The sequence below is a fragment of the Helianthus annuus genome, chromosome 6 (genome assembly GCF_002127325.2).
Source record: "Helianthus annuus cultivar XRQ/B chromosome 6, HanXRQr2.0-SUNRISE, whole genome shotgun sequence".
Classification (NCBI taxonomy): Eukaryota; Viridiplantae; Streptophyta; class Magnoliopsida; order Asterales; family Asteraceae; genus Helianthus; species Helianthus annuus.
The window spans coordinates 18,327,471-18,471,649 of NC_035438.2; the positions used below are offsets into that span (position 1 = coordinate 18,327,471).

General features: G+C 35.6%; 5 protein-coding genes, 3 long non-coding RNA genes and 1 pseudogene across 16 annotated transcripts; 3 read left to right on the forward strand and 6 right to left on the reverse strand.

Moving 5' to 3' along the window:
- Positions 1 to 4,622: 4,622 nt before the first annotated feature.
- Positions 4,623 to 6,760, reverse strand: LOC118479712. 2 transcript variants are annotated; one of them, XR_004860207.1, is made up of 3 exons: positions 5,524 to 6,760; positions 5,270 to 5,374; positions 4,623 to 4,853 (listed from the first exon to the last, which is right to left on the reverse strand). It is a non-coding gene; the product is annotated as an uncharacterized LOC118479712 (long non-coding RNA). The 2 variants fall into 2 exon arrangements; XR_004860206.1 differs by having other exon boundaries at positions 5,462 to 6,758.
- A 1,664-nt stretch (positions 6,761 to 8,424) lies between these two features.
- LOC110863805 lies at positions 8,425 to 11,198 on the reverse strand. Of its 3 annotated transcripts, none has more exons than XR_002549378.2 (7): positions 10,963 to 11,198; positions 10,713 to 10,855; positions 9,731 to 9,775; positions 9,239 to 9,596; positions 9,077 to 9,154; positions 8,613 to 8,989; positions 8,425 to 8,536 (listed from the first exon to the last, which is right to left on the reverse strand). It is a non-coding gene; the product is annotated as an uncharacterized LOC110863805 (long non-coding RNA). The 3 variants fall into 3 exon arrangements; XR_002549377.2 differs by having other exon boundaries at positions 9,731 to 9,772; positions 10,706 to 10,855; XR_002549376.2 differs by having other exon boundaries at positions 10,706 to 10,855.
- A 32,952-nt stretch (positions 11,199 to 44,150) lies between these two features.
- Positions 44,151 to 44,722, reverse strand: LOC110863789. Its single transcript, XR_002549367.2, has 2 exons — positions 44,510 to 44,722; positions 44,151 to 44,429 (listed from the first exon to the last, which is right to left on the reverse strand). It is a non-coding gene; the product is annotated as an uncharacterized LOC110863789 (long non-coding RNA).
- An 8,481-nt stretch (positions 44,723 to 53,203) lies between these two features.
- Positions 53,204 to 54,748, reverse strand: LOC110864844 (receptor like protein 29). Its single transcript, XM_022114006.2, has one exon. The coding sequence runs from the start codon at positions 54,654 to 54,656 to the stop codon at positions 53,256 to 53,258; it is 1,401 nt and encodes a 466-aa protein (XP_021969698.1). The 5' UTR covers positions 54,657 to 54,748; the 3' UTR covers positions 53,204 to 53,255.
- Positions 54,749 to 56,137: 1,389 nt separating this feature from the next.
- On the reverse strand, positions 56,138 to 62,936 carry LOC110864842 (serine/threonine-protein phosphatase 5). Of its 2 annotated transcripts, XM_022114003.2 has the most exons (13): positions 62,678 to 62,931; positions 62,418 to 62,587; positions 62,272 to 62,343; positions 59,766 to 59,916; positions 59,234 to 59,452; positions 58,869 to 58,977; positions 57,830 to 57,947; positions 57,583 to 57,730; positions 57,243 to 57,491; positions 57,022 to 57,147; positions 56,763 to 56,863; positions 56,621 to 56,695; positions 56,138 to 56,502 (listed from the first exon to the last, which is right to left on the reverse strand). In XM_022114003.2, exons 1-13 carry the CDS (start codon positions 62,754 to 62,756, stop codon positions 56,443 to 56,445), a joined length of 1,677 nt encoding a protein of 558 aa, XP_021969695.1. In that variant the 5' UTR covers positions 62,757 to 62,931; the 3' UTR covers positions 56,138 to 56,442. The 2 variants fall into 2 exon arrangements, with proteins under 2 accessions (XP_021969695.1, XP_021969696.1); XM_022114004.2 differs by lacking the exon at positions 59,234 to 59,452 and having other exon boundaries at positions 62,678 to 62,936.
- Positions 62,937 to 69,919: 6,983 nt separating this feature from the next.
- LOC110864845 (cytochrome P450 CYP72A219) lies at positions 69,920 to 72,171 on the forward strand. The gene is made up of 5 exons (XM_022114007.2): positions 69,920 to 70,272; positions 70,445 to 70,665; positions 70,765 to 71,009; positions 71,148 to 71,532; positions 71,624 to 72,171. Exons 1-5 carry the CDS (start codon positions 69,987 to 69,989, stop codon positions 72,047 to 72,049), a joined length of 1,563 nt encoding a protein of 520 aa, XP_021969699.1. The 5' UTR covers positions 69,920 to 69,986; the 3' UTR covers positions 72,050 to 72,171.
- A 24,169-nt stretch (positions 72,172 to 96,340) lies between these two features.
- Positions 96,341 to 101,399, forward strand: LOC110944446 (annotated as a pseudogene).
- Positions 101,400 to 120,419: 19,020 nt separating this feature from the next.
- On the forward strand, positions 120,420 to 129,446 carry LOC110864846. 5 transcript variants are annotated; one of them, XM_022114008.2, is made up of 5 exons: positions 120,420 to 120,837; positions 121,521 to 121,598; positions 127,873 to 127,950; positions 129,032 to 129,114; positions 129,210 to 129,446. In XM_022114008.2, exons 1-4 carry the CDS (start codon positions 120,658 to 120,660, stop codon positions 129,107 to 129,109), a joined length of 414 nt encoding a protein of 137 aa, XP_021969700.1. In that variant the 5' UTR covers positions 120,420 to 120,657; the 3' UTR covers positions 129,110 to 129,114; positions 129,210 to 129,446. The 5 variants fall into 5 exon arrangements, with proteins under 5 accessions (XP_021969700.1, XP_021969702.1, XP_021969701.1 ...); XM_022114010.2 differs by lacking the exons at positions 129,032 to 129,114; positions 129,210 to 129,446 and adding an exon at positions 128,415 to 128,462 and having other exon boundaries at positions 120,448 to 120,837; XM_022114009.2 differs by lacking the exon at positions 129,032 to 129,114 and having other exon boundaries at positions 120,449 to 120,837; positions 129,210 to 129,437.
- Positions 129,447 to 130,858: 1,412 nt separating this feature from the next.
- On the reverse strand, positions 130,859 to 132,442 carry LOC110863790 (3-ketoacyl-CoA synthase 11). Its single transcript, XM_022113085.2, has 2 exons — positions 131,808 to 132,442; positions 130,859 to 131,746 (listed from the first exon to the last, which is right to left on the reverse strand). Exons 1-2 carry the CDS (start codon positions 132,408 to 132,410, stop codon positions 130,955 to 130,957), a joined length of 1,395 nt encoding a protein of 464 aa, XP_021968777.1. The 5' UTR covers positions 132,411 to 132,442; the 3' UTR covers positions 130,859 to 130,954.
- Positions 132,443 to 144,179: the final 11,737 nt, after the last annotated feature.

Here is a 144,179-nt window from a genome sequence, read left to right on the forward strand (position 1 = left end):
TGATAATAGATCGAATGTGAGTGATTTAAGGAGCAAAACTAATCTATCAACTTTTTGGATAATATATTGGAGCCGGAAACATATTGTGATATCCACATATATTGTGATATCTTCAATGAATGACATGTGTCCCTCAATCGGTTTCTTTTATTATATTACTAGGTTATAACCCCGTGTATTACACGGGTTGAATAAATGAATTTTATATGCCAAATAATAAAACATTGTCTTTTTAAAAGCCTCCTTTATTGCACGGGTTGAAGAAAATGTAATTTTATATATTAAATAATAAAATAAGTTATATCTATAAGAACCATATGCATTGTACGGGTCGAATAAATGTAATATTATATACCAAATAATTAAAAAATTATATCTTTAAAACCATTGTATTACACGGGTTGAATAAATGTAACATTGTTTACCAAATAATAAAAAAGTTATATTTTTAAAAACCCCCGTGTATTACATGGGTTGAATAAATATGATTTTATATACTAAATAATAAAAAATATATTTAAAAAAACTAACGGATTTTTTTTTATTTAAAGTAGGATAAGATTGAATATTAATTTGAACTAAGGGATTTTTTTATATTTAAAATAGGATAAGATTGAATATTAATCTTTATTTATTTAGTTAATATAAGATTGAAAAATCATATGATTGAATAGGTGGAAGGTTGTATTATGATAAATCGGTTAACCGTACTGAATGATAAAGATAATAGTGATTGTTTAACAAATTAATTAATCGAATTTAACAGAAATATTTGTGATGTTAGGCAGATTGTTTTTTAATTATTTGAAAGTTAATATCAACTTTGGAATTCGTATGAATTCTTATTAGATTTGATTAAATATTATTGATAGTAAAAATTTGTATTAGATTAGATTTTAGATTTGATTAAATATTATTAATTAAATAAGAATTTGTATTAATTTAGATTAAATATTATTATTTTTAGTATTATTAATAATTTTAATCAATTAAATGAGAGAATGACAAGTGTCCCAAAACAGGTTTCTTTTATTATATAGTATAGATTATATAGATATAGATAATTATTATAATATACAATATAAACACACACATACATATCTAATAAAATATATTTTATGTTCATACATATTGATTTAGTTCTGTAATTATTTTCGTTGTTCCTCTTTAACTCTAGGGTTCCAGCTCCGTTAAAAACGGTTTAATGTAATCTAATCTAAACTTTTCAAAAAAAAATGTAATTTAGAGAATAATTTAAGATAATAATATCAATTTTATCATTGTTGCAATCAAATAACAAAAAGTAAACACCATTAGTAACACTTTTTTTAATTAATGAGTTAATTTATGTTAAGCCGATAGTTCCTTCAGCTTAAAATTATCATCAACATTACTACTTCAATTTATCTGAACAGAGTATTTATCCTTTGACGTAAAACTGTTATCAACATTGTAGTTTTGTTTATTTGAATAATATTTTTTTTCCTTCGACGTAGATTATTATCAGCAATACTATTTTAGTGTATCTGAATAAAAAGTTTACACCACTTAAAGGTGATAATCATAATATACTATTTTTTATTTTCTCCGTAGTTTAAATGTAAGTTTTTTTTTTTTTTTTTTTTTTTTTTTTTTTTTTTTGTAATTTTGAAGTTTAATGTTAATAGTGCAAGGATAGAGTGTGTATGCATATAATATAATATACGAAGAGAAGAGTGTGTATGCATATAATAATTAAGCTTCGTGATGTCCAATCCAATAATGCAGAATTACGTACAAAGTCCAGTGTTTAAATACTGTATTTATTATTTGAACAAAACCTACTTTTGTCTCACCATATCAATTATCATTTATGTATTTACCTTTGGCTTTACCCTCTCTTTTTTTTTTCTCATCAATTACATCATTTTTCTCTTGAAAAATTCATACATTATTAAAAACATTATTATTTTATCATGTTATGTTTCAATTTTATAATAACAATACTTTTTATGAAGTTAAAAATAAACGTTTTTTTGTATTTTTGTTTTAGAAGTTATTTTCATCGATTTTTTACTGTTGTCAAACATACTTAAATGCATAAATATACTTGAAAATTAATTTTACAAAAAAGAAAGTTATATGGATAACTATATTAAAAGAAAAGTGAAAGACAAATATAATCAGAAAAAACAGTTTTTTAAAAGTAATTCAAAAAATCTGTTGATTCGATTATTGAAAAATAAGGTAAACAAATATGATAGGAAAATGAAGTAAATGTGAGTTAACACCACCCTTCTTTTAATGGTGAGAAAACTCGGTAGGAGCCGAACTTTTAAAAATTTAATATTTTATACTAACTTTTTTTTATAAACTTAATTAATATATTATGAACGAAAAATCGAAGAGACCGAGGGTTCCCTGGCCCAATAAAACTTTGCCAATGCCTTTCCTAATATTATATGCTCCTGTTTACGGATATAAAAAGTTAGATAATCCCTTTCAAATTCGGCTATCATAGTGTGCAGGGAGGACCTTTTAACAAGGTTTGTGATTTCGAGGGGTACATGATTTTTTAAAAAATATCAATATATATATATACACATATATAGGGAGGGGCTCATGCGAGAACTCCATTTATTGTGAGAACCACGAGAACCAATGTGAACACAACCTAAAATAGCTAAAAAAAGCCTAAAAAAACCAAACCCCCACCCCCCCCCCCCCCATCCCCCAAAAAAACCTAAACAACCCCCCCCCCCCCCAAAAAAAAAATAAACCTAACCCCCCCCCCCCCCAAGCTAAAATGCTAAAAACTAAACCCCCAAAAAACCTAAAAAAATCTAGAAAAAATCTAAATTTTTTTTTAATATTTTTTATGCTCAAATCGCTACTTTTAGTGGCCAAAAAAAATTTTTTTTTTTTTAAATTAAATTTTTTTTGCCTTCGAAAAGTAGCGATTTTTATATAAAAATATTAAAAAAATGTGTGATTTTTAGCTATTTTTAGGCATTTTTGGTTGTGTTCACATTTGTTCTCGCGGTTCTCGCAATAAGAGGTGCTTCTCACATGATCTTCTCCCTATATATATATATATATATATATATATATATATATATATATATATATATATATATATATATATATATACTAGACGTATACCCGCGCGATGCGGCGGGACGACAATTTACAACGCAGTTTTTGTTTACTGTGAGTTTATCAATTTTCTCGTGATACATTGTATTATACGTTTGTTAAGTTTCTTATTTGTAGCATCCGTGTATGGCGTATACCATGAGCCTTACAGGCTTTTAAAAAATAACAAACATGCTATTAAGAAAATATCAATCACAAACATAGTATTAAAAAAAACGAACACGCGTGCCAAAACTGCATTAGCTAGCAATGAATGCTATGAGCAATGTACAACCCGCAATCTATATCCCATCAGATGAAGTAAATCTGAGAAAAAAAAAAACTATAGTTGCACTTTGAAAGGGGAGCAGTCTGCCATCTATATAGGGTGGTGAGCAGCCAATCGGCTGCGAGGACAATTTACAACGCAGTACAACACGACAACTAATAATGTTGAGATGGTATTATAGTTTCTAAGGATTTTTCACCTTTATCATACATATTTTTAGGTTGGTCGTACCGGCAACAGGGAAAAGAAACAATTTCGGCAAGGAGGGGGCAGTGTTCTCGCACCCTTTTTCCTCTCTTTGCTTCCCACTCTATCATAAAGGAGTCAAAGATTGGCTTAATTGGTGAGTACTTCTCCATTTCCGACCATCTTTCCCGAACTCATGTCCATGTGAAGTGATTTGTTGGAAGGTACCCTTTTTCAATGGTGCTTTCTGGGCGTAAATCCATCCTTAATACTAATTTACTTTGAAAAGCTTAGCTTTCAAAAAATACGAATCTTAATATCCTTAGTATTAATTTACTTTGAAAAGGTTAGGTTTCAAAAATATAAGAATCTTAATCTATAGTATGCTAACGTTCTATATAATCATTTTTCCTTTATTTTATTATTATGAGTTACACTAAAACTTAATCATGAATAGAATGAAATATCTAATTATCTACTGATCGCAAGTCCTAACAAATTCATGTGGCTAATTTAACACACAATCTATTAGGTAGTTTGTTATGTAAATATAAAATATATTTGTGCAAGGTATTATTGTTATATATTTCACAACTACATTATATTTTCGTGATATATAGTTTACCGTTAGTTTATCAATCGTTTCGTGATATATTGTAGGGGTGATCACGGTTCAGTTTCAAATCGTAAAACCGCCAAAACCAATCTTCGGTTTGGTTTCGCGGTCATTTTCTTTCTTCAAACATTTGGCTTGTCGATTTAATAATCTTCAAAACGTAGCGACTGACCAGACTGTTGATGCTTTTAACTATGATTAAAATCTTCAAAACGTAGCCGCTAGTTTGATTTTCGTGATATGTTGGCACTTGATTTACTATTAATTTATCGATTCTTTAATGATATACTTTTATTAATTTTTTTTAGCTGTTAGTTTATTAATCTTTTCATCAAATCAAACATAATGCTTTAACCATAAATCATTAATCGATACAAATACGAAGTGCAATATGCTGAACATCATAAATTTGTTAACAAAAAATTACAACGATAAACATTACTCGATAAAAAATAAACGTTATAAATTTGTAACAATAATTACAACGATTTGTTGATTTGTTTCTGAGGATCTCTCATGATAATGTTTTTTTATAACTTTTAATTGGAGGCAGCCCGCCAATAACCTGTATCTTGTATGCCTTGAAAAGATGCAACCTCTCTTTAGCATTCTCCAACTTTTTGAAATAGCCATTTTTTGACTCATCACCTTCATATAAAAATTACAAAAACCATCAGTCAAGTCAATATTGTGGTTATTCAAACAGAAACAGGTCGGTTAAGTCAGAATCATAACCAAGTAAAATAACAATAGATGGTTAACAGAAAGTTAACTTGATAATTTGAAAACGAAAGTAATCACGTCAGTTATCTTTGAACCATAAATACCCCTTTATTCGATAAATATAGACGCGTTAAAAGTTAAAAAATACTTTTTGCTACAAACTCGCTAGATTTTAAGAATAATTTCAAATTATTCACTTAACGTTTGAACTATTCCCAAAATTTAATGAAATTTAGTGATGGTTTTTTTAACATATGATGTTTTACACATTCAAACTCCTACTGTAAGATGTAAACTTTCCCATGTATAAACAAAGCATTAAAGACCTATAATGTTTTTACCTAAACACCATGGAGTCCACTGGCTGGCTTGTACTGCTAATTGGAAGGTTACTTGTGTCTACAAAACCACCATGTTCCCACACCTGATTATCCAACTATTAATGCCTGAAATTGAAACAAAGTTTAAAACAGTTACCGATTGGTGTCAAACTGACAACGATATATTATAAATATATAATAAGAAAACATTACATCAGAACTGAACAATCTTATCTACTGTTGAGTGTTTGAAACTTCACACGAATATATAATACCAAGATAGTTGAGAGTGTTGTAGGAGATGTCAGGTTCCAATATCAAAAAGCATGGGAAAAGTTGTAGAGTTCCAATGCTTGACCATGTATTACAGCTGTTAAAACAACTTTGCAGTGAAAAGGACAAACAGTAAAAGGTAAAGGAAACAGTAAAAGGGCTAGTATATGACACTTGACAGGTTTAGTAGTTGACACTTGTAAAAGCTGCAAGTCTGCATCTGCATTGGCAGGTCTAGCTCTCTTTCTCTCTCTATCTCGTTTTCTCCCCCCTCCTAAAACTATTTAAATTTTGAATCACGGCGCTCAAATATCCTCCCGCTCACCTGTTATTAGCTTCTACCATTGTCCAAACCTACAAGACTTGTACATGATGCATCACAACTTGTACTTTATATATAGTGTGTGAAAGAATAGCCAGCAAAACAAATTTGGGGATAAAATTAGGGAAAAAACATCATATTGTTTTGAAATCAAAAGCTTGGACAGAATCAAACAGAACATCCTAATAGCTTCAATTTGTTTATCATTTTAAAAGCCAAGAACATCCTATAAGGCCAGTTATAAACATCAAAACCGGCTCCGGCTTGTTACCCTCCAACACCTGATCCACCATAAATCCCCTTTACTTACTATGAATCGAACCAAAGCCCTTCAATCAAAAACATTTAAATTCAAAATTTAAAACATGGGTCGACACAAAAATCAACTAAACAATCTTATAATTACCTTATACCAGCTATCATATAGTGATTACCTCATCCAGTGTATACCTGACTTACAGAAATATAATTTTCAGGAAATTTTGAAGAACTTTTACCAACACCTTAACTAATAATATCCTAATTCAATCCTAAACACAAAGGCTCAGGTTCATATGCAAAACATTACATGGGAAGAAAAAAATAAATCACTACACATATTAATGTTTATGGCATGAATTCCTTCTACATCCAACCCAACAGCATTATAGGGCAAAATCAGTGGCGATTTAACCAAAATGTAAAAATATTTGCCAATCTAGTCAAGCATCTAAAATGATCCCTCAATATGAAAAAATAAGGGAATCTTGACAACCACAACAAATGATGTCAATTTCATATTTCCATGGTTATCGTTAAAGAGTAAAAGGTAATTTGGCTTTAAAATGTACAAAATATGGGAAGTTTTGCCTTTAATATAGGACAACCCAACAAAAGAGCTGGTGGGCATACAACTTTTACGACATGAAGTGCGAATGAAAGTACCTCTTTGCAGTTCTGTTCATGTATCTTTCCACCAAAAGAACTTGATGATGCTGGCTAGAGCCAAAAACAACAAAAATTTAATACATATGAAGAGAACACACATACATATATGATTTGGAACTGGCCCACAAAGATGGAAGCATCAAGTATCAAATCAAAAGCAACACCATTCTTAATTTTGCCACACTAATGAAACAGCTTCAACTCTCAATGACCAATTACACAATTTGAAGTTTACTTCATCATGTTAATGGAATATTTATTATTTAATTTGGACAAGATGTTGATTTCTTTTATGTAACATGGTGAATCAGTGACAAATGTATGAATGGTTAGATTACAACTGAAACCGGTTAGAGCAAAAGAAACATCAAAACCAACTGAACTGTAGCTGAAGAACCTGAAAATCAGACAGTGGCTGACCTGCATCATATAACGTGGACTGTAGCTGAAGAACCTGAAAAGAACAAAGGTGCCACCATCATATAAACGAAAACTCACACGAATTGAAAATCCACGAAACAACGTACATATGAATCACACAGAAGTGTTTGCTGAATCTGCACCTGAATGCACGTCACTGCTGCCGTGTTTGCTGCACTATTTTGGCGGCACAATACTGATAATCTTCATCGTCATTTGGTCATTAAATGCAGCTTGCGAGACGCCCAAATCACAACCAGATCAGCCACCGCCTAGACACCAGTGTAGCCGCTAATTGCTATTATTGTTTGACTGGCTTCAGCCTCTTCTGGTCACTGCCTAGTACATTGATTTGCAAATGTTGCCATCAGAATTCAAACTTTTTATGCTCCATTACAGCTGTTGTGTCATGTGTGATTAATTTGGGCACATGCACATGTGTCATCAAACAGTTTGCTCAACATGGTACCTGTAAATAAATGATTAGAAATGTACTTAGAATATATCAAACAAGTTGGGTAACGGGTCAAAATGGGTAAGGTTTAGTCCTGGTATATTCGGTGGTACCGGTATCGGTACCCACTTTTCCCGTTTTTCGGTACCCTACCGGTAGGGTACCGATGTTTACAGTGGGATACATTGGGATTACGAACACGATAACACCCACTTGGAGTAGGGGTTTTTTTTTTTTTTTTTAACCCAAAACAGTGCTTTTGATACAAATAATTACCAAAATTGGTTGTTTGAAAATTATTTACCAAAATACGTTTTTTAATCCTATTTCTCTTTTAATGCACTAACGTTTATTAAAAATAAGCGAAAAAGTGTTTCGGGTCAGCTCGACAATCAAATGATGCCACCAGCTCTTAACTGTCACAATTTTTTGAACTGGAAACACACCAAGATCCAGCAGCATCATTTGTTTATTAAAAAGAGTCGCGGTAAGTATGTGTTCATGAAAGTCTGCCTTCAGCCTGTCCCAACCCTCAAAAGTTTTGTACCCGGTTGACAACACAAACAATAAAAAACTGTTAGTAGGCCATTTAACTGTTAGACAGGGTTCGAGCTTGGGGTAATGGAACAAATGGGGATAACACCAAAATAACTTCACCCCAATCAATAAATTTTCTTTCCACATATAGGGTCCATCATGTATGCCAACTGTTTCTTCAGGCTCTCGATTTGTTCTTTAAGGTCCATGACCTCCCTGCTTTCCTTATTCAATTGAGCCGCACCAAGTTCGACTGTTGAAGCGTGTTGAGCAAACTTCAACCTACAAACCGTTTCCCCGGAAGAATCACCTTCTGGGCTCACATGAGCAAACCTCAAAGTCTTCGCGTTTCCACCTGCAAATTTTATACAGATAAACCCGATCAAAATCGACGTTCTATCAAGAACTACCTAATTTCTTGCATTATATACCTAATGAGTTCTGAAGGAGTAGTGTGAGCTTGCTGTTTCTGTATGGAATGTATGAGTTCTTCTATGATAAAGCGGTGATTATGTCCGAAGCTCGCGAGTAGCTTGGCTCGTTTGCACCCTTACCTACATCAGTTCATTAGATAACTTGATCAATAACTCTAATATCCACAAGCGATGAAAACCTGCATAAACCATGGTCAACGCGTCAATGGCTGGCAAATTTAACTGGCAAAAGTTTTGCTACTTATCTTCTTGTTCAGTCTCCCCATCCTCCATAACTCAGCCGCCTCTCTCGCTTCAGGAAGCCTATCTTTCAACAACTCAGCCGGCGTTTGCACCAACGAAGCAAGCCCGTATTCTCTAATCTCACCTGACTCCTAAAAAACATGAGAGGGTAATTCAGTAATTTCATCTTTAAAAACACAAATATTAACCAAAAGAGGGTGATTTTGCAATATGCATACCAGTTTAGAGACATACTGAGAGATCGAAACAACAGCTTTGGCCCTAACTCTCATATTTGCATGCTTAACATTTTAGGACTTTAAACAATAATACAAATTTTAGGACTTTAAACAATAATACAAATTTGAATTTAATCACAAACAGATATTGTAAATAATCACCTGAGGGATGTATCTAAGGGCCTTTACTGGCTTCGCCTGCTGCACTGAAGACCACTCGTTTGGAACCGCATCTGTTGGTGTCGGAGGCTTATTCCTGAAAGCTAGAATCTTAGTTCTGTCCATGTTGAGGCTGTCCGCCAGCCGATTCCTGTATGCTTCCTTCGCCGGTGAGCTTGCAATCGGATTCTCCTTACCATTTTTGAAAGCGTACACTTCTCATGGGGAAAAACTGGTAATGAACTTGAGAAAAGGGATGCGTCACTTGAAGCGTCATTGTAATTATCAGATCTTGTTAACATGTCCTTTGCCCCGTTTCCAACGGCTTTCGAATAATTCATTGGTGTTATTTTCGAGGGGTCTGTCATAAAATAAATAAATAAATAATAAATAAATATATAAATAAATAAATAAATAAATAAATAAAGGATTTTTAATGGATTTGAGTTATTGCACAGTAAGTAAACAAGAAATCAGTGGAAATTTCAAACCTACCAAAAGGAAAATGATGTGAAGAATGATGCATTACGGAACACACTTCTGTCAGAAAAGAAAGCTTCAGTCAAACGCATATATGCAAACAATAAATAAAAAAATTGAGCTTTGATTTACATATTGGTGTTTAGTTATGACGATAAAAGAATACAAATGGTTTACTTCATAGGAAAACTGTATCAAGATTATCAGGCATGCTCACATACATGTTCAAGTCAAACTTAATCACATAAATTGATGTTAACTAATTACGATCTTAGGCTTTAATCAACATAATTGCCTATCATCATCATCATCCAAACAGCAATAAACAGATTCAAAAAGCACATCCAAACAATCCCTAAGTTTTTAATATCTATTGACTAAGACTGTTAATACTTAACAGATGGTCCAAACAGGGTACAGAGTTTAAACCTAAAACATAACTGTATCAAGTACTTGCATATAAAACTAAAGAACATTAAAACAATCAAAACAATAATAGTCAACACCACTTATGATGATAATCATTAATCAGACAACAATGAAGCATAGAATGCTTACAGACACAATCATCCGTAAAAATATTTGAATTTACATGAAGAAAAAGAGGAAAGTTAAAAAGATAATGAAAAGTAGTAGGGAACTGATCTTTCTTTTAAGCCTTTCTTTTTTTTTAAATTAAAAAAAAACTGATTTTTAATTTAAATTCTCATTAAGATAACAAGCAATAATTACTCAAATTCACAGCAAAATCATAACTAACTATATGATCCACAAAACCCCCCAACAAATAATCAACAATCTACACACCAATCACCAACTAAACCCTAATCTAGTAATCTTTCACCCAAGAATCACAAACCCCATTTGAAATTAGATCAAAAAGATCCAAACCCATAATGGGGTTTACAATTTTCACACACAAAAACGTGTAAAAACAACCTCTACAAATAAAAAAAAATTAAATCGATTCAGATCCAGATCTAGATAAACCTGCTACCACAAAGCAGACTGTAGAAGCAGTCAGATGAAACGTGAAACTGTAGAAGCAGTCAGATCTGAACGCAAACCCATAAGATTTGAATGTAAAAGACTCAGATCTGCAAAGTAATGTCATCTTCATCTTCCTCACCCCATCTTCATCTACACCAAACCAACCGAAAATGTCAAAAAATGACCTTGAGTTGACGAAAGCAAGAAATGGAAGAGAAACAGGGAAGAAAAGGAGAACCAACAAAAGATTTACGTACCTGGTTAACTCGTTCTGAGATTTGTGTATACGGTTTGAGTCCTCTTCCCTCTTTGCGAGAGAGAGAGAGAGAGAGTGAGAAGGTGAACGAAGGAAGATGAGTGTTTGAATTTTGGTCTTGCGGGGTTTGGTTTTCACCAGGTTTGTGCTTTTGGGGGGTTGAAGATGAAGAAGATTAGGGTTTGAAGAATGCAAGAGCGGCCGAATGAAATGAATAGGGTTTGGAGAGAGATACGAACATTATATTGGATCCGGAATATAAAATACGGGTCAAGAATATCCGGTTCAAGCTCCGCGTGTGTTGAATGGGTTTTTCAACACTTTGTGCTTAATAGGTTTGTACAATGGGCTTCAAAGACTTGTAAAGTGGCAAATGACCATTCTATCCTTCCTATATGCTTTATAAAGTAGTATAGATATAGGTAGAGGTTCCTGTAAAAAAAGGTTTTCTTGTGAGAAAGGTAAGAAAAGAATCTACACCATTAGATCTTTGATTTAATGGTTGAGATCATTATGGCAAAATTGTAAATAATGTTTACTATTAAACATACTAATTTTCTAGATTAAGGGTATATAGGTAAATTTAACATTTTTAAATTAAGAAACTAACATTAACGCACATGTAACTCCCCCCGTCTTTTTTAAACGTCAATAACTTTTTATACGTAACTTTAAAAAAAAATTACACCATAATAACGAGCGTTTTTTTATCTTTAATATGAGTACCATATTGCTATACTTATATAGAGAAAAAAATACGTTTCGATCAGATGTTTAGTCCATGAATGGTGTTATATACTTACTGAATTGTGTTATGTACTTACTGAATAGTGTTATATACTTGCTGAATGGTGTTATATACTTACTGAATGGTGTTATATACTTGCTGAATGGTGTTAATATACTTACTGAATGGTGTTATATACTTGCTGAATTGTGTTATATACTTAGACCGCCCGTAGTGGGGCGTTTTTTTTTTTAAAAAATTGCAAAATAACGCCTTATAACGCCCAAACCCCCATTACACGGGGCGTTTTGGGGCGTGATTTTTGAAAAAAAAAAAATCCTCCGGCGTTTTGATTATAACGCTTAAAAAAGAGAGGGGGCCCACTTGACCGTTTGACAACGGTTACATTGTTTAAATTTTTTTTTTAATTTAAAATATTCCCACTATAAATATATACCCCACATTCACACCTTTTTTTATAAAAAAACCCACTTTCTCTCCCACTTTCTTCTAATTTTTATAAAAAAAACCCACTTTCTTCTAATTTTTATACAATCATGCATCCATACGAGTGGCCGAAACCAAAAAAATTTAACGAGATGCAAGAGGCGCGGCAAATGGAAAAGGACATTGAGTTTTTGTCCAAACCTATCGACCACCTACAAGGCGATGCGTTGATCCTTGCGCAAATGCGTCGCCAAAAAATTAGAGAAAAATATGGACTCTAGATCATGTTATTTTTTTTTAGTTTATTTTTTCTGTTTTTTTTTTATTTTCTGTTTTTTTATTTTTCTGTTTTTCAGTTTTTTTTTTGTTTTTTTTTTATTTTCTGTTTTTTTTTTCAGTTTTTTTTTATTTTTATTTCAAGTAATGTAATTTTATTTTTAAATTAATGAAGTTTTTTTATGTTTTAAATTAAAAAAAAATAATTGTGAAATGATTGAATGGGGGTTATTGGCATAATGCCCCACTACGCCACTTTTGCTATAATGCCCCCTTGCTGACTAGGACGCCACATGTCGGATAATGCCCCATGGTGGGGGCATTATAAGGTGTTACCACTACACATGGTCTTACTGAATGGTGTTATATACTTGCTGAATTGTGTTAATATACTTACTGAATGGTGTTATATACTTGTTGAATGGTGTTATATACTTACTAAACGGTGTTATATACTTGATGAATGGTGTTATATACTTGCTGAATGGTGTTATATACTTGCTGAATGATGTTTATAGAGATCTTTTAAAAAAATTCAGTTCCTATAATTAAGGTGGCAGTTATGAGAAGTTTTTAATTAATTGAATTAATAATAAAATTACTTGTTTACCCTTTTGAATTAATTTAGATTTAGGACACATGTCATCTCCACAATATTTCTCACATTTCTCACACTTTTAACCTTTTTTACAATAACCTTACCTTATATATATATATAAGGGGGTGGATCATGAGAAAACTAGTTTAAATGAGAAAACCAAAAAACTAACTAAAAAAGCCTAAAAAAACCTAAAAAACATACCAATTTTTTTTTTATAATTTTTTATAGAAAAATCGCTACTTTTTATGTATGGAAAAAAATTTCCAAAAAAAAAAAAAAATTTTTTTGGTTATACTGCACATGTGCGCCAATACGGAAAGCCTAAACCACTTAACCCACCCCCCACCGACACCCCCAAAAACCTAAACCCCCCACCCCCCAAAAACCTAAATTCACCCTCCCACCAAAAGCCTAACCCCCCCCCCCCCCAAAACCTAAACCCCCCACCCTCCCGAAAACCTAAAACTAAACCCTAAACATAAACCCGAAAAAAACCTAAACCCCCCTCCCCCCCCCCAACCCAAAAACCTAAAACCCCTCCCCCCCACACCCAAAAACCTAATCCTAATCCTAAACCTCCAAAAAAAACTAACCCGAAAAGCTAAACTAGACTCAAAAAGCTAATTTTAAGCATGTAATGCACATTGTAGTACATGTTATATTGCACATGTGCACTACTAAAATAATAGTATCGAAAACAAGACGACACCATAAATCTTTTTTTATGTCATAAAAAATATGCTCGAATATACTTGAATGAAAGATAAGAAAATTTGTGATCTTATGGTGCCATTTTTGTTTTAAAATGATAACGTATGGAGGAATGGGAAATGTTTGAAAAGTTATATATTTTTTGTTCCAATTTTACCCCTCATTCATTAAAAGTCCCCCCTCCTTCATTAAAAGTCTCCCCCCCTTCTTTTTAGTGGTTTTTAGTTAGTTTTCTAGTTTTCTCATATATATGTAGTTTTCTAATGATCCTTTCCCTATATATATATATATATATATATATATATAGGGTCAGTATTTAGAGAAAACGCTCAAAAGTGTGAGAACGGAGAGAACGCTTATGCATCGTCCGATCAAAACAATCTATGGACTAGATTGACGCGGTGGCATTTTAGTAAATAACACCAATTTTATTACGTGGACGCGCGTCATTAAGGGTAAAAAAAAAGTAAAAACTATTCCTCACATAAAGTGCCATTGAAAATAAAACGCCAAAAAAATACAAAACGCCAAATTTATCACTGGGTGCTTTTTTCTGTGTTTTTATTTAAATTCTATGGTTACAAAAACGCCATAACATAGGAAACGCCATTATATATAACGCCAAACTTTACATCCGAATAAATGTTATTTACATTTTGTGTTATAAAAATAACATCCCGCCTAACCTACGCGCCAAAAAAAATTCTATAAATATAAACGGCTCACCACCTTCCGTTTATCACACCAAAAAAACACACAGTGGTTGCTAAAAATATTTACAACTCAATGTAAAACGCCAAAAAATACGACAGCAAAAACATCTTTTTCTTTTATCCTCAGTAAAGTTCTGCATGAAGCTTCATTTAATGATCTTTTATGCGAGTGAAAAAAAGATTTTGCTGCATGACATGGACACAATTGAAAAAAGAGGGACTGATGACACCCATATGTCATACTGACATCTTTGTTTCTGAAGAAGGTTTGGATGATAAGAAGAGACTTATACCAGTGGCAGTTAGCATCCACCCACAGGGGGTCACTCTATGGCTCAAACATCAACAAAGACAATTCAACACATGAACAAAGAAAATAAACAACGCCAAACCCAAAACGCCACTTATTCGTCACATTTCTTGTAGTTTCAAAAGAAGAAAGAGACTGATGACACTGAAAATTTAAAATAATAAATTGCTTCTACTTTGTTTTTTTTTTTTACTTTTTTTTTTAATTTTCTTTGTCTATTGTTTGTTTTGTAATGTCAGTTAATAAACAACAAAATAATATTAATGCTATAACGAAAAATATAATAAAACGCCAAAATTAGCAAATACGTGTAGAACGCCATAATGCCATACAAAAGCCCCCAAATAAACTACCAAGCTATAATAAAATTAATTTGAACAACTAATACTATAAAAAAAGAGTGAAAAAATGTGCAAAAGAATATAAAACAAAAGAAGTCCAATAGTTATCTAACCGCCATTGGAAAAGAAAACGCCATAATTACAGCCGTCAAAAGATTTGACGTGTTACACCATTAAAACAATTGAGTCTTAAAGCAAAACACGGTAAACTGCAAAAAAACAGTAAAATGAAACGACGGAAAACATAATTACTAACATTTATTATATTAAATTTATTTATCTTTTTCAAAACGCCATAATTACCTGACATACGCGGGAAAAAAAAGTCAATATAAAAGAAGATCATCAGAACCCAAGTTCAAACACGTCAAAAAAACTAAAACGCCACATATTCTCCGAAATGCCAAAAAATTTAAAAAATGACTAAGGTTATTGCATGGAGGTTTGTAAGGAAAGAAAAAAGATTCATCATAAAGTTCGCTGACAGGAGAAGGGTTAAGGTAAGAACAATAAAAACCATGATGGGAATGAATGAAAATATTCAAAAGGATATCCTGGCCCTTGGGGTTCCAAGAGACAACGATTGTGAAAGAACAAGAACTGTAATAAGAAGACTGGAGAGAAAGTTTCCAGCAGAAGATAATGAAGATGATGATGATGATATTGAAGATACACAAATACCAAAACTTAGGAGTTGGGTATTGCACGAGGAAGAAGGAACACTTGAAGTAACTTATGAAAACGGGGTGCAATATTCAAGACCAATGGAAGAAATGTTGAAAACAGGGTTACTATCTATCATTGAACATGTCACACCCCCAAAATACCACCTAGAGAATGTCCCTGTTAGGCATGTGACGTTCCAGGACCCAAGCCACCAATCACATTGAACTCATAAATATATTTAGATAAAACCTTCATTCATTAACATAAAGGGTTACAAACGTTACATATCATTTATTGTGTACAGCGGAAGCAAAACTCATTTGTTAAGTGTTTAGTAAACCATGTGTACATAAATCATTTAGCTTGTGTTGAGATTCCATGTATCACGACCCATGACCACTCCAGCATCCCAGACAGCAAGTCCCAATGATATAAACCTACAACCTGCAAGCATGCAGACAAGTGTGTCAGACGACGCTGGTGAGTTCAAAGTTTTGTTAATGCGCTTAGTTACCAGATGTGTGTATAAGACAGTTCAACGTTTTGTTTTGATGTTGTTATTACTCGATTACCGTATGTGGCGACTAGATGTGAATGCCCAACCCCAATGCCTCCATTTAGGCATTGGTCATTGTAAAACCCGTGAGGATCACAATGATATCAATCTAACTTTGTGAGAGTGCGGAAACCAAACACAAAGGTGATTCAAGAAACAATATATATAGATCGAATAAAACACAATGAATAACAAAACAAACCAAACTTGCATTCAACTTGAAGATGACTGATACAAGATCGGTAGGAACTCGGTTCCTTGCTATGTGTCGCCCCCTGCTTCTATTCAGTATCAACAACCCTTAATCTATTGATTAAGGGTGTTTAAATACACTACATAAGGGCCGAAACTACTCAAGCCCATGCGACACACTTACAAGCCCAACCCACATAAGATTAACCCAAAACATAATTAAACTAATTACAAGATCAATCCCTATATATTGTTAACTTGCATGAATAAACCTTTAGGTTCCAACAATCTCCCCCTAGGTTTATGCATACAAGTTCTTCTTGCTTCAGCTTCCTTGATGACCACCACTCATGTTATCCTTGTATCCACCAAATCCCTTCCTGTGAATATGCATCACAGAGGCTACAGCAGACGTCCACCCTTTAGCAATTTCTTCATATTTTTCGGTGGCTCGGATTTGGTTGCTTGCCAGTACTGCAAGATCTTCAGGTGCAAGATTCAATAAATCAATCTGATCCACCAGACAGTAACTTTCATCTCCATCACAAACGATCACAGCTTGACCAAGTCTTTCATTATATGCCCAGAAGTGCATCGTCTTCAACGCCCCTTTCGGAATCTTCCTTACCAACGGAATAGTCTTTTCTTTATCAGTAGCGGGCCAGTGTACTATCTTCATCCGCTTGTTGGTGTATGGATCCCTGATCCCTTTTGCTGGTTTAACTGTGGTATCTGCTGTACGCATCGAAGGAAAGCCTTTTGCCACTTCCCTTTTCAATCTCTCGAAGAACATATAACCAGGACCATTAGGCTTATCATCCACATAAGGTTTATTTACCAGATCTGTCAAATCAACCTTAGTGAATGACTGAAATTGCCCTGATCGCTTGTACCATTCGACTGGTCCAACCTTCCTCTTAATCCACCATCGTTTACGGTCGTGATCATACCCCCAGCTAACTACACCAGATCTATTCCCTTTCTTGTCATAGAGAGTTTCACCCACATCCATCAAATGATGTGTAGCATGCGCATCTTCATCGTCAGGATTAGCATTCTTGTTTTTCAGAATTACAAACTCTCTCTTCTTCTTCAACCTTTCAGCTTTCGCCTTTTCTGCTTCTGGATCAGTAACCCGTTCAAAGTACTTTTCCATAGCAGCAGCTTTTTCAGCGTTATCCTTCTCGAAAGCTTTCTTTCTGTTCTCTACATCGGTGGGATCAGAAAACTCTTGACCAAACTTCTTCTCAAGTTTGCCTCGCAGATCATAAACAATATTGAATAACAGACCAACATCTCCCTGTAGTTGTTCAATTTGTTGATCCTTCTTCACAATAATGTCTTCAAGCTGTATGATCTTAGCATCTTTATGTATGGAATCTTGTTCGAGCACAACTAAACGCTTCTTCATTTCCCTCATACTTATGAACTCATCATCATCGCTTGAATCACTGTCGAAAGGCATTCTGAGTGGTTCAACAGGTCGTTTACCACTAGAACTGCCCGGTTCTTCATGAATGGTACCGGAAGATCCAGCACCAACAGCTTCAGAGGGCCTAGCTTCAGTATGAGTCTCAACATTAGATACAGCTTCAGCTTGAACTTCAACATTAGGCACAGCTTCATGTTGAACTTCAACATTTGCCATAACTGTATCATCACCTTGAATTCCAGCATCAGACTCAAAGAAACTATCTGTAGTAGTGGTGGTGTCATCAACATTTGTTTCGAAATCAAACTTATATAAACCTTCAGCATCATCAGCAACAGTTACGGATTGATCTTTGCTTCGTTCGATAAACATTCCGGGTCTAGGATCCCGTCTTTTCCTTTTTAGCGGAATATCATCAGAATCCCTTGGGCTTTCTTCAGGCTCTTCAGTAGACACTGACAGATTAGTAGGAGGATTACCCATCGTGTCAGTCACTTTCTTCAACAACAGAGCCAAGTTCTCAGCAGAAATCACCGGAGTAACAGTAGAAACGGTTTCAGCATTAGCTTCAGGAGGAAGCTCTATGTTATCATCATCAGAATCACACGTAATCTCAACACCTTCATCGTCAGAGTTGATGGTGATACGCTCTGGCTCAGGCTCGTTTTCATCTCTTTGCTGGATGTCATGTTCTTCAGCTACTATGGCACGTGCTGGTACGGCTAGTGCCCTGACTGGATTCACAGCAACTTCTTCGGTCTCAGCAAACTGACCGAACTTTTCCAAAGCAATCAAACCTTCAAACTTCTTTTCTGTTCCTTTCTTAGTTGTAAGTGCTCCAAAACAAGAAGTACCCATGGGCTTTAATTCCAGTGTGTTTCCCGATCGCCTTAATTCAGGATACCGAGCATTCAGAATCATTTGTACAAACCTAGGATACATCAGAAACTTATCCTTTCTTAGCCCGATAGCATTCCTCTTCATTGCTTCTAAAACATATCGCGAATAATTGAACGGCTCATTTGTAATTACGCAGATCAATGCAGCCGTTTGTGTTGTGTTTAGTTGATCAGTTCCTCCTCGGTTCTCAGTCATGCACAATAGGAACGTGTGCAATAATAAGCGCCAATATGGATGAACAAACTTCTTGACCAGGGGCGGAAATCTCCCTTCATAGCTTAGACGCGGCAAGATAGCTTCAATTACCCCAGCAGCAAGCTCGATTGGATCCGCTTCTTGATCATTAAACTGCAACACCTCCCTGATACCCTGCTCTGTCACAATAATCGTTGTTCCGTCAATTTCAGCAGCTATCGCTCCTTTGCCTTCAACTATTTCCACCTTCGCAGTCTTCCAGAAGTCTCGGATAAGACTTTCATACACTACCGGATTGTCTCGAAGAGCGTGAGCAATGCGGCATGTATTCAAGCCTTTAATCAAAGACGTGTACAACTCCTTGTGCTTTACAGGTGGGGGTGCCAAATACGCAACTTGATTGTGAGAAGCAATAAACTTGAGGTCCATTTTTCTGCAAATACACAAACAACACATAAGTTCCCAAATTTAACAGTGATAAAAATAAGAATTAAAAATAAACACTGTTACTGTTCACTCGTAACCATGAGTCGCAACCCAAAGTTTCGAGTCGAAACCATGAGTCGCAACCAGGATTACTGAGTCGCAACCATGAGATTGCGAGTCGCAACCGAACAAGATGAGTCGCAACCATGAGTCGCAACCGAACAAGATGAGTCGCAACCATGAGTCGCAATCTCGAGGTTGCGAGTCGTAATCGTTGGTCTCGAGTCCAGTTGTTCTTGATTTCGACTGGAATCTTCAAGAATTCGCCGGAAAACTCATCGGAATCTTCAAGAACTCGTCGGAAAACTCATCGGAAACTTCAAGAACTCGTCGGAAACCTGCAAAACTTGAACAATGACGTCATAATTTCTGTTGATGATCTACCTTAATTGCGAGTCGCAACCGGAATTCGAGTCGGAATCTTGATTTCGGCCGGAATTGTTGAGAGAAAATTAGAGAAGATTTCGAGTGAAATATGGTGATAATGACTCGTGATCAGCATTTATATGGCCAATGTTCTCATGGGCCCAAATTTGTTGGGCCTAGGCCTCATGAACTTGGGCTTAATATCTTTTAGCATTTTGGGCTAAATAAAATGATTTTCAAAGATAATTTCAACCAACCCAACTAAAAAATCTGATTTTTTCAAAAAAAAACCATTAACCCATTGAGCATTTTTGTTGCAAAATAAAAACCTAAAAAAAACAAAAATAAATAATAAAATATTATTTACAAAATAAAATCAGGAAATTTGCATAGATGCTCAGGGATCAAATCACAGGGTCTCGGGCATGACTTCACTTATCAACACTGATCTACTTTAGAATAACCTAGACGATTGCCAGTATTTTTGTCCTCTTAAACTCATCTCCCTAGACCTTTTCCATATAACTGCCTGTACTTTAATTTATCATGTTTTGATATTTTAATAATGAACACCCAAACAAATACTAATCAAATCCCGGAATTATACACAGCTCACTCTATCATGCAAGCAGTTTCCCTACCACATATTTCACAAGCCCAATCCAAATTTCTGAAATCTTAACTGGGAATAGGTTGAGAGAAGAACAGAATAGATCTTAGAATGAGATGATATAATATACAGATCAAATGAGTTTTCTCAATTTGATATAGGTTTGTTGGGTTTCTTTTGGGCACTAGAGGGCCTCTTTCGGGTGTTTAATTGATCTACAGATCGACAACGTACAGCTAGGTCAGCATGTATCAGGATGCAGCAGAAGCTGACGTTGCCTAGCACCTCCAGGTCAGCATGTATCTGGATGCAGCAGAGGAGGTACACGACTTTTTCAGATAAGATTTCAGAATCAGACCGAAATTGTGTGTATCGGGAAAAACATACAAACATTCAAATAGACATGAGCTAATTCCAAGTGATTTTCTTTTCTGAGGTCATGTACTGGTTTAGTTCTGGACAAAAACAGCTAATGTTTCCAATCTTAAGGATAGAGCCTACCGACACATCATACTAGAGTCAGACTATTTCAATACTGGTCTTACGTGAGTCAGCCCTTAACCATAAAGTGAAAATTCATTTCATTTCCCAGTCCAGCCACACTTCCTTTTGAAACTCTTTTTGTATTTTTTAATTTTCCAATGTTTTTGTATTTTTCGATTTTTCAATGTTTTTGTATTTTTCGATTTTTCTCCCCCTAAATTTGTGCATAAATAAAAACTACCTAAGAATAGAAAACTGTATGAACAAATTTACCTACGAAAATACAAAACATGCTCAATCAGTAAAACGGATCATTTTTAGAAAATCCACAAGCACTCTGAATTTCGAGCTGCTGACAGGTTTAGTGAACAAATCGGCAGCATTTGCATCTGTGTCGATCTGTTCAAGCGTAATCAGACCTCTGTCAAAGCAGTCTCGAATGAAATGAACTTTAATATCAATGTGCTTGGTTTTGGAGTGAAAAACAGGATTTCTAACAATTTGTATTGCAGCATCATTATCACAGTAAATAGTAGTGTTAAGATATGTCAAACCATAATCCTGCAATTGATGTTGCATCCACACCACTTGAGAGCAAGAAGCAGAAGCAGCAACATACTCAGCTTCAGCTGTGGATATCGCCACCGTTTGTTGTTTCTTGCACTGCCAAGAAATGAGCCGATCACCCAAAAATTGACATCCCGCAGAAGTGGATTTCCTGTCACTGTCAGTACCTCCAAAATTGCTGTCAGAGAAAGCAAACAAGTCAAAATTGGAATCTCTCGGATACCACAGGCCAAACCGAGGTCGGCCCTTAAGATACCGAAAGATCCGTTTAACAGCAATAAGATGAGAAGTTTTAGGATTAGCCTGATAGCGTGCACAGTTGCAAACAGCAAACATGATGTCCGGACGGCTAGCAGTGAGATACATCAATGACCCGATCATTGACCTATATTGACGTTGATTTACAGACTCTCCTTCTTCATCTTCAGTCAACAATGGTCTCTCAGCCATAGGTGTCTCAGCAGACTTTGCATCCGAGAACTTGAACTTTGCCAGCACATCATCCACATACTTCCCTTGATGAATCAGAATTCCTTGCGAACTCTGCTTGACTTGAAGGCCCAAAAACAGAGTCATCTCCCCCAGAGCACTCATTTCAAACTTTTTCTTCATAACTTTCTCGAATTCCTTGCATAGATCCTCGCTTGTTGATCCGAAAATAATATCATCAACGTAGATTTGAACCAAGATTTGATCACTGCCTATCCTCTTGATGAACAAAGTCTGGTCAATAGTGCCTCGTGTATATCCATGAGCCAACAGATGTTCTGTTAGGGTGGCATACCAAGCTCGAGGAGCCTGGTGTAACCCATACAGTGCCTTGTCTAACTTGTAGGCATACTCAGGATGATCTGGATGCACAAATCCTGGCGGTTGCTCAACAAAAATTTCCTCCTTCACATCTCCATAGAGAAACGCGGTCTTGACATCCATCTGATAGACAGTGAATCCCATGTATGACGCGTACGCCAAAAAGATCCGGATAGCTTCAAGTCGTGCAACCGGAGCATAAACTTCATCATAATCCAGTCCTTCGATTTGCCTAAATCCCTGAACCACCAGTCTTGCTTTGTTTCGAACAATGACACCTGCAGAATCCTGCTTGTTTCGAAAAACCCATCTAGTTCCAAGCTTACGCTTTCCTGCTGGCAACTTGACAAGCTTCCATACTCCAAGTTTTTCAAACTGGTTCAGCTCTTCGTGCATAGCATCTACCCAGCCAGGTTCCTGCAAAGCTATATCAATGGTTTTAGGTTCGATTTGAGAAAGATAACTAGAATATAAGCAAGTGTTAATGGTCCCTGATTGACTCCTGGTCAAAACTCCTGCATTTACAGGACCAATCACATTTTCGATTGGATGATTGCGTTGAACGCTCGTCGGTATGGCCAAATCTGGTACCGTCTCCTCTTCAGTGGTGGTGTTGCTACACTCCCCCTCATCAGGTGCACTTGTAGTGTGTATTACAGGAGAAGTGACTGTACAATCCTCAGGGATTGGATCAGGAAACATTGCAGAGTCACTGGTTGATGCACCTTCAGGGGATTGATTGACCACCGGTGTCGGTGTAGGATGTTGCGTGAACACCATTCCCGGCGGATCAACAGTATGATGCTTCACAATTTCATCTATCTGTACTTCGTCCTCTGTATCTTCAAACGACAATGGTTGTTTTGGAACTGATTCACCTGCAACTGAAACATCACTTGACAAAATGTTAAATGATTTAAACAGAGCAGAATAATCATATAACCAATCTGGACCGACTCTAGCGTCCGTAGCATTCTCTTCAAGCCATTCGATGTTGCACGACTCAACGACTTTCCTAGTTACTTTGTTGTATACCCTATAAGCAGAGCCTTTAGCATATCCAACAAAGTAACATTCGTCACCTTTGACTTCAAACTTTCCATTTGAGTCCATTAGTAACAACACACATGGACAACCAAAAATACGAAAGTGTGAAACCGAAGGTTTATGTCCTTCCAGAATCTCGTAAGGGGTTTTCATGTGACGTTTATTAACTAAAGCATGATTCTGGATATAACAAGCCGTGCTAACAGCTTCGGCCCAAAAGAAGCTAGGAAGCTTTGAATCAGCCAGCATGGTACGTGCTGCCTCAATTAGAGTACGATTCCTTCTTTCAGCCACTCCATTCTGTTGTGGAGTTCGAGGCGCACTGAACTGTCGATCAATTCCCTTTTCACTGCAGAACGTATCCAAAGTAACATTCTTGAATTCTGTTCCATTGTCTGATCGAATAACCTTCACCTTAGTACTCGCTTGATTTTCAGCCAATGTAATAAACTGTTTCACCAGTGCAGCAGTTTCGTTTTTGTGACTGAGAAAATACACCCATGTGTAGCGAGAGTAATCATCGACGATTACTAGACAGTAGGCTTTCTTCCCGATACTCAGCACATTCACTGGACCAAAAAGATCCATGTGAAGTAGTTCGAGTACAGCCTTTGTCGAGGGTACTGGTTTAGACTTGTGAGGTTTTCGATGAGCCTTCCCTTTCGCACAAGCAACACACTTCTCTACCAACATGAAATCCTTGATCGGAAGATCTCGTACCAACTGACCTTTAGCTAGACGATTCAGATTTTTCATATTCACGTGCCCTAGTCGACGGTGCCACAATAAACCATCATGCTCTGAAATCTTCGAGAATAAGCAGGTGATCTCTTCACATGGCTTCTTGTTCATATCAATGACGTAAGCGTTTCCTTTTCTTTCAGCTGTCATCAAGAACCAGTCTTCTGGAATAACAATCCCAGGCTTGAGAACATGACAACCTTTCTTCGTAAAGTGAACTGAATTTCCTCTATCACAAATTTGCGAAATGCTCAACAAATTGTGCTTCAGTTCTGGAACATAGTTAACATTTTCAAAGCTGAGAACTCCGTTTTGAACAGTTCCTTTCAACGTGATTCTGCCAGATTCACCTCCCGCAAACGAGACATATCCACCATTAAATTCTTTGACATTCACAAGTTGGGATAAGTCTCCTGTCATGTGCCTGGAACAGCCACTATCCATGTACCAGAGGCGCACGGTAGTCCTCCACAGCTGTTCCTGCACGAATAGCGGGATTAGTTAGATTTAGGAACCCAGCCCATAGTGGATCTGGGTTTTCCTTGAGCATCCAAATACGTTACCCTCTGCCAAATTAAATTGTCTTTGTTTAAGAAATTTGATAAATTTGCATTGACAGAATTTTTATGAAGTGTATGAGGCAGATTGGAATGCTTGGCCTTGGGTTTAGGTTTCCAATATTGTTTAGACCAGTTGTTAGCATAATTACCAAACGCTTGAAATCTGTTTTCAGAAAAATGATTTTGCTGATTTTTATGTCTACGTTTGGCTGCATTCCAATCTTGATCAGAAGGCTTGACCTTACGATGGTCGTTCTTCATTGTCTTAGACTGATGAGTCGTCATTGACTTAGAAGGACCAGATCGATTTGGTTTGACTTTCTGATGCTGTGCATGTTTAGTTTTAGACTGCACAGAGGAAGATGGAGAGACACAGTTTCTGGCAATGTGCCCAGCTATCCCACAGTTGAAACAAATTTGCCGTTTCACTGCGGAAGATTTTTGACGATTCACAGAGGCTGCGGGTCTTTTGGGTCTTGTAGATGGAGCTTGCTTGTTCTGTTTTGATTTACTTGCTTGTGCCTTCCCTGAGCTTGTAGATACCTGAGGATCAGAATCAGAACTAGCACTGGCACAAGCATGAGAATCCGAAAAATTTGATTTTTCATTTTTAACTGCTTCATGAAAATCATTTTGATTAGAGTTTTCAGGTATTGACCTATGATTTTCTTCACAATCATTTTCTTTTAAATTTTCATTTAAGAAAACTTCTTTCTCTTTTTGCAAATCATTTTGAGTTTCAGTCTCGATCGAAGCTGAGACGTCATCAACAAATTTCGATTCCTTTCGATCATTGTCATCCAATGATGTTCCCTCAGATTCATCAGTAGAAATATTTACTGAATTTGACTCACACGAAAAATCAGTATGTGATTGATTTTCCTGTGAAGCATTATCAGTGGTTTCACTGGATGTGTTCTGAGGAACATCGTTGGTCACACTATTTTCTCCTAGAGAATCAGAAATATCAGAATCACAACTTTCAGCAGTTTCAAAACAATCATCATCACACGCAGTTTTAAAAGGTTCATCACAAGCATTCACTGTTTTGCCCAAAACATCAGGCCCAAAAGAAGACGAAACATAACTATGAAAAGAGTTCAAAAACGCTTGTCCAAACACACAACCAGAATTAGTATCATCAAAAGAAGTTTTAGAAGAATCAGATTCTAAAACTTGTTCACTTCCAAACACATCTCCCCATATCACTTCAGGTACTTTATCTGCACATGACGAAGAACTGTTAGGATCAAAAGTACCCTTTGACACAAAACATGTCTCTGATTTTACCTGCTCTTCAGTAAATTTGCCATTGATTGATGACTTACTGTTTTTGGAACTTTCAACATTTACCGAGGGCTTATTATTTTTGGGTCCGTATGTCATTTTACTTTCATTCAGCATCTCCTCCTCGGTCATAGGCAAGTAGGTATAATTGTTATTGTACGGAGGAGGAGCCTGATTATAACCCAAACCCGACCCTTTCTTTTTAGAATAAGCCAGTTGTTGATCACAGAGATTCTTGACTAATTTACTGGAGGAATCAAATTTTTTAATATTTAACTCATTAATTTGATATTTATCCCGAACATCCTCCAGTTCCTTAGTTACCTCACACAATTTTTCTTTAACCATGATGAGTTGTGCCGTGGCTACACTAACATCGTCTTTGAGTTGGACGATATCCTTACGCTGAGCTTCGATTTTCTCTTTGAAAAGTTTTTCATTTTTCGTTAAAGTGAAATTTTTGCGTTTAATTTCATTATAATCTTCAATTAGCTCAGCGTTATGGATTCTATAGGCCTCAACTCGTTCCCTACATTCAGAAGTGCAAAAAACAGAAAGTACCTCTTCTTTGGTGAGACCCTTAACCGGAGCTGACAGAATTTGAGTCATGAAGGCGAAGTTTTCAGCTGACGACTCCTCCTCCTGTGCAGCCTTCACATCGTCACTCACAGAAGCATTGCTGGCCATGAAAGCGATATTGCTTGGGGTGGCTTGATTCTCAGGAGCTGAAATGTTTAATCTTTCGATCTCTGAACTCCAGTCAAAAGGCGAATCAGGCTGAACCACCAAAGCTTGGGCCAATCCCACTTGTGGGCTTCCACTGTTGACACTATCAGCAGGCACACCAGTTGTAGTCACGAGGGCTCTTTCTCGATTTGGTGTAACAGGAGCAGCAGGCTGAGCTGGAGTTTGTTCATCATTCACCTTGGGTTTCGTACAGTTTCTAGCCAAATGACCCTGTTCATGACAATTATAACAACGATATTCAAACGGCATCTTTACGGGTCCTGTGAACTTAAGATTTTGCCATTTGTTTTTCCCTGTCTTCCTCACAAAGTTTTTAGCTCTAAAAGCCGCCATAGCCATCTGCCACGTGATATCCATTTCTTCCACATCCTCTGGATGAATTTGATCCAAATCATCCATGGAAAACTTAGGAGGGTCAAGATTTCCCGAAGCAAAGGCGTTCATGCAATTTATGACAGATGCTGCAATTTCAAGATTTTCCTTTGACTGCCTAGAGAAGAAAGCAACCATTTCATTGCTAGCAACAGAAACAGAAGGTGCAGCAGAAGTCTTTCCAGCACTTGCAGGGGAAGCTTGAGTGGAAGACCCTGAGTTGTAGACATTTGCTGAAGTGGGAGCAGGTTTAGTATTGCGAAACATTTGGAATCCTCCTTGAGACAGAAGAGCTGTATTGCTGTCACTGGATGCAGTGGGGGCTATAGAAAAACCGGCAGCCAGCATGCTGTTCTTGTAGTTAGTCTCTCTCTGCTTGTCATCCAATTCACAAGCTTTAATATGCGAGATCATCTCAGACAGGGTGCATCTTGCAAGATCTTTTGTTTTCTTTATCATAGCAACATGATGATCCCAGCTCTTGGGTAATGCATTGAGAAGTTGCCTATTTGTCGAAGCATTTGTGGTGTGAATTTCTTCCATTTGCATTTGAGTCACCAGCTTGACAAACCTTTGGATCTGATTATCCACTGTTTCACCATAAATATGGTTGAAGTTGTTGAAATTCTGTTGCAGCAAGTTCCTTCTGCTTTCTTTCATGTCCTCATTACCTTCATACACTTCCACCAGAGAGTCCCAAAGTTCCTTGGCAGATTTACAAGTGCGAAATCCCATAGCAATGTTTGGACCCAAACCCATGGTCAGATAAGAAAGAGCTCTATCATCTTCTTCAACAATAAGCAGATCATCTTCCGTGTATTGATCACGAGGCTTCTTTACTTTGACTTCAGGTTCAGTAGGGCTTTCCATCATGATCTCTCTTGGTCCTCTCAATATGCTGCGCCATAGCTTGTAGTCTTTAACTTTCAGATGCTGTTCAAATCGCCATTTCCACTCGGGAAAGTCATTAGCATCAGTTAAACGTGGAATACGCGTTGTGGTTCCTAGCTTTGAATCCAATTCTTGTTGCTGAGTTAAAGCAGACAATTCACTGTTGGTGGTTGACATTTTTAATAAATCAGTTAATTAATTGATTGATTTAATTAAGTCCAAGTCAACAGTCCAAAAGTCCGTTTCAATTTGTCGTTGCGAGTCGTAACTGGGTTGCGAGTGGAATGTGCGAGTCGTAATGAGGTGATTTCGAGTCGTAATGAGGTGTTTGCGAGTCGTAATCGTAGACGGTTGCGAGTCAGGTCAAACTTGAATGCGAGTCGTAACCAATATGGTTGCGAGTCGTAACAGGACAGGATGAGCCGAAACCGTGGTTGCGAGTGATGATCAAAAAGCTGGTTGCGAGTCGTAACTGGGCGAGATGAACCGAAACCAAGGCTGATTGCGAGTCGCAACTAAACCGTGATGAGCCGTAACTGGGAGATTGCGAGTCGGAACCTGCAAAACAGAAAGTGATAAGGACTGTTTACTCGCAATCCCGATTTTTCAGCAGTTTCCAAAATTCAAAGATTTGGTAATCTTTGAATCTGTTGAACCAATATCCCGAGATTTCAGCAAACACCGAGACTGAAATCAAACAGAACCAAAATCAGTAATTTTTCAAGGAATTTTCAGGAACAGTCGATGAACAGATCTGCATACACACTTCAACAAATCGAATCAGTAAAATATGAGATTCTTGAATCTGATTGATATCAAACCGAGCCTTTGAATGGCTTCAATGGCTCTGATACCAATTGTAAAACCCGTGAGGATCACAATGATATCAATCTAACTTTGTGAGAGTGCGGAAACCAAACACAAAGGTGATTCAAGAAACAATATATATAGATCGAATAAAACACAATGAATAACAAAACAAACCAAACTTGCATTCAACTTGAAGATGACTGATACAAGATCGGTAGGAACTCGGTTCCTTGCTATGTGTCGCCCCCTGCTTCTATTCAGTATCAACAACCCTTAATCTATTGATTAAGGGTGTTTAAATACACTACATAAGGGCCGAAACTACTCAAGCCCATGCGACACACTTACAAGCCCAACCCACATAAGATTAACCCAAAACATAATTAAACTAATTACAAGATCAATCCCTATATATTGTTAACTTGCATGAATAAACCTTTAGGTTCCAACAGTCATGATGTCAAGGTATCAAACAACCTTGAATAGATGTAAGGGGTCTTATATGTACACGATGTGAATGCCCAACCCCAATGCCTCTAACTAGGCATTGGTCATGAAGTCCAGGTAATTAGTTCACGCCCGTCCTTTCGGCCCGGTGTGAGGGTGCCAAACCTAATAGCGCTATCAACTAAATACCTCGTTGCTTCTTCAGCAACACGGTAGATGTATGGGGTCTTACATGATATATACTGTGTTCAATAACCAACATCCCAAATAAACAGTTTGCCCAGTATTCCCTTCAGAAACGTTTACCAGATGTCCCAAACCACCGGGACGCATGCTTAGAAAAGTGCAGTGAACTCACCTTTGATTTGCTCGGTAAGATTAGTTACGTGTTTACAATTGGTCGATCAAATCCTAATATAATTACCAGTAACTGTCAGTTTAATAACACTCAATCACAAATTCCTTATACATATTACACATGTAGCGCACAAGTATTACATACACCATTAATCTAGTGGTGTACCAGAAACACATAATATATAACTAGTCGTAACAACTACTCATGTACATTAATTATTCATTGTCATCACATCACTGGTATTCCAGTTGTTTATACATTTTCCATCACCGATTCATACTTCACATAATTCATTAACTATTGCAAACAGACACTGGATGGCCGTCAAATCATAGATAATTTTCAATACATGCATCTATTAATGGTCAAATGTTACTAATTATGGCAATCACATGCAACTTAAATTACCAACCACTGTTATGATAATTCAACAATGAAGTTGATGTGACTACATGCAAAACGATCAGATCACATGGGTTAGTCATTACCTTCACATGCAGTTATTACCCCTACATACTAACATTTACTTGTTACCCAAAAGTTAACAGGAGATCATTTACATCAAATTAACCCTTCTATATCCAATAACCCAACCATACAGTATGCGTTTCATTTTAAATCGGGTGCCCATGGACTAGGCGCAACCCAACTGTCCCACACGAAGCCCAATTAACTGCCCGGCCCATGCGTGTGCGCGACTTGAAAGGAGTGTGCAACCACCCTATTTGCATGCGGCCCCGTTTCACATTTGGGTTCAATGCATATTCAACTTAAGGTGAGGCCCAATTCAAATTTGTCCACTGATAAGGCATTGAAGCCCACTCGATTCCAACCTAAGTTTTATAACAATTTTTCAGCAACATTACATCCATCCTACTGTGCCCTTAAAAGTATTATCTATCATTTAATTACAATTCCAATTTACATGAACCTTGGTTGCCGTTCATTCAGTTAATATATAATATTCATTACCCACATCAATTCCTATGATACGCAAATATCCCAATTGTCCTTTACTGATTAATAACCATCATTAATCCCCCTTCCCATGAACAACCATTATCACACAACTTAATATAACCATACTTTACAATAAATCACATAACATCACAAATTCTACTTCCATTACTTTAATAATAATCCCTAATATGTAACAATGGTTAAACCAAGAAGATGGATCGGCCAATCATATTATCGACATCAACTACTCCTATAATCACAAACAATACATCACCAAAGAACCCGAATCAAGACAACAATATTCAGTAACCTATATGTTCTTGATTCACAGCCATTAACATGTAGCAATCATTTATAATCCATGTAGAAGATAGTTATGTACCAACACAACATGAAACATGTAAACTAGTAACATATATAAACAAAACCATTCACAAGAATTAACATACTACACATAATCAGAATATATATATGCACGTATCAAGCAGGGGTGCCATACTAACCACAAGGTAAAGGGAATCGAAGATGTGTGGATCGCCAATAGAGGAGAGCTCTCGTCCAAGATGAATGGAACTAGGGTTTGAGGTGTATACATATGTTAATGCAACATGAGAGGAGCCGTATACAATAAGTATTAAATTTGTTTTGGGCTTGCATTGAGGTTCGAAAGTTTAGGCCCAATATCCTTATTAGACATGAGGGTTGTGTCTTGGGCTGCCAAGACATAAGGGGGGGGTGCGACCCAATGAAATTAAGGCATTCGTATCTTGTGTAGCGGCCCAACCTAGGCAACCGTTTATTTGAAATAACTAAAACACCCTAATGTAATTTAACCAAGTACCACACATAAACGTTCACGCATATAAACTACAGTGCAACCCGAGCGTAAAAGAAGGTGATTCGGAATCAAATACACACCTTAAGACTACGGGGAATTACTGGTTGTCACATCATCCCCAACTTAAAGGAAATTTCGTCCCGAAATTTTACAAGTACACTCAGTGATGTGAAGTGGTAAATCAAGATTGTTGCGGATTTTCCTCAGGTGCCACATCATCCCCAACTTGAAGAGGAATTTCGTCCCGAAATTCACCAGTAGTACCAGAATTAGATTGATCATCAGGAAATAGTTGAGGATATTTAAGCTTCATCTGATTCTCACGCTCCCATGTGAACTCCGGTCCTCGTATTAAGTTCCAACGAACCCTCACGATTGAAATTCTACTAAGTTTTCAATGGATTTCTCGACACCTGCAATTTGTCGTCGATCTTTAGTTATTGAAGTGGAATCACAAGTGTTTCATCGGACTAACACTTCTTCAATTACGAAACGTGAAATACATCATGAATGTTACTCGGCTCAGCAGATAACTCAAGTTTGTAGGTTGCGTCACCGGTTCTTCCCAGACTGTTGAATGGTCCCCCGTGACGTCAGTTAAGCTCGCCACGCTTCCGAAGCGTTCCACACCCTCCCAGGGTGAGACTTTCAACATGATACGGTCGCCTACAGCGATCTTCCAGCGTTTCCCAAGTTTATCAGCTTTCCTGACGGTCACGCGTCGCCACCAATCGACTCCCAGTCCAAACAACCTTCCCAAGAGTTTCAGTACCAGTCCTGGGCCAGTAATTAAATTATCAACCATCTCAGTCTAACAAGAAGGTTGGCAGTATCGTCTATGTATTGTTTCAATAGAGCGGTCTGGTTACCAGAAGGCTAACTGCCGCATTGGTACTCAATCATAGGTAAGAGTACTTCAAATTTGCACCAAAGCCAGCCACACACGTGCTCGCAGCATGTCTCCCAGTGCCAGGAGAGTTCGTTTACTCTGACCGTTTTCCCAACGGTGATAAGTAATGCTCTGGTCCTGACGTGAGCCAAGGGTGTTGTATATTGCCTGACATAAATCATGCATAGATCAAATTCAGGGGTGACAGGAGTTGGCACCTCGTGCCTAAAAGTCGCCTCTCTCAGAGGAATATTCACAGCTGTGAAGACTCGTCAGTTTCCTTAGTGGCAAGAAAAGTGTGATGGTAACGTGAGGCCATCAACGATCACCCAGGTGATATTGTTTCCATTACAAGTTGTAAGTAGATCAGTGACAAAACTCATGGCAGTCTGTTCTCATTTCCATATATGTGTTACTGGTTGCTAATATCCCACCTTGACCTTTCCACAAGTCAAACATCGTTTCCATGCGTTGCTATGTGGGCCTTCAGACCCGGTCACCCCTACATGACCTTCAGGTGTTAATACATCCTATCAAAACTCAGATGATTAGGATATCGAGGCCCATGTGCTTCGCCTGCACTAGTTCCCTAAGGTTGTTGTATAGTGGGGTCCATACTCGTTCCATGAGGTAGCAAATATCGTCCGACCTACCAAAGATTGCTTCCCCATGCCCCGCATGGGTCAATCTTGAGAATTCTCTTCCTTCAATTCTCCAGTTTGAACAAGGCGAGTCTGATCAGGTGTGTTAGAGTCGATAGCAAGCTGCTAAGCTCGTGCACGTCCAGGTTTCACGGTCGTGTTCATTCAAAAGTTCCATCCAGCGATGCCATCACATGTTTAGCTCTCTCTAAACAAGGGCACGCGGGAGGCCCTTGTGATCGGTCTAAGTGGTGTATTTGGTACCGTCCAAGTAATGCCTCCAATTTAAATCCCAAAGACTATAGCTTCCACCGCAGGTCGTGACTCGTGCAGTTCTTCCTATAAGTCCACCACGTGGGCCATCTCCTTCCCGTGTTACATCGACGTGTAACTGGGTCTCTGATTCGAACCATCATAGTATACCACTAGATCACCCGCACCCTCGGGTAAAGATAATACTCAGTGCATTGTAGAGTTGAGTTTCAAAAGTTGAAAGGTCGTTTTTCTTGTTCTGTCTCCCACGGATACACAACACACTGCCGCGCTAAAGAGATCAGGGCTGCGCAATCTTTGAGAATCCCACGATGAATCTACGATAGTACCTTGCGAAACTAAGGAGTTTCCGTAACCCCAAAAGGGATCTTTGGTGTCGATCAGTTTCTAACAAAATGGATCTTAGCGAGATCCACGTGTATTCCCACTTCGTTGTTTATATGACCAAAAATTGTACCTCTCGAATTCTAGAAGTTACCTTTTAACAAGACTTCGCGCGGAGTGGCTCGCCCTAAAGTAGGATACATATGTCGCCCATGTTGTTCCTTCCTCCTGGTAATGATTCAAAACGTCATCAACAAACACGGTCGATTCTTGTGGTCCATAAAGCTGCTGATGTGTTGATCAACTCAATGATCATGGTGTACAAAGTCAAAATGGTCGTATTGCGTTCGATTCGTCGTTCTAAAAGCATTCTCCTCTTGGACTTCCTTCTGATGATAGTCCGTTCGTTAGTCAATCCTCGAATGGAAGCTTGTCCCTCGCAATTGGTCGACAGGTTGTCAATACATGGTCGAGGCAAACAATTCTTGACTGTCACTTTGTTGAGTTCTCGATAACTAGTACATATACGAAAAGGCTTGTCTTCACGGGTATAACTGGGGCTCCCCAAAGCGAAAACGAAGTTCGACAAAACTCATATCCAACAGTCCCTGTAGTTGATTAGACAGTTCTTGCAACCCTCCTGGTGCAAAACAGTGAGGAGTACGAGGAATCAAGGCTGCCTCTGGTCGTGAAATCAAACTGAGATTCTACCTAATCAGCCGTGGAAGTAAACCTGAAAGTTCCTTGTGTAGCACACTGAGAAGAATCATGAACAATTGATGGATCCTCAATCCTCTTTTCTTAGCCCAAACATTAGTAGCGGTTGCCATCATAGTGGGGTAGTCCCTTCGTAGACGCTTTCTGGCTCTCATTGCTGATATGATGCTAACCTTTACACCACGTATAACTGCGCTATATCTAGATAACCAATCACTATCGAGGATGGCAGAAAGAAGGTTGACGTCGAACACTTGTCCCACAAGGTCGAGTTTACATCCTAACCGACATATAAGGTTTCCATTGCCTTGCCATCAGCCGTTTTCACAATAGGTTTCGTTTCAATGGGTAACAGGGTTAAACAGGACAGAGACGAAGCGATTGGCTACTCACACTAGCTACCATGTTGCTATTATCCTGCCGGCGCCCATGTCATCCTAAATGTCCTTCCGCGAGCACCATTACCGGTGCTGTTGTTACGCTCACGTGGATTCCCAATACTGTCATCGTTCCCCTGGTTGTCGTCGTCTTGAATCACCAACGGCCAATCCATGCCGTAGGCACCTTCATTTCCATACTGTGGGCTACTATTACAAGTATCTTGGTGTTGTCGTGACTGTTGCCTCAATGTTGTTGCTCGAGACGGAGTCCTACGATCTCTCACCAACAGGGTCCATCATAACACGTTTGGTGCCGCGTCCTAAGGCACTGCTCATTGCGCTGGCAATTATACATTCGTTTCTATAGTTCGTCGTCATCGTGTATGTCCCATTTGGTTCGTAAGAGTTGACTCCCATAAGTCGCTAACTAGGGTGGATGATTCGATTGAAGCCAATTCACCGGTGTTCGTTGCCGGTAATCAGGGTCGTCCAAATACTGAGGTCGGTAAAGTGCTACGCCCATTTTCTTGTCCATCGATGTTGCAAGTTGCTTGAGTACTTCACGGTTTGTTGAGAGTGTTGCAGAAGTGATCACGCTCCGAGATCTATGGCGTCAATACGTTGAGTTCCAGCAAACGAAGAGGAGTGAGGAAGGTATAGGCCAATCATTGACGTTGCAACATCCACTCAGGGACGTTCGTACGAGCACCTAACATTCTACACAGTTCGCTAGGCGTTCAGATGGGTGTTCAGGTAATACTCGATAGCATCAAGATTCGAAAGGATTCAGAGAGGAGTGAAAAGATCACGTTCGTGTAAGGGACAATCACTGTTATAACTCCTATAGATTGTTGTGTTTCACATCGATCAACTAACGGAACGGAACCCCTTTTCACTTGTTAAGTCTCACTGGGACTCGCATGCACCCCATATTATTATTATGTGTGCACCCACAATAATATTGTGATTTGCATGCTCATCTCAGCTCCTCCTAACTCATGTCAAATGGTTCCTCAAACTCGAGTAGCAAACAAAGAGTATCACGAAACTTAAGTCATGAATGTTTAGGGAAATACCACCCTATCAGTCACATAACACATGCAACTAATACATGAATTCATACTGTTGTGCTAAACGTGCAATCACATGCAATATCATATGTAAGTTTTCACTAGTTACGCAGTACAATGAGTATACGAGAGACGAACCTTGCAATCTGGAGCTGAGTGTCATGGTCGATTTTCGTAGTTGTTCGGTTATAGTCTGGTTTTATAAAAACGTTTTAAAACCAAGTTCACTATAACCAGTGGCTCTGATACCAAACTGTCACACCCCCAAAATACCACCTAGAGAATGTCCCTGTTAGGCATGTGACGTTCCAGGACCCAAGCCACCAATCACATTGAACTCATAAATATATTTAGATAAAACCTTCATTCATTAACATAAAGGGTTACAAACGTTACATATCATTTATTGTGTACAGCGGAAGCAAAACTCATTTGTTAAGTGTTTAGTAAACCATGTGTACATAAATCATTTAGCTTGTGTTGAGATTCCATGTATCACGACCCATGACCACTCCAGCATCCCAGACAGCAAGTCCCAATGATATAAACCTAATGCGCTTAGTTACCAGATGTGTGTATAAGACAGTTCAACGTTTTGTTTTGATGTTGTTATTACTCGATTACCGTATGTGGCGACTAGATGTGAATGCCCAACCCCAATGCCTCCATTTAGGCATTGGTCATGATGTCAAGGTATCAAACAACCTTGAATAGATGTAAGGGGTCTTATATGTACACGATGTGAATGCCCAACCCCAATGCCTCTAACTAGGCATTGGTCATGAAGTCCAGGTAATTAGTTCACGCCCGTCCTTTCGGCCCGGTGTGAGGGTGCCAAACCTAATAGCGCTATCAACTAAATACCTCGTTGCTTCTTCAGCAACACGGTAGATGTATGGGGTCTTACATGATATATACTGTGTTCAATAACCAACATCCCAAATAAACAGTTTGCCCAGTATTCCCTTCAGAAACGTTTACCAGATGTCCCAAACCACCGGGACGCATGCTTAGAAAAGTGCAATGAACTCACCTTTGATTTGCTCGGTAAGATTAGTTACGTGTTTACAATTGGTCGATCAAATCCTAATATAATTACCAGTAACTGTCAGTTTAATAACACTCAATCACAAATTCCTTATACATATTACACATGTAGCGCACAAGTATTACATACACCATTAATCTAGTGGTGTACCAGAAACACATAATATATAACTAGTCGTAACAACTACTCATGTACATTAATTATTCATTGTCATCACATCACTGGTATTCCAGTTGTTTATACATTTTCCATCACCGATTCATACTTCACATAATTCATTAACTATTGCAAACAGACACTGGATGGCCGTCAAATCATAGATAATTTTCAATACATGCATCTATTAATGGTCAAATGTTACTAATTATGGCAATCACATGCAACTTAAATTACCAACCACTGTTATGATAATTCAACAATGAATTTGATGTGACTACATGCAAAACGATCAGATCACATGGGTTAGTCATTACCTTCACATGCAGTTATTACCCCTACATACTAACATTTACTTGTTACCCAAAAGTTAACAGGAGATCATTTACATCAAATTAACCCTTCTATATCCAATAACCCAACCATACAGTATGTGTTTCATTTTAAATCGGGTGCCCATGGACTAGGCGCAACCCAACTGTCCCACACGAAGCCCAATTAACTGCCCGGCCCATGCGTGTGCGCGACTTGAAAGGAGTGTGCAACCACCCTATTTGCATGCGGCCCCGTTTCACATTTGGGTTCAATGCATATTCAACTTAAGGTGAGGCCCAATTCAAATTTGTCCACTGATAAGGCATTGAAGCCCACTCGATTCCAACCTAAGTTTTATAACAATTTTTCAGCAACATTACATCCATCCTACTGTGCCCTTAAAAGTATTATCTATCATTTAATTACAATGCCAATTTACATGAACCTTGGTTGCCGTTCATTCAGTTAATATATAATATTCATTACCCACATCAATTCCTATGATACGCAAATATCCCAATTGTCCTTTACTGATTAATAACCATCATTAATCCCCCTTCCCATGAACAACCATTATCACACAACTTAATATAACCATACTTTACAATAAATCACATAACATCACAAATTCTACTTCCATTACTTTAATAATAATCCCTAATATGTAACAATGGTTAAACCAAGAAGATGGATCGGCCAATCATATTATCGACATCAACTACTCCTATAATCACAAACAATACATCACCAAAGAACCCGAATCAAGACAACAATATTCAGTAACCTATATGTTCTTGATTCACAGCCATTAACATGTAGCAATCATTTATAATCCATGTAGAAGATAGTTATGTACCAACACAACATGAAACATGTAAACTAGTAACATATATAAACAAAACCATTCACAAGAATTAACATACTACACATAATCAGAATATATATATGCACGTATCAAGCAGGGGTGCCATACTAACCACAAGGTAAAGGGAATCGAAGATGTGTGGATCGCCTATAGAGGAGAGCTCTCGTCCAAGATGAATGGAACTAGGGTTTGAGGTGTATACGTATGTTAATGCAACATGAGAGGAGCCGTATACAATAAGTATTAAATTTGTTTTGGGCTTGCATTGAGGTTCGAAAGTTTAGGCCCAATAACCTTATGAGACATGAGGGTTGTGTCTTGGGCTGCCAAGACATAAGGGGGGGGGGGGTGCGACCCAATGAAATTAAGGCATTCGTATCTTGTGTAGCGGCCCAACCTAGGCAACCGTTTATTTGAAATAACTAAAACACCCTAATGTAATTTAACCAAGTACCACACATAAACGTTCACGCATATAAACTACAGTGCAACCCGAGCGTAAAAGAAGGTGATTCGGAATCAAATACACACCCTAAGACTACGGGGAATTACTGGTTGTCACAGAACAACTCTGTGATTTAACACCTTCAAACGATCCAAAATCCAATGATGCAGTAATATTCTTGAATAGACTGCAGCAAAGAAGAGACGAGCTAATGGCATTATACGCAAAAATGAAATTTGATAATGAAGAATTTGAAGAAAGTGAAGAACAAAGCGATGGGTATATCTCCGATGTAATCCCACCTACGGAAGACGATTAGATTATTTTGATTTTATACTTATTGTAATTTTTTGAAATACTAATCTATGGTAATGAATTATTAACAGAAAGATACAAAACGCCAAAAAAACATGGAAAAAGCCATAACGCCAAAAATATTAACTATGTGACACACAAAGAATTACCTCAAAGAGAAGAAATCTGAGAAAAAAACAATAAACGCCAAATAATTAATAAATCTACAAAACGCCAAAATTATCTTGCACGCAAAAAATATAGAAGCTTCTCAAACGCGAAAACCGTGAAACGAGAAAAATACTAAAAAGACAAAAAAACCCCTCGGTCCCTGATCAAGCCCCACACCACGTGTTCGGCTAGGATGCGTTCTCACCGTTCTCACACTTTTTGCCGTTTTCTCCTGATCCCGTTTCTATATATATATATATATATATATATATATATATATATATATATATATATATATATATAGATATAGGGTCGGGATTTAGAGAAAACGATCAAAAGTGTGAGAACGGTGAGAACGTTTGACGATCGTCCGATCAAAACAATCTATGGACTAGATTGGCGCTGTGGCGTTTTCGTAAATAATATCAATTTTATTACGTGGACGCGCTTCATTAAGGGTAAAATGGTCTTTTGAAATAAAACGCCAAAAAAACGCCAAAAAAACGCCAAAAAACAAATCATGAAATAAAACGCCAAAAAACAAAAATCACAAACTATTCTAAGTAAAACGCCATTAAATATAAAACGTCAAACTTAATTATAGTAAAATCCCGCCTTAAAAAACCGCCAAAAAAATCCTATATATACAACATCTCAGACCTTCAGTTAAAAACGCACACAAAAACCCAAACGCCATATTTCATATAATCCATTCGCCTTAGAAACGCCAAACAACCCAAACATCAAATATCTTTAACCCCCAAAAACGTTTTTTTTTTTTGAAATTCAGTTTGGCTGTCAGTAAGATTTCGCTCAATGAAATAGACAAAATTCTAAAGTGAGGATATAGTCCATTTCATTTAGTAAAATCTCATTGACTTATCCTAAACTTCCATCAAATTTATAACGCAAAAAACATACAAAAACATTATTGAGGCTTGTTGTCAATAAAGTTTAGCTGTATGAGGTGGACAACATTATCAGTTATCTTTCTTAACCGAGGATTAACAATGTTGTCCATCTCATATAGCAAAACATTATTGATTTTAGCATGATCAAAATTTGAGGTTTAAGGTGATCTTATTTCGTGGCGTTCTTTTTATCGGTAAAACGCCAAAAAAGTTAAAAAAATCAAACATCGTTGATTGTAAAAATTCAAGATTGTTGGCTGAAGGATATAAACTCAATAACATTTTGCTGTATGAGATGGACAAATATTCAAGAAAAAGATGCTGATGTCAGACTGTGTGCTTCCAAACAGTAACACAAAAAACTACTTGAAAAACAAAAAAACAAAATGAATCATACGAAAGTCGAACCTGCCAGTTAACATGATTCAAAAAAGAGAAAGAAAGAGACTGGAGACAGAGAAGATTTGAAAGATCAATTGTTTATGTATTTTTTTTATTTTCCTTTTCAGTTAATTGTTATATAATAAAAGCGCCATATATAATAAAAACGCCAAAACAGCCAAAATGCTTGTTTAAAACGATATCATCCAGTTAAACGCCACCAAAAAACTGCCAAACTATAATAAAATTACTTTGAAAAATTAAAACCTATATAAATTAGCAAACTTTTTGTGCATAAGGACTTGTAAGTTGTGCTTTGGGTGTTTTTCAAAAAAAAAAACTTGTTTTTTTTTTGTTTTAACCCAAAGGTTTGTACATTTTTCAATTTTAACCCTACATAATTTGTTTTTTAACTTTAACCCAAAACTTTTCATTATTTGCAATTTAACTTCACAACTTTTATCACTTATATTTTTCATCTTTCGCAAATTTTCGTTTTACGCATAGTTCTAAAATTTTCGAGTTAATACGTCGCAACGTGCATGTGTGGTTCAACGTTTTTACCTCTATTTTTCCATGTTTGACAGGTTCGTCGCAATACACATATTATAGGTCGAGTCAGTGTTGGTTGTCGATGACGGTTGTGTGACATTAGTACTATTTGACACCGTTTTACGCCCCGCCGCAACGCGGGGTGTGCTTTGGGGATTTTTCAAAGAAAAATTTGTTATGCGTATGGTTGTCGTAACACTGGCTTTGGGGGTTTTCCAAAAAAAAAAATTTTGATTTTTTTTTACTTTTCACCCAAAAGTATTTCATAAATTACTTTTAACCCAAAACTAATTGTTTTTTTTACTTTTAACCCAAAACTTTTTATCTTTTACAATCTATCCTCATAACTTTTTTACTTTCAACTTTGGTCCTTTATAGTTTTCATTTTCCGCAAATTTTGCGCTCTATGCTTGGTTCTAAATTTTGTGACTTAACACATCACAGTGTGCGTCTTTGGCTTAACGTTTTTACGTTTCGTTCTAAATTTTGCGAGTTAACACGACGCAACGTGCGTGTGTGGGTGAACGTTTTTACATCGTCTATTTTTACCCCATTTGACAGGTTTAACATAACGTGTGGGTCGTAGATCGACTTAGTTATAAATAAAGAATCCCCGCCGCATTGCGGCGGGTCGTAATCCTAGTTATTATAAAAAACCAAAAAAAAAATAATAATAAGAAAAAAAAATAAAAAAAGCAAATTTGAAAATCTAACTAGAAACAGTAAATACAAAATCATTAAATACTGAAGAATCTAAAACGCCAAACTTGAAAGATGGGACGTGTTACAGACTTCAGAGATAAAAGCTTATCAAAAACATTAATTACAAAACAGTAACTGATAAGACAAAATACTTTATTATAATAATGCACCACCTAATTTAGGCGCCAAAAGACATCCTATAAAATGATACATCTCAGCAACTTCCATTTGATCAAACAAAAAAAAAACAAACGCCAAAATACTACTAAATGCCACCCACTGTAAAACGCCAAACAAATAAACTGAATGAATTGTTATTAGAGGGAAGTACCTAAGAAAAGATTTTGCTGCATGAGATGGACAAAATTTCAGGAAAAAGATACTGATGCCAGTCATATGGAGAAAAAGCGAAAAACCCACTCACACGCCATAGATCTATATCCCCAAACATCCACACAAAAAGACAGTTCAACAGACGAGCAGACAAAAAAATCAAACCCATGGGTTTGTTAAGTTTTACATAAAACGCCATATATTTGATGACAGTTCTTGTACTATTAAAGAAGAGAGAGACTGATGACACTGAAGATTGGGAAAAGAGATCCGATTAGGATTTTTAATTTATTTCCTTCCCTTGTATTTTTTTTCCCGTGGTTGAAATATAATTTAACAATAGTAAAACGCCAAGATACCACAAACACCAAAATGTTTATAAAAAATAACAGATCAATAGGCCAACTTGTTTAAACGCCTTGGAAAACGCCATTCAAATAGATTTCCTGCCCCCTGGGTTCCATTGGCATACGATGTGAATAACGCCATAAAAGCAAAAATGTTGATACAATGGAACCATTAAAACACCATTAATTATTGAATTTGGTTAATGCCAAAAATCTCAAAAATTAAAACAACATTGGGAAAAACTGGAACAGGAAAAGCTGAAGATGAAAGGACAAAAAGCCCCTCCGCCCTTTTCTAAGCGGCGTGACACGTGTTGGGCCAGGAAGCGTTCTCATCGTTCGCACACTTTTGATCGTTTTCTCCTGATCTCGTTTCTCTCTCTCTCTCTCTCTCTCTCTCTCTCTCTCTATATATATATATATATATATATATATATATATATATATATATATATATATATATATATATATATATATATATATATATATGGTAATGATAGTGTAAAAAGGGCTTAAAGTGTGAGAAGTGTATTATAACACTATATATAATACTATATAACACCATATAAACACCGTATAACAATATGTAACACCATATAATACCATATAACACTATGTAACACTATATAACATTATATAACAAATATAACACTATGCATCTATCATAGACATGCTATCAGACAAACTATAGTGTTATATTTGTTATATAATGTTATATAGTGTTACATAGTGTTATATGGTATTATATGGTGTTACATATTGTTATACGGTGTTTATATGGTGTTATATAGTATTATATATAGTGTTATAATACACTTCTCACACTTTGAGCACTTTTTACAGAATCCTCTACCTATATATATATATATATATAGGGAGAAGATCATGCGAGAACCACCTCTTATTGTGAGAACCGCGAGAACCAATGTGAACACACAAAAAATGCCTAAAAATAGCTAAAAATCACAAAAAAAAATTGAATTTTTTAATATTTTTTATAAAAAAATGCTACTTTTCGAAGCCAAAAAAAAAAATTTTTAAAAAAAAAAAATTTAAAAAATTTCTTTTTTTTTTTCGCTTCTAAAAGTAGCGATTTTAACATGAAAAATATAAAAAAATTCAAAAAAAAAATAGATTTTTTTTAGATTTTTTTAGGTTTTTTGGGGGTTTAGTTTTTAGCATTTTAGCTTAGGGGGGGGGGAAGGGTTAGGTTTTTTGGGGGTGGGGGAGTTTAGGTTTTTTTTAGGCACTACTACAAAAATAGGTATTTGCTATGTCCAAATCCGTAGCAACTTCGTAGCAAATACCCATTTTGCTACGGGTTTGCAACGGATTTGGTTCGTAGCTACAAGTCCCGTCGCTAATTTATTTGCTACGGATTTTGCTACGAGCTCGTATTTTTGCGACGACTTTAGCTACAGAAAAAAGTGTCGCTGTTTTTGCTATATGTGTTGCTACGGAAAATGTTTGCTACGGATTTTGCTACAAAAAAATGTTTGCTACGGATTTTTACCTACAACCTTTTGCTACAAAAATATTTGCTATGGATTTTTACCTACAGTTTTTGGCTACAAAAATATTTGCTATGGTTTTTTACCTACGGATTTTTGCTATGGAAATGTTTGCTACGGATTTTTAGCTATCATTTTTGCTAACAATATGTAACCGTCATTTTTGCGAGGTATTTATAAATATGATCTTTGCTACAAATTTTGCTATAAATTTTGGATACGGATTTTGCTATGAAAAATAGATGAGGATTTTGTAATGGATTATTTTGCAGAATTTAAGAAAAAAGCTTTTTTGTTTCCCCCATTTTTAACAACTGTTCTAAATTCGTGTAACCGTATTCAAATTCAAACACATATTGAAAATTAATGATAAATAAGGTAATCAAACGAATATGTGAGTAGAATGAAACTCCAAGGTTAACATCACAACTAGTAAAATAAATTATTTAACCAAAAAACAAATAAAGTGACTTAAAAAAATATAGAAGGAACGTGGATTTCATCAAATCTATCTTGTGTTGATTGCAGCATATAGTACATGGTCTCCCCACATCCTTCAAGTATAACTTTAGAATGTTTGACTATCTAGTTTTCCCTCCCCTTTGAACTCCTTCAATTATAACTGGCAGACAGTAATCTTCAATGTTTTTGCTTGTTTCTTCAAATATCAGTATCATACTTGGTACATTTAGCAGCCTGAGATTTGAAAAGTAGACTTTAGCCTAAACAATATATAAATACTAATAGTGTTCAATAAAGTTAGCACATAATCTCACCTTATCATATGGCTTTACCACTCTCTTATAAATTCAAAATGAGAAATCCCCTTTCAAAAGTCAACAAATGATGGCAAACCGGGATGTACATTCCAAACAAGGAGAACATGACATCGAATCAAGCATTAAAATTTTGAAGATGGCCATAAGCAAGAGACGAGGGGGCTATAAGAGTAGAGGGGCGTTCTTTACAAGGTGGAAGAAATAAGTAAATGAAGGAATTGGGAGGGAGTATTAAAATATAAGGGTTTGAATTCAGTTACTTCCGTAAATTAAGGAATACTTTTAGCGGTAATTAAAATGAGAGGGAACTTTTGGTGAAATCAAAATTTTGGTACGGTGGGAAAAATTTGTGGTGGTTGTGACTTGTGAGGGAAACATTAAGTAGTTCATAAAATTATTTTCATTAATTTATAGGGGTAAAGTTCTTGTACAAATAATCTTAACATACTAAACATACAAATTGAAGGAAAACTCAAAAAGACAAGGTGACATTTTTGTAATTATCAATAACTATCAAAGTTACTCTACAAATATACCTAAAAAAACCTAACCACTCCCCCCACCCCCAAAAAAAACCTAAACCCCCCCCCCCACCCCACCCCCCAAAAACCTAAAAAAAACCTACCCCCCCACCCCCCCCAAAAACCTAAACCCCCCCCCCCCCAAAAAAAAAACCTAAAAAAAAACCTAACCCCCCCCCACCACCACCACCACCCACCCCCCACCCCCAAAAACCTAAAAAAAACCTAACCCCCCCCCCCCCACCCACCCAAGCTAAAATGCTAAAAACTAAACCCCCCCAAAAAACCTAAAAAAATCTAAAAAAATAAAAAAAAAAACACACAAATTATTTTATTTTATTTTTTTAACATTTTTTATTAAAAATCGCTACTTTTAGTAGCAGCCAAAAAAAAAAATTTTTTTTTTTTTTTGCTAACGAAATGTAGCGATTTTTTAATAAAAAATAAAAAAAAATTTTGTGTTTTTTTAGGTATTTTTGGTTGTAACTTTGATAGTTGGTGGTAATTACAAAAATGTCACCTTGTCTTTTTGGGTTTTACTTCAATTTGTATGTTTAGTATGTTAAGATTATTTGTATTTGATCTTTTGCCTAATTTATAGATATATTTTTTTATAGATATATTGGGGGAAATGTAGGGGTGTGGTCGCATTAGGGGGCGGGAAATCAGGCGTGGAAGTTTTAGTAGTTTTAGTTTTTACTTGGTGTTGGTGTTAATGAGTTATACCTCTAATTTAGTTATTACTATTGCCTAGTTAATTCTGGATTTTGCTACCAATTTAAAAATATATATATATATATATATATATATATATATATATATATATATATATATATATATATATATATATATATATATATATATCCGATATTTTATATCTATATCTGGACTTTTTTCTACATGTTTTATTAATTCAGTTTTTTTAAGTATAGATTCTCTGATATTGCTATCGTGTTTGCTACGGATTATAATATTTAATAATAAAAAGTTTTAATTTTTAAACATTTATTTTTCTATTTTGTAATGAACTAGTGTTTGCTCCGTCTGCGTTGCGGAGCACTAAGGCGATTTTTTCTTTCTCATAGTATGTACGTTTGTGTTTTTGTTACTTACACATACTATTCATAACACGATCTCAAAAAATTACATCGAATCAACCATTATCATATTTTTGCTAAAAAAAGATAGAAAACTAAAATTTTAAACTGGGGGAAAACTTATAATTTTTTAGGATAAATGAGCGTGTGTCTTGCAGCTACCTGGCACGGATAAAAATTACATCGAGTCAACCAATTAAAACAAAACACTACACTAGTTAAAAAAAAAACTAAAACAATGACATGACATAACTGTACTTTAATACTGGGGACAAAATTGTACTTTAACCAGAAAAACAAACAAAAACGATGGAGAAAATATAAATTTAAGTTGAGGGCAAAATCGTAACTTGGCTGGGAGGAAAAAAAGTACTGGCTAAACAATAAATTTAAACAGTGCAAAATCGTAATTTTAAATCAAGGGCGAAATTGAAATTTTTAGCTGGGAGCAAAAGCGTAAATTTATTTTTAAGTCGGAAAAAACAGAATTTTGAACTGATGGTAAAAACATAATTTTAAAGCGGGATAAAATCGTAATTTGTCGAAATCTTCAACGATGGTAAGACTGGAATTTTGAACTGGGGGCAAATCGTAATTCTAAGCTAGGGTAAAATCGTAATTTGTTCGGACCAACGGGGAAGTGCAAGGCAGCTAGCTAGCTGCCTGGTTATTCCCCTCTATGGATTTTGTATATTAACTGGGGTAAAATTATAATTTGTTCGGGTCAATGGGGAAGTATTAGGCAGCTGCCTGGCACTATTCCCCTCCATGGATTTTTGTATATTTATAAAATGAGTGCAAATAATATGAAAACGTTATAGAAATCAATTACCAGAATGATCTAATATGTTTAACTAGGGATGAGTTTGGTGTCAACTGGTACTGAAAATCCCAAGAATGGGCACCAGTACCGAAAATACATCGTACGGTACTGGTATTTGAGTGGAGTACCGGTACCGTACCAAACCGGTACCAAAAACATCAAAAGTCGGTCCCAAATATATTCGGTACCGGTACCCAACACCATTTGCTCATCCCTATGCTTAATTTAGTACGTATTATTTGTATGAGATATCTATATTAAATGTATTTATGTTTACATTAGTCCGTGTAAAATTGACTTTTTTTTAACTATTTTTAAGTAATTAATATTTTTGCTTTCGATTTTTCTGTTGTATATATTATTAATTATTTTTTAATATTTCTTTTGTTCATTTTTGCTTATGGATTTTTTACGCGTCTTTTTTATTGTTTTTTAAATATTTATTTTGTTAGTTTTGCTATGAATTTTGCTACCACTATTATTAATTAGTTTTAATTTTTTTTTGTTTTCGCAACGTATTTTGCTATGGATGTTACGATGGATATTAATAAATTATTTTTTGAATATTTTCTTTTTTCTTATTTTGCAATGAATTTTTCTATGGATTTGCTATAGATTTTGCTACGTTAGTTTTTAAGAATTTTTCTAGATTTTGCTACCAATTTCTCTACGTACTCTATTTACTTACCGATTTTGCTACCATTGTTTTAAACCTCTGTTAGTTAGTTTTTAAATATTTATTTTTATGATTTAGCTAAGGAATTTGCTACCAATTTTACTAAGTTTTTTTATTATATTTATTTTCACAATTTTGCTATCGATTTTGCTACAGATTTTATTTTACTTTTTTTAGTTTATTTCTAAATACTTATTTTCATAGTTTTGCTACGGATTTTGCTACCGGCTTTGCTACATTATATGGTTTATATTAATTTCGTCAATTTTGCTACGGATTTGCTATGAGTTTTGCTACGAAATTCATTTGCGACGGAAGTTCGTAGCTAATCCGTAGCTAATGCGTAGCAAATTGTGTTCGTAGCTAATCCGTAGCTAACTCGTAGCAAAATTTGCCACCATTTTTTTCCGTAGCAAAATTTCATAGCAAATGCCTTTTTTTTGTAGTAGTGGGGGGGGGGGTTAGGTTTTTTTAGGTTTTTTTAGCTATTTTAGGTTGTGTTCACATTGGTTCTCAAGGTTCTCACAATAAGGGTGGTTCTCGCATGAGCCCCTCCCTATATATATATATGTTACCTAAAAAAATTGTAAGTACATACCTATTCCAATATAGGCCCATTATCAAATATTATTCTATGGTTTATAATTTATCCCACTTCACATTAGGTTTATTGGGCCAAATACTAATATGATTTTAATAAAAATAAAACGACAGCAATTGATGTTGATTATCGAAAATTTCTTGGTCACCTAGAATCTGAAAGGATGAACAAAAAACTCATTAGACGAAGAACATCATCAAAATTTATCATTCATTAGAACTTCGCTGGCCTTGTCTAGGCGATTCAGACGCTGCTGGCCTGCTGCGAACAAGAACAACATCAGAAACTGCTGGGCTGCTGCGAACAAGACATCACACACTGATTTCGAAATTCCGATTTCCGAACATAACATCAGAAGATTCAGAACTCAAGAGGTCCGTTCGTTTAATGTTATTGACTTATTGTGTAACTGTGTTAAACTATTAGTCCGTTAATTATTGTTAAGCTTTAATTGTGACTGTTGAGTATAAGATTAAGATTATTGATTGTTGTTGAGTATGGAATATTGATTATTCTTGTTAGGCGTTAATGGCTCCTAAACAAGCATCCAGATGGCAAAACGACAAAATAGGAAACGAGTGGTATGTATGAATACTATGATTGGTTAGTTATTAACTTATTAGTTATTATGGTACTTAACTCATTAGAATACTGTGATTTTGTCATTATCATAATTGCATTGTTTATCAAATACTATAATTTTTATCATTTTCGTAATTGTATTATTTATCGTTAAAGCATATGGACACATTTTTCAAGCTCAAACAGAGTACGTGAATTCTCAGAGACACCACTGATCCCTTTGATAGATATATTCATGTAAGCCTATGCATCAACATTGAGATACTCTTAAAGACTTATTAAAAACTAATCATACATGTAGGAAATGGCACACCAAGTCACCAACTATTAAAATATACTTAATTTAAATATATATATATATATATATATATATATATATATATAGGGTGGAGTTATTGTAAAAAAGACTAAAAGTGTGAGAAAGGTAAGAAAGAATCTCAACCATTAGATTAAAATTAATTGAAAAGGGTAGGATTGTAAATGCATTAACAAATTCAAATATGGTAATTCTTGATTTAAGGATTTGGAGAGAGAAAAACCTGGATTTTAGGACTTATAACCGTCCATAAATATAACACCATTCAGAGCATGTTCATACATGATGTTTCAAATATAACACAATTCAGAAAATATAACACCATTCAGCACAAAAATAACACCATTCAGCACAAAAATAACACCATTCAGCAGTAAATAAAAAAAACACCATTCAGTACAAGAATATAACGCAATTCAGTACAAAAATAACACCATTCAGCACAAAAATAACACCATTCAGCAGTAAATAAAAAAAACATCATTCAGTACAAAAATAACACCATTCAGTATAAAAATAACACCATTCAGCACAAAAATAACACCATTCAGCACAAAAATAACACCATTCAGCAGTAGATAAAAAAAACCATTCAGTATAAAAACAACACCATTCAGTACAAAAATAACACCATTCAGCACTAAAATAACACCATTCAGCAGTAAATAAAAAAAACACCATTCAGTACAAAAATAATACCATTCAGTACAAGATATAACACCATTCAGTAAAGAAAAAAATAACACCTCTGTATCATCTTCTCCACTTCCGGCACCACCACTGCTGCACCACCGTTGCCGATCCGCACAACCACTGCCGCTGCCCGCTGCCCGCTCGCCGTCGCCGCTGTCGCTGCCGCTCGCCGTCGCCGCTGCCGCTAGTCGTCGCCGCTGTTCGATCGATATGGAGGTTTAGCGGCATTAGGGTTTTGAAATTGTAGAAAGAGAGAGAAACTGTACGATCAATTGGAGAGAGAGATCGGAATTATAGGAATTTTGATTTACAGTTTCCTATTTTGAATGGATATAAAGACTTTATTACCCCTATAATTTTCAATTCAGTCCCAATTAAGAAAAATCTTTTACATTTTGGTCCCTATTGATCTCAACCATTAGATCAAAAGATCTAATGGTTGAGATTCTTTCTTACCTTTCTCACACTTTAGGCTTTTTATAGGATCCTCTACCTATATATATATATATATATATATATATATATATATATATATATATCGTACATTACGGGTTAACGTACTTCACGTACAACAACGTGCGTAATTTGTTCTATAACATGCATGATTAACGTTTTCAATATACGTGATTATTGTGTTTCAACATGCGTGATTTTGAATTTATGAGTTATAACGTGCATGACTTTAAAATGAACGTGCGTAATTACCTGTCGTACGTGATGTACATTAAGCCGTAATGTGCGTTAACCTTCCTCTCTCTCTCTCTCTCTATATATATATATATATATATATATATATATATATATTAGAAATCATTTTTTTGCTTATATTACATAGAATCTCTAGTAGAAAGGTATTTAATATGGTAATTCATTAAAAAAATATAAATGGGCCGGTTTTGTCGATCATTAAAACAATTTTAAAATGTTATTTAAAAAAATTATTGTAGAGAAACTCTAAAAATAAGTGTGATATAATAAAATGAAATACTAATACCTATCTAAACTTAAAAAAAAACATGTGGAGCTTGTTACTTGTAAAAACTCACTAGACTGCGTCAATGATACCTTGCTAGCCAACAAGATCAAAACATATGTTGTTTATATGGTCTTTTAAGAGGTTTCAGCTAGAAACCAATATTGGAAACAATTCTAATTTTATTTTTCAGGAATGGGACTTTTCCGGTGAATTTTGTTGAGAATATATAAGACCATGTGTAGTGGTTAAGAAAAATAATGTTCCTATCATGAGGTATTATCCAATACGTGGCATCTCAGTCAGCATCGGGTATTATGACAAAAGTGGTGTAGTGGGGCATTATGGCAAAAGTGGTATAGAGAAAAGGATTTTTTAAAAAAAAAATAAATAAACTAAACTGTCAAAGTCATATGTTAGTCAAACTTACTTGTATCACTCCCATTGGTCACCCATTGGTCACATGCAACCACTTCAGCGTTTTAATAAAAACGCCACCATGCTTTTTTTTTTCAAATATAACGCCGGATAACGCCGGCTGTAATGGGGGTGGGGGTGTTTTGGGGCCTTTTTTTCAATTTTTTTAAAAAATAACACCCCACTACGGGTGGTCTAATAAAAAGTTACAAACTAAGCACCTTCTGCCTTTCGTGTACATGGACCATGGAAAGGGACAAGTGAAAGAATCATAAGGGGTGGTCATCACCTATCACAATTCATCATACATCACACCTAATCACCAATTGACTCCTCGCTCCATTACATTTCATCACAATTTACTCTATGACACGAGAAGTGGTCATCGATCACTCATCACTCAATCATAACTTAACACCTCAACATCAAAGACAAACCCACACACCTTCTCCAATCACATCATGACACCAAAGTCAAATCCACCATCACACACTCATATCCACTCGCGATGTACATCACATGTTACCTCTCATCGACGAGTGATAGCGCACTTGTGGCGGTTTGCTATCACTCATCACTAGTTGTTATCACAAGACCACCTAAGAACGTGTTGAAGAAAACAAAGTAGGCAATAGATCATTCTATCATCCATGTGCCATGAACCACACAGTGCATTATTTTCAGAAGCACTCCTCATCATAAGCATCCTCCAGCCTTAGATGGTTGAGACCATAACTAGAATAGAGTGGCGGCTATGATGGTTTGCGGGAAGGACCTCCGCCCAAGGCCCGTGATTTCGAGGGGCACGCGATTTAAAAAAAATCCGATATATATTATTTTTTGTAAAATAGTAAACACATAAATATATGTCTCATTTACAAATATTTTTTTATGGTTTAGAATTTAGCCAACTTGGCATTTGTTTATTGAGCCCAATACTAATTTGATTTTTTTTAAATAATAATAAAACATTACGGAAGGACACATTTTTTCGAGCTCGAACAGAGTACGTGAATTCTCAAATACACTTCTGCTAGAATACATTACAAATGTGTCAATAAAACGAGCATTCATGCTCATTCCACTGTCTCCTAGGCGGGTGTGTTCGCATCTGAGTTTACCATTCGGGTCTTTTGTTCGACTATATTGGTTTTTTTAGCTTATGTCGTTATCTATAGTAACCTATAGGTGTGTTTGTTTGTGTATTTACCTTTATTCGCGTATCATTTTTAGTATAATAATAGTAGAGAAAACATAAATATAATTTATGTTGAGATAGCTATAATTCTAGTTATCTTCTCATTTTATTAAACTTTATGTAAGGTTTAATTCCATGTATAAAAAACCCAAATACAACATAAAAGTTTCAGCATATGGGTTTTTGTCTAACATCGCATTAGGTGTTTATCTTTACCAAAATAGTGCGTGTTCAAGATTCACAAAGGCCCAAACTATCTACACACTTGGTGTGTAGATAGCACCTCAAAAAGTTGTTTTTTGTCCTTATATGCACACCCTGTAGTGTCGAACTGTGGCCAAAACGCGGCGTTTTGGTCCGATTAACCAAACAAAGACTGACGGGTCTGTTGACCGGACCAAAACGCCGAGCTTTGGCCGCGTTTTGGTCCTGTCAACCAGACAAAAGACTGACACCCGGTCTGGTTGACAGGACCAAAACGCGGCGTTTTGGTCCGGTCAACAGACCCGTCAGTCTTTGTCTGGTTAACCGGACCAAAACGCCGCGTTTTGGCCACAGTTCGACACTGCAGGGTATGCACATAAGGACAAAAAACAACTTTTTGAGGTGCTATCTACACACCAAGTGTGTAGATAGTTTGGGCCTTTGTGAATCTTGAACTGTAGATAGTTTGAGCCTTTGTGAATCTTGAATTGTAGATAGTTTGGGCCTTTGTGAATCTTGAACACGCACTATTTTGGTAAAGATAAACACCTAATGCGATACATTAGGTATGTGTCCTATTTAAAAAAATAAAAACAAAAATTGTATATAAATAAATGATGGATTGATTGATAAAAAGAAATATCAACGTTTAAATTCCAACACACCTAAAACAAAAAACACAATGAATAAAGCTGGCCTACTGATCCTAACTACTCGACCTTCAGATGTCTTCAATGGTTTCACCCTATCCACACGTGCGTTGCTTCTATTACACACCACAACTCCAAGCCTTGCACAAGCATTCCCTTGCATTGGATCCAAACAAAGCTCATTATTCTCACTTAAATCCAAATTCTTCCCCAGTCTCTTCAAGAAACTCGAACCAAATGGCACCTCTCCACTCAACAAGTTCTTGCTCAAATTCAAATGATAAATATGCGAAAGATTTGCAATACCCACCGGGATGTTTCCGGTTAATCGGTTGTTTTGCAAAGATAATGTAGTTAAGTTCCAAAGGTAAGAAAAACTATCCGGAATTTCACCCGAGTAGTCGGAGTTAGCCAGCCTGAGCTCTTGCAGCTTTGGAAACCGACCGAACAACATCGGTAGCTCAATAGACATTGGATTATTTTCCATGATCAAATACTCTAACCCCTTCAAGTTTTCCAACTCAACCGGCAGTTTCCCATGAAACCCATTGTTACTAAGAGCCAAGAACATTAACGAACTCAATTCCCCAATGCCGGTTGGAACACTTCCGGTGAGCATGTTCGAGCTCAAGTCTAGCTTTTGAAGCATACCCAGTTGCCCAATTGTGTCCGGGACTTGACCCGTGAGCGAGTTATAGCTCAGATCAAGTCCCACTAGGTTCTTGAGGCTCCACAGTTGGACAGGTATGGCTCCGGTAAGCTTATTATAGCTTAAGTCAAGATGAACAAGTGAGGTTAACTCCGAGATCTCCGGTGGGATACTGCCGGAGATCTTGCTTTGAGTTAACGTAAGAATCTGAAGTGAAGACACATGAGAGAAGAGTTGAGAAGGTATTGAGCCAACAAGAGTAGGGTTTGATCTAAAACTTAGTTGTTGCAAAGAAGAGGATCTAAAGCTGGTTTTCGATGTTTTCGACGTGGAAATAGTTGTTTTAGTTTTGGTAAAACATCTAAAGAAGAAGACAGATTGAAGGTAAGGAAGTTGAAAGATCTCTGGAGGGAATGTAGCAGTGTTCTTGCAATTAGGGTTTGGTGGGGTGCCAAAGTCAAGCCTTGTGACATGAAGAATGTTAGGGTTTGTGGTTCTAACACTTGGTTTGCATTCAATTCCAACCCAAGAAGTGGAAGGTGTACATGGGTTTGGGTAGGTGATCCTCCATTGGTGGTCAGAAGAGAGGGTTTCCATGATGGTGTAAAGGGTTTGTAGCTCAGTTGGGTCCATGGTGAGTGGTGGTGGTGGTGGTGGTGGTGATTGGTGGTGGTTGGTGGTGGAGATATGGTGGGGGGCAGTGCATGTTAGTAGGAGAAAGAGAGGGAGAAAATGTAAAAGCATTATGGGGAAGAGAGTGTGTTTTTTTGGAATGAGTGTGGTTTTAGAAGTGAAAGTTATAGAATCCAATTACAAGAAGTTGGAGTTTGGTGCTTGCGTGGAACATCCCGTCAAAGAAGGGTTTCTCGTGAATGGTTGTGTACAAGGATTGGATGTTTTTGTACAAAGAAATAATATAATTTTGTTATAAACTAGTATTTAGGACCCGCATTTTGTGGAGGGACTATTAAACCGGACAGAAAGTAAACACAAAAATATTGAACCACGCATGCTTGCAGCGTATTAACTTGCAAAAATTAGACTGAAAGTAAAACATAGAGAAGAATAACTACGCTGGCTGTTAAACCATACAGAAAATAGACGTAAAAACGTTAAACCACACATGCGTTACAGTGTGTTAACTCACAAATTTTAGACTGAAAGTTAAACAACAAATTTATAAAAGTATAGGGGAATAAAGTTGAAAGGGGAAACTTAAGGTTAAAAATGAAAATATTTGTGACAAAAGATGAAAACTAAAGGGATTAAATATAACAAATTCAATGTGTAACTATTAAAAAACTTGAGTTGTCCAAATGGTAAAATATCAAACAATAAAATTAACCAAGTCAAGTCATTTCATATACAGTTTATTTTCAACCTTACCTGTTTAGCGCTATGGGTGTAAATGATGTTGTAATCAACCGTGAGCTACTTGAGACGTTTGTTCAGTATTTTAATCGGATTGAAAAACTTGAAGATCGAATTTTAATTCCGTACTAGCTTAATAACCGCTCAAATACAGATTATGGATGAAATTCAAATTTGAGTTTTTGGTCGAATATTCAAATTATATTTTTATTTAAAAAAACATGGGTTCTTAATGTTGAGATTCTTTAATAATTCAACCATCTTTTTCATTATTTCATATATAACTCACAAAACATGGGTTCTTAATGTTGGCATTGGTACTATATTTAAAAATTTTGCTTATTGTGAATTTGATTTTGGTCGTGGGATGTTTTATTAGTTTCGTAAATTTGTATTATGATACCTAACAGAGGTTTTGAAGATGGAAAGTTTAAATAACTTGATTTAATTAACTTGAATAACCCGAATCTCTATTCAATCAACTCGAGCCAAAAATTCAGTTCAATAAAACTGGAATTGAATCAAGGTTAAATAAGCCCATACTTTTATATACCAAACTTAACTAGGCTTGCAACAAACTCAATATTTATATATACATAAACTAAATAATCATATACAAAACAAAATTATAGATAAAATCCTATATATAATTTAAATTAAAAATATATACGTAAACAATTATCTATGAATATAACTAAAATAGAACCCAAATCAAGCTCAAACTTGAAAAATTACCGAGACAAACTCTAGCCTTTACACAAAAAGCTAGAAACACCCCAGCACCAGGCTCGGCTTGACTCATTTACATCACCTATGAACCCGACACGTTTCAACCACACCTATAATTCTTGAGCTTAAGAAGAATGAAATATTTATTGTCCTTCACAATTCAATTTGTCTCGAGTTTCAATAATAAAGGATGCAAAACAGATTTTCTATGAAAATGGTAGATACATAGTTAAACTAAACGGGTGATACATTATACAGGCGGGCCTCGATTAGACCACCCTGTTTTTTGCTTGCCGGTTACATAAACTATCGGAAACAAACGAACTTTAGCAAGAATGTAACGTTACAGACATGTATCAGGAGTTTCATGCAGTATGTGCAGTTGTGTAGACTAAAGAAACCAACCCGGCTTCACCATTTTCAGCAAACACTAATTGAACATGCGCAGGAAATTGCTGGCGAATGCCATTGGCTTCACATCAGGGTGTGGCTGAATGTTTCACAGAAATATAATATTTAAAAAAGCAGTGCACGAAAAACTGACCCATGGTCAAAGATAAAGAGAGAATATGCGTAAAAAATCGCATAATAGGGCAGAAAGAACTAACCACAGCGGAAAATGTAACAATCTTAGGCTCCATACTTGGTGCTTCAAATCGGATAAAAGCACCTTTGTTTCCCATCTGCAACACGCATAAAGCGTTCATAAAACCGCGTATAGAAAATTAAGATTATAAGAGATTAGATTACCTGGTCACAGTAGTTTGGAGCGGAAAAAACAGTGATGAGTTTACCATCATGCTCGATTTCGTAACCTTCATCTTTGACCTCATGAGATCGCACAACTAAATCTGAAAAACAAACGTAATAAAATCAATAAGAATAAATCCGTTCGATTATTCAACACATCCGTTTGAGAGAATTTAAAGGTAAAAGTATACATCTTGCAATTATAATTTATGCAGCTAAAATTTATGGGATGAAGAAAATAATCAATATATAAGATTACCTAGATTATTATCCTTCAAAAACCTTTTTGTTACATCTCCACCGAACGAAAGACCTACACCGCGCTTGCTTGGTCCTCTACCGGGATTAGGTTGTGGATCACTCCATAGTATCTCACACATCAAACCTAAAACAGAACATAATAATAAAATATTCTTCGTTAAAACACACGATTAAAATAAGCAATAAATTTACTATCAAGAAACTCAATTTATAACATACCTTCTTCTGGAGGCTCACAAAACCGATCGATCGCTCTGATGTCAGAGAGCTTTACTCCATCAGTGCTAAAAAGTCCACCGTGAACAACAAATATCTTCTCGTTTATAACATGGGCTAGAGGTAAATAACAGAAAACTTCCGCAAATAGCTCCACAAATTTATCACTCAACTTAGATCTGACCTCACCCTCGAACCCATAAATCTTGTTCATGCTTTTGCTCTCGTGATTTCCACGAGAAAGATGTATAGCTGAAAAAAGTCAAAAATAAAAATAGAAGTAATTACTTGAAAGGGCAAAAATGTAAAAAGAGCTAACGACACGGTATGTGTGAGTCTTTACCTGACGGAGACATACACTTGAACGCAAACAATGTGAGAATAACCTCCACCGAAAAGGATCCCCGGTCAACAAAGTCACCGTTAAATAAATAAGGATTTTCATCAGAGGGGAGGCCGTTGAGCTCGAAGATATTTAAAAGATCAAAGAACTGCATCCCCCGAAGGTCGATTAAGACAATTGGTAAAAAGAAGAAACAATTAAGCAAATGACTCAAAAAGGTTGATATAAGTTTCGTGCTTTGAATTACCTGACCGTGCACGTCACCACAAACGGTGAAGTGCTTTCCGTCTGGAACGTTTATGTCGACCAGAGATGGCAATGCCATTAAGATTTCTCGTGTCTGTAGAACAATCTGGAAGGCATATCTACAATACAAATAATATTAAAAACTTGGAAAAATTACAAGTTTTGTCCGTTATCTTTATACCATTTTTCAGGCGGTGTCCTTTTTAACGAATGTTGACAGGCGGTGTCCTTTACTAGGTATTTTGTTGCAAGTTTAGTCCTTTACACCCAACCCAGTTAAAAAACCCTGTTAATTGTTGGGTGTAAAGGACTAAACTTGCAACAAATACCTGGGTAAAGGACCAAACTTGCAACAAAATATCTAGTAAAGGACACCGCCTGTCAACAATTAACAGGGTTTTTTAACTGGGTTGGGTGTAAATGACTAAACTTGCAACAAAATACCTAGTAAAGGACACCGCCTGTCAACATTCGTTAAAAAGGACACCGCTTGAAAAGTGATATAAAGATAAAGGACAAAACTTGTAATTTTTCCTAAAAACTTTGTAATCTGGATAACAACAACAATAACAATAACAATAACAATAATAATAACAATAACAAGAGTAAGATGTCATTTTTGTCCCTAAGGTTTGGCCAGTTTTGCGACTTCCGTCCAAAGGTTTGTTTTTCCGCATCTAGATCCAAAAGATTTGAAATCTTGCCACTTTATGTAAAAAACCGAATACCCCTAAAAAAAGACCGAATTGCCCTTTAAGTGAACCAAAAAAAAAAGAAATACCCCTAACTTAACGGAGAAAATGGATGGAGTTAACGAGCCGCATGAAAATGGCAAAGATTTCAAACCTTTTGGATTTAGATGCGGAAAAACAAACCTTTGGACGAAAGTCGCAAAACTGGCCAAACCTCAGGGACGAAAATGGCATTTTACTTGTATAACAATAACAAAAAGGTAAAACATTAAAAAAAAATTCCAGTCTACACGTACTGTTTATGTAACGATTTCTGATTTTTAAAAAAAAATTCCAGTCTACACCTACCGTTTATGTAACGATTTCTGATTTTTGAAGTCATCCATCATTTGCTTCACAAAGTCCAAAGTTATTACGTCACCCTCTATTCGTGCACCAGCATACTGTGGCTCCACATCTACATTTACAAAAAAAAAAAAAAAAAAAAAAAAAAAAAAAACATTAAAAGGCCGCATTATAGAAACATTTATAGCATATCATTTTTAAAATGCAAGCATAGTCAAAGCACCAAAATACACATAGGAAAGTCACACATCTACACATAAAATTATCACAATTCATACATCAAATAAATTACTTACTCATGAACTAAGAACTTTTTTTTATAATTTAATTAACTGTATGATTTCTTATGATCTTTACTAAGTTCAAACCTATGTTCAATATTTGACTCTTGGTTAGGAAACCGTCAGTGTAGCCAGCCCACCAACCAGTCTTGTTGACCACCAAGAATGCTGCCAGTGCCGCAGATGCCACCATAGTGGCTACAATGGGCCGCACCACCAGCATCAATATAGCCAGTAATGCTACTGCCACCGCCACCGCTGCGGCAGTAACCTGAAGGGAATGATTTGATGAGCCGGTTTCCGCCCCTAAAATGATAAGATAGGGAGAGGACAATTAAAATGCATAAGCATTAACATTTGACACAACGACTGTACATTATCATAGATTTCATTTGTCATGTGATCTTGCAGATTTCCTAGTATTACACTTGAAGTTATGCGTGATTAATTATTTAACTAATATGCTAAGGGCCACGACAACTAAACAGTAGAAAAGACGATATTCATTTGTAGAGAATAATGTAACTTAAAAAGATGAAGCGCCTGGTAAAAACTAAAAACAGATAAAACTGTAAACCAGTTGAAAATATAAATAAGGAATAATTAAAGAAAATGATACCTATGGTTCGAAAGTCGATAGACTCGGCTACTGAGCGTTGTTCGGAAGTAGGTACAGAAATTGCTTCTGCAAACTTGAGCTTCGTAACAGCCTTTTCACATTCTTTTAGTTTCTTTGAAGCATCTGGATCATTAGGAGATATTCTCTTTACCTAGTGTCGTATATAGGCGTACAACAAGAGCAATGTACATTAGCTGTCAACTGAGGATAATTTAAGCACATATTATATGAGTACATAAAACTTGCATACAATTGTAACACAGAAGCACCATCAAGATTCAACAGAAAAAAGTAACGGGGATCTAAATCGTCAGGGGCGAAGGATAAGAGGGGCGGGGAGGGGCGCCCCCCCCCCCCCCCCCCCCCCCGAATTTTTCGCTCAGTAGTGTTATATATGTAGTTTTCGTATAGAAATTTGTGGGTATATACGTTTTCGCCCCCCCGGTTCTAAAGAATTTTTGGGTATATACGTTTTCGCCCCCCCGGCCGAAAAATTAAAGCTTCGCCACTGTAAATCGTCCCCAACCCACTATTTTATAGTGGGTCAGAATGTGATCAAACCGCCCGCTATATAGTAATAACAAAACACAAACACACACCACTGCAAAAAAAAAAAAAACCTCTTCTTTCTAAACCCTAAGGAAGTAGAAAATAATTAAATTATAAAAAAAAATTTGAAATCATCTCTTATAGATCATGTTATCCTAATAACAACCAGAAGCGATATACGGTATACCAAATAATTTCCAACTGGTAGTGAAAGCTTGTATATTTCTTCTTTATTTATGAAAGTTATATACAGTTCCGTTATATACACACAACGATAGCCGTGAGTTTGGTCGATTGGCTTTTGACGACAACAATACCATATTTTCAAACTAATCATCCAAACGACAAGGTTATAGACGTTAAATCGTTTAGTTATGCCACTCTCTTACATGTTTGCTTGTTGAAGTTTGTATGTAAGAACCTCTCATTGGCTCATAATTTGATAAAGGATATCGACTCTTGCTATGGAGTAGGGCGTAGTAGCAATCCATTCACAGGTTTATGAACAGATCAAATAGCAAAGGGCAAAGGCGTTCTGGAGTTTATTGATAAAAAGAATGAAAACAACTATTAAAAGAAACAATCGTACTTAAATAACAATCAGAATCATAATCCTAATAAGATTCTAAAATTAAAAAATAAACCCTTTATCTTATCTATATGTTATCTCCTAAATCCAGACTTCAAATTAAAAGACTATGTTTCCTAATATACATTATTGTAACTTATGCTTTGGGGGTTTTCCAAAAAAAAATTGAATTTTTTACTTTTAACCCAAAACTATTTGATTCTTTACTTTTAACCCAAAAGTATTTGATTTTCTTTACTTTTAACCCCAAAACTTTTCATCTTTTGCAATTTAACCTAACAACTTTTTTACTTTCAACTTTGGTCCTCTATACTTTTCATTTTTCGCAAAATTTTCGTTTTACGTTCTGTTCTAAACTTTGTGAGTTAACACGACGCAACGTGCGTGTGGTTAAACGTTTTTACGTCGTCTATTTTTCCTGTTTGACAGGTTCATTGAAACGCGCGGGTCCTAGATCGACTTAGTTATTCTTTTATATGTTTTACGTTTCGGTTTAGTTTCTTCGCATTAATACACACCACAACACAACTTCAGTGTTGGTGGTCGCTGACAGTAGTGTGACATTGGTGTTCGCCCCCGCCACAACGCGGGGTGCTTAATACTAGTTCATAATCAAACCCTACTCAAAATAAGAAAAAAATTATAAATAAACACTATAATTACAACATCCATTAATCAATTATGAGGATTAAATCTCCTAAAAAACACAAAACAAAACCTAAGTTATCTTATCGAACAAAAAGACTGAAGTAGCGGGCATACATTAACTGGTCAAGAATACACGATCCAAACAACACAAGTAGGACTAAACGCGGTGCGTTCAAAAATCAAGCAGTTAAGAACTTCTCAGCTTCACATGGAAACCAAATAATTAATGCATCACCATAGTTATTGATAGTGAACAGCGGACGATAGCAACAAGCTACCTATACGCTTCATAGCGATAGCGATGAAATAGCGGGCGCTATTTTACGTTTAGCGACAAACTAGGAGAGAATTTTAGAAATATTTTATATGTATATTATATCCAAATAGGCTGTTATATACTTATATACGTTTTTTTATATGTATGCTTAACAAAAAAACTAAAATCCTGCTGTTCTATACCTATAAAATCACACTAGTTATATTAAAGCAGAAAAAAAAACAAAAAAGCCTAAAATCCCGCTATTTGCCCGCTAATTTGGTGCCAAAATAAAATAGCGACACATGAGTGCTACGTTACGCTATTCGCTACAGCGCTCGCTATGAGCGCTATTAATTACTATGTGCATCACCTCTATAAAAGTGTTAACCACACACATTATATATCCATTTACAACATTCTCCATCTTAATCAAATAAGTGTGAGATAACAGTAACACAAACCTGTTGAAAATCCTTAAGTGCATCTTTAAACTTCCCCATTGAAAGATACGCAGCACCACGCCGATAATAACCCTAAACCCACCAAAAAGATTCAAGCTTTTACAACTCATAAACTTTCTACTCAAAATCAAGAAACATAAACAAACCTTTGAATACTTAGGGTCAATCTCAATAGCCCTAGAAGCATCCTGAATAGCACTACCATATTCCTCCAATTTAGCATGAGAAAAAGCCCGATTCGCCCAATACACAGCATTTTGACCATTTAATTCAATCGCCTTTGTATACAAATCAATCGCTTGTGAAAACTTATTAGCTGACAAAACCCAACACCGAGCACACATGTAACATCATATAAATATATAATACAGTAAAATAAAATGGATCAATTGAACTTATGGGTTACCTTTAAAAGCTTCATTAGCTTGTTGTTTGATTTGTTCGGCCAATAAAACGTCTGATTTTTCAGCAGCCATAGTGGGCATAATAAATAGGACTGATAAAAAGTTTGGTTTCTCACGGTCAACACCTTCGTGTGGATTGTAGCTACGGAGATTGATGATTGTTGTTGCAGAGTTTTGCCCTAGATGGTTCCGGCGACTCTATTTCTGAAAATGTTTTCTTTTTTTTTTTTACCTCCCTTATGGTATTACATTACTTGCGTTTCTTTACTCTTTAGATGCACCCCGTTTGAATTGACTGTTATTTGTTTTAGGTTCAAGACTTGATACAAAACTACAATCAAGTTGGGGGTTTTACTATAAGCACTCTCTCTATTCGTACGGGGTAGATCCTTCTCAAACCCTACCTTAACTTTGCTATTGGTGGGATTTACTAAGTATAATGATGATGATTATTTTTCGTTCGGGTCTAAAAAGAATTTTTCTACCTCATCACCTTCCTTTCTGGCCCCGTAAAACAGATGGTTCCCCTTCACCTTATTCCATAAAAATCAAGAGAGACAGAGGGGGGAAATAGAAGAGAGAGATATAGAGAAATGGATCTAGGAGGTCGGGGCATTGTCCCCGTTTGCACTGAAATAATCAAGGGGGCGGTGTTCCCCGCCGAGGCCAAGGGCTACGGCGGCTTCCCGAGCCCTTCCCCTTTCCCACACCCTATAGCCTTATTCTTTTGCGGATGATGTTATTTTTATAGGGGAGTGGTTTGGAGGAAACGTCAAGAATCGGGTTTGGAGGGGAAACATGAAAGGGATTTTTATGTTGCTTCAAGGTTGAAAGGAAAGTATGTAAATAGTAGGCTATATATGGTTGGTTTGGAGGGGGATTGGGTGTAATCAATGGCAATATCGCATTGATGTCAGGTTAGGTTGGTGTTTTTCCTTTTGAGTATTTAAGCTTGGGAATTAGAGCAAATATGAACCATATAAAGAATTGGAAAACAATCTTAATATATTCAAGGGGATTTAATCAAACTTTCAATGGGGACGATCGGGATTTTTTTCCTAAAAACTATATTATTTTTGTTATGGGGGGCACTCGCCCCTCTGTCGTATACAAATATAGGTATTAGATTGTTGAGACTTAGAATTATATCATTGCTTGGTATATAGTCATCTTGGTTGTTCATTATTACGCAAGGTCAATCTACTCGATTCCTTTAAAACAAAGCTTATCGAGATCTTAGAAAAATGTGTGCTCAGTTGAAAAGGATCTATCTAATATGTCAATCAAATTAGAGGATCTAATAAAAGCGCAGGTGGGAAAAAGGAAGTGATATGGGATTCCGGAGAGGTTATTGCTCCAGTAGTAGACCCTTATATAATCAATTCCCTACATTAAATTGATTATATTCCTTAGCTTGGTAAAAAAAATATGCAAGGTGGATCAATGTCAATGCCGATATTGGGGGTGGGTCGGGCGGGTGATGGCCCGGGGCCCATTTTTTATAATTATATATATAGCCTATTAAACATTAAAATTCATAATTAATTAGTCCATTACTCCTTTACTCATCAAGGGGAAGGTTCATTTGAGAAAAAATTTAATGTGAGAAGAAAAAGAAGAAAGGGCATATTAGTAAAATAATATTTCATTTATAACTCATATCATTAATTTTTCTCTTTTTAATTAATTACTCAACTAATCGTTAATTATTCTACATATAATCTACAAAACCTACACATATCAAAATTTTCCTACATATACCCTACACATTATAGAATTTTATCCTACGCAGTCGAAATTTATCCTACACACCTCGAAATATATCCTACACAACTCGTAATTTATCCTACACAACTAATAATTTATTCTACACTTTAAATTAAGTTGTTTTTTTTTAATTTGGAAAAAAGTAAATATTTTGAAAAGGAGTTATAAATTTAATTTAGTTAGTTATTAGACCATGTGTAGTGGTTAAGAAAAATAATGCCCCCACCATAGGGCATTATCCGACACGTGGCAGTTCAGTCAGCATAGGACGTTATTGCAAAAGTTCGTAGTGGGAATAATGCCCAATAATCCCTTTTAGGCGTTTAAAAAAAAAGAAAAAAAAAGCAAGCTAGTTTCTCATTGGCCAGTCAAACCCAGTCAACCCATCACAATCTCTTTTAGGCGTGGTTTTAAAAATGCCAAGCCAATTTTTGTTTCAAAAAAACTGCCCCATAACGCCCTATGTAATGGGGAGGGGGCGTTTTTTTTGGATTTTTTTCAAAAATAATGCCCCACTACGGGTGATCTTAAAGAGGAAGAATACAAATTAATGATTTATGTAAGTTTACCAATATACCCTTATATTAAAATTAAATGCAAATATTAAATGAAGTAAAATAAAGCATTCTTATTGGTTGAAACTTCTTCTTATTTCTTCTTACAAAAAAATTATTCTCATTTGAACCTTCCACTACTCATCAATACGCATTAAACTCATTTAAAAAAGGACCCAACAAGGGCCCTTTTTTTCTACTCGCTCTATGCCGTTTTTTTTTTTTTTTTTTTTTTTTTTGAGGATTCTCAGAGACGACCAGAGACGACCATGATCAATGTTTATAGTATTGTGGATCATAATGTGGTGTGGAAATGTAACCGGAAAGATCACAAAAGGCCGGGGAGAAGTATATTCATGGAACAAATTCTATTTACCTTAAAAGGAAATGTCGGTGGGTTTTTCATCAACACCCCCAAACTTTCACCAGATTGCAATTTAAGTCCATTGGCTTTGCTACCATCTAAGTTACACAAAATGACAGTTTCAGTCCTTAGACTACTACTTCACATTACAAGTTTTACAAATTAATCCCTCGAATTTCTAATGTTCCATCTTTACTCGTGTACCATATATAATATACGTTTTAACCTATTATTTTTTTTAATATTTTTTGTTCGTTTATTTCTTTTTTAAAAAACTAATTTGTCATTGACCTACTTGAGTTTCTAAAGTTTCGAGTTTACCCATTTCGTACCTTTACTTTACAAAACTAACTTTTTATGTGCGTAATTTTATGTACATGTCGGTATAAATTCGAGTTGGTTTACGTTAAAATGTAAACTTTTTTGTGGAAATGAGTGAGTTCAAATACAATACCTTTTCGTGCTTATTTTATGTACGTTTCCAGCTGGTCTACGTTTCAACGTAAATTTTGTACTAAACCAAGTGTGGTTAAATATAATACATTTTCATTCGATGATATATAAATTCAAATTACTCTACGTTTCGACCCCTAGCAACGACGAGTAAAATTACAATATTATTATTATTATTATTATTATATTTTTATTTCTAGTAAAATCCATAGTCGCTAATGTTTACACATCCTGACTTTGGTCATTTCACTTTACAAAACACTTATGGTTGCTCCTTCATGTGAATGTGTTTTCTTTTTTCCTTTTGTGGTTTCTATTTTTTAAAAGCCATAATAAGCCCATTCTGATTACACATGTCATTTATATATCTATACACGCTTTATACTTTTTTTTGGTAGGTTACATTATAAGACAAGAGATCAAATACAAATAACTTTAACATACAAACATACGAACTGAAGGTTTTGCTGAAAAAAACGCAGTGGCATTTTCGTAATTATTAGTAATTATCAAAATTACTCTACAAATGATCCTGTAGAGTAATTTTGTAAAATGTTCTTGTAGAGTAATTTTGATCCTGTAGGGTAACTCTCAAAATTATTCTGCATCAAAATTACTTTACATGTGAATCAAAATTACTTTACAAGTTTATCAAATAACATACAATTCAAAATTACTCTACAAATGATCCTGTAGAGTAATTTTGATCTTGTAGAGTAATTTTGTAAAATGATCATGTAGAGTAATTTTGATCTTTAGAGTAATTTTGTAAAAAATTTTTAGCATTTGGTTATGAGGGTTAGCTTTATGGTTTAGTTTTTAGCATTTAGTTTGGGTTTGGGGGGGGGGGGTTAGTTCTTTTTTTTTTAGGTTTTTGGGGGGTAGGGGGTTAGGTTTTTTTTATGTTTTTGGGGGGTGGGGGGTTTGGGGTTTTTTTTGGTAAGGTATATTTCTTGGAACAAAATTACTTTACAAGAATATTTTACAAAATTACTCTACAAGATCAAAATTACTCTATAAGAACATTTTACAAAACTACTCTACAAGATCAAAATTACTCTATAGGATCATTTGTAGAATAATTTTGATAAATACCTTACAAGCAAATATTTACAAAAATGTCACCACGTTTTTTTGCCTTTTTCATGCTATTTGTACATTTAGTACATTAAAGTTATTTGTACGAGAACTTTACTCTACATTATAATTATACGGTATAAATTTGATTTACTTTACTTTTTTATTCAACCGCAATGCTTATACAATTTACATTGAGTTGAACCGAGTACGTCAAAACATGCAGTTTTATATGGTTAACGTATAACATAACGTTTGAACAAATCCATTTGATGTTTGCAACGGACCCGCGAGTCATATTACTAGTTTTTATTAATCCTAAATCAGGCAACTATTACATATGCAAAAAGATAGGTGGTCCTAGTCAACTGATGCGGCTAGAGGTTTCTCAACTCATTCGATGCGGCTTTTAATTGAAAACAAAATACGTACGCAATTCACTACATTCTTTGATACGAATAATTGGGTTCAGATCAAAGTTTTTGTTTGGATGATGGAATTTAATAAAAAATTACAATTATCTTTTTTGTTTATGTAATATACTAGGTTAGTTCCCCGTGTGTTACACGGGTTGAACAATTTAAACTATACAATAAATATTTATTGTAAATGCAAATTAAAGACAGAGCATTTATATATATTTGATAAATAATGAAACTAATAATAATAGTAAAAAAATCTCATACATGTGTACAGAGTCGTCTGTAAGAATTTATGTACCCTGTTTGAGCTCGAAAAATATGTTCTTTCGTAATGTTTTAATATTATTATTTAATTTTAAAATAAAATGGGTATTAGGCTTAGTAAGAGCATGTTTGGTTATGTTTTTTTGAAACAACTTATAGACTTATTGGAGTTTTGGAAAAGTCAGTATGGAATGACTTATTGACTTATTGGTTTTTTCCTCTCACATACACCCATATTGTCAAACAATGTTTATCTGATAATTATAACCCTTTTATTGAAATTTGAAAAGGGTTTCACGCTTTTTTGGATTTTATTAAAATTGATGACTACATTACATAATTATAAGTTTGAATATATATATATGTCAAAATTAAAAATTATTCTTCAAAAATTCAGTAACATCCATACTCTATATATACATTTAGAAAAATGTTAATAATTGCAAATAATACTAAATAGAAAAATGTTAATTGAATACAAAAAAAATATAGGATATCATCAAATGTATATCGATTACTTAAATGAGTATACACATGCATGGGCGGTGATAAGGGTGTGCGGGGAGAACCACCGCACAGGGTCTGTGATTTCGAGGGGCACGTGTTTTTTATAAAAAAAAACCGATATCTATGTTAATTTTTTTTAAATAGCATACAAACATGCTCTTAGTGAGCCCAATACACACACGGGTGTAACAATTAGAACTTGTATAAATAATAATAAATCGTATAATAATTCATACAACCACCTACATTTCAAAGATTATTTTTCGATATGATTATTTATTTAGTAAAACGGAAAATCGGTAAATGTTTTTATGACGAAGATTGATTGATGCCAAATAACAAAAACAATTTTGCAACTCCTCTTATTCATGAATTTCATCAAACAAACAACTTATGATATTCCCTGAATATTTTATTTTTTTAATGAATAATCAACATGAATAATATCTATTAAATACCATAAATTAAAAAGAACGATTCCAAATAAAAGTTTAGATAATTTTGAACAATGAAAATAAGAGGACGAATTATAATTAGAAAACTAAGTGTGAATTTGGTTATTTAAATAGATATTCCTCATTAACTAAAGATAATCATCATCTTAATTTTAATTTGAAAATAAGATTTGGAAAACGGGAATTAGTTGTAATTATGAATAAAAAAATATATTCTTTGAGGAATTTAATTTTAAATTAGATAGAGATAAATGAGTAAAAAAATACATCTTTGGCGGGAAAACTCAATGAAGATCACCTCATTAAATGCCATGTGTCCTCCATTTGATTTACTTTATTATATATATAGATATTGTTTGATAATTATCCACTCTATAAATAAGCAACATCTTTAAGCTTAGGGTAGTTGTACCTTTGGTTTTGGGTGGTTTTCAAAAAAAAAAAAAAATTTACTTTTCAACCCAATTCTTTCTATTTGTTGCAAATTTAACTTATAAAATTGATTTTGTTCACCTTAAAGCCCAAACTTTTCTTCTTTACAATTTAGCCTCACAATTTTCTACTTTTCATCTTTCGCAAATTTTTAATTTACGTTTCGTACTAAATTTTACGATTTACCACGGAGCAACGTGTTTGCGTGGTTCCACGTTTTTACGTTTTGTTCATAATTTTGCGAGTTAACACGACACAACGTCCATGTGTAGTTCAAGGTTTTTACGTCTATTGTTTTTCATCTTACAGGTTCGTCACAACGCGTGGGTCATTGATCAACTTAGTTATTAAAATTAAATTAAAACACTATAAAGAAGCAACATATTTATGCATATATGTGTTGTAATCTTGGCTTTGGGGGTTTTCAAAGAAAAATGGTTATGTATATGGTTGTTGTAACCTTGGCTTTGGGGTTTTTCAAAAAAAAATTGATTTTTTTACTTTTAACCCAAAATTTTTTATCTTTTGCAATCTATCCTCACAACTTTTTTTACTTTCAACTTTGGTCCTTTATAGTTTTCATTTTCCGCAAATTTTTCGCTTTATGTTTCGTTCTAAATTTTGTGACTTAGCACATCGCAACGTGCGTCTTCGGTTTAACGTTTTTACGTTTCGTTCTAAATTTTACGAGTTAACACGACTCAGCGTACGTGTGTGGGTGAACGTTTTACATCGTCAATTTTTTCCCCGTTTGACAGGTTCAACATAACGTACGGGTCCTAAATCGACTTAGTTATAACTAAAGAATCCCCGCCGCATTGCGGCGGGTCGTAATTCTAGTTTAAATAAAACTATTAAGATGGTTACTGATATATACTCAAACCTGAGGGACTTAAAGACAAAATTATCCATCAATAAAGACCATCTTATCCATCAACAAAGACTAAAGACCATAATTCCATTCTTCATCAGAACACGTACCAAAACTAAAATCTTCCAATTTGGAGCAAAGTAGCATGTTGGAAGCGTGTGGTGGTGTAGGAAAGGCCGCCGCGTTTGTGGCGGTTGTCGTGGTTGTGGTATATGGATGGAGGTTTTACAATTGGGTTTGGTTGAAACCAAAGAAGAAGGAGAAGTGTCTAAGAAACCAGGGACTCAAGGGAACCTCATACAGGTTCTTATATGGAGATATTAAGGAGATGGTGAAGATGATAACCGAAGCATACGTCAAACCCATAAACTTGAACGATGACATCGTGCCACGAGTTATGTCATTCGCTCATAAATTTGTTACTACTCATGGTAGATGCTATGTTAATATCTTTTAATAGATAAGTCATAGTTTTTTTTTTTTCTTTTTTTTTCATGTTAAGATCTTTCAGTAGATGAAATCTCTTTTCTTTGTGATGTTACCCAAAAAAAAATATCTTCTTTGTGATTTGACTTTTGATAAGTTATGATGGATGATGGGTAGGTAAAAATTGCTTTACATGGGCGGGACCGATACCTATAATACACATAACAGACCCCTCAATGATAAAGGAGATTCTTGGAAATTATGAAGACTTTCAAAAGCAACGAGGAGGAAACCCGTTAACGAGGTTGTTAGCAAAAGGGCTAGTGGACGTCGAGGGTGATCAATGGGTGAAACATCGAAAGATCATCAATCCCGCCTTTCATGTCGAAAAGCTTAAGGTTTTGCTCTTTGTTACTCGTTAGATTTGGATGAGATTTACCTATAAATAAGTTGAGGTAGGTATTATTAACATGCATACAATGTTTATTTATTTATAGCATATGGTTCCTGCTTTTTATGTGAGTTGCGATGAGATGGTTAACAAATGGGAAGAAACATTAAAGGAAGAAAGCTCATGTGAAATGGATGTGTGGCCTCATCTCCAAGCATTGGCTGCGGATGTAATTTCACGGACAGCATTTGGTAGTAGCTATGTGGAAGGAAGAAAGATATTTGAACTTCAACGAGAACAAGCCGAGCTAATAATAACTGCTTCTCGATCTATTTACATTCCTGGATCAAGGTGAGTATATCTTTCCAACAATGTCTATGTGTCATTTTCTTTAACCATAAAGGCGTAAAACCAGTGGAAGAAGGATGTTGATTTGTATATCTTTACTTTAAAGATAATGGTTGTTTCTATATTTTCTCGATTTTGTAGATTTCTACCAACGAAACGCAACCTGAGGATAAAGGCGATTGCCCACGAAGTAAAGGGTTTGGTGAAGGGCATTATTGATAAACGAGTAGCACACATGAAAAAAGGGGGAAATAGTAATGATGACCTCCTCGGCATACTTTTGGACTCCAACTATAAAGAGATCAAACAATACGGGCATACCAAATTTGGACTTAGTATCGATGATGTCGTTGAAGAATGTAAGCTTTTCTACTTTGCAGGCCAAGAAACTACTGCAAATCTACTTGTTTGGACTATGATTATGTTAGGACAACACATAAGCTGGCAAAATCGCGCTAGGGATGAAGTTTTAAAGATTTTTGGAGATAAAAAACCAGATATTGATGGTTTAAATCAACTAAAAGTTGTAAGTTTACTCATATATCTTGCAGTTTACTAAAAAATGCTCTCATATTCATTTTCTTTTCCTTTATACTTAATAATAATATTTATTACAGATCAATATGATCTTCCTCGAGATTCTTAGGCTATACCCTCCTGTGGTAGCAATTCCAAGAATGATCCACAAAGAAACCAAATTAGGAAATATAACGTTACCGGCGGGGACATTCATGTTGTTGCACACAATGCTTTCACATCATGACCCTAATATATGGGGTGATGATGTAAAGGAGTTCAAGCCGGAAAGATTCTCACAAGGTGTGTCAAAGGTAACCAAGGGACAAACCGCATTTATCCCATTCGGAGGGGGTCCACGTGTATGCATTGGACAAAATTTTGCTATGTTGGAAGCAAAAATGACACTAGTTATGATTTTAAGACGCTTCTCATTTGAGCTCTCACCGTCATATACACATGCTCCGTATACTATCATTACTCTTCAACCACAGTTTGGTGCACACCTGGTTTTGAATAAACTTTAGTGGTAAATAAACTTGTTGTATTAAGATGCAAGACTATATTACAAGTTATTTGGGGCTAAACCATGTAATAATGTTTCTGTAGATTATATAGTTTTGTCATAAAGTATTTATTGTGTTACTTATATTATTCCTTGTATGGTAATGTTTTAAGCAGGGGCAGACCTAGCCTTTGACGTGGGTGGGCGGGCGCACCACTTAAACTAAAAATTTTAGTGTAATTTTTAGGCGAAAATCCGATCGCACCCCTTGAAAGTTTGGTTAAGCACCCCAATTGCCCCTCATAAAGTGTCGGATCCCATAGAATGTTTAAAGTGAGAAAAGAGTGAATATTGATTAGAGTTCATTTTTCCAGCCGGCAATGAAGTTGTGTTGTGGTAGGTAAATGTGAATGTACGGTGAAAGTTAGAGAGTGATAAGACAACTAAGTTTTGAGTTTTTCCAACTTTAGCCTATTTTTCTTTTTTGAATATTTATTTTACACTATTTTAAATTTTTTTTGAATGGCTATTTTGTTTTACACTATTTTATTTTTTATTAGTTGTTGTGTTTACTGTGAAATCAATTTTGTTTCATAAGATTGTTAACAGATTTAGTTAGTATATGGTATTTTGTTCTATTATAAATATAAATTGATTTTAGTATAACTTAATTACCTTATGTATCATTGCTTTGAAAAAATACAGATAACTGACATAACATTTTGAGGTGAACATAAAATTGAAGTATTATTATATAAAAATTATTGGTAAAAATGTATTGTTTGATTATATTATACTTTTATTATGTATTTGTAATGAAGTTTTACGTACTTTTGTTGATTATATAAAATTTATTTTGGTTATTTTTTATATGACTCAACCCGACCCGAGCGGATTCTGTTGGAGATGTTGTCTTCAGCCCAGCCCATTAAGGCTAGCCAAGAATTAGAGAGAAGAAGGGAAAGGGTTCGGTCGGCCCTAACCCGAATGGGCTTCAAGTGTTTTAGGCCCAGTTGTTTAGTTACTTGTTTAGCAAGGGACTAACCCTAATTCTAGCCTATAAATATATCTCTTGTACTTGTAATCATTATCACTCAATAAAATACAAACCCTAGTTGCCCCCGTGGACGTAGGTTACACACTGTAACCGAACCACGTAAATCTCGTGTCTACTTTTCTTATTGCTTTCGTTTATTGATCGTGTGTGTGTGATCTAAATCCTAACAACTGGTATCAGAGCTCGGGCTCTTGATCAAGAACACACACCAGCCGCCTACCACCTCCTGCCTCCAGCCGCCGCCGCAAACCCTAATTAGGGTTTCGCCGCCGCTAGGGTTTCCACCGCCGATACCCACCGACCCGCTGCAGTTTCACAGCTTTGCTCCAGGGCAACCGACCTAACCCGGATTAGGGTTTTGCCAGCCGCCGCCTACCATCTTGTCGGAACCGCAGAACCGCCGCCGCCGCTAACCAGATTAGGGTTTCTAGTCGCCGCCGCTCAAACAAAAGGATTTCTGTACCGATTTTTGTTGCTGCGTTTTTGGGTTTTTCTGCACGTTTTTTGAGGTCAGATTTCAGGGTTGTTTTTTTCAGTTTATTCTCTCACGTACTCTGGTTAGTTTCTGTTATTCAGCAAAGATATCTGGTGATGGAAAAGTCAGAATTGAGAAGTTTGATGGGAAAAATTTCAGATGCTGGAAGATGCAAATCAAGGATTTGCTGATACAGAAGGATCTTGATGCAGCCTTAGAGCCTCCTCCTACACCTGTAACGGATAAATGGACAGCCATTGATAAGAAGGCTATGTCAACTATCAGGCTCACTCTTTCTATGAATGTTGGCTACAATCTTTCTAAACAAACCTCAGCACGAGGAATCATAGAGGCTTTGTCAGATATGTATGAGAAGCCGTCTCCTGCCAACAAGGTGTTTCTAATACGGGAGTTAGTCAATACCCGCATGAAAGAGGGAAGTTCTGTTATTGAGCATATTAATTTGTTTAATTCTCACTTGTCTTGTTTGAATTCAGTAAAATTCAAGATAGATGATGAACTGCAAGCATGCCTACTCTTGTCCTCATTACCTGACAGCTGGTCAGGAACTATTACTGCAGTCACTAGGGCAGTTGAGACCCTCACTTTTGCTAAAGTTCGTGACTTAATATTGAATGAGGACTCAAGAAGGAGGAATTCTGGAGAGACAAGTTCGTTGCTCAGTACTGAGGGGAGAGGGAGAAGTAATAATAGAGGTGGAAATAGAGGAAGGTCAAAGTCAAAACGAAGAAGCAAGTCAAGACCAGCAAAACCGAGAAAAGACATACAGTGCTGGAACTGTGATGAGCATGGGCATTTTAGAAGTCAGTGTACTAAACCTCATAGAGACAAAAAGGAGGTGAATGCTACCATAACCTCAGATTCAGAGGATGCCCTTATTTGTTGTGTCGAAAATACTGTTGAAGACTGGATTATGGATTCAGGAGCATCGTTTCATGCTACTTCTAGCACAAAGAAGATGAAGAATCTACGAACATGTAACTTTGGTAAAATTTGTTTGGCTAATAATCACAGTCTTGAATATTACAGGAATTGGAGACATAGACTTAAAAACACCACTGGGAACCGTTTGGACCTTGAAGAATGTTTGGGTCATTCCTGGTTTGAAGAGGATGTTGATATTCATTGGTCAGCTTGATGATCAGGGATATGATGTCCACTTTGGTAGAGGACAATGGAAAGTTGTTAAGGGCAGTATGGTCATTGCAAGAGGAAAGAAGAGAGGTACACTATACATGGTTGAGGTACCAACTGATGGGGTTAATGTAGTATCTGATGGGCCGAGTCTATCAAAGTTATGGCATCAACGACTCGGCCACATGAGTGAAAAGGGGATGAAGATGCTTGTTACCAAGGAAAAGCTTCCAAAACTGAAACAGGCCGAGTCTGAGTTTTGTGAATCATGCATCCTTGGCAAGAAAAAGAAGGTGACTTTTGTGAAGACAGGGAGAGCACCAAAAGCTCAGAAATTGGAGTTGATTCACTCAGACGTGTACGGGCCGACATCAGTTGCTTCACCTGGAGGATCTCGTTATTATGTGACCTTCGATTCAACACGCAAGGTATGGGTTTACTTTCTTAAACATAAATCTGAAGTTTTTGATAAATTTAAGAAATAGAAATCTGCTGTTGAACTTGAAACCGATTTGAAGGTGAAATGCTTGAAGTCTGACAACGGAGGTGAATATATCAGCAAAGAATTTGCAGATTATTGTGCTGAGAGAGGGATCAAGATGATAAATACACTTCCAGGAACTCCGCAACAGAATGGGGTTGTAGAGAGGATGAACAGAACATTGTGTGAGAGAGCCAGGAGTATGAGATTGAATGCAGGGCTCCCAAAAATGTTCTGGGCTAATGCGGTTAACACCGCGGCTTATCTTATCAATCGTGGGCCTTCAGTACCGTTGGGATTCAAGATTCCTCAGGAAGAATGGAAGGGAAAAGCAGTTGAGTATGATCACCTGAGAATCTTCGGGTGTAGTGCTTATGATATTGATCTTGAAGGTGACAAGTTAGATGCCAAAGCAAAGAAGTACACGCTCGTTGGATATGGGTCTGATAAAATGTGCTACAGGCTTTGGGATCATGAAAGCAGGAAGCTAGTTAGAAACAAACATGTCGAATTCAATAAAGCAGAGCTGTACAAAGACAGGAATTCAGAGAAATCAGAGGTTCAGAAAGAAGTGGTTGAGTTTGACACTAATGGTCAAAAGAATGAACCAGTTATAGAACTCGAATCAGACTCTGAAGATGACACAGGACCAGAGGTTGAAGGTGGATATAATGAGACAGGAGAAGTCTCTGACAGTGGGAGCTCAGAGCATGAAGAAGAACAGCCTCCACAGCAGCCTGACCCGTCAAAAATTGGGTCAGGAGATCCACCAGAGTTAGTAAACCGCCTAATAATTATAATCCTTCAGTTAATTATATTCTCTTGACAGAAAACGGTGAACCAGAAAGCTACTCTGTGGCAGTCAAGATGAAAGGTTTTCTCCAGTGGGAGCATGCAATGAAGGATGAGATGAGCTTTTTAGATAAAAACAAGACTTGGGTCTTAGTAAAGCTTCCACCAGATAAAAGAGTTTTACAAAATAAATGGGTCTTCAGGGTCAAAGAAGAACACGATGGTTCTAAACGGTACAAAGCCCGTTTAGTAGTCAAGGGGTTTCAGCAGAAGAAGGGAGGTGATTATGATGAGATTTTCTCTCTGGTGGTGAAGATGACTACCATCAGGTTGGTTCTTAGTATTGTAGCCGCAGAAAAGTTGCATCTAGAGCAGTTAGATGTGAAAACAGCTTTTCTACATGGTGACTTAGATGAAGACATTTATATGGCACAACCTGAGGGATTCAAGGTTGTTGGGAAAGAGAACTGGGTCTGCAAATTGAAGAAGAGTTTGTATGGTCTTAAACAGGCACCCAGACAGTGGTACATGAAGTTTGATAACTTCATGGAGAGGTCAGAGTACAAGAGATGTCAGATGGACCATTGCTGCTATTTGAAGAAGTTCAGCAACTCTTATATCATATTGTTACTTTACGTTGACGATATGTTAATTGCAGGTTCTGATATGAAAGAAATAAGCAGGTTAAAGAAGCAAATCTCCAAAAAATTTGAGATGAAGGATTGGGTCCAGCCAGACAGATACTCGGGATGAGTATAACCAGAAGCAAGAAAGATGGCTCAGTGACACTATCCCAGGAGAAGTACATCGGGAAAGTGTTCGAGAGATTTGGTATGAACAGTGAGAAGACCAAGCCTAGAAACACGCCTTTTGGAAGTCACCTAAAGCTTACTAAAGATCAATGTCCCAGAACAGAAGAAGAAAAAGCTGATATGGCTAGAGTTCCATATGCATCTGCTGTAGGAAGTCTAATGTATGCTATGGTATGCACGAGACCTGACGTAGCACACGCAGTTGGAGTTATCACTCGCTTTATGTCAAATCCGGGAAGAGAACACTGGGAAGCAGTTAAATGGGTGCTTCGTTATTTGAAAGGTACGTCAAAGATGGGGTTGTGTTTTAAAGGAAAGGATGTGGTTCTCAAGGGTTATACAGATGCTGACCTGGGTGGTTGTAATAATTTGTTAAAAAGGATCCTTTAGAAAACTCGTTTAAAACATTTTACCTTTGCTTCATATGTATTTCATGTTTATTATAATTTGTTTAAAAGGATCCTTAAAACCAGTGGCGGACCTAATTTTTTTTTTCATGGGGGTGAAAATTTTAAAGGTCGTTTGTCTATCGCTATATAAGATGTTGTTTCGTTATGGTTCAGAATGAATATGTTAGGATTTAGATCACACACACACGATCAATAAATGAAAGCAATAAGAAAAGTAGATACGAGATATAAGTGGTTCGGTCACAGTGTGTAACCTACGTCCACGGGGCAACTAGGGTTTGTATTTTATTGAGTGATAATGATTACAAGTACAAGATATATATTTATAGGCTAGAATTAGGGTTAGTCCCTTGCTAAACAAGTAACTAAACAACTGGGCCTAAAACACTTGAAGCCCATTCGGGTTAGGGCCGGCCGAACCCTTTCCCTTCTTCTCTCTAATTCTTGGCTAGCCTTAATGGGCTGGGCTGAAGACAACATCTCCAACAATCTCCCACTTGGTGTCTTCGGACCTCGAACTGCACCATCTCTTCTGTACTTCTGTAATGAAAATCCCCCTTGATCTTCAAAACTCCCTAGTTACCCCGCCTTCTAAACATTATTCCTGAAGGCCAGCTGAAGCTATGCATAGCTTCAGCTTATCCAGCACCACAACCTTGGTAAACATATCTGCTGGATTCTTAGCACCTGGGACATTCTTCAAACTGATTGATCCTTCACTGATCAATCCTCTGACAAAATGATACCTCATCCCTATGTGCTTCGTCTTCCCATGATAAACGGGATTCTTTGCAAGTTTCACTGCACTTTCATTGTCACAATACAGCGAGTAGCCAGCTTGATTTTTTCCTAACTCTTTCAGAAAAGCTTTCAACCATATTAGTTCTTTACTGGCCTCAGCTACTGCCATGTATTCAGCTTCTGTAGTAGATAAAGCCACACTTTTCTGAAGTCTGGACATCCAACTCACTGCTGTTCCTCCCACTGTAAAGACATATCCTGTAAAGGTAAAATGTTTTAAACGAGTTTTCTAGCAATATCGTCAGTTGGAAGAATCGAGCTTGCAAACAATGTTAGAATTGGCTAAGGCTTCATAACTAGTGATTCACCCCGCGCTATGCGGTGGGAATCCAGTTAGTATCGGTTCAGATTGTTATTGTTATGATACTTAAACTCCTTATAACAACTGAAAGAGAAAACCAAAAGATGTTCAAAAGTATATCGACACATGTTTTACATCGATTTAAAACCATAAAATCGAATGCCGGTATTTATGTCATCTAGTCAGAATCACTTCGGTTCGTCAGGGCACCAACACCACAATAACAATGCTTGTATTGCCTATGATACTCAAAACACACTCTAAATGCAAATCGCCTAGGATACTCATAAAACACTCTAAATGCGAATCTGTTATCATCAAAATTAATATCAGAACGTCAAGAAAAAAGAACTAGACACATGCGCATATTTGGTTTTCTAAGTTAATGAATGTAATTTTTAGGGGACAATTAGATTAAATGAAAATCAAATGCGTTAAAAATATATATCATATATCGTATAAGCGGTATAATTAAAACTTATAAACGCTTTTTTTCAAACTGTGTTATACTCATCTTAAACTGAACCATAAACATTATATTAAAAGTATTTAGATAAATAAATGGAGAACGAATGCATCTCATAAAAACGAAAAGAAAATTGGTTCTTGTTTGTACTAATTTCAAGTTGAACTATCTTCCTATACTAATAAATAAAAATCTTTTTTGGACACGTGTCACTTCCTTGTGTTTTCTCATCTTATTTTCCTATTACCTGTCATATTAAATAATAATTTTAAATAAAATATTAGATAAGAATACATATTTAGATAAGGATAAGCGTTTGTTTTTATTATGATCAATTAAATAATAATAATAAATTTAAACAAAAACCTAGACAAGAATATAAACGTTTGTTTTTATTATGATCATAATAAATAATAATAATAATAATTTAAAAAATAGATAAAGATAAGAATATAAACGTTTGTTTTTATTATGATCATAACAAATAATAATATTAATAATAATTTAAAAAATAGATAAGAATAAATATTGGTTTTATATTGGTTTTTCTATAAATGATTTGAAATAAAAATTTAGATAAGCATCAACGTTCATATTTTAAAAAACTTAATAATAAATCAAAAAACAAAGTAAATGTTATAATAAGTAAACAGTAAATCAAAGTTCACTTTTAAAAGATAAATCTTGATGACTGTATGTGTTAACATGTGACATTATATTTTATTTAACACGTGCATTATACAAGTTTTTTAAAGATATATCTTTTTTTATTATTTATTATATAAAATTACATTTATGCAACCCATGTAACACACGGGGATTCTAACCTAGTAAATCTTATAAAAAAACTAAAAATAACTAAATGGAACGTGAATGTATTTGAGAAATTTGAACAAAGATTGGGTCGTTTTGAGTTCTAGTACAAGTATGAAAACAACAAGGATGAATAAAAAAGAATTATTCAAAGTTTATTCACAGTGTTCATCAAAAGTTTATATTAGTTTATATTAATATGTATAATATAATGTAATATGTAAGAGTAATTCATGTTTCTTGATCACACAACTAGCAAGAGTAATTCATGTTTCTAGATCCAAATTCATGATTTTACAAGACTAAGCACAAGCACCTTTATGGTAAGAAACAAGATTCACACATATACACAAGCATACATTACAAATTAGCAAACATCATGACTTAATTGATGCATTTCACAATGCCTTTATCAAGTGAAGTCATAACTTTTATCACACTAGCACATCCTTGCTAAAAGTTCCCTAGAGTAATCAACTGTCCTTCAGCCAATCATAAAAATCCAATCAGAATACATATAATATTAAATCCAGCACATATGTATATAACAACTTACCTACTAAATTTAGGAGTTGTTTGGCAACATCTGAATGGTTAAGTGCTGAACCAGTAAGAGGTCTGAACCATTAAGTGCTGAACCAGTAAGAAGTCTGAACCATTAAGAGCCTATATAATGCTTAACCGTTCAGAGGCTAATGTCTGACCAATTCAGATTAGAGGTTTTAACCATTCAGACTCTGTATATTGCTTAACCATTAAGAGGCAAATGTCTGAAGCATTCAGACATCTGCTCATGAAACAAACAGTCTGAACCATTAAGTGCTGAACCAATAAGAGGTCTGAACAATTAAGAGCCAGAGATAAACAAACAGCCCCTAAGTGACGATGATATAAAGTTGTGACAGAGCGTTCAAATGGTCACAAACGTATAAATTACAATGTGTAATTATGTAACGTCCGGCTATTTTGTACTTCCCATTTATAGAAAGTTTGATTCGTAATTCTATTTTTGGAAACTTTGTATTCTTGTAATCGTTTCTTTCCTTGTAATCTTTATCAAATCGAGACTTGGATCATTAATGAAGCTTATATTTTGTCACATCTATGTTAAACGCATTCTATGTATACTCGTATGATCGATTTGGTGAATCAATCTATGTTTAATCGTGATTCTTGGAAACTATGTGCGAAACTTGTAATTAAACTAAACTTATGCATGGAACGTGTTTTGAACGAGAATGACACTTGATTTGATACTTATACGCTTGATTATACTTGGTTTATACTCCTCGTGCTTAATCATAACCTAATCTATGCTTTTGTGGCGAAAATGGTCCTTAAAACACCTTAATTGCATCAAATAACAACTATAGGGGCCAAATATGTCAAAAATCAAACTTGTTTCCAAACCCCAAAGGGCTCACGCCCCGCGTGAACTTACCTGGATATCCCAGGCGGGCCGCGTGAGGTCCATGTTCAGCAGACTCTTGAAAGGTCGCGACCAGCTTCGTTTTTGGGCGGGATTCTTGAGTTTAAACCGAGTTTTGGCTCTTGTAATCACCTCTAATCAACCCTAATCACTCCCCTATAAGTACCCAAGCTCCCCCAAGCACTTGGACACTTTCACCACTCTCAAACTTCACCAAAACACTCCCAAATTCAAGCACAAAGCTGCATTTTCGGGCAGATTGATACACCTACACTAAAAGTGGTATAACTTGCTCATTTCTTAACGAAATTGCTTGATTCTTTTTCCTACTTGCTTGGTTAATCATGTAGTTTGATTCCTTGACTTCTCCTTGGAGAAATCAGACCTGGAATTGCTCCGAAATTGACCAAAAACTTTCTGTTTTGTTTCAAACTTATGCAAACTTCATCTAACTTGTGTGAAACACATCTCAAACCAATGTCCTAATGCTTACAACCCCTCTTATGGTTGGTTAAGCTTAAAAACATGGTTGAGACATCTAAATCAGAGGTTAAAACCTCATAAACTTTCTGTTTTAATTAGGGTTTTACCCACAAGTAATGTTCAAGTGTGAAACTTGTTGAATGTGTGATGGTTGGATTAGCTTGGGCTATCCTTCATAAGAATCCACTCACTACTTGATGTTTTACTATAGATTAGTTGTTGTTAATACCTTGATACTTGTATGTTCATGACCCTCCTTGTTGTTTATAACAACAAGTGTAGTGGTGAACAATAGAGGTGCCTAAATGGAAGCTTGTTCTTCCTACCTCATGTATGTATTCTATGACACAAAGAGGTACCTAAATGGAGACATTAATCTCCTACCTCATGCTTGAATCTTAAGACTTGTAAAACTATATAATATCTAAGTTATTCTATACGTATACATCTAAGTAACTAAGACTTGATGATGACTTAATAGTTATTTGTTAAGTGGACGTTACATCATCTATGACCATGCCCTTGTTACGACTCTAATGGATCTTAGAATCCATGAAATCATACCAACTCTTTTGAGTTTCAATAGTGTCAAGAACAAGAGTTATGTGTACAAGATGATTATTTTCACCTATGTTACTTTCTTTATATTTAAAAAAAAACTCCGAATCTATAATCTTCCGTATACGCCAAACTCACACACCTACGTTTCCTTGTGTAGAAGGACAAGGTGCTCCAAACTAACTCGTCTACAAACTTGCTCTCGGAACTTCAAGTCACCACTTGTAAACCGTGAGTATACTCGAACCCATTTTACTTTTAAACACTTTGGGTGCAACATGTATTCTATATTAAACGCACGTGATACTTGAAACTTATTTGAAACATGCTCTATCTTTTTAAACATGAAACATGAAACTTGTGAAACTTGAGACTATTTTGTGCTATGTGAACGTTTAATCTTAGTGTGTAGTTCCGCCTTAACAATGGTAGCGCTATAGGAGTAATGCACCTCCCCGTTAGTCTTTGGGGTATTGTTAGGAGGAGACATATCAACCTCCCGTTAAACTTTGGGTTAGGTACTTTAACGCATTGGGAAACTTGGGCTATCACTTGGACTACGTAAACTAGCACGTTGAAACTATTTTGTTATGTTCATGTTGGATATGAGTTTTGATTCTATTATGTTATGTAAACAAACTTGTATACTCGCTCTTTGCTTTTGCATTGAAACTCTATTTTAATACATGTTGCAGGTTGATTATTGAAGTATGGATGATTCATGAAACAAGTTAGGGTGGACTAGATACACGCCTAGAATATTTTATCTTTTGTTTGTTATGTTACTTGTTGAAACAATGTTGTTATTTCCTTTTGAATCATGTATGACTTTTAGTTTTGAAATGAAATTTGAATTTAAATTAATTATTGTCACATAGTGTTATGACGTTTTGAGCAATCTATACACTTCGTCTCATCCCGATGTTTCCGCCATCGGTTGGGGTGTGACAGATTGGTATCAGAGCCATAACTATAGGGAATTAGGAAAATTGCCATGCTTTTGCCCTAATCTATAGTTCTAGGAATTTTGTCTCTTATTTGTTGTTTAAAACTTTGTACTCTACCATGCATGCTCCCTAGCTATACTTTTGATTAAATTTATGTGCCTTTCCTAAGGCTAACACGAATACACTTATGCTATTTTTATACTCTTGTAACACCAACGAGAAGAATTTACCAAAATAGGCGTGAAACCCACAATTTGGTAAACGACTCTCATTCTACCTTTAATCTATTTTTGCACGAAATTTCACCATTAAGCTAGGAGTGACATCCACAACTTAATGGTAATTTCCATTTCAACTCTAGTGGACCCTCGTCAAAGTGTCAAAATTTATTTTGGCCGACGAGTACCAACCACATTTAGGGTACGAAATCGTCAAGTTAGGGGTGAAACCCGCATCTTGTCGATTAAGTCCCATTCCTTGATTTTTATTCTCGCCAAAGTCCCGAATGTTTCAATCATTTAGAGATGTGTAGTAACCGGAAGGGTAAGATACCGTTAATCGCTTCTCGACGAGAGTATCTTACTTATAGGCCAAAGCACAATATCTCTAATTCGAAAGAACTTTCGACCCACTTTGGAATAGTCGACGTTTCTCTACCCGAAACATTCCAATGTTTTATTGAGCCTCTCTTTTATGTATCTCAATTTATATGTGATTTTTATACTTGAACGTTCGTTCATTTCAAAATGTCGTTTTTAAACATTTCGCACGCTATCGCAATCACAAACAATAATAATCCCTCGTGAACAAACTAAATTTACAATGCTTTCATTCATTCATGTTATGCTATGTGGAATCCATGACTATGCTATATGAAATGTTTAAACATTTGTGCTATGAAACTTTTATGCAATGAGTCTTTTGTGCCATGAACCCTATATGCTATGTGAATAACTATGCTACGTGAACGAATTTATTTTCTTAATCAAGCATTATGACCAAGTCTCACCTATTCGTTCTTTTGAATCTTAGATGTCTTCTCGTCTCTCCAATGCGTCTAAGAAGTCAAAGTCTCGTTCCACCAAGAAGATGATGGCTTTCATGGCCGATCAATTTGCGCGCCTCGTCCCAAAGGTCATTTCCGAGATTCGTGCATCCGAAACTCCTCACTCATCCGTCGACTCTAAGGTCGAAATACGCAAACCCGCCTCGTTCAACTTTAAGCACTTCTCGTCGTGCAATCCCAAGCCATTCACCGGCAATGATGGGGTGACCGCTATGCTCGAGTGGTTTGACAGCATAGAGGTCACATTCATCAATAGCGATTGCCCTGACGAACTCAAGACACGTAGCGCAACCGGGGTATTCCAAGCCCGCGCTCTTGAGTGGTGGTCGAATGAAAGAAACATCCGTTCGAACGAGTTGGCTTATGCGTTGACCTGGGAGGAGACTAAGGCCCTAATGATGGATGAGTTTTGTCCTCCGCATGAGCAAAGAAAATTAGAAGAAGAATTTTGGGTTTTAAAGCAAGTTGGTGATGACAACCTAGCCTACACCACCCGTTTCAAACAACTTAGCTTCATTGTCCCTCACCTTGTATCGACCCCTGAACGCAAGAATAGCAAGTACATCAATGGTTTGCCCCCTACCATGCGAGACACCATCGAGGCAGCCAAACTCGATAGCATCGAAGCCATTTACCGATTAGCCGCGTCCTTGAACAACAATCGCGTTCGGGATAAGCAAGCCGCAAACCCCGTTTCTTCTAAGCCAGCCCATCAAATTACCCAACAATCGAATAACAATAGGGGAAAGAAGCGAAAGCAATCCAACCCCGTTTGTAACGCGATTGTGCCGCCTGTTAACCCAAATCCTATCGCTCCTGTTGATGCCCCCAAGCCGTACACTGGGATTCACCCCAAGTGCACCACTTGTAACTTCCATCATCCCGCTAATGCTAGGTGTCGTCGTTGTGAAAATTGCAACCGTTATGGTCATACCATCAACTATTGCCGCCAAGGGCAGCCAGCTCAACCAGTTCAGCAAGCTCAGCCAGCTCAGCAAGCTCAGCCAGCCCTACCTGCTCCTCAAAACACAAGACCCGCTAGGGCATGTTTCAAATGTGGGGATGTTAATCATCTTCGTCCCCAATGCCCTCAATGGATCCAAGAGCAGCAGCAGCCTCCTCGTGGACGCGTCTTCAACCTAAACGCAAATCAAGCACGCAACGACAATGATGTCGTTAACGGTACGTTTCTTGTTAACCATCTTTATGCTTCGATACTATTTGATACTGGTGCGGACAAAAGCTTTGTGTCCTTAGAATTCGAATCATTGTTAAAATGTGCACGCTCTAAGCTACCTAAGTCGTTTTCCGTTGAAGTCGCCAATGGCAAATCTATCCTAGTCGATTCCATTCTCCTCGATTGTCGTCTTATTCTTAACGAGCACGTTTTCTCTATCGATCTCATACCCATGCAACTGGGTAGTTTCGACGTCATCATAGGCATGGATTGGCTTCAAAAGAATCATGCCGAAATCGCTTGTCGCGAGAAATTCGTTCGCTTACCTCTTCCCTCTGGTGATGTTTTACACGTTTATGGAGACCGACCTTCAAGGGGACTAAAGTTGATGTCCTGCACACAAGCAAACAAGTACTTACGCAAACAGTACTTTGCCTTTTTAGCCCACGTTGTGGAAGAAAAAGGCAAGGGAAAGAGCCTAAGTGATGTTTCAGTGGTGCGCGATTTCCCTGACGTCTTCCCTGAAGATTTGCCCGGTCCTCCTCCTCCTCGATCCGTTGATTTTCGTATTGATCTCGTACCTGGCGCAACTCCTGTTGCCAAGGCTCCTTATCGTCTTGCACCTTCCGAGATGCAAGAATTATCTTCGCAACTTCAAGAACTCCTCGAGAAGGGTTTCATTCGTCCAAGTACCTCTCCATGGGGTGCTCCCGTGCTCTTCGTTAAAAAGAAAGATGGCTCTTTCCGCATGTGTATCGATTATCGTGAGCTCAACAAACTCACCGTCAAGAATCGTTACCCTCTTCCGCGTATCGGCGATCTCTTTGATCAACTCCAAGGCGCTACCTGTTTCTCCAAAATTGATCTTCGTTCTGGTTATCATCAACTTCGAGTCCTCGAAGAGGACGTTCCCAAAACCGCTTTTCGTACTCGCTATGGACATTACGAGTTCGTGGTTATGCCTTTTGGCTTAACCAACGCACCCGCTGTGTTCATGGACCTCATGAATCGTGTTTGTAAACCTTACTTGGATCGTTTCGTGATCGTCTTTATTGACGATATTCTCATTTATTCTAAATCTCGAGCCGATCATGAGCGTCATCTTCGTCTTATACTCGAACTCTTGCCTGGTGAACGTTTATATGCTAAGTTCTCTAAATGCGAGTTTTGGATCAAAGAAGTTCAATTCCTTGGACACGTTGTTAGTGAAAAGGGAATCCATGTCGACCCTTCAAAAATCGAAGCTGTGAAGAATTGGACCGCGCCTAAATCTCCTTCTGAAATCCGTTCTTTCTTAGGATTGGCGGGTTACTACCGTCGATTCATCTCGAATTTTTCAAAAATCGCCGTTCCTCTCACTTCGTTGACTCAAAAGGAGAAACCTTTTGCTTGGGGTCCCGAGCAAGAGGAATCTTTTCAAACTCTCAAGGACTTGCTTTGCAACGCTCCTATCCTCGCCCTCCCTGACGGGAATGATGATTTCGTGGTGTATTGTGATGCCTCAAATCGTGGTCTTGGTTGCGTCCTCATGCAACGAGACAAGGTCATCGCTTACACTTCTCGTCAACTCAAAATACATGAGAAAAATTATACTACCCACGACCTCGAACTTGGCGCAGTTGTTTTTGCGTTAAAGATTTGGCAACACTACCTATATGGTACTAAGTGTGTGGTTTTCACTGACCATAAGAGCCTGCAACACATCTTTGACCAAAAGGAACTCAATATGCGACAGCGACGTTGGGTGGAATTACTTAACGACTACGATTGCGAGATTCGCTACCACCCTGGTAAAGCGAATGTCGTGGCCGATGCACTTAGTCGTAAGGCTCATGTAGATGTCATTCGTTGTTTTCATATCTCGAGCGATCTTCACGATCGTATTCGTGAAGCGCAATACTCATCTATCAATGAAGGTTCCATGGCCGTAGAAATACGTGGAGCATCTGAGAGTCAACTCGTTTCAAAACCTGATGGTCTTCTTTATTGTTGTGATCGCGTCTGGATTCCAGACCGCGACAACCTTCGTGACCTTATCATGAACGAAGCACACAAATCTAGGTACTCAATTCATTCTGGCGCTGACAAGATGTATCATAATCTACGTACATCCTATTGGTGGCCCGGCATGAAGAGAGACATTGCTGTGTACGTTTCCAAGTGTCTTACCTGTTCGAAAGTCAAAGCCGAGCATCAACGACCTTCTGGTCTACTCGAACAACCTGAAATCCCTGTTTGGAAGTGGGATAGCATTGCGATGGACTTCATAACTAAACTTCCTCGTACACCTGCTGGTTACGATAGTATTTGGGTGGTCATTGATCGTTTGACCAAGTCCGCTCAATTCATTCCCATTCGTGAGGATTTCAAGGTTGAATGACTTGCTCGTATCTATACCAATGAAGTCATACGCCATCATGGTGTTCCTCTCGACATCATTTCTGATCGTGATGGTCGGTTCACTTCGCGTCTCTGGCAAACTTTTCAGTCCGCTATGGGTACTCATTTAAATCTCAGTACGGCCTTTCATCCTCAAACGGATGGACAGACTGAACGTACTATCCAAACCCTAGAGGACATGCTCCGTTCGTGTGTCATCGACTTTGGTGGTAGTTGGGATGTGCATTTACCTTTGATCGAGTTCTCGTACAACAATAGCTACCACTCTAGTATTCAAATGGCTCCTTTCGAGGCATTATATGGTCGCAAATGTCGTTCTCCTTTAAGCTGGCACGAGATTGGTGATAAGCATTTTTCTGGCCCTGAGATCATTCAAGAAGCAACGGATAAGATTCTCCAAATCCGTGACAATCTACTCAAGGCTCGAAATCGTCAAAAGAGCTATGCTGACAAGGGACGAAAACCAATGGAATTCAACGTTGGGGACCATGTCCTACTCAAGATATCTCCTTGGAAAGGAGTGGTTCGTTTTGGTAAAAAGGGAAAACTTGCCCCTCGTTATGTCGGTCCTTTCAAGATACTCGAAAGGATTGGTAAGGTGGCTTATCGACTCGACTTACCTCAAGAGCTCAGCAACGTTCATCCAACGTTCCACGTCTCGAACCTAAAGAAATGTCTCGCTGATGAAGGACTTCAAGTTCCTCTCGAAGATCTTCAAATCAACGAGACTATGCATTTTGTGGAAAAACCAGTGGAAATCGTTGAGCAAGAAGTCAAGCTATTAAGGCGCAGCAAGATTCCAATCGTCAAAGTTAGATGGGAAGGAAAACGTGGCGCTGAATTTACATGGGAACTCAAAAAGGATATGAAGTCAAAGTATCCTCATCTTTTCCCTACGTCTTCCTAAATTTCGGGACGAAATTTCCTAAAGGAGGGGAGACTGTAACGCCCGGCTATTTTGTACTTCCCATTTTTAGAAAGTTTGATTCGTAATTCTATTTTTGGAAACTTTGTATTCTTGTAATCGTTTCTTTCCTTATAATCTTTATCAAATCGAGACTTGGATCATTAATGAAGCTTATATTTTGTTACATCTATGTTAAACGCATTCTATGTATACTCGTATGATCGATTTGGTGAATCAATCTATGTTTAATCGTGATTCTTGGAAACTATGTGCGAAACTTGTAATTAAACTAAACTTATGCATGGAACGTGTTTTGAACGAGAATGACACTTGATTTGATACTTATACGCTTGATTATACTTGGTTTATACTCCTCGTGCTTAATCATAACCTAATCTATGCTTTTGTGGCGAAAATGGTCCTTAAAACACCTTAATTGCATCAAATAACAACTATAGGGGCCAAATATGTCAAAAATCAAACTTGTTTCCAAACCCCAAAGGGCTCACGCCCCGCGTGAACTTACCTGGATATCCCAGGCGGGCCGCGTGAGGTCCATGTTCAGCAGACTCTTGAAAGGTCGCGACCAGCTTCGTTTTTGGGCGGGATTCTTGAGTTTAAACCGAGTTTTGGCTCTTGTAATCACCTCTAATCAACCCTAATCACTCCCCTATAAGTACCCAAGCTCTCCCAAGCACTTGGACACTTTCACCACTCTCAAACTTCACCAAAACACTCCCAAATTCAAGCACAAAGCTGCATTTTCGGGCAGATTGATACACCTACACTAAAAGTGGTATAACTTGCTCATTTCTTAACGAAATTGCTTGATTCTTTTTCCTACTTGCTTGGTTAATCATGTAGTTTGATTCCTTGACTTCTCCTTGGAGAAATCAGACCTGGAATTGCTCCGAAATTGACCAAAAACTTTCTGTTTTGTTTCAAACTTATGCAAACTTCATCTAACTTGTGTGAAACACATCTCAAACCAATGTCCTAATGCTTACAACCCCTCTTATGGTTGGTTAAGCTTAAAAACATGGTTGAGACATCTAAATCAGAGGTTAAAACCTCATAAACTTTCTGTTTTAATTAGGGTTTTACCCACAAGTAATGTTCAAGTGTGAAACTTGTTGAATGTGTGATGGTTGGATTAGCTTGGGCTATCCTTCATAAGAATCCACTCACTACTTGATGTTTTACTATAGATTAGTTGTTGTTAATACCTTGATACTTGTATGTTCATGACCCTCCTTGTTGTTTATAACAACAAGTGTAGTGGTGAACAATAGAGGTGCCTAAATGGAAGCTTGTTCTTCCTACCTCATGTATGTATTCTATGACACAAAGAGGTACCTAAATGGAGACATTAATCTCCTACCTCATGCTTGAATCTTAAGACTTGTAAAACTATATAATATCTAAGTTATTCTATACGTATACATCTAAGTAACTAAGACTTGATGATGACTTAATAGTTATTTGTTAAGTGGACGTTACATCATCTATGACCATGCCCTTGTTACGACTCTAATGGATCTTAGAATCCATGAAATCATACCAACTCTTTTGAGTTTCAATAGTGTCAAGAACAAGAGTTATGTGTACAAGATGATTATTTTCACCTATGTTACTTTCTTTATATTAAAAAAAAAAACTCCGAATCTATAATCTTCCGTATACGCCAAACTCACACACCTACGTTTCCTTGTGTAGAAGGACAAGGTGCTCCAAACTAACTCGTCTACAAACTTGCTCTCGGAACTTCAAGTCACCACTTGTAAACCGTGAGTATACTCGAACCCATTTTACTTTTAAACACTTTGGGTGCAACATGTATTCTATATTAAATGCACGTGATACTTGAAACTTATTTGAAACATGCTCTATCCTTTTAAACATGAAACATGAAACTTGTGAAACTTGAGACTATTTTGTGCTATGTGAACGTTTAATCTTAGTGTGTAGTTCCGCCTTAACAATGGTAGCGCTATAGGAGTAATGCACCTCCCCGTTAGTCTTTGGGGTATTGTTAGGAGGAGACATATCAACCTCCCGTTAAACTTTGGGTTAGGTACTTTAACGCATTGGGAAACTTGGGCTATCACTTGGACTACGTAAACTAGCACGTTGAAACTATTTTGTTATGTTCATGTTGGATATGAGTTTTGATTCTATTATGTTATGTAAACAAACTTGTATACTCGCTCTTTGCTTTTGCATTGAAACTCTATTTTAATACATGTTGCAGGTTGATTATTGAAGTATGGATGATTCATGAAACAAGTTAGGGTGGACTAGATACACGCCTAGAATATTTTATCTTTTGTTTGTTATGTTACTTGTTGAAACAATGTTGTTATTTCCTTTTGAATCATGTATGACTTTTAGTTTTGAAATGAAATTTGAATTTAAATTAATTATTGTCACATAGTGTTATGACGTTTTGAGCAATCTACACACTTCGTCTCATCCCGATGTTTCCGCCATCGGTTGGGGTGTGACAAATTACAATATAACTTTCTAACATATTACAATGGTGTTTTTAAAACCGTTTGTAATTTAGTCATCTCCTTAAAATACACGCGTCCTAGCTGTTTCGGACACTTCAAACACTAAAATCCCTTTGGAAAGTATCGGACCCACTATGTGTACATATACATGTATATTTATCCTTATTCATATAAACTAGAAAAGTACCCGCCGCGTTGCGGCCGGGTACACAGTATTTTTTACATAAGTTCTTTTTTCCTACAGTCAAATCTACAAATCACATATAGAAAAATAGTGGCCCTAAATTTGACATATGAGCATTTAATCTCCGCTACTACATCAAATATTTACTTACTCTTGAACTTCTTTTGTGATTCCAAGTTCTCTATACACTAATCGATCCAAAACCTCACTCAACTTTTCATACACACCATGAAATCTCCACATCAGTGCATCAGGCATACTATGCCTGAAAGGGAATCAACAAAAATAAAACATTTTGCAAAAATAAATCTTTGCATACCATGCCTTAATAGTCCACTTACCTTGATATGGGTTCAAAGCAGCAATGGGGATAATCCTAGGTGACGCCTCGTTTCTTGCTGTGGGCTCTCTGTTCATATACATTGGAGGAGGTTGATTATGTGTGGGTTGGACGGGTTGTACTGGACGCATGTAACTGTTTGCAGGTGGGTGTAAAAGCATTGTAGATGCATGTGACATAGCATAAGATTGTACACCTGCATTATGTTCCTGTCGAGGTGGATAATTTAGAGAACTTGGACCAAGATTCGGCCGTGGAACAGAGCCCATTAAGTTCTACGGGCCACCCATAGTTGCGGTTGGTTGATTGTTAGTCTGCATAGGTGCGGGAGACCTTAATGTAGATGGGTCACTGCCAGGAGTAGATAAGAATGGTTTCGCATCACCGATAATATCACAACTTTGCAGAATCACATCAGCATTAAGGATTATAATAATCCTGAAAAAGTAACTAAAAAATGTCAGAAGAAATTATATACTACAGACCCTGTGACAGGTTCATACTGGAATGGTGGAATCCAAATTTTATAGTCAGAATCTTGGCTACAATTGTAACTTTTAGGCTTTATTTCATGTATATAAACAGTTTTTTTTTTTTGTTTCAAATTTAAATGTTTATGCTTTATCACAGTCAGAATCTTGGCTATCAATTGTAACTTTTACGCTTTATTATGTGTTGTGTCATTCAACCCTCACTAAAAAACACAAATCCAAAATTTTCTTGCAGGTGACTTGACGATTAACATGCAAAATAATCAAACAGGAATTAACATGTGAATCTCTTCATAATGCTTTTATCAATGTAATCTAGGGATGAGATTTTTTTCCTAAATACCCGGTACACGTACGGATTTTGCATGTTTGGTACATGCATCGGTACCAAGTTATTTGTATTTTGGTATTCGATGCTTACGCATACGGGTACCTTTTTCGGTAGTATATGGAATTTTGTACAGAACTTAAACATGGAATTCCAACAGTTATATTTTGGAATGAATTTGATACTATACTTTATTTCCATATGGTATTATGGACTCATGTAGATTTTACCTATTTGATAGTCGTATCGATTTTACCTTACCCGTACTATTGTATTGGTACCCGTACCAAATTTACCTGTTTTGTACCATTGGTACTCGAGTACCAATTTTACCAATTTGGTACACGTAAGAGTGCCAAAAAGATAAAATAAAAAAAACAAAGTGGTACCAAAACGAATAAGGTACCAAGATACCGGTATTGGTATTAGTACCATACTGTTATATTCAGTAAGGACGTAGATTCGTTCATATTCCTTACCGGTATAAGTACTCATCTCATCCCTAATTGCAATCTACCACATGCATAAACATACTAACTAAGAGCAAATATTTAATTAAATTCTACCAATCACACTAATTTCAAACCAATATAATCAATCAAAACCAAAGTAAAATATGACATACATGCGGTCACGGATCGTATTCGTGACAAACTCGTTCAATTGAACAACAGAGCCTCTCTGTAACTGCTGCTTTTTAACCTAATCGTTGAGTTGAGTAGCAAGCATCCCTTGCTGATGAAACAATCCGTTAGATAACCGAACTCTGTACCTTTCCTTCTCTTCGGAAACATTTTGCGTCTAAAGGGGGAGAACCCCAGAGGAATGGATAAAAACATGAGTGACAAGACAGAAGGGGGTTTTAAGAAAAGGAAGAGGTCGTCACAGTAGTCAATTGAACCACCGCCTCTTACCACCATCATCCTCTATCAAACCCTAGCACTACCACTGTTGTTTGTTTCTCCAACCCGACACCACCTAGACCACCACTGTTGTAGCTCCATTTTAAGGCACCATGGCTCCGCCATCACCGGCGGCCGGAACCCATCGGATCCCGCTCTCTCTCTCTCTCTACTTTCTCAGACTCTACTTTCTTTTTCTCTCTCTAAAGTCTGTATATCCTTTTCTTTTATGTCTCTCTCTTGGTTATGCGTATGGAAAAGTTAAGGTCAAATAAGCAATACATGACTTTAAGCAGTGTGTACAATCTCTACTGTATGAGACATCAACCAAGCTTGATGTACAACATTTAATGCAACAAAATGTTGCAAAATAGAGTGTTATATAATGATTCTAAAAAATGTCATGTGTCACTACCAAAATTACACTCTCAAATTTATCTTTTACATTAATTTTAATTTAAATATTCATTTTCAATTTCTACAATATAGGAAAATACATGTTAAATCTTTATATAATCTTTATTTATCCTTATCCCTTATTTATCTCTATCTCTATACCTAATAAATAAAAATCTTAGGAAATACATGACACAGTTTCAGGTAACCTTAATTTTTTTTTTCTGTGTAATTCCGTTTACCCATTTAATTTATACGTGAATCCTTACCCGTTTTTAATTTACACAATTTACTTTTCAATATTAAATTTAACACATTCATTATTTTGTTTTCATCAACCTCGTACGTTCTCATTATTTAAACTTTACTATTTATATAATAAAATTTTAATTGATGGTTATTTTGTTTCTATTTTTCTAAATTTAATAGTTGTGATTCTCATTTTACATTTTTCCTTTTATAATCACACATATTTTAAATTACAAAAATAAAATAGGACTTTACAATTATAATTTAAGTCATGTAATACACGTAATTCAAACATAGTATATATCAATAAATAAACTAGCTAGGGCCCAATGTATGTGTTTCAAAAGCTAGAAACCAACATTGTAGTATATGTTTTCCAATCGGAGCTCTGCGATATACTCTATTTAGTGATGAGCATTTGGTATCAGGTATCGATATTGGTAACCGTACCGGGTATATTCGATATCGGTACCGGTTCCCATTTTTCCCGTTTTTCGATACCAGTACCGGTATTCACGGGTAAAAGATCGGTACCGGTACCGAACCGATATATTTGGTACCATACCGGTATCACTTTTCCCCGTTTTTCAGTACCGATACAGGTTCGGTACCGAACGAGTAACGTGCTCATCCCTAACTCTATTAGCTTTGTATGAATCGTCATCCTTTTTGTTGGTTATCTGCTAGGTGGGTCATAGCAAAGTTAAAGTTTTATAACTGTTAAAACATGTCTGTAGATATCAAGATAAAAATTAAACTATTATTAAGATGGTTACCGATTTACTTGGTTATTATTAAGAAGCAAACAAAAAAGGCCGGCTTAGATATACTCTATTAGCTTTGTATGGTCGTCATCCTTTTTGTTGGTTATCTGCTAGGCTAGTCATAGCAAAGTTAAAGTTTTATAACTGTTAAAACATGTCTGTAGATATCAAGATAAAAATTAAACTATTAAGATGGTTACCGATTTACTTAGTTATTATTAAGAAGCGAAAAAAAAGGCTGGCTTAGATTACATACGTCCATCTTAGTAGTAGTGGAACTTTGAGTCAATGATCTCTAGATCAAGTGGTGGAAGACTTGCATTTCTTTTGGGAGATGCAAGTTCAACTCCCATTTGGTGCAGAGTGAGGCATTGGTGGACAATGATAGGAGACCCAGGGAAACCTGGGTTGGATCCTTGAGCCAAACGGGTTTTACCCGTAATTTCATCGTCGTGCCTACGGACGGGTGGGTTACCGGGTTTTCCCCGGAAGGACCTAGGTTACTCTCAGAGTACTCCGTTTGGTCCAGTGGGTGCCCTGAGAGTGATCGAGATTAATTCTATTGGTCGTTAAAAAAAAAGTAGTGGAACTTTGAACATTTAAATTTAGAAGTCAAAAATATGTTTAAATGAGGCTTTTGAATAACCAAATAGAGATAACATTTTGCAAAGATAATGGACTAAACTTATACCTTTTAAGTCTAAAATTAGGGAGTCTCGCCCTTTCTAATCCTTACTAAGTTCCGTCCATAATCATTAGAGGGCGTTTGGTTCGCAGGAATTTAATGGAATTTAAGAGAATTGGAATTTGAATTCCATCTCTTAAGATGTTTGGTTCACATAATTTGATGCAATTGGAATCCCAATTCCAATCTTTATGTGTTTGGTTGACAATGGAATTGGAATTGGAATTAGGCATGAATTCCTTCAAATTCCTTTAACTAAAGGAATTCAAAATCCTTCCTATATGTGAAGAAATTAAAGTAAATTCATTGGAATCTTCGACCGTCTCGACCCGAACCGTTTCGACCCATACTGGTTTTTATCCGAACCGTTTCGACGCGAAGCGTTTTCACCCGTACCGTTTCGACCTGTACCGTTTCGACCCAAACCGTTTTGACACGAACCGCTTCCATCCGAACCGTTTCGACCCGTACCGTTTCCACCAGTACCGTTTCGAATCGACCCGAAATGGTGGTTGTGGGTGCCGGGGTGATGGATTTCAATTCATTTGACAACCAAACACAACAAAAATGGAATTGAGATTCCAAATTCAACAATTTCCAATTTCAATTGAAATGTCTAAATTCCAAATCCAATTTCTTCAAATTCTAATTCCTATACAAATTCCAATTTCAATTCCAAATCATTCCGCGAACCAAACGTCCCATTAGTTTTTAAATAAATGTATTACGTAGTAGTTACGAATGCAATACGTTATGTCTTTGAAACCTTCACTTGGATCGGGTCGTTGTCTAGATAGAAACATAAATATGTGAAGAAACCTTGATATATATATATATATATATATATATATATTCAAATCTCAGGGACTTAATTATCCATCAAGAAAGACTAAAGACCATGTTTCCATTCCTCATCAGAACACCAAAATCTAGATCTTCCAATATGGAGCAAAGTGGCATGTTTGAAGCGTGTGGTGGTGTAGGAAAGGCGGCCGCCGCATCTGTGGCGGTCGTGGTAGTTGTGGTATATGGATGGCGGTTTTTCAATTGGGTTTGGTTGGAACCTAAGAAGAAGGAGAAGTGTCTAAGAGACCAGGGACTGAAGGGAACCTCGTACATGTTCTTATATGGAGATGTTAAGGAGATAATGAAGATGACAACCGAAGCATACCTCAAACCCATAAACTTGAATGATGATATCGTGCCACGAGTTTTGTCATTCGCTCATGGAGCTGTTACTACTCATGGTACATATACGTTTATCACTTCCTTTTACCATTCTAGTTGTAGAAGCTATGTTTATATATATCTTTTAATAGATCAAATATCTTCTTTGTGGTTTCACTTTTGATAAGTTAGAATGGATGATGGGTAGGTAAAAATTGCTTCAATTGGGTGGGGCCGATACCTATAATACATATAACAGACCCCTCAATGATAAAGGAAATTCTTGGAAATTATAAAGACTTCCAAAAGCAAAGAGGAGGAAACCCGTTAGGAAGGTTGTTAGCAAGAGGGCTAGTGGACGCCGAGGGTGATCAATGGGTGAAACATCGAAAGATCATCAATCCCGCCTTTCATGTCGAAAAGCTTAAGGTTTTGCTCTTTGTTACCCGTTAGATTTAGACGAGATTAACGATTAACCTATAAATAAGTTGAGGAGGGTATTCACATGCATACAATGTTTATTTATTTATAGCATATGGTTCCTGCTTTTTATGCGAGTTGCGATGAGATGGTTAACAAATGGGAAGAAACATTAAAGGAAGAAAGCTCATGTGAAATGGATGTTTGGCCTCATCTCCAAAAAATGGCGGCGGATGTAATTTCACGGACAGCATTTGGTAGTAGCTATGTGGAAGGAAGGAAGATATTCGAACTTCAACGAGAACTAGCCGAGCTAATTATAATTGATTCTCGATCTATCTACATTCCTGGATCACGGTGAGTACATGTTTCCAACAATGTTTGTGTATCATATTTTCTTTACCGGAAGACTCACAAGACACCATCAATATCCAGCTTAGGGGTGTAAATGCCAAGCTACTAGCGAGTTGCTTGAAATTGACCCTAGTCGAGCTCGGGCTCAGCTGAGCTCGCTTGCACCCCTAATCCAGCTAATCAATGGAATTGGGTAAAACATAGCTTTCGTTGGATAAATGGCCTTCAAAAGGGTTAATGGCGGAAACTATTGGAAGGAGGATGTTAAGTTGTATATCTTTACTTTAAATATAACAAGTATTTATACTTGATGCTTTGTCGTGAGAATTTGGTTAGTATTAGTTATGGTGTAGCAATCAAAAGAGATAAAAATAAATACCAGTATTTTACGACAATGACATCATTGTGGTTAAATATATAATGAATATTGAAACATAGATCGTAAAACACATGGCGAATTTTAATATTTTATGTTGGAAATCAAGAAAAATTACGATAGATAAAACCATGTGAAAATTTCATATATTCAATTCAATATAGTATGATACAATATTGTTTGTAAAATATATTACTTATATTAAAAAGGTAATATATATATATATATATATATATATATATATATATATATATAGGGAGAGGATCATGAGAAAACTACATATATATATATATATGAGAAAACTAGAAAACTAACTAAAAGCCACTAAAAAGGAGGGGGGAGACTTTTAATGAAGGAGGGGAGACTTTTAATGAAGGAGGGGTAAAATTGGAACAAAAAATATATAACTTTTCAAACATTTCCCATTTCTCCATACGTTATCATTTTAAAACAAAAATGACACCATAAGATCACAAATTTTCTTATCTTTCATTCAAGTATATTCGAGCATATTTTTTATGACATAAAAAAAGATTTATGGTGTCGTCTTGTTTTCAATACTATTATTACAGTAGTGCACATGTGCAATATAACATGTACTACAATGTGCATTGCTTAAAATTAGCTTTTTGAGTCTAGTTTAGCTTTTAGGGTTAGCTTTTTTGGAGGTTTAGGATTAGGATTAGGTTTTTGGGTGTGGGGGGGAGGGGGGTTTAGGTTTTTGGGGGGTGGTGGTGGGGGGTTTAGGTTTTTTTCGGGTTTATGTTTAGGGTTTAGTTTTAGGTTTTCGGGAGGGTGGGGGTGGGGGGGTTTAGGTTTTTGGGGGGTCGGGGGGGGGGGTTAGGATTTTGGTGGGAGGGTGAATTTAGGTTTTTGGGGGGTGGGGGTGGGGGGGTTTAGGTTTTTGGGGGGTGTCGGTGGGGGATGGGTTAAGTGGTTTAGGCTTTCCGTATTAGTACACATGTGCAGTACAACCAAAAAAAAATTTTTTTTTTTTTTTTGAAAATTTTTTTCCATACATAAAAAGTAGCGATTTTTCTATAAAAAATTGTAAAAAAAAAATTGGTATGTTTTTTAGGTTATTTTAGGCTTTTTTAGTTAGTTTTTTAGTTTTCTCATTTAAACTAGTTTTCTCATATATATAATTAAGAGTAAATTGCGGTTTTGGTCCCTATGGTTTATTAGCCATTGCAATATTTTACAATTTTGAAAAGTATTGCAATTTTGATACTAATGTTTTCATTTCATTGCAATTCCAGTCCACCTTACTAACCTCATCCATAACTTTGTTAAAACCAAGTCACATGACTATCATGTGCAGGGGCATTATCGTAAATAACCATAAATATGAAAGAAATAATGTTACTACTTAACTTCTGTTTCTTTCTTCTTCACACCCAAACCCTAATACATCAGCTGATGTAAACGAATAATTGAAACTATTTAAATGACTAACGACGTGTACACTGTAACGATTCAGCTGAAGTTATTAGTTAACGATGTTTACGCTGCGTGCACATTCAGGTAACGATTTATACGACTAACTATAACTGCTGCTGCGTGTGCTTATAACATGTTTGATGTTGTCAGTTAACGACGTGTACGTTGCGTACAAGGTTTTTTGAACAAAAAATGGGCAAAAAGCAGTAGGTTTAATTCAGCGAAAAAAACACCAGGTTTTTATCAGCCAAAAAAAGTAAAAAAAAATCAGGTTATTTCCGCAAAAAGCCTAAAAACTGTAGGCTTTTTTCAGCAAAAAAACCTCTAAAAATGCAGGTTTTTATCATAAAAAAAGTGAAGGTTTGTTCAGCAAAAAAAGGCCAAAAATCTGCAGGTTTTTTCAGCAAAAAAACCCAAAAAAAAATACAGGGTTTTATCCACAAAAAATGTCAAAAAAGTGCAGGTTCATTCAGCAAAAAAAAGGGCTAAAAACTGCATGTTTTTTTCCAGCAAAAAAACCCCCAAAAATGCAGATTTTTCAGTAAAAAACATCAAAAAAGTGCAGCGTTCGGGAGCGTTCTACAGGTTTTTCGGCACTACAGCGAAGCGGTTTTTTCTGTAAGTTTTATTAACAGGTTTTTTGGATCGGTTTAAAAAAAATCAGTTATTCAGTGTGCGGGCGACGCTGCTGCGTGCGGGCAACGCTGCAGCGTCCATAAATTTGCGTGCAGCCGATGCTGCTGTGTGTTTATAACCTGCTTCAGCCATGCATAAATTTAACACCCAGTTATGCTTCCGAAACACCCAGTTATGATCGAGAACCACATCCGATTTTGAAGAAAATGGAGATTTGTGTCGCTCATGGGAAACCCTAGGACAATATCACTCAGAACAACGTCGTATGATTCAAAAAGATGATTTTTCTTCTATTTGTTTCTTTCATTTTATGGTTATTTACGATAATGCCCTTGCACATGATAGTCATGTGACTTGTTTTAACTAGGTTATGGATGGGGTTAATAAGGAGGATGGAAATTGCAATGAAATGAAAACATTAGTATCAAAATTGCAAGACTTTTCAGAATTGTAAAATATTGCAATGGCTAATAAACCACAGGGACCAAAACCGCAATTTACTCTATAATTAATTTGGTATGAAAGTGTTATGTGCATTTCACTTGTACCTTATGCAAAGAAACTAGGAAATTTGGGACTAGTACCTTTTGTAGAGACAAAGGAGTTTTCCAAATTAATAAAAAATCAATGGTTCTTTCTTTATTTTCTTGATTTTGTAGATTTCTACCAACGAAAAGCAACAAGAGGATAAAAGCGATCGCCCACGAGATAAAGGGTTTGGTGAAGGGCATTATTGATAAACGAGTAGAGCAAATGAAAAAAGGGGAGATTGTAATGACGACCTTCTCAGCATACTTTTGGACTCCAATTACAAAGAGATTAAACAACACGGGCATAACAAAGGACTTAGTATTGATGATGTCATTGAAGAATGTAAGCTCTTCTACTTTGCAGGCCAAGAAACTACTGCAAATCTGCTTGTTTGGACTATGATATTGTTAGGACAACACAAAAACTGGCAAGATCGTGCTAGGGGTGAAGTTTTAAAGGTTTTTGGAGATAGAAAACCAGATATTGATGGTTTAAATCAACTAAAAGTTGTAAGTTTTCTCATTTGTCTTGCATTTTTCTAAAAAGATACTTTCATATTCATTTCCTTTTCCTTTATACTTATTAACTTTTTATTTACAGATCAATATGATCTTCCTCGAGGTCCTTAGGTTATACCCTCCAGTGGCAGGAATGCCAAGAATGATTCACAAAGACACTAAAATAGGAAATATAACGTTACCAGCCGGGACATTCATAGTGTTGCACACAATGCTTTCACATCATGACCCTGATATATGGGGTGAGGATGTAAAGGAGTTCAATCCGGAAAGATTTTCACAAGGTGTGTCGAAGGCAACCAAGGGACAAACCTCGTTTATCCCATTTGGAGGGGGTCCACGTGTATGTATTGGACAAAATTTTGCTATGTTGGAAGCAAAAATGACGCTCGTTATGATTCTAAGACGCTTCTCATTTGAGCTCTCACCGTCATATACCCATGCTCCGTATCTTATCATCACTGTTCAACCACAGTTTGGTGCACACTTGGTTTTGCATAAAATTTAGTGGTGAGTAAGGTTGTTCTATAAAGATGCAAGATTATATATATTACAAGTTATTTGTTGCTAAACCATGTAATAATGTTTTAGATTATAGTCTTGTCATAAAGCATAAAGCTGCTAAATCATGTAATAATGTTTGTGTAGATTATAGTCTTGTCATAAAGCAGTATCTATATATCTTCTGTTACTTGTGTTATACCCTGGATGGTAATGTTTTAAGGATCTTTTTAAACAAATTATAATAAAAATAAAATACATACTAAGCAAGGGTAAGAGGCTTTAAACGAGTTTCTTCAGCAATATCTTCAACCGGAAGAATTAAGCGAGCAAACAACGTCAGCGTTGGTTAAAGGAACTTCCACCTGCTTAAGGTGCAATAGTTGCAATAGTAATTGTTTTGTTAAAGATATATATCTCTAATCTGTTCGTGTCTCTCCTCTATTATTTTCTGATCAATGTAATTCGAAGTCTTTTGTTTCCCTCTTAGCTAAGTTTCGAGCATGCGTGTGTAGAAGAATAAATCTAGAAGTTCATTTGAACACTATCCCAAAAAAGTTGTTTCTGTTTTAAACCGTCAAAGAAAATGATCCTTTCATTATTTTGCACCCCCTAAATGTGTGTAGGAGTTGGAGTGGAAGTAAAACATAACGCTTTGTTTTTTTCATCCATCTATGTAAGGCTGAATTAACATTTTTAGAGACCAAAGTGAACAGTAAAATTGAGGCTTTTTTGAAAATTTAGAGTTTTTAAACTACTTGGTTAACCTCTATTTTTACGATGTTGACAAACCAATAATGGTTATAATGTTGATCACCAAAATACTATGAAATAGTATTAATCTAACGTTAGTTTTTCAACCTTCTAACGTTAGTTTTTCAAATTTCTATATATGTTAGGTTGAAAGATATTCTTGTTTTATAGCACTCTTATACCAAGAAAATGCATGTTTTGAACTTTTGATCAGCCATTTTTGAAAGAGTAAATTACGTTTTTGGCCCATGTGGTTATATCACTTTTACTATATTAGCCCAAAATAAGATTTTTTAACATCAGTGCCCCCATGGTCTCTATAACTAACTATTTTGGCCCATGAGTCTAACTCCATCCCTTACCCTGGTTAATTATTTATCACATGCAATTCACATGATGGATATTTTTTGTAATTTCTCATCCCCTTTAAATCTAACCCAGATCTTCAAGAACATCATCATCTTCTAACCCAGATCTTCAAGAACACATCATCATCTTCAAGAACACATCATCTTCAAACCCGGATCTTCAAGAACATGACCACATCTTCAAACCCATCATCATCATCCCCTAAACAAAACCCACATTTCAGTTTCAGATCTTCATGAACAAGAACAAATAAAAAACAAAACCCAAATTCAAGAACATTTTTTCTTCCCAAATCAATCAACAAGAACAAATAAAAAACAAAACCCAAATTCAATCAACAAAATTAATATCCTCTTCAAGAACAACAAATTAATATCCTCTTCACAAACGAACTCACCGGCAATTACGGAGGGGAGCCACCAAACATGAACGCTTCCGGACGGCGGTGGCGTGGTGATGTTGTTGGGACGGCGATAGAGACGATTACAGAGAAGTAGGAGATAGATTAACGGTGGTTCTGTGGTGATGCTGTGGAGGCGGCGGTTCGGTGGTGATGTTGTTGTGACAGTGGTTTTGTGGTGGTGCTCTGGAGGTGCCGGTTCGGTGGTGGTGTTGTCCGTGGCGGTGGTGTGGTGCTCCCTTTTTCTCTGACGCCTAATTTTATTTACTGAACTTTCCTGGTATTATGTTTCAGGAAGTCGGTGGATCTTTATGGTCGTGTAGCATCTTCTAGTCTGAACTTTCTAGGGTCTTCTAACTTATTATCGTTAGGTGGCTCATTCCTTTCGTCGTCTCCTAAAAGGAGATGCACTTCCAAAATACTCACAAGTTTGGACGCCCATCTCTTGATTTGATGTACAGTTGGGAAGTTGGGGCTAGGGTTTTGAGTTTTGAGAGAGTGAAGAAGGGAAGGATAAAGAGATGAAGATGATGTGTTCTTGAAGATAAGGTGTGTGTGATTTGCAGATGATATGATAGAAATTAGATTTAAAGGGGAAGAGAAATTACCATTATACCCATCATGTGTCTGCCATGTGACTAATAATTAACCAGAGTTTGGGGTTTGGTTAGACTCAGGGGCCAAAATAGTTAGTTATAGAGACCATAGGGGCACATATGTCAAAAAATTTTATTTTTAGCTAATATAGTAAAAGTGATATAACCATAGGGGCCAAAAATGTAATTTACTCATTTTTGAAATAAGAGATGTTGCTATATTTAAGATTGAGTGACTGGATCAACCATTATTTCCAAGCTTATGTTCACTACTAGAAAACTGTCTACTTTGTGACAGCCAAATTTGTAGCAAATTTGTAGGAAATTGGTCTTACCTACAGATTTGCTACAAAAAAATTCGTGCAAAATAAACTTGTCGATAATTAGGTTAGCTACAAAATTTCACACAAATTTTCGACAAAAATCTATCGTCACAAACGTTGCCACAAAATACCTACAAACCAGTTTTTTTATGTTTTTCCTACAATTCTTCCACAATTATGCCTATTTTTGTATTTTATTTTATGATATTTTACTTTTAAAATTAATAACACTAATGAGAAAAATTATCCATGATTACGAATAATTATTTTGATTTTGCGACAAGTAACATGTGTGTAACAACCGGCTAAATTTCTATTTGAATTTTGTACAAGATGCAGGAATTTATATAAAAAGTGCACTATTTTAAAAATTAACACAAAACAAAGTTTCAAAGTGACCACATACTAGTTATCTACCAACTAGTTTAGATATCCATGACATGACATGACATGATTAATAATTTGTTTACATCAAAAACATTGTCTAAACAAAGGTTAAATTAACGCGGAAGCTTGTAAATTTGTGTTCGGTTCTTCAAAACATGCTTGATCGCCATCCCGAAAGTCCCCTTTGTCACCTAAGGTCAAAACCACTTAAAATGTTAGTTTTGACATTTATATAGAGTGTATAAACAAGTTCCAGCATCGAATCATGAAAATAAAATAAAAATTCGAAATTTGACCCGTCGTGTGGCGCGACGGCTCTCGCGTGTCGCGCCGGATCTAAGTGATCCTGTCGCGTGGCGTGGGGGGTAGCATTTTCCAGCAGGTGCAGGTTTTTGACCTGTATTTCCTGCCAGCTCCGAAAATTCCAAGTTTAAACTTCAAAAGGTCATAACTTTTGATCCGTAGGTCCGTTTTAGGTGATTCTTTTTCCTACACGATTGTAATTTAATTACCGACGTGTCTATAATGATTATCAAACCGAAAACTTGGTTTATGGACCGAACGACTAAAATCACTATGCAATTATTCGACCCATTCTAATTACACTCATTTTGCTACCCTTTTTTATAGTAAACATAAGGCGCCTTTTACCCAACTTCCGGGGCTTATTATCACCGGCATTTCATTACCAATCTTATGGCTTCGTGCTCTGGTGATTGTTACCGCCTATGCTAACTATATAAAAAAAACTCAACACTACTAATTACACCAATATTCGACCCGTTTGGCTCATCTATCGAATCCTCTATTATAATGACCACCAAACGTCTTCTAACCGATTCTTAACTTATTATTTCAAGTACGAACATTGTCGCTTCAATCAACACAACCTTTATTCTACAACACAACTATACATATTCTAGCTATCAAATTACTCAATGTAACGAATCAAGTTACATACCTTCAAAGCACGCCCTTCAAACGCAAGTCGCCACCGGCTTGTCCACTCGACGCTCCGGTATCCTTTCCTATAGAGTTCAATCATGACACGTTTAGAACTCTTTTTAAATCATATATGGCATAATTTGCCGAAACATCATAATTATGTGTTTTAACTTTAAATTTCAGTTTTAAGCCTTCTTTGAGGCATTTCTACAAACACTTTATGGGCAGAATTCTACATGATTTAATAACAAGTTCATAACTTATCATATAGCCAAATTTACATCAATCAAACTATCTTATATCAATTTTAGCCTCTATAATTCTGAAATCACTTCACAAATGTCAAATTACACTAGAACAACCCCCAATTTCCTAGTGTTTATTAAGTTCTACATAACCCACTAATCACCTACAATGGTGTTCACGGATTTTACTAAAATTAAGCATGATTTCAACATGTACTTGTCTAAGGTTTACTCCTAGACGCTACAATGTTCCTATTTCATCTATATAACACACATGCATCAGCAGATTTCGAATTCCCTAAGTTCATGAGAATTTCAAGTAGAGAATTTTTATCAAATTTCACATACCTTATGATCTCCTTACAATGGGGATCACTAATCCAGGCTCGAATTTCGTTTTGGGACTGATCTTGACCTTCAATTTGTGAGATTTAGGAGAGTTTAGGGTTTGAAGAGGAGCTCCAAGTCGCCCCCTGTGTTTCAATCGACCAGACACCCTTTTGTGTGTGTTTTGTTTAATTAATTGAATTCTAGTTTCAATTTTAACACCTTCAGTCCCCCCAACTTTCGTTTTTATTTTGTTTTAACTCTTTAACCTACTCATAAATCACCATCGAACTAGGTTAGTGTCATTCCTAGTTAGTTTATTTTACTTATTAATTTACAACATATTTGTAATATAAGAATTTGTATTTTCGGGGTGTTACAATGTGTGAAAGTGCTGATATCCAAGATGTAGCAGAACAAAGTAATGGAGTTCTAAATAGTCCCAAAGATGGTGTTCATGAACCAGCACAAACATGTGTGAAATTAGCACTCTTGAAGCTAGCACCGACATATTCGAAAACAACACAAAGATCATAACTAGCACATACAAGTTTAAACTTAACAATTTTGAAACCAATACCAAAAGAATTGATACCAGCACAAGCACTCCAGAAGACCAACTGTTAAAACATTGTGCTAGTTAGTTTTTTCAAGTGCTAATAAAACATGTGCTTAAATAAAATTAATTTCTTATTGTGCTGATTAAATACCAACATAGTTTTATAAAATATTTCATCCAGATTTTGAATCATAATTATAGGGGTAGAAGTCAGATTTAACCAGTTTGGATTTTTATCATGATTTGAATTGGATCCTCCTTGATTTCGAAAACTATTTAATATTTTCAACATGTACTTGTCTAGGGTTTACTCCTAGACGCTACAATGTTCCTATTTCATCTATATAACACACATGCATCATCAGATTTCGAATTCCCTAAGTTCATGAGAATTTCAAGTAGAGAATTTTTATCAAATTTCATATACCTTATGATCTCCTTACAATGGGGATCACTAATCCAGGCTCGAATTTCGTTTTGGGACTGATCTTGACCTTCAATTTGTGAGATTTAGGAGAGTTTAGGGTTTGAAGAGGAGCTCCAAGTCGCCCCCTGTGTTTCAATCGACCAAACACACATTTGTGTGTGTTTTGTTTAATTAATTGAATTCTAGTTTCAATTTTAACACCTTCAGTCCCCCAACTTTCGTTTTTATTTTGTTTTAACTCTTTAACCTACTCATAAATCACCATCGAACTAGGTTAGTGTCATTCCTAATTAGTTTATTTTACTTATTTATTTACAACATATTTGTAATATAAGAATTTGTATTTTCGGGGTGTTACAATGTGTGAAAGTGCTGATATCCAAGATGTAGCAGAACAGAGTAATGGAGTTCTAAATAGTCCCAAAGATGGTGTCATGAACCAGCACAAACATGTGTGAAATTAGCACTCTTGAAGCTAGCACCGACATATTCGAAAACAACACAAAGATCATAACTAGCACATACAAGTTTAAACTAAACAATTTTGAAACCAATACCAAAAGAATTGATACCAGCACAAGCACTCCAGAAGACCAACTGTTAAAACATTGTGCTAATTAGTTTTTTCAAGTGCTAATAAAACATGTGCTTAAATAAAATTAATTTCTTATTGTGCTGATTAAATACCAACATAGTTTTATAAAATATTTCATCCAGATTTTGAATCATAATTATAGGGGTAGAAGTCAGATTTAACCAATTTGGATTTTTATCATGATTTGAATTGGATCCTCCTTGATTTCGAAAACTATTTAATACAGATAAAGGGGGTGCAATTTTTTCTGGAATTTAAATGGGTTTTCTTCAACAAAGGCAACAAATGGAATAAATTGCCCTTATTATAATTAAAAATCAAGCAGTTACTATTTAATTAGAAAATTAGATCTTGACCCTGAATCTTGATAATGTGTGACCATGATCTATTCTCATCGTTTTTACACAATACTTGGTTTGTACAAGAACTTATCTCTATATTTATTTAAAATTAAAAAAAAAAACTTAATAAATTGAAGCACAAAACCAAGTGCTGATCTCATAAATACCAACAGTTTCGACCCGCACCAATATCACCCATTTTGACTCGCAACCCAACCCGCTATATATGTGTGTATATATATAGAAAATAAAATTTAGAATAAAAATTATTGAATTCCGTACCGCAGACATCCTTTGCCATTTTTCAAGGGGAAACCCATCAGGTGGAAATTCTAATAGGGTAGCAATATCGTATCCTTTAACTGGTACTTTACGCCTTGCATCCTTAGCTTTTTGTTTAGATTTTTCTCTCAAATTTCTCATGATAACTCTAAATCAACTTTTGAACACGTCGATAAATGTATCATATATGGCCTGCTCAGCTCGTGCACGCCATCTATACTTGGTCTGCAAAAATTTAAGGTAAAAATGTCATAATTAAAACAAATAATCAAAACAAGGGTGGGAGTTGGCTACAAAGTACATTTTTCCTACAAAGTGTAGGAAGTGTTCTAATGGTGACATGTGGCATTTAGAGATTTTATATTAAAGGGCATAAAGGTAATTGAATAATTAACTTATTTATGGAAGATTTATTTCTTAAACAAAATAAGGAGATTGTTAAGGAAACAATATATCTTTTAAAAATTCAAAATTGTGAGTTACTTATAATACAAAGAACGTATACTGAACAAATTAACATGACATGCGATCGCTCATGAACAAATTCTTGACATTGTGTTTTAGCGGTTATTAATTTTTTCACGTTGTGTTTTATCAGTTACAAGTGTAAACAACTTACATTTTCGTATAACACACCGGTATAAATAGTTTAGATTCTGTATAATACACCAATATAAATAACTTATATTCCGTATAACACACCAATATAAACAACTTACATTCCATATAACACACCATTATAAACAGCTTAGATTCCATATAACACACCAATATAAACAGCTTCGATCGTCAGCATCACACACTAGTATAAACAACTTAGATTCCGTATAACACACCAGTATAAACAGCTTTGATCGCCAATATAACACACTAGTATAAACAACTTAGATTCCGTATAACACACCAGTATAAACAGCTTCGATCTCCAGTATAACACACCAATATAAACAACTTAGATTATGTATAACACGCCATTATAAAAGCTTGCATTCCGTATAACACACTAGTATAAACAGATTAGATTGCAAAAAAAAAAAAAAAAAAAAAACGTAATGAACATTTTTTTCGGAATAGATTATAGTGTTATTCTTCTATATTGTTTGAATGTTCTTGAATCATGTTGGAATGAATCTTCTTTATTTTGCATGTCTAGATCCATGATTTTAGAGATTGGTGGTTAGTTAATGAAATAATGGCTAGAATAAAGGAAATGATGGTAGTTTCTTTATTTAAAACACGATTAATGACTACAATACCCCTCACCTATTAAATGAATCAATAATTAAAACACAAATATTACAAAAATGCCACCCAACTAATCTTAACCATTGATCAAACACATCCAATGACACAAAATACTTCCTACACTTTGTAGAAAAAACACACTCTGTAGAGGAACCTCACCCATCAAAACAAATATAAATAAGAGTAAATTGTGGTTTTGGTACCCGGGAACACTCCGATTCGCTACAGTGCAGAAAAACCTGTAGAACGCTCCAGAACGCTGCACTTTTTTTTACGTTATTGCTGAAAAAATCCTGCATTTTTTTGGGTTTTTTGCTAAAAAAACCTGCAGTTTTAGGCGTTTTTTTTGCCGAAAGAATCTGTACTTTTTTATATTTTTTGATGATAAAAACCTGCGTTTTTTTGGGGTTTTTTTCGCTGAAATTACCTGCAGTTTTTTGGCCTTTTTTGCTGAACGAAATTTTTGGGGTTTTTTTGCTGAAAAATCTGCAGTTTTTAGGCTTTTTTGCGGAAATAAGCTGAACTTTTTTACTTTTTTTGCTGATAAAAGCCTGCTGTTTTTGTCGTTTTTTCACTGAATTAAACCTACAATTTTTTTGCCGAATTTACTCTATAAATAATTAATTGATGAATTACCCGAAAACGATCAAACATTCGAATCCTGGCGTTTTGTGGGACCTTTTTAAATGTGACCCAATCTCCATCATAACACTGTTCAAGTATATCCTTTACACTTCTGCTTACCGTATTGCTTGTAAAACTACAATATTAAAAACACATATAACAATGTTTATAATTTATAACATTAATAATAATAATAATAATAATAATAATAATAATAATAATAATAATAAACGATATATATTATAATGTTAAAATAAAAATATACCCGTTTTTATCGCATTGTATAAATACCCTCTCATCGCCAACACCATGGTCGCCAACTCCATCTTCACCAACACCATCATCATTACCACCCTCGTCGCCACCACCATCATTATCGCCACCATCACCATGGTCACTATCTTGATCATCACCGGAATCCTCACTGAAAACATCATCATCAACATTATCCCTTGAAAATGAGGCATAGTGGTATCAGACAACCCCGCTACATCGGCCATCTCATCACCCTTACCCACATGGCTAGAACTACCAGCTCCGACTCTCTTATATGCAATTGTTTTACCTCTTGTATTTTGTATCATAGTGATCTCATCACCCTCACCCACTTAGCTAGAACTACCAGCAGCTCCGACCCTCTGAAATGCACTTGATTTACCTTCTGGATTTCGTATCATCAGATAACGCCCATGGCTCCATATACATGATTTGGATTAACAACTACCTTCTTATTGGGATTTTTTAGATCCAACATTTCGAATCTTCGTTTCCCAGTAGCAATATTACCAGCATCTCTACTAAGATCAAGATCGATAACAATGTCACTATCAATGTGTTTCCCTGTTGCAACTTGCTTTTTTTTTCCACCACGAAGACCACGACCACCACCGCTACTAGCACCACGACCACCATTGGAAAGCAGCCGCCGACTGGAATCGTCGTCGTCGCCTACTCCTTTACTGGTTCGATTTCTTTGGTTAGATTTAAGGGCTGGAATTTGGTGAGTTGCGGGAAAGGGAAGCGAGCCAAGGTATAAGCGGGAACATTTATCTCTGGGCTTAAAAAGTGGGTCCATATCCCAAGAATTCGATCTAAAGGATGGGTGATGCAATGGTTGGGGATGATCCAATAAAAACATATATTATTATTATTATTATTATTATTATTATTATTATTATTATTATTATTATTATTATTATTATTATCATCATCATCCTATCGTATTGCATGTATGGTATAGTATAGCATTTTATCATAGAGTATCAAATCGTACAGTATATGTATAGTATAGGTATCATATCGCATCGTGTTGTATAATACAACATCGTATAGTATCGTATCATGTATATATTGGTATCGTATGGTATAGTAAGGGTGCTAAACACGTCGTGTTTGCGGGTTGGTGGTTTCAACCCGAACCCAAAATAGTATCGCAATCATTTTTTATTATGAAGCCATTTTCATTTTGATATTATGATTATTATTATTATTATTATTTTTAGGAAAATCGGGTTATACGCGAACCTCTTCGAAGAGTTATAGTTTTGTATGTTAATATCTTATGGTATGGTATCGTATAATATCGCATCGTGTTGTATATTATATTATAGTATGGTATAGTCTAGTATCATAAAGTCTAATATGGTATATACTATGGTATGGTATACGATACTATTGTCTAATATAGTATAATGTAGTATAGTATAATATCATAACGTATCGTATAGTATAGGTATTACTATATATAGACATATGATAATAGATATATACACAACCATTTTCTATTATGTAACCATATTCATTTTGATATTATTATTATTTTCTATAATATAGTATCGTATTGTATTGTATTGTATTGTATCGTATGGTATCGTATAACATCAGCATAGCATAGCATAACACAACATAGCATAGTATCTAATACTAATAAAAGATTCAAGTTAATGCCACATGGCATTCTAGGAATCAAGTTAATGTCACATGGCATTAAGATTTAATTTAGTATTATTATTATTATATCATATTAATATACAATTTATTAATTTATACACAACAACAAGATAAATATGTGTTGTTATTATATCATATTAATATATAATTTACTAATCTATACATAACTAGAGATAATTACATAATACATAAAAATATTTATCTTATACTATAGTAGTATTTTATTTATTTATTTATTTTTATTTTCATATGTGACATAACGTTTTTATTTTTTAATCACTGCGGATCAAACCAATCTAACCTAATAATTTGTTTGCGAATAACTACACGTAGGTATCTCTTAATTATCAATATTATTATTATTTTATTAATAATATATTAGATTAATATCCAATTTTTATTATTAATATATAACACATGTGGTGCCCCAAACAAAAAAAAAATACTTTATTACGAATATAATTCTGAATTCAACGAATTTTATACCACCACATCGATAAACCTATAAAAATGAATACGGTATATAGTTTAAAATTTAAACTATGTTTTATACAATTTAGATGATATTTGAATTTATTTTTGTAATTTAATATCAAAATGACTAAGTTAAATCTCATTATTGTAGAAGATATTTACTTAGCTCCTCAAATTCACATTTGAACGGTGATATAAATTAATGGGGTGAGTTTTATTTGCATTTAAAAAAACCATAAATTAAATAAGTACAAAGACAAAAATGCCCTCATTTAACTGACTTTTTTTGATGAAGTTAACGGACTGGATGAAAATGGTAAAAAAATGCAAACCTCAGGGACAGATGATAACAATTGTTATTATTATTTATCTGTAATTATTATATTATTATAACTGTGAATTATTATTATTATTATTATCTAAGTCACTAGGTTATAGCACAACATAGCATAGTATAGTAGAATATAGTATAGTAGAGAACAGTAAAGTGTACCATAGTGTATTATAGTACAGTATACCATAGTGTAGTGTTGTACAGTATCGTATACGATATTGTATAGCATGGTACGATACGGTATGGTAGGGTACGGTATGGTACGACACGATATAGTATGGTATCGTATAGTATAGTGGTTCGGTACGTTACGATATGGTATGTATGGCATCGTATAGTATAGTGTTGTGGCATGTTGTATAGTATAGGATCGTATAGTATAGTAAATTATAGTGTTGTGTTGTATAATATAGGATCGTATCGCATCGTACAACATAGTATCGTATACAGTACAATATAGTATACTATATCGTATAGTATGGTACGGTACGGTATAGTGTCGTGTCGTGTAGTATAGTGTTGTATCGCATTGTATAGTATACTACAGTACAATACAGTACAATATAGTATAGTATAGTATAGGATTCTATGGTATCGTACAATATAGTATAGTATCGTATACTATAGTATAGTATCGTATACTATATCATATAGTATGGCATGGTATATCACCATTTTATTTTTTAAAATTATATTTTTTAGGAAGTCTGTGAGTGTTACTTTGCTACAAATTTACGATAAATTTAATATTTTATTTTTAAAATTATTTATTTTTCTAAAATTGATAAAGAACAAATAAAATAATTTTTTGTAGGAAATCTGCAGTAACTTATGTTAGTTTGCTGCAAATTTATGACAAATTTAACATTTTTATTTTTAAAATTATTTATTTTGTTAAAATTTATTAATAAAAAATAAATAACGGTTTTTGTAGGAAATCTGTAGCAAGTGGGATCAGTTTGCTACAAATTTTTGACAAATTTAATTTTTTATTTTTTAAAATCATCTATTTTTCTAAAATTGATAAATAGCAAATAAAATAACTTTTTAGTAGGAAATCTGTAGTAAATGGTGTTAGTTTGCTACAAATTTTTGAAAAATTTGACATTTTATTTTTTAAAATAATTTGTTTTTCTAAAATTGATAAATAACAAATAAAATAACTTTTTTGTAGGAAATCTGTAGTAAATGGTGTTAGTTTACTATAAGTTTTTGACAATTTAACATTTTATTTTAAAATTATTTATTTTTCTAAAAATGAAATTAAGTTTTTTTTTTGTCGGAAACCGTAGAAACTAATGTCAATTTGCTACCAATTTCCAACAAATTTAATTTTTTTTATTAAATTATTTGCTTTTCAAAAATTAAGAAATGAAAAAATATATTAACTTTTTTTTGTCGAAAATGTGTAGCAAACGGTATCAATTTGTTATAACTTTCCAACAAATTTAGAAATTTTATTTTTATTTGTGTACAAATTATATAAACTTTTTAATTATTTTGTCTGAATTTTGTCGAAAAGCTAATAAATATTGTGACGAAATTGCTACAAATGGTTGTTGTGTGGAAATTTTGTTGGAAAATTGTAAAAAAATTTTGGTTTTTTTTTTTTTGTTTGGTTTTCTGTTTTGTTAGAAAACTTGTAACAAAATTTGAGTTGTGGGAAACTTTTGTAGGAAAATATGTAGTTTTCTAATAGTGGTTGCTATTTATAAGGCTAGTATAACAATTTAGACATGACAAGATAAGACACAATGACGTTAGGTGTTAAAAACAGGTTAACACGGCACGACCTGCTTAGGAACCTTGTTTATGAAGATACAGATCTTACAAACACTAATTCATGAACCGTGAATCATTCAACCAATCATACATAAATAAAATACGCTAATACATGTACTGTACTTGCTTGTTTCTAATAGCATTCACATCAGCTCCATCATTTTCTATCTTATAATTTAACTAAAAATCATATTTTTTAAATTTATCTTTCATTTTAAACACCCCTCATCTCATCCTCCAATTTTATCTTTATCCTACTCACAAACACTTATTTTATTATATTTCTCATTTTTATACACTCATAATAATGTGATGGAGGATGAGTAGTAGCATTTCATATATACAAAGTTATTGTAACTATTTTTCAAGTATAAAATAGGGTATAGATATGGTCGTTCTAACGTGGAGTGAAAAAGGATCATCTTTAGACATTTACTTTAAATTTTAAAAATGAGCGGAGGGATGGTGGAGCCAATGTGAAATTTCAAAGTATATAAATAGGGTATAGATATGGTCATTCTAATGTGAAGTGAAAAAGGATCATCTTTAGATATTTACCTTCAATTTTAAAAATGAGGGGAGGGATGGTGGAGCCAATGTGAATGCTCTAAGATTTTTAATAGCTGCCCTGAATTGAAGCCTTCAGATGTCACAAACCCTAGTCTTGAAAGTGAATTGTATTCTGGGTGGTACATGAATGGGTGGGGTTTCGCCGTGAACCAATCCTCTCAGGTCTTTAAACCAATTATCCCAGGCATGGTCACAAAAGAGGCTTGGCGCTCCCTAGTCGGATTTTAGAAGTACTCGGCCTAGGCGGAGATTACTCGGGGAGTAATCGGCCTAGGCGAACAGTTATGGGCCTCGGTAGCCTACCTTGTAGCGAGTACTCGAAGCTTAGGCGTGACTTTTACAACCATGATCTCAGATGAAGTGACTGTACATGAATATGGACATAGGTGAAACGACGGGACGATGGAGGGGGTCTCACTAATTGATATGTGAACGGTAAACCCGTGGCCGACGGGGGTTTCACCAATGAATGACCAAGTCAATCTTGAGAGAGATAAGACTATCATCGATGAATTGAAAATTTTTAAATAAGGGAAGAGGTAGGATAACGGGTAGGGATCTCAATCGTCTTGGGTTGGCTGGTTGACAGGCTACGAGTTGGTGGGTTGAAATGTGCAACCTGAACCCACCCATATTATTATTCATGTAAAAAATCCCAACCCTAATCGGCACACACATAAATTTGGGTTAACCCGAACAACGATTCCTGTAATCCATTTTTTAACAGAGTCATACATGTTCATGAGTTCTAAGTGGGTTGTTAGGTTGTAAAATGAGTAATATGGATTGAGGTACACAAAATAACTAGTCAAATAACTGTAAACGATTATTAATCAAAACCATAACCGGTTAATACCAATCGATGAGTAACCGATTAGTGGTTATTTTTAATTGTAGGTTAGTAACCGGTTAGGGATTTTTTTTAGAAATAACAGGTTATTTTTAACCGATGTACCTGTTAACCAACCGAAGAAATTTTTTTGGAAATTACCGGTTACTTAACCGAACCAGTGATAACCTGTTAAAACAATAACCAGTTAAAGAAAAATGAGAAAATAACCGACGATTAGATTAACCGATTAGAGAAAACAATCAGTTTGTGCACCTCTAAATATGGAAAGTTTTTTTTTTTAATTTTGAAAAGGATTTGGAAATTGTAAGTGTATGACAAAATATATGGAATGTGGAAAATGGAAAAAAACTATTAAAGTATTTTTTTAAACACTTGAATGGGTTAATGGGTCAACGCTTTTTTATGTGGGTCCCCCCGAACCCAAACTGTTTTTAAAATAGATCAACTCGAACCCAACCCATTTAAAAAAAAAAGTCGTTTTAACCAACCCAAAACCTATTTTTTTCATGTTAAGTTCTGGTTAGATTTCGAGCCGTGTCTAGAATTTTCACCTCTAGTAATCGCGTATACTCTTAGGCCTCAACACATATTATTTTTTTTTAAATTAAAAAAAGGCATGTTATTAACAGGTTACTAAGACTATCTTCAATGCTATGGACATCGTTAGGCGTCCTTAAGTGGCACATCATATCCTTACAAATGTTTAAAAATTTCATTTCATCTCCAACCCTATAGATATTATTACTCATTGTTATCTCAGCATCTACCTACTACACACAATATTTAAATAGAAGTTGTTTTAGTTTGGGCCCACCTCATCACCAAAACTAAGACAAACTTGAATCCATAATTAAGTACTCCATTGTTAAGGGGCCTTAAATGACACTATTGCTCTAATGGTAAGGGTTTGTGATCGGTACATTAAGTACACGTTCAATTTAATTATGTTATTAATGCATCAATATTGCTAATTTCTATGTACATGTCGACACCCCCTCGAGTTTTTACGTGCTAATTTTTATGTACACGTCGGGTATAAATTGACGTTTTACATTTCAATGTAACTTTTATCGAAATGAATCCTGTCAAATATAATATATTTTGTGCTTATTTTTGTGGACGTTTTTAGTTGGCCTAAATTTTGACGTAAAGTTTGTTCGAAAATGAATCGGGTCAGTTAGAGTAACTTTACATTTTCAGTTGACGTACGTTTTCTTTTAGACTTTATAAACTAGAGTTACTTTACGTCACATAAGTCATGTCAAATATAATACATTTTCGTGCTTATTTTTATAGACTTTTTTCGTTAGTCAACCTTTTGATCGTAAGGCAATTATAAAAAAAAATCAGTACACTCAAACCACGTTAAAAAAAGAGATAGTTAAGCAATTAAGTAATTATACATTTTAGTTAATTATGTATACAGAGTTCGCATACAAGAGAGAAGGGGAAAAAGACGGAACTTTTGGGGATTCTTTTTTACGGTTGTTTATGGCTGGGCACAGAAATCAAGGCAATAAGATGACGAGCATGCGCGGCTAAAATTCAACTTCCTCCGGATGAATGATTGCATAGTTTTACACAATTAACTCTATTTTCTGATTCTTATAACTAGTAATTTTAACCATTTGTGTTGATTTTTGTGCAACATTTATTATATTGGAGTTATTTTTTGTTTAAAATTCGACTTCCTTCCGGACCACCCGACCTTGCATTGCGAGGGTTTGACCATGGTGTACGGTTTGCACCACCGGACGAGGCTTGGTGTGAAATGGTGGCCCCCACGCACTCACAAACCTTTTTTTAGTTTAAAAAGTGGGGTGTGATGTGGAGGTTTATAAAGGTTTAGTGTTTGAGGAAAAAGTAAGGTTTGGAATGATGTGACAAGCGTTGTGGATGCTCTAATGAAGAGGTATGACCCGAATCTAGCTCATAACATCCTTAACAGCCGACATAATGTAACACCCCAAAAAACCCAAATGTTAAATTACAAGAATGATTTATTTACATGGTGTGATATTGAGGTAACTAAGTTAGTAAACTTGGTTATAAATACAAGTTAGGTATTAGTAATGAAGTCTTGTGACTAAACAAATAACAACCAAAACTACAAGGGCCAAAAGGGGGCAAATGGAAAGTGTTTTTATTAAAGCATGGGGAAAAAGGGGAGAACCCATTTTGGGTAGAAGTGTGTGTCGACACACACACACACATAGTGTGTGTGTGTGTGTGTTCTCTTGAGAAATCAATCTAGGAAGAGGAAGAGGATAAATTCGAAAGTTTGCATGTATAATCCATGAGTTTCAATGTGTTCATCACCTTCAAATCATCATGTAAGTACCAAAACTTATCTCTTAAAACCTTCCTAGTTGAAATTCTAATGGGTTTTGATGAATTACTCTTAACCGGGTAAATTAGAAGAAAGGAATAGTTGAATTTGGGTTTAGATGCACTCAATATAGTGTTAATAATGAGTTAATTATTTCAATTAGAAGTTTTAATGAAAGAACCCATGTTCAAGAACTTGGGTTTTTGATGGTTTGAGATTTAATATGAATGAGTTGGATGAACTAGAGGTTTGCTATGTTGATGTCTATGTGTGAATGATATCTGTTGACTAGTAAGAAGAATTAATGAATTATGTGTGAACTAGGAAGGTTTGGCATGAAATACTTGTACAATGTGCTTAGAAAGTAGTACGCACACCAAGTGTTTGTTGAAATGCCTAGGTGAGATTAATAGATGAAATTGTGTGCAAATGATGGATGAAAGTGTATAATGTGTGGAGATGATGTAATTCGGTGATAATTAAACATGAGAAATATGTTTTGAATGGAATACATGTAGGATTTTGGTTAATTATATGATTGGGTAGAATTATGCATTAGAACTTGTACTCTATGCTTGAATGATGAGGTGCACAACATGTGTTGGACCAATTGCCTATTGGTAATTTAGAAATGAATGTGCACTAAGTATATAACATATGAACTTGCTAGTAAATAATGATGTTGTGATTATGTTAAATAGACTAACCTTTAATGTGGTTGTCAAATGTAAGATAATGAAAGCATTAGCATGTGAAAGTATGTGTATGTGAATGTGTATGTGTATGTGTATATAATTTGGTGATCATGTGGTTGTAAGCATATTACATCATGAGTTTGAAATGTATATAATGTCATTAGTATAGGCTAATATGATGACACGGATATATGAGGTTAAGTAGAAAGTTCATATGATAAACTGTTGACTTCTGAAAGTCAACTGTGCATAAGTAGCAAGGTTAGGCTGTTGTCACACTTGTAATTTTATAGAATGTCAAATGGTACATGTTATATCGATATGTGTTACATGTGATGACGTGATGAATTATATGAGTTGAAAAGATATAATTGTGAGAATATGCCTTATGCTTGTTAGAATTGACTAATGAAGGTCAAATGTGAGATATGCATTTGATATGATCGTTAATATGTACAATCATGTATGCTAACAAGAATGTGATTGCGATGACATGAAAGTATAGGGATCATGCCGAGATGGAATCAAGCACGAAAGGCTAACGGGCCAAGATGAGGAAAGGAAGCGGATACGAACACGGACACATAAGGTAAGTGATTTTTGGAATCACTTCTTATTTATAAATGAAGTTAATATGGTAAGTCGTTGGTGGTCATTTATGTTGGAATTACACGGTAGAAGTGAACGGGTCAAAATGTAGAAAGAAACATAGCGTGATGCGTTAGATGGTTGATCTTAGGGTTAAGTAGTAAAAGGATATGGGGGCTTGAATTATGGTCATGTTACGTCTTGGAAGCATGAAAAATGTGGAAGAAGGAAGTTCAGATATCTAATGGTTGTCTTGTGAAAATTAAAAAGGAAAAAGGGTTAGAGTGAAAGAACCCGTCGTAAGCTACGGCAGGTCAGCCGTAGCTTACGGCCAAGCAGACAAGGGGAAACAACAGCAAGCTGCCGTAATCTACAGCCAATGTCCACTCAAGAGTTGAAATGTTCACTCGTCAGCAAGAATGTTCACTCAACAGTTGGAACGTTCACTCGTCAGCAAGAATGTTCACTCAAGAGTTGAAATGTTCACTCGTTAGCAAGAATGTTCATTCAACAGTTGGAACGTTCACTCGTCAGCAAGAATGTTCGCTCAACAGTTGGAACGTTCACTCGTCAGCAAGAATGTTCACTCGTCAGCAAGAATGTTCACTCAACAGTTGGAACGTTCACTCGTCAACAAGAATGTTCACTCAACAGTTGGAACGTTCACTCGTCAGCAAGAATGTTCACTCGTCAGCAAGAATGTTCACTCAACAGTTGAAATGTTCACTCATGAGCAAGAACGTTCACTCGAAGTATGTGTAACGCTCCGCGTTTTCACAACTTTCCATATTTAGAAACAGTTGTCCGTATTCCTATTTTTGGAAACTTTGGATCCTTGTATTAGTCGTTTCATTTTAATCGTCAAAAAAAAAAAAGAATCTTCATCTTTAATCTAATCGGTTATAAAAAAAATGGTTATTCATTCTTGGTTTGTTTAACTAAATTGATTGAATTTACTATTTAAAAGTTTATTTTGTTATAATAAACTAGTTAGTCTTGTTAACTTTTAAAGTTAGTAAATGCAAAATAACTTAGTTAGTTAATTGTAGAGTTGGTGTTCTTTTAAGAAAAATAACATAAGTTAACCTAACTATTTAAACCTCTTGAACCTTAACTTTTTCATTTGTAGAAAACCCTAGCCCCCACCTATTTTCTCTGCTTTCTCTCTCCCGTACAAGAACTGGCCACCAGAGTTAGAGTTCCGGCCAACTTCCGGCTGTCTTCTCCGGCCACACCCTCCCTTGAACCAGAACACACTTCACTCAAAGCCAACCACACACCTCCCTCTCTCCACTCTCGCTCTAATGAACGAATGGCTGGCCACCATCATCGGTGGCGGCGCTCGGTGACGGCGGCAGAACCACCACAGCGGCAGCGCGGTGGTGGGTGGCGTTTTAGTGGTTGCGGCCAAGAGACGATGGTTACGGGCAGTGGCAGCGGCGACAACGAAGACGACCGGAGTTTCGACGGGACTTGCGAATCGTCGTGTTCGGTATATGTTCTCTTATTCCCTTCGTTGCTCGTTTAATATTCTATTGATTTGAGCCTAATTCTGACTTTATACGACATTTAAACCTCTGAATGTATGAGTTTTATACATAACAGCTTACATATGAAATTAATATGAATATCTTTAAATAAAATCCTTACACCTTTTTAAATTTATAAAAGAGAAGGTGAGGTAGCATGTTCATGGTTGTTGCCATTCTTTTCTGTTCATTTCGAAGTAGGGGGTAAAACAAAGGGTAGTTCACAGAGTCGGTTATCGTGCTCATTTTGCTTGGAGGATTTGTTAAAATGATAACTGTTAATCAAAGTTTACATAAAATAAAAGTTCAAACCTTTTCTTTTTGATGTTTATAACATAGGAATTTGGGAGTTATAAGATTGATTATGGTTCTGTCATTCTTCTTGATATTTATAAAGAATATAAGTTAAAAGCTTATATGAAATAAAACCAACATAAATTCTTTTCTTTAAAGAATCCTCATAAATCACAAATTTATAAAATGAATGTTCCTATTTTTTTTTTTATAATAATCCCTGTTTATGGCATTAAAGATAAATTATCAAGTATATTTCTTTTATAACAATAAAAGTATATTATGAGATAAAATACAATATCTAAATAATTAATCATTTTAATAATTAGAATGTTCACGTGTTCTTATTTAGGGTGATCGTTTCCCGTTCGTTATTCTCCATCTTTATTTACTCTTGCGTTATTTCAAGAAATTCTTATACGCAACCAATGTGAGTATACTCGAACCCATTTTACTTTTAAACACTTTGGGTGCAACATGTATTCTATATTAAACGCACGTGACACTTGAAACTTATTTGAAACATGCTCTATCCTTTTAAACATGAAACATGAAACTTGTGATACTTGAGATTATTTTGTGTTATGTGAACGTTTAATCCTTGTGTGTAGTTCCGCCTTAACAATGGTAGCGCTATAGGGGTAATGCACCTCCCCGTTAGTCTTTGGGGTATTGTTAGGAGGAGACATATTAACCTCCCGTGAAACTTTGGGTTAGGTACTTTAACGCATTGGAAACTTGGGCTATCACTTGGACTGCGTAAACTAGCATGGTTGAAACTATTTTAATATGTTCATGTTGGATATGAGTTTTTATTCTATTATGCTATGTAAACAAACTTGTATACTCGCTCATTGCCTTTGCATTGAAACTCTATTTTAATACATGTTGCAGGTTGATTAATGAAGTATGGATGATTGATGAAACAAGTTTAGGGTGGACTAGATACACACCTAGATTAATCTATCTTTTATTGTTATGTATTGTTATGAAACAATGTTGTTATTTCTTTTTTGAACCTTGTATGACATTTAGTATTGCAATGAAATTTGAATTAAATTAATATTGTCACATAGTGTTATGACGTCTCTTGCAATCTATACACACTTCGTCTCATCCCGATGTTTCCGCCATCGGTTGGGGTGTGACAGATTGGTATTAGAGCCATAACTATAGGGAATTAGGAAAAGTAGGAATGCTTTAACCTAGTCTATAGTTTTAGAGCTTTATTCGTATGTTTTACTTGAAACTACTCGCATGCTACTTTATTTGCCTTACTTATTCTCTTTTTGACCTTTTAAATCTATACACACTTCGTCTCATCCCGATGTTTCCGCCATCGGTTGGGGTGTGACAGATTGGTATCAGAGTCATAACTATAGGGAATTAGGAAAAGTAGGAATGCTTTAACCTAGTCTATAGTTTTAGAGCTTTATTCGTATGTTTTACTTGAAACTACTCGCATGCTACTTTATTTGCCTTACTTATTCTCTTTTTGACCTTTTAAACATATGTGTCACTTATGTGTTAATACTTGACATGCCATCCTTATGTGTTAATATTTGTTTCATTGTGTGTTAATGCTTGTCTATTATACTCGATACTTGTTGTATTATGTGTTGATACTTGTTTTATTGTTCTAATCCTTATGTGTTACTCTCGACATGCCTCCTTATGTGTTTATGCTTGTTCGTTTGTCCTTTTAACATACGCTCTCCCTAAGGCATTTTACTCGATTTTTTTTTAAACTCGAAAACACTCATATTATACAAAAGAGACGAGTTTACCAAAATAGGCGTGAAACCCACAATTTGGTAAACAACTCTCATCCGCTTGATTTCATTTTGTTGCACGAAATTACACCATTAAGTTAGGAGTGAAATCCACATCTTAATGGAAATTTCAAAATTCAAATTTCAAATTCAATTTCTAGTGGACCCTCGTTAACGTGTCGAAATTAAATTTTGACCCAACGAGTACCAACCACACTTAGGGTACGAACTCGTCAAGCTAGGGGTGAAACCCGCACCTAGTCGACTAGTCCCACTCCTTGATTTTACATAAATCTCGCCAAGTCTCGAATTTTCGATTGAATTGGGGCATGTAGAAACCGGAAGGGTGAATACCGTTAACCGACTTGTCGGCGAGAGTATACCATCTATTAGGCCAAAGCATGCTCTTCAATTTCAAATGACCTTTCGACCACTTTGGTTAGTCAACGTTCCGTTTTGGAACCATCCAAGTCTCTTTTTATCGAACTTATGCCGTATTATTTTCGGTCTTTTATGATGAAATTCTCTCTTGTCAATTTTGAACTATTTGTGAGATTTCACTTTTGCGCATACATCATACTATTACTTTTCATACGATTACGCATTATTAGCATGCATAATTTCTCGTAATTTTATTTACATTTTTCTTTTTGTAACAACAAGTGGAGACATGTCGTCGAGATAGGAGTGATTTCCTTACCTTGACGATTAACTGCGCTTCTTTTTCTCATCTTACAACGACCTCACCAATGGGTTAGGGGTGATTCCCTTACCTAGGTGATCGTTACCGACACTTTCTTTTAATAGACTATGTTATGTAAACACTATCATTTATACATCTAAATCGATTATCGTTAGTCAAATCTCTAAATATTTCAAAATGCATTGTTTATATGAATGAACTTCTTATCCTACAATCTATATTTTCATATAGCTTACACACGTGAAATTTTTAACTTTTCCGTAAACACTTGTTTCTCAACATTCAAAATTTCACGAAATACTACCCGTCAACTTGGTCGGTCTAACAAATCCATTGCCCACGAATTTTGTATTCAACATAACTATTAAAACAAGCTCATCACATATCATTAAACTAGAGATTTTCTATTTTTAATTGAGAATCAAATCAACTTTTTCGCACACACCTATAAAATATTACCAGTATTATTTAAGCATTTACTAAAACTCCTTTTCAAAACCAATAAAACATTTTTCAACAATCACTAAGTTCGTATACCAAATTCCTCTTTCTAAGGATCAACTTTTTCTCAAGAATCTATAAACTTCAAAACTTTCTAGTATAAAAGTTACCTAAAACGATGCAAGCTTGTTGATCCCAAGAACTTTTCAGAACCTCGCTCGATACGCCAATCAAATTCAAAACACGTGGGCAAGGAAACTTGATAAGAACCGACACATTTTCAACTATGTAAATTCTTTTAAAACCATAGTAGCATCCCCATACTTTTACAAAGTACTATTTGCATAAATAGTGGATGATTTATACTCTCTTTACATTCATAAACTAGATTCTACATTTCATAACAACTCAACCTGTTTTGATTCAATAAACTCCACGTTTCGCTCACAACAATGCATTATGTTACACTTATGTTCCAATTATTATTCTTATTCATACAATTATACGTCTACACTTATATTCGCATTTATGCATTTACATTACGCTTAGCATATTCATACGATACACGCTCATACTTATATTTGTCAAATATGCATGAACGTATACACTTATATTCATACTCCTACATCTTATTCATACTTATACAAATATTTTTTTTACACTTAAATTTCTGCTCCCACATTTTAATCATGCTCATACACTTGTGTTTACTTTTATACTCATATTCATGTTTATACTTGTACAGCCTACACTTTCATTTATAGCTGTACTCATACACGTATATTTACCCGTATACATTCACACTCACCTTTATACTCACGCAATTTACGTGATACTTACATTCATATTCATACACCTACGTTTTACTTATAATCATATAAACATTCATACGTATGCAATTTGCGTATACGCTTATACCGCTATGTGTATACTTGTATTTATATTCAGACACATTCTCACGTCTTTTATGATCCTCGTATTTATATACTCATAATTACCACGACACGTTTCGTGTCTATACTTTGACTCATATTTACGCACGTACTCCCCACAATACGTTCGTATGCTTACACTTGTACTCATATTTATACTCATACTTGCAACGACATACTTGTACTAGTACTTATACAAACACGTTTACACTCATATATATATATATATATATATATATATATATGCTCATACATTCCATTCGTATTTAAACATTCATGTTCTACACTTGATTTTCACATTTACATCCATACTCATGCATCTTATGTTTATACTCCTATTTATACTCGTATTCACACTCGTACTCGTGTTTATACTCTCATTTATACGATTTATGTTATACTCGTACTCGCATTTATACTCTCATTTATACGATTTATGTTATACTCGTACTCGCATTTATACTCCCGTTTATACGATTTACGTTATATTCGTACTCGCATTTATACTCATGTTTATAAGATTTCTGTTATACTCGTACTTTTGTTTGTACTCTCATTTATACGAATTGTGTCTATACTCACGTCATTCGTTTGTGCTCAAATTGTGCCGACATTTATGCTCATTTTTAATACACGTTATGCTTATACTTTTACTCATACTCCTGGCATGTGTTTTGTGTTTATGCTCACGTGCGTGTTCAAATTTAAACTTATACTATGCTCATGCTTTTACTAAAAAATTTATACATCCGCACATGTACACGGGCAAAACCCGAAGGATTTGCTTACATTGGACTTATACTATTTGGAACGTAAACATGCTTATATGCTACATTTCTATACTCACGCATTCTTGTTTTCAAAATTTATGTATACCTTGAGTCATACGTAACTAGTACAAGCTATGCTGATCATGCGACGGTCAATATAATCGCGGGTGCACACGGGATTATAGTGATGGGCGTATGAGAAACCATAGAGTGTACTACTACGTATGGAAAGTCACGGGACATAACATGACACCGAATACGAGACGGCGTAACATGGTCAAAACTTGGTGGATACGCCGCTGGTACTTCCTATATATAAGTGTTTTCACCATGTTACCAAACTTTCGTAAAACGTGCCATGAGAAATTCAGTGTTTTGCAGACCTTTTGGACCTAATTCAAACTTTAAACAACTCACAAACGCCTTGTATCCGATTATCCACGACGAGACTTCATTCTTTAACACGCTACTTTCGTCTATCCGATACTTATGCCATTCTTACACTCATAATCGTTATTAGATCAATTGTCCACCCGTATACCCCATTTATTCTCTGTTGTCTCAACTCCAAGGCCTCAATTTTAAACAATCCTCTTCTGTTTGCCAAAACCCTTTCAAGCATTCCTTCTGAATAAATTTCGGGACGAAATTTCCTAAAGGAGGGGAGACTGTAACGCTTCGCGTTTTCACAACTTTCCATATTTAGAAACCGTTATCCGTATTCCTATTTTTGGAAACTTTGGATCCTTGTATTAGTCGTTTCATTTTAATCGTCGAAAAAAAAAATCTTCATCTTTAATCTAATCGGTTATAAAAAAATGGTTATTCATTCTTGGTTTGTTTAACTAAATTGATTGAATTTACTATTTAAAAGTTTATTTTGTTATAATAAACTAGTTAGTCTTGTTAACTTTTAAAGTTAGTAAATGCAAAATAACTTAGTTAGTTAATTGTAGAGTTGGTGTTCTTTTAAGAAAAATAACATAAGTTAACCTAACTATTTAAACCTCTTGAACCTTAACTTTTTCATTTGTAGAAAACCCTAGCCCCCACCTATTTTCTCTGCTTTCTCTCTCCCGTACAAGAACTGGCCACCGGAGTTAGAGTTCCGGCCAACTTCCGGCTGTCTTCTCCGGCCACACCCTCCCTTGAACCAGAACACACTTCACTCAAAGCCAACCACACACCTCCCTCTCTCCACTCTCGCTCTGATGAACGAATGGCTGGCCACCATCATCGGTGGCGGCGCTCGGTGACGGCGGCAGAACCACCACAGCGGCAGCGCGGTGGTGGGTGGCGTTTTAGTGGTGGTTGCGGCCAAGAGACGGTGGTTACGGGCAGTGGCAGCGGCGACAACGAAGACGACCGGAGTTTTGACGGGACTTGCGAATCGTCGTGTTCGGTATATGTTCTCTTATTCCCTTCGTTGCTCGTTTAATATTCTATTGATTTGAGCCTAATTCTGACTTTATACGACATTTAAACCTCTGAATGTATGAGTTTTATACATAACAGCTTACATATGAAATTAATATGAATATCTTTAAATAAAATCCTTACACCTTTTTAAATTTATAAAAGAGAAGGTGAGGTAGCATGTTCATGGTTGTTGCCATTCTTTTCTGTTCATTTCGAAGTAGGGGGTAAAACAAAGGGTAGTTCACAGAGTCGGTTATCGTGCTCATTTTGCTTGGAGGATTTGTTAAAATGATAACTGTTAATCAAAGTTTACATAAAATAAAAGTTCAAACCTTTTCTTTTTGATGTTTATAACATAGGAATTTGGGAGTTATAAGATTGATTATGGTTCTGTCATTCTTCTTGATATTTATAAAGAATATAAGTTAAAAGCTTATATGAAATAAAACCAACATAAATTCTTTTCTTTAAAGAATCCTCATAAATCACAAATTTATAAAATGAATGTTCCTATTTTTTTTTTTTATAATAATCCCTGTTTATGGCATTAAAGATAAATTATCAAGTATATTTCTTTTATAACAATAAAAGTATATTATGAGATAAAATACAATATCTAAATAATTAATCATTTTAATAATTAGAATGTTCACGTGTTCTTATTTAGGGTGATCGTTTCCCGTTCGTTATTCTCCATCTTTATTTACTCTTGCGTTATTTCAAGAAATTCTTATACGCAACCAATGTGAGTATACTCGAACCCATTTTACTTTTAAACACTTTGGGTGCAACATGTATTCTATATTAAACGCACGTGACACTTGAAACTTATTTGAAACATGCTCTATCGTTTTAAACATGAAACATGAAACTTGTGATACTTAAGACTATTTTGTGCTATGTGAACGTTTAATCCTTGTGTGTAGTTCCGCCTTAACAATGGTAGCGCTATAGGGGTAATGCACCTCCCCGTTAGTCTTTGGGGTATTGTTAGGAGGAGACATATTAACCTCCCGTGAAACTTTGGGTTAGGTACTTTAACGCATTGGAAACTTGGGCTATCACTTGGACTGCGTAAACTAGCATGGTTGAAACTATTTTAATATGTTCATGTTGGATATGAGTTTTTATTCTATTATGCTATGTAAACAAACTTGTATACTCGCTCATTGCCTTTGCATTGAAACTCTATTTTAATACATGTTGCAGGTTGATTAATGAAGTATGGATGATTGATGAAACAAGTTTAGGGTGGACTAGATACACACCTAGATTAATCTATCTTTTATTGTTATGTATTGTTATGAAACAATGTTGTTATTTCTTTTTTGAACCTTGTATGACATTTAGTATTGCAATGAAATTTGAATTAAATTAATATTGTCACATAGTGTTATGACGTCTCTTGCAATCTATACACACTTCGTCTCATCCCGATGTTTCCGCCATCGGTTGGGGTGTGACAGTATGTGTGGGAAAGAAATAAGTTTGGAGATATGTATGTGTATAGATCTACCTACATGTTAGTGACGGAATCCATAGGTAAGCATGAATAGAAATGAACATGCACGTAAGTTTGTACGTATGAGACTTATTTATATGGATGTTTGTGACTAGGATATGTTAGTAAAATTCTATGGGAATGTAAGTGGTATGTAAGAGCTTGTATGTATGTATGTGTGTGTGTATAAATATACGTATGTGTGTGTGTATGCACGAAGTGGGATTGATTGTACACGAAAGAATAGAGCTTGTATGCATGACTACAATACGTTTGAGTATTAACGTTACTAATCAAGTGCTTTGAGAATGAAATGAAAATGCAGGTATACTATTGTTGTACTTATGAAGATTTAATGATTAGGATGCAAGATTGTACTTGGAATGATAATCGAAAGAATTAGCATGAGTAAAAAAATATGGCATGGTCATTTAATTATGTATACTTAGACTATGAATGACGTCACCAAATATTAATGATGCACATGTATGTGGTGATTGCAGGTTGCACGGTATTAACATCATTATGGAGTCTAAGAGGTTGAAGATCGAGTCAAAGAGCAAGGATTGTACGGGAAGAGCAGTCACATGACTTGTATTTATATATTACATTTGATGCGTTAATTAAGAATGAAGGTTGTAAATCTTTTCAAGAAAGTGTTTGACATTTTAGAAATGAACATCCAAGTATGTAATGTAGATAAGAAAGAAAGAATTTTTGAGTTGGTATTTTCCGCTGCGTCTCTTTTGGTTAAAACGTGTTAGGGTGTTTCACATAATATCCATATTAGCAAAGCAACCTGGATTTAACCTATGCTCAATTTCTGTTACGCTTACGCTTACTTGGCATAGGAGGTACACAAAGAGAATGTTGATTCCCGCCAATTGAAAGAGAGATGTCATGACGCCCGCACTATATATGATAGCCACATCACCCATAATTCTCCGCTATAAATAGACATTCACAAAGTAATAAAACTGACTCGCTCTACCTCTTACTTACACTTATACTTTTCTGCAATTATCTTCTCCATCGAATATTTATTCTCGCGCCGGAAGGTGGGCACAGGAGAACCTCTCTTCTGGTGACTCACGATGTTTTGTTTTGTAGAATTTAATTGCAAGTAACCGGGTTAGTTATCTGTAGTTGATCAAGAGCTTATTTGTTGTTGAAGTGAACACTAGTTTGATCGACTTCTTCAACGTACCAACAATGCCAGAAAAAATACAAAAACTCATATCCACAAATGCATTATTAACTGGACACATGTTTCTTTTTATCCTTATTAACATTTTTGCCTCAACATTACATTTAATCTAGCAATTGATACGATTGATATAAGGTAGAGTAACATATCATATAATTTTAATTGGAAGGTACGAAACAAAAAGGATCTGTTTCAATGTCCTCCAAAATCACCGGAAATCCGACAATCTCGTTAGCCCAAGGATTATAATCATCATGATCAACAGTCTTGATTTCATCGACGGGTCCTGATCGCTTAAGATCAACCGGGGTTCGGTCCCATGTGCTTCCAGGAATGCTTGGAGTAACCATTTATAAGATTCAACAATCTCATTTAAAAGCAACCCAACACCAAAGGTCACACAATGCATGTGGTTGTCTACACCAGTGAATGGTACAAAAATCATATTGTACCTGAAAAAATGGGGGTGGGTGGTTATCATAAAACTTAAAAATGTGTTTCAAAAACTATAAATATGTTGGAAATAAAACATGTTACAAGTGTCGGTTGTAACACATGTGTAACAGGTGTCAGGAGTAAAAAAAAATGTATCTTTTATCCCAACCCTTAACATTATGGCAACATGTGTAACACATGTTAGAATTGCATATTGTTTTGAAGTAACAATAAATGTATTCTTACTTACACTTATACTTTTCTGCAATTATCTTCTCCATCAAATATTTATTCTCACGCCGGAAGGTGTCACAGGAGAACCTCTCTTCTTGTGACTCACAATGTTTTGTTAGGAATTTAATAGCAAGTGACCGGGTTAGTTACCTGTAGTTGATCAGAGCTTATTTGTTGTTGAAGTGAACACTAGTTTGATCGACTTCTTCAACCAACAATGCCAGAAAAAAAATACTAAAACTCATATCCACAAATGCATTATTAACTGGACACATGTTTCTTTTTATCCTTATTAACATTTTTGCCTCAACATTACATTTAAACTAGCAACTGACACGATCGATATAAGGTCGAGTAAAATATCATATAGCTTTACTTGGAAGGTACGAAAGAAAAAGGATCTGTTTCAATGTCCTCCAAAATCACCGGAAATCCGACAATCTCGTCAGCCCAAGGATTATAATCATCATGATCAACAGTCTTGATTGCACGCCAAATGACACTTTGACACTTGAATCCTGACCCGAATGCCATCTGCCAGACCCGGTTACCTCTTTTGACCCGACCCTTTGCCTCGACGTATGCTAGCTCATACCATATTGAGCTGCTGGAGGTGTTTCCGTACCTAAACAATGTCATTCGTGATGCTTCCATGTTGTCTTCGGAAAACCCCAGGGTCTTCTGCAGTTGGTCGAGAACCACCTTCCCACCTACGTGCGGGAGGAAGTGATCGATGGCTTTTCTGAAATTTGGTATGTTGTTTAGGGACAAAGTTTTCGATGGAAGTAGTTTTCTTGCGATGTAGACAACCTTCTCTTGCATGGGAAGGATTAGGTATCCTAAGGTGATGATGTTTCGTTCAATGGTGGCTATGGCGGTGGCCACGAGGTGTTTGTTGATGGTGACACCGACTATTCCAGCGTTGTCTTCTTCTCGAAAGATAGAGTGGTAGCACTGATCTGAAGTTGATGTGTTGGTGTGTATTGTGTGAACAAGTTGGTATTTAGAATGTTTGTGATCAGAAGGGCGGTTAGAGAGGAGGATCGCTGCGCCTCCAGCGCGGAACAAGCAGTTGATAAAGAACTTGGAACGATCTTTTCCAACGTAGCAGTTTCCAGTGATGCTCTCTGTACTCACTATCAACGCGTAGGAGTTGTGGTGCACCTGTGCAGTTCATGATTAATTAGCAAATAAATGAATTTATTAGGTAATTATTATTTATAACCTGTAGGAGCTGTTTAGCAAGCCCTATTGCCACAAGTCCTGCACTGCATCCCATTCCAGAAAGATTATAACTGATGATGTTTTCTCTCAGCTTATAGTGGTTAATTACTATGCTAGAAAGAGAAGGCACTGGATTATAAATACAACAATTTACAATTAGTATCCCAATGTCTTCACTTTTTACATCTGTTTTAGCTAGAAGCATGTCTACAGAACCAAAAATGGCCATCTCCACTTCCCTTGTTGAATTTTTCATGGATGGGTTATAATAACTTTCTTTAAAAAAGATCTCCGGTAAGTATGTCGAGTCCCCGAGGCCACAACCTTCCATGATAATCTTCATGAAATCTAGCATCTCTTCCGGGATATATCCCATGCGTCTTACTTGCTTCATAAGAAGCTCTTTTGAGCACTTTTGAGAAGGTGGAGGCTTGTAACAGGCAAAATCTTTTAAGTAAACTTTGCATGAGCTTCTTTTGTTCATGACAAAACATAATAATATTAGAACAAGGCACATGAAGAAGGCTAAATACATAACTGAACAACATGAGTGGTGAGTAAGAAATTCCAGGAGATCTTTCAGATTGAGGTTGATGATGGACATAATCTATATTGTTGTGTGAAAATTTTCCAACTCTGTAAAAAAGTTTTAACTTTATATATGTAAGATGTTATAAGCTTCCAAAGATGGATCCAGTGAGCATTTATGGATATATAAGTTACAACATTTAGTGGTTCTTTCTGGCTGTTATGTAAGATATATAGTCTTACGTTTGTTAAAAGAAATCCTTATATGTCCAATATTATTTTGTTGTAGGAATTCATGTCTGTAATATCTTTCATAAATTTAAATTGCTCTTCCATATATTCTGCTTCGTGTGAATTTTCACTAATTAATTAATTAGTATTGAAGATTCACTTTATTTTAGAAGAAAAAAAGGTTATAATTGGCCAGGTTCATTAGTACTTTTTGTATTCTATTTATATGTTCTAATTGGCCAGGTTCATTAGTACTTTTTGTATTCTATGCTTTGTTGTTTTTTATACTGTACATATAGCCTAGAAAAGGACACACATTGAAGAAAATGTTAATTATAACATGGCCTAAAAAGAGTATATACACTGAGTGTTAAATGAAACCAATTTGTTAGGTTCTACCATATACATTGTAGGAAACTTTTGGTATTGTTGGCATTGCAACTTCAGAGATACAAGACAAAAATAAGCCTAGAACTGGTTATTGGTTAATTAGGTATGTAAGCTTTTCAAGTGTTGATATCGCCAGGTATAATTTGAAACGTGGCGTGTGGGATAATTCATATGGCAACTGTTTCAGGTAAAAAAAACGGCCAACTTTTTGTGCAGGTTTAAACAAGTCGGGCAACCTGATGAAACACTATTTGTCCATATATATATATTTTTTTGAAAGGTTGTGTTAATTAAAAAAAAAAACATGTTATTACAACAACAATATAAGTAAGACAATTCAGACAACCGGATACACGATTTGGTGGTTTCTTTGTTCTAAAAATATATTTTGGGTGGCTTTCAACCTGTTTTCTTTAAACCGAACTTTTTGATTTTTCCATTTGACTCTTAACTAGACATTAGTAAGACATAAACCAAATCGATTGATTCATAAGTGAATTGTTCTGAAATGCCACCCATAGTATTACAGGTGGTTAGTCTAATTACAACATACAAAAAAAGTTTATATATTTGAACTTGGATTCTGACTTCCAACAAACATGATGGTTAGGCCAGTATGCCTCTATAATCTTTCATGCTATTTGCACACGCAATAAATGTTGACAAATTCCCAGTTGTTCTTTATTTTATTTTTATTTTTTGTAGTTTGTACTGTCGTATAAGCTTTAATGAAGCTAGTTTGTTAATGGGTCCTCTACTATGAAATGACCCCAAAATTAGTTATTTAGGTACACCCAACTTTGTAATTTACATTGTGTTGCAACTAACATGTTAATTTGTCGTACTCGTTTCTTGATCTTCATAAAAGTGTTTATGGTATAATTATGTGTTGTTCGTGTACAATGAATCACATAACAATATATATAGAGATAGCAAGGCTAACTAATCTCCTAACGATATGGACAATAATAATCCTTTCCTAAAGTATAACATATCTCTTCCGCTAATACTCCCCCTCAGATTGAACGAGGTTTAGACACACGGTCAAACTAGAACGAAAATTGTGAAATAATTGTCTAGAAAGGCCTTTGGTGAAGATGTCCACATATTGGTAGGAGGCGGGTACATGGAGAACATGAATGTGACCTAGACGAACCTTTTCTCGAACAAAATGAATGTCGAGTTCCACATGCTTGGTCCTTTGATGTTGAACTGGCTTTTTCAGATATATAAACGGTTGAAACATTATCGTAGTATACAAGAGTTGCACGGCGGATAAGGACATAATTCGAGAAGTAGGTTACGTAGTCAACTCGTTTCAGCAACAACATTTGCGACCCCCCAGGATATTCTGCTTCGGCACTTAAACGTGAGACTGTGGGTTATTACTTCGATGACCAAGAGATTATCCCAAGCATACACAAACACCCGACGTGTAACGTCTAGTGTCTGGACAACCTCCCCAATTGGCGTCCGAGTATGTTGTAAGAGTAAAACTGGGGGAGATCGACATATGAACTCCATAATTAATGTTGCCTTGAATGTATCTAAGGATTCTTTTCATAAATGCAAAATGTGATTATCTCGGAGCATGCAGAAATAAACAAACTTGTTGTACCACATAAGATAAATCAGGGCGAGTGAAGGTAAAACATTGTAGAGCCCAGGGGAGACTGAGGTATAGAGTGCCATCTAGTAAAAGAGGGTCATCAGTGGCACTAAGTTTGGAGGATGTATCCACTGGTGTAGCACATGGCTTGCACAAGGACATGTTGGCACGATGAAGAATATCTCGAGCATACTGTGACTAAGAAAGAAACATACCACGAGAATTCCTTTGTACAAAAATACTAAGAAAATAGTGCAAATAGCCCATGTCAGTCATGGCAAACTCACATGATAGGAGTTTGGTAATGTGATGTAGAAAACCTATAGAAGGGGTCGTTAAAATAATGTCATCAACATATAATGATAAAAAGGCCATGTTATCACCGTGGGGATAAACAAATAAAGAACTGTCACACAAACTCCTCTTCAACCACCGCGAAGTAATTTTGCGTAACTGGTCGTTTTAGTTTGATATGAATATGATTCACAGAAGAGACAAGGATGTTATTGTTGTTGTCGTATGAGTGAAGAAAAGCAAAAGTGTAGAGGGTAATAATTAGTGGGATTTGAAGGGTATACACCTAGGTTTTCCACTAAAAAAATAAGTTTATGAAGTCTTGATGTGTTAATATGGTTATGCCAGATTTTGATTTCGACGACACATAACCCTTAAAGAGTATATTTAATAACTAGCTTATGACCCGTGTAACACACGGGTTTGTTTTAGTCCATTAGATCAAATTTTCCATCAAATCAATCGTAAGTATATAATGTTTTAAAAATCATTCATTAATTGATAGAAAATAAGAAATGTCATATGATGAATATTTTATATTTGCTAACAACATTACAACGATAAATATTAATCCATAATGAAATAAATAATAATTAAACAGCGTATGCTAATGAGACATTAAAATTAGACCATGATATCAATCTTTCAATGAAAACAATCATAATTACGTAGTGCTTTACGTTTTATTCATTAATTGATTGCGATTGCGATTCATTTATTACATGCCAAAAAATATGAATAAAAAATATATATTTAATATTAAACCAACAAATATTAATGAATGAAACGAAAAGTCTTACATACAATAAAACATACGAACAAATAAACACTGATATGTGTTACTCATGTTAAAGATAACCTCTTTCGTGTTCATGTGAGCAAGAAGAGAGGAAGACACAAAGCATGTGTCAAACACAGTTCAGATGATACAGGTTCAGGTAATAAGAAGAATCCCTCTGTTGAAGAAGCAACCAGTGATAGTGTTTTGGTGGAAAACATGGAGGGGTCGGTGACATTGTCGAGGGTTGTCAGGAAATGCTATCACGATATGGAACATTTTCTGACAACCCTCGACAATGTCACCGGCCCATCCACGTTTTCCACCAAAACACTATCACTGGTTGCTTCTTCAATAGAGGGTTTCTTCTTATTACCTGAACCTGTATCATCTGAACTGTGTTTGACACATCCTTTGTGTCTTCCTCTCTTCTTGCTCACATCCTTTGTGTCTTCTTCTCTTCTTGCTCACCTGAGATGTAAACGGAAAACATAACATTTCTAGAATAACTTTACTCATAAGAATCAGATTTATATTGACACGAAATTAGCAACGGAAAATCAATACCTGAGATTGATAACAGATGTATCCTCGCAACATATCTTCTTGCTTTGTTTATGGTTTGCTGTCATTAGGTGGATTAATGATTAGATATTGGTTGTTCATACTTTCTTAAGTATAATTATAAGCTTATTAACGAATGAGACCATATTAATTTAAAATTTAACCTTATGGTAACCAAGAGGCAATCTTCGTATAGTCTGAAACATAAGGCACCCTTGAACATGGGTTATCGGCCAACTCAAATACTAAAAAACAGAGTATATCCCTGCATGAAAAAAAAAATCGATAAATTTAGGGAAAATGGGTTTGAAAGATGATAACCCAACAGTGGAGGATCTCATTCTACAGCTCCGATAAATGCAGGGGTGTTCTCAAATAATGGTTCCTAGAACTTTGAAGACCGACAAATCACGACAAATGTCCACCGTGCTGCTTCTTTGGACATTTGTAGGTCTTCAAACATCTAGGAAGCATTATTTGAAAAACACCCCTGAATTTATCGAAGTTGTAGAATGAGAACCTCAACTGTTAGGTTATCATCTTTCAAGCACATTTTGCCAAAATTTAAGAATTTTGTTTTTCATACCTCCCAAAGCCACCTATCCAACTCCAAAGAGATCGAGACAGCTTGAAGCAACAAACAGACCAAGAACATCTTCACGGATGGTAAAAGTACCTTAACTTCTGAGTGAACAACAATGGAGAATTGAGAGTAACCGCCCTGATCTGTAGACCTTAACATCTTCTCGGTCACTCCGTATGAATGGCAAAGATAATTCAACCAAATTGGCAAACTAAACTACAAAACATAAAACGTAACAAATTAATATAATGTTTCATATATCCAAGGCATCTATTATTCAAGAAACAACTTACATAGTTACCTTAAATCCATGAACTTTTGAATTCTACCATATTAGACAAATATCCCATGTCCATTTATAGTGGAGCCTATCTTTGCTATTGCTGATCCATTTGTAGAGGCCACTGCCCCTAAATTACACCAATAATTCAAACAATAATGTAGCTGAAATATGAGTTAAAAAGATGAACTGAATAAAAACATTTCAAAATCCGACCTACATGTATGAATTTCTGAAGTCCACAACATGAGATTATCCTAAACAAGCTGCATTTTTTAAGGTTCTAATGAGATTGTAGTGATTTATCACTGTAAAGACAAAAAAGTATATATATAACAAAGTTAAAATTTACAATAAGAAATATTATTATGAGTAATAATTCATCATAAAACCAAAGATAAGTGTGAAATAAATGGTCCTAAAACATAATTAAAACTGAAAGCCTAATTTCATAACTAATGCATATGTTCTTCTATCATTCTTTTGTTTTGCACACGTATCATAAAATCTAATACATATCTTCTTCTATCATTCTTTTGTTTTGCACACTTATCAATCACACACCAACATGACTGATAACATGTCTAAAGTCACCTTTAAATTATGATATACTTAAACACCCATTTTCATTGTTTGTTTAATCAACAATAGTATCTGAAGAACCAATCAAAAGAAACATAATCAATAATCAAAACATTCAAGTGAAGATATAAAGACAAGAGGATGCATGGTGAAGTTAACTTAATCCAAATTGAGAAAAAAGTTACCCGGGTTTGTTGAAACTGTTTGGCTTCCAAAACTGTTAAAGGAGAAAAATAAATCAAGATTAAACACTTTGATTGAAATGAAGGAAGTTGATCCTTAAATCTAAAAGTCTAAAACATAAACTACAATGTTAAATCAAACATAAATGAACAAATCTTCATGCATGATTTGTATACCTGAATTAGAGCAGTGAAGCCAGCAAAGATTTGGATGAAACACAGGAAAATTTCAGATGAAAAATTTTCTAATTTATAGACAATGGAAAACTGTCTCTTTATCTTCAAACTCATAAAAAGAAGTAAAAATAAACTTTGATAAGAAAAATTAATACGATTAAAATATAAAGTATTAAAAAAGTAATAATTACATATAAAAAAGAAAACTAATCAGACACTTAAACTCTAATAGCAAGAATCAAGAAACTTTAACTTCAACTCCATGGAGCACTGAACCTCTCGATGTATGTCATTGATCTTTCTCATGAACTCCAGGTCTCTATCTCTACACTCTATATTACTCGCAACACACAGGTCACAAACGGAAGTAGTCGACATCGCCCTCAGGTCTCTCGAAACCTGGTCTCTTGTCAGCAGACCAAGTTGCAGTCCGTTAAAACACCTCTTCAACTCTTGAAGAGTAGACCTATCAGCAAAAACTTGCTCTTCGATTTGTTTAATAAAGCGTTGCTTGAAATCGTCAGATTATGCAGAAGTATATGACTCCATTTTAATATATTTATAAGAACTAAGGCAAAACAATAAGAGTTGCTCTTCTATTTCACTGAATGAATCTTGGTATGATGAAACAACATTTGAATTGGTAATCTATTATATATAATAAATGAAAAAAAATATGGGACACATGTCACTTGATTAGGGCCTCTTGGTTTTGTTTTTGGCGGGAAATGAGATGGGTTTTTTTTTCACATATCGGTTCGGGTCCATGTGTATTTGGATTGATAATTCGGATCCATAGATAATATCTTGTAAAAAAATGCCTTCCTTTTTCTGCTATGCCACACCAACCTTTCATTACCCTCTTCTTGAGATTTATCTCCGCCTCCATAATCATTCGTCTTTCATCCTTTCTTTTCAAGATCCCCCTCCAGCAGTGACTTTAATCATTTATAAAGAACGATATTACAAGTGAAGATCCCCAATACAATACAGGTATAAGTCTAAATCTTTTATTGCTAATCTAAATTTGTTCCGATTCTGAACCTTTTTTGCATATCTATACTAGATGTGTTTGATGTTCGGCTATAAACCAATCAATACTTCGATTCTTCCAAAAAAAATAAGGTATGTTTTACGGTTTCGGTTTTATAATTTATGATTTATTAGGTATTAGGTATTCGATTTTATTTATTCAGGTTCATGTGTTTGATGTTCAGCTATACAGATTCATTCGGCTATATTTTCATGTGTTTTATAATTTATGATTTATTAGGTATTCAATTTTATTTATTCAGGTTCATTCCGATTTAAGGTTTTGCGATGTTGAAGTTAGGGTTTCTTATTTTCGCTGGATTGTCTTTATGATTTAGGGTTTCTAATTGTTGATTTTTTTTTTTTTTTGGTTTTTAATGTTTTCCATTTTCCGATGTTCTGTTTCAGTAACTCCTCTACAGTCTTATTAAAAAGCTGAGTAGCCTGCTCATGATTTAAGATTAGTGAAACAGAATCACTGTTGTCCTTGACTTCAATTTTGATCTTAAACTTTGGAACAGGCTGAACAATAGTTTCGTAACATTAGTAATTAGAGCACTCATAAACATCATATTTCTTAAAATCATCATAGTCGTCGGGTGCGATATATTCTTCAACCCCATGAGAAGCCTCATGTGAACATGTAGGCCACGTTATATAGTAACTCCTCTGCAATCTTATTTACATGTTCTTCGTTATGGAGACGAGTACATCTAAGACATTTATTATTTTTACTTATATATATGCAGATTTAAATCCCAATCCTTTTTTCTTCAATATGTCTTTTTATAAAGTCCTTACGTTTTTTACTTCGAATATATTGGTAAGCTTATTATACTAACACATCGTTTTTGGCTGTTTGTTTCTTTCTGTTCATTTTGGGTGCATGTCAATCCTTGGGACTCTTTTGAAGTGTCAATCAGCAAGGATGTGAAGTCTAATTGTTATTTCTTTAGTGATGGGTGGGACGATATTAGTGCTTACCTTGGTCTTCATGGTCAATTTAAGGTGCATGTCAATCCTTTTGTATGTTTATTGTTTTCTGTTTTTATATTCCAACTTATTTGTTTATTACGTTATAAACAATAAACAATTAATTTTAAATGTACCATAATTATAATTGAAAACGAAACTGTAACTATACTGGAAAAAATTGTTTGGATCTATATAATGGTAAATTAACAACCCAGTAACCGATTACGTTGACTTTGTTTACATGACTTTGAAATTCAAATTTCAAAAAAAGATTTAGATATTCATTTAAAATTTAGATTAAAATCTTTAACGTATTCTAATGTTTATTTTTGGTAAATTTAAAAAATCATCTTTCTCTTATAATTATCATTTATTTTTGGTCATTCAAATTATCTTAAAATAGATTCAAAAATCAAATTTCAAAACTTACAACTTTGTATTAATGTGATACGCTTACTTTATTTTATTCCTTAAGTAAATGTCAATCAAAATTTTCCAATACATTTCTACTTTAATTTACTTACCAAATTTTACACTTTAATTTGTTATACTTTCTTAAATTAACTCCCCTATGTTTTATTATATATACATCTTCGTAAACCTCATCTCATTCGCACTTTCAATTTCCTCTACCTATTTTTCTCTTAGGTATCTTACTTCATTGTTTTATGTAGTTTTTATTTATTTCCTTTATTATTTCAACTTTTGTTCTTAATTAGTACCTTGATAATTATAATAATCCTTCTTTTTTATTTGATTTCTGAACTAACTGTTAATTTGCTACAGAGTTTTGAACATGGAACTTGAAAACATAACCATGTTGAACAATCTCAATCCTTTGACAAACAACTATACGCTCACGTTGAAGATCATTTGCCTTTGGTGGAAAATGATGCATGGTCGTCCGACCGAAACTTTTTGTGTAGACATGATATGTATGGATGAAGAGGTAACATTTTTCAATTTTTATTATACTGTAATTATATTATGTATTAAGTATGGGTCTTGATCTCTTTAACTTTTTTTTATTCAATAAGTTAATTATTGTTTTTTTTTTTTTGTAGGGGCAAAAGATTCAGACCCTGTTTTCACTCACGCTCAATTGTATGTTGCGTTATCAAGAGTTAAGACCAGATAAGGCGTCAAAATTTTAATATTCGATGACGAAGGAAAACCAACCAATGAAACTGCTAACGTCATTTACAAAGAGATTTTTGGAAATTTATGATGTAAAATTTTTTATTTGTTTCCATTGACTTCAAACTTGGTTTCATTCTGTTGATGTTATAGTATGTTTCTGAGCTGTTGGTTTATTTTACATTTGGTCGACTATGTCTTGTATTCTTGTACTTCCATTTGTTATTGAAAAATGTACCTTTATTGTTATAAAACAACTGGGCCGTGTATGCCTTTAATGAGTAAAACAGTATTTAATCATTTATTTATGATCATCTTAACTATTTGAAACAATTTAAATTGTTTTCTTGGAATATATTTTTGTTTTTAGTAGTTGAGCCTTAAGAATTGTGTTGTTAATGTTTTGATGATATTATTTCAAAGCGATTCAAAATTATACACTGTTCAACATTTTAACAAATAAAATTAAATTACCCGGGAAGCAGTTGTCACACCCCAACAGATGGCGGAATCATCGGGGCATGGCACTGAGCGAAACAGATGGTTCAGAAGTTTCCATAACAACTATTTATATAATCCAGTTAAAGATACGTCCCATACCGTATCCCGAATAAACAAACATGTCATTACAGATAATCATCCAAACAAGAAATTCCGTTCCGACAACTCAGATTCAAATATTATTACAGCAATTGTTTATCTGCTTCTAGACCCATATTCTGTTGACTTTCTGGCTGTAATGCCAGAGGACAAGATCTACAGACAACTATGCCCCAGACGCTTGTTCTCGGCAGACAACTATTTGTTGGGGGCTTCTAGAAACTTATTCTAGCCTCGCTTTCCTAGCAAATAAGCATCCTAAATACCTGTCACATACGTTAAAATAAAGTCAATACATAAAATGTAAAGGTGAGCATACAAGTTTGATAATAGCATATAGAGTTTGAATAGTTTACGAATAACCAGCACGTACACAGAGGAAAACGAAGCATGTTAATTATCGACATGGACCTATCGATACCAATGACTGCGGGTTGACCGTCCGAGACGGTTCGCAATACATGATTACCACCGTAATCCATGCAAGTAATTGTCCTTAACAACCCCCGTGTGAACGGGTGCTGAGTCCAAACTATAGTACTACGTCGTTAAGGCAGGTAGACAGCATTCCACGTGTAAACACAATCAACAAGCATTCATTAAGTCACGTAATACATGCATATTGGTTAGCGTTCAAATAGTTTGAGTAGTGTGATCGTTTGTGTTTTGATATAAGCAACGTATGTAACACCCAAAAGTGCTAAAAGCAAAAAGAGATCGAGTATACTCACAGTGATTGATTATGGATTGAAGGGAGCGCTGAGAGTAGGGTTAGCCTGAATAGTTCGATAGCACAACAATGAGTAACGTGGAAAGGCAACCAGACAAGTGTGAATGGATCGAATAGGCTGGTCGATCGAACGGCAGGTTCGATCGAACGGGCTGTTCGATCGGCTGGTATGTCCGTTTGGACAGTCCTGTTCGATCGGCCGGTAGGCTCGATCGGCTAGGCCATTCGAGTGGATTGTTTCTTCCTCTGGTGTGTTTGTGTTTGAGGATTTGAACCTTTGAAGTTTTCGTTGTAGTATATGAGAACACTAAGGGGTTCTTACCTTTCAGGTCGATCGATCGAACGGTCCGTTCGATCGGCCGGCTTAACCGATCGGCTGGGAACTTTTGAAGTGATTCTCAACAGGATGTCGCTCGATCGAACAGACTGTTCGATCGGCTGGCATTCTTTACTACGAACGAGTTGTAAAATTAATCAAGTGTTGAAGCATAGTATCTCATGATCCGAAAAGTAATGTTTACCAATTGAGTAGCATACTCGATCGAACATCACTTCGTCAATAACATACTTCGTAAAGTTTGAAAAGTGAGACGCCATGTGCTAGCCGATCGGCTGGCTCGGTCGATCGACTGGTATGTCCGATCGGCTGGGCTGTTCGAACAGCCTAGCCATTCGGCCAGCATTTCTGACCTGGTCGGCCTTTCGCCTAACACTTTGCTGTTTGATTACTTGTTGGCATATCGAGGTAGCTTGATAACGAGTTAAAATATGATATCCTCCGTTCCTACTCGTTTCTTCGGCTTGGACAGGAATCACCCAAGTCCGGCCGGTGAATGGTTCGGAACGTCGGTTTAGAGTTTAACCCATCGTCGGTGAACCTTGTACATAGAATCCGAATCTTGAACCTCTTAACTGTTAGAATGATTAGTTAGCCGGTTCAAGCTCCGTTTCTACCGGTTTTAAGGTTTCGGGTGTAAAAGGTTGAAGAAAGATGGAAATTATTCCTAAAAATGTTAAGATTCTTACAAATCTTAGTTTGTCTATGTGGAAACCGGTCAGATCTAAGCTATTCATGGTTGAATGAGGCCAAAGTTTGGTGTTCTTCAAGAACACCACGATGACATCACCCATGAACACTTAGATCTTGGTGATTTCACGGTTAGAAATCAAGTTTTGAAAGATAGAAAGGTGTAGAATCATGCAATGATCAAAATCGTACAAGAATTAGAGTGAAAACTTACCGGAGTTGAGAGAAATCTGAGGAAAAGTGAAGAAGAAGGCTGGTTTGGTCAGAGCTTTCCAAAAGTAGAAAGTGTGACAATGACAGCCCTATTTATAGGCTCCAAAAGAGGAAAGTGGCAGCCAATCGGCCAGGAGCTCCGATCGAATGGGCTGCTCGATCGGCTAGGAAGATGCTAGCCGATCGGCTGGCCTGTTCGACCAGGATGCCTCCTGTTCGATCCGCGACCCACTTTTGAGCGTTTCGCGACGATTTTCGATATCTCGATTTCGATGGACGATGATACGAATATGATAGAGTTCCTAGTCAAATTACTTTCAGTCCCAATCACTATATCTACATACAAGCATCTACATTTCACGTTTCGATGTCGGTTTCGATTGAGTTTGATTGCTTTTCGAGTTTCGATTCGATTTTCGATTGATTCGCTTGAATACCACACCGAACATATAAGTAAACAC

Bases quoted from the DNA above. Each gene is read 5' to 3' on its own strand.
- LOC110864844 (XM_022114006.2), bottom strand. From the start codon at position 54,656: ATGCTTTTACATTTTCTCCCTCTCTTTCTCCTACTAACATGCACTGCC.
- LOC110864842 (XM_022114003.2), bottom strand. From the start codon at position 62,756: ATGCCCACTATGGCTGCTGAAAAATCAGACGTTTTATTGGCCGAACAA. The intron at 62,588-62,677 runs GTAACCCATAAG...GGGTTTTGTCAG, and splicing joins AGCTAATGAAGCTTTTAAAG to CTAATAAGTTTTCACAAGCG. The intron at 56,696-56,762 runs GTAATCTAATCT...TGCGTGTTGCAG, and splicing joins CTCCAAACTACTGTGACCAG to ATGGGAAACAAAGGTGCTTT.
- LOC110864845 (XM_022114007.2), top strand. From the start codon at position 69,987: ATGTTGGAAGCGTGTGGTGGTGTAGGAAAGGCCGCCGCGTTTGTGGCG. The intron at 70,666-70,764 runs GTTTTGCTCTTT...ATTTATTTATAG, and splicing joins TTCATGTCGAAAAGCTTAAG to CATATGGTTCCTGCTTTTTA. The intron at 71,533-71,623 runs GTAAGTTTACTC...TATTTATTACAG, and splicing joins GTTTAAATCAACTAAAAGTT to ATCAATATGATCTTCCTCGA.
- LOC110864846 (XM_022114008.2), top strand. From the start codon at position 120,658: ATGGCTGGCCACCATCATCGGTGGCGGCGCTCGGTGACGGCGGCAGAA. The intron at 120,838-121,520 runs GTATATGTTCTC...GTTCTTATTTAG, and splicing joins CTTGCGAATCGTCGTGTTCG to GGTGATCGTTTCCCGTTCGT. The intron at 121,599-127,872 runs GTGAGTATACTC...GTTCTTATTTAG, and splicing joins AATTCTTATACGCAACCAAT to GGTGATCGTTTCCCGTTCGT.
- LOC110863790 (XM_022113085.2), bottom strand. From the start codon at position 132,410: ATGTCCATCATCAACCTCAATCTGAAAGATCTCCTGGAATTTCTTACT. The intron at 131,747-131,807 runs GTTATAAATAAT...TGAACTGCACAG, and splicing joins TTGCTAAACAGCTCCTACAG to GTGCACCACAACTCCTACGC.